General features: G+C 40.0%; 3 protein-coding genes, 1 long non-coding RNA gene and 2 other non-coding genes across 21 annotated transcripts; 1 reads left to right on the top strand and 5 right to left on the bottom strand.

Annotated features, from left to right (window-relative positions):
- Nucleotides 1–39,476: 39,476 nt before the first annotated feature.
- LOC141544151 (uncharacterized) lies at nt 39,477–46,996 on the bottom strand. The gene is made up of 2 exons (XR_012482547.1): nt 46,779–46,996; nt 39,477–40,043 (listed from the first exon to the last, which is right to left on the bottom strand). It is a non-coding gene; the product is annotated as an uncharacterized LOC141544151 (long non-coding RNA).
- On the top strand, nt 41,319–89,779 carry RBMS2 (RNA binding motif single stranded interacting protein 2). Of its 5 annotated transcripts, none has more exons than XM_074269987.1 (14): nt 41,319–41,682; nt 67,781–67,947; nt 73,411–73,469; nt 74,303–74,394; nt 75,422–75,579; nt 76,815–76,894; nt 77,021–77,130; nt 78,439–78,485; nt 82,759–82,855; nt 83,101–83,151; nt 83,482–83,592; nt 84,038–84,118; nt 84,331–84,417; nt 84,635–89,779. In XM_074269987.1, exons 1-13 carry the CDS (start codon nt 41,617–41,619, stop codon nt 84,409–84,411), a joined length of 1,200 nt encoding a protein of 399 aa, XP_074126088.1. In that variant the 5' UTR covers nt 41,319–41,616; the 3' UTR covers nt 84,412–84,417; nt 84,635–89,779. The 5 variants fall into 5 exon arrangements, with proteins under 5 accessions (XP_074126088.1, XP_074126089.1, XP_074126087.1 ...); XM_074269988.1 differs by lacking the exon at nt 41,319–41,682 and adding an exon at nt 44,327–44,368 and having other exon boundaries at nt 75,428–75,579; XM_074269986.1 differs by lacking the exon at nt 41,319–41,682 and adding an exon at nt 44,327–44,368.
- A 254-nt stretch (nt 89,780–90,033) lies between these two features.
- Nucleotides 90,034–126,235, bottom strand: BAZ2A (bromodomain adjacent to zinc finger domain 2A). 11 transcript variants are annotated; one of them, XM_074269974.1, is made up of 30 exons: nt 125,744–126,231; nt 121,113–121,197; nt 111,417–111,554; nt 109,040–109,633; nt 107,964–108,149; nt 107,106–107,321; nt 106,437–106,703; nt 106,008–106,068; nt 104,878–104,986; nt 104,565–104,666; nt 104,188–104,398; nt 102,650–102,711; nt 102,177–102,242; nt 100,869–101,084; nt 99,638–99,892; nt 99,322–99,536; nt 98,942–99,016; nt 98,583–98,754; nt 96,847–96,906; nt 96,582–96,726; nt 95,763–96,397; nt 95,355–95,577; nt 95,114–95,269; nt 94,838–94,992; nt 94,315–94,601; nt 93,961–94,093; nt 93,694–93,840; nt 93,060–93,292; nt 92,784–92,927; nt 90,034–92,694 (listed from the first exon to the last, which is right to left on the bottom strand). In XM_074269974.1, exons 3-30 carry the CDS (start codon nt 111,550–111,552, stop codon nt 92,529–92,531), a joined length of 5,427 nt encoding a protein of 1,808 aa, XP_074126075.1. In that variant the 5' UTR covers nt 111,553–111,554; nt 121,113–121,197; nt 125,744–126,231; the 3' UTR covers nt 90,034–92,528. The 11 variants fall into 11 exon arrangements, with proteins under 11 accessions (XP_074126075.1, XP_074126074.1, XP_074126076.1 ...); XM_074269973.1 differs by lacking the exon at nt 125,744–126,231 and adding an exon at nt 124,964–125,096; XM_074269975.1 differs by lacking the exon at nt 125,744–126,231 and adding an exon at nt 124,052–124,335.
- Nucleotides 126,236–128,066: 1,831 nt separating this feature from the next.
- Nucleotides 128,067–134,934, bottom strand: ATP5F1B (ATP synthase F1 subunit beta). 2 transcript variants are annotated; one of them, XM_074269985.1, is made up of 12 exons: nt 134,755–134,934; nt 134,486–134,573; nt 133,944–134,305; nt 133,268–133,450; nt 132,858–133,032; nt 132,247–132,368; nt 130,893–131,077; nt 130,413–130,571; nt 130,198–130,320; nt 129,356–129,568; nt 128,986–129,187; nt 128,067–128,301 (listed from the first exon to the last, which is right to left on the bottom strand). In XM_074269985.1, exons 3-12 carry the CDS (start codon nt 134,068–134,070, stop codon nt 128,204–128,206), a joined length of 1,587 nt encoding a protein of 528 aa, XP_074126086.1. In that variant the 5' UTR covers nt 134,071–134,305; nt 134,486–134,573; nt 134,755–134,934; the 3' UTR covers nt 128,067–128,203. The 2 variants fall into 2 exon arrangements, with proteins under 2 accessions (XP_074126086.1, XP_074126085.1); XM_074269984.1 differs by lacking the exons at nt 134,486–134,573; nt 134,755–134,934 and having other exon boundaries at nt 133,944–134,368.
- On the bottom strand, nt 131,847–131,918 carry LOC141545252 (small nucleolar RNA SNORD59). The gene has a single exon (XR_012482938.1). It is a non-coding gene; the product is annotated as a small nucleolar RNA SNORD59 (small nucleolar RNA).
- On the bottom strand, nt 133,135–133,210 carry LOC141545251 (small nucleolar RNA SNORD59). The gene has a single exon (XR_012482937.1). It is a non-coding gene; the product is annotated as a small nucleolar RNA SNORD59 (small nucleolar RNA).
- Nucleotides 134,935–143,578: the final 8,644 nt, after the last annotated feature.

Below are 143,578 nucleotides of genomic sequence, written 5' to 3'. Positions count from 1 at the left end.
GGCATCCACTCAGTTTCCAGTTTCTGGCCACTACAAAGAGGGCTGCCACAAACATTCTTGCACATACAGGTCCCTTTCCCTTCTTTAAGATATCTTTGGGATATAAGCCCAGTAGTAACACTGCTGGATCAAAGGGTATGCACAGTTTTGATAACTTTTTGAGCATAGTTCCAAATCATTCTCCAGAATGGCTGGATGTATTCACAATTGCACCAACGATGTCCTTCAACATTCCATATTATCTTTCCCTGTCATTCTAGCCAATCTGACAGGTATGTAATGGTATTTCAGAGTTGTCTTAATTTTCATTTCTCTGATTAATAATGACCTGGAGAATCTTTTCATATGGTTAGAAATAGTTTCAATTTCTTCGTCTGAGAATTGTTCATATCCTTTGACCATTTATCAATTGGAGAATGGTTTGATTTCTTATAAGTTAGAGTCAGTTCTCTATATATTTTGGAAACAAGGCCTTTATCAGAACCTTTGACTGTAAAAATGTTTTCCCCGTTTATTGCTTCCCTTCTAATCTTGTCTGCATTAGTTTTGTTTGTACAACAACTTTTCAATTTGATATAATCAAAATTTTCTATTTTGTGATCAGTAATGATCTCTAGTTCTTCTTTGGTCATAAATTCCTTCATCTTCCACAGGTCTGAGGGGTAAACTATCCTATGTTCCTCTAATTTATTTATAATCTCATTCTTTATGCCTAGATCATGAACCCATTTTGACCTTATCTTGGTGTACAGTGTTAAGTGTGGGTCAATGCCTAGTTTCTGCCATACTAATTTCCAATTTTCCCAGCACAAAAAATATATATATCTTCTTATGTACCTTTAAGTCCTTCACTTATTTATCAGATTGCATGTAGCATATTTCATAATTAGTGCTCTAGAATTGTGGTTGGTCATTACACTGATCAGAGTTCCTAATTCTTTTAAAATTTGTTGTCTTTACCATATTGTTGTTGGTCTATAAATTGTTCTCTTAGTTCCATTCACTTTGTCTCTATCAGTTCATATAACATTTCCCACATTTCTCTGAAACCATCCTCTTTCATTATTTCTTTTCACACAATAGTGTTCCATTACATTTATATACTATAGCTTATTTACCCATTTCCTAATTTATGAGTAACCCTCTCATTCTTTCTTTGCCACTTCAAAAAGAGCTACACATATTTTGTGCATGCCTAAGTTAAAACTTGTTTTGCTTATGATCAATAATTATGGGTTCTGAAGGGATACATATACCCATATTAGAATGTAAATAGATTATTGTTGTTTAGTTCTTTATTTTTATTTGCTCATTTTAAACTTTGTCATGACTTCTTTGAATTTGAGCTTTTATGCAGTTCTAGTTGTTGTTGTTGGAGGATTGGTTTTTTGTTTGTTTTGTTTGTTTGTTTTTTTTTGTTTTGTTTTGTCTAGTTGGAAATGCTTGGAAGTTCTCTTTAAAGGTTCATTTTCCCAAACCTGAAGGATTACTTTCAGTTTTACAGGGTAAGTTATTCTTGTTTGTAAACCCATATCCTTTGCCTTTGGAATATGTTATTTCAAACTTTCTGCTTCTTTATAGTAGTGGCTGCTAAATCTTAGGTGAACCTGATGATCCGCTCTTTGATACTTGCATTCTTTTTTTTTTTTTTTTTTTCCTCTTTTATGGCTGCTTACAGTATTTTTATTATTATTTTTTAATCTGGAATCTATGGGTTTTGGCTATGAAACCAAGGAGTTTTTATTTGCAGGTTTATTTCAGAAGATAAACAGTATATTCTTTCTATTTCTATTTTGCCTACTGGTTCTAAGTCTAGCAATTTTCTTTTACGATTTCTTGAAATATAATATTTAGGTTCTTTTTTTAGGCATGGTTCTGGTTATCTAATGATTCTTAAATTAGCTATTCTTTATTTGTTTTACAGGTCTGTTGTTTTTGCTATGGAATACTTTATTTTTTCTATTTTTTTGGTCTTTTGGGTTTTTTTTTAATACTTCGTTTTCTCATGAAGTCATTAGATTTTCTTTGGTTCATTCAATTATTTATGTAAAGAGTTTGTTGCTTGGGCAAGATTTTGTAATTTGTGCCAAGCTGTTGATATCCTTTCCAATTTTTTCTTCCATAGTTCTCATTTCTTTTCAGCTCATGGCACAATGGGCAGAGAGCACCAGAGTTCAAATCCAGTCTCAGGTACTTTCTAGCTCTTTGATCCTAGACAAGTCATTTAGCCTTTGTTAGCCTCAGTTTTTTCAACTATAAAATGGGAGTGATGATAGTACCTATCGTCTACAGTCTTTATGAGGATTTAAAGAGAATTGTAAAAAGTCCTTAGCCTAGTACTGATATATAGTAGGCACTATATATTATTGCTTTTTGCTCTTCCTTTTTCTGATTTTTTTCTTCTTGCATTCTCATTTCATGTATGAAAAGTATTTAGGGGGAAAAAAAAAAGATGCTTTGTGGCTTCCAGGACTTCTAGTTGATGTTTGTCCACGCTATATTTTTCTTTGCCTCTTTGTAGGTGTTGTGGAGTCATTTTTCTCTTCTGATTTTGTGTCTTGAGTGGTACTATCACTGTAAAATCTTTTTTGTGATGACATTCTTTTTTTTGCTTGCATATTCTTCCAGTTTATGTTCCAATTTTAGACTTTGTTTTATACTTTGTTTGGGGTTTTTTTGTGAGGCAATTGGGGTTAAGTGATTTACATAGGGTCACACAACTAGTAAGTGTCTGAAGTTGGATTTGAATTTAGGTCCTCCTGATTCTACAGTCAGTGCACTATTCACTGCACTATCTAACTGCCCTTAGGCTACACTTTCAGTACTTCTGAAGGAAATATCTGGGCTGGGCCTGATAATGGGTATTGAATGTTGTGTTATTCTAGACTCTCAGGCTGGAGACCTGCCAGGTTTCAGGGTTCCCAAAATTATCTTTCTGGGCAAAGTCCTGTTATTGGTCTTGAGCTCTTCAATTTCTGATTTGGATCTGAACCTGAGGGAGCAGTAGATACAGTGCTATTCATTCACACAATCAGCTGGAAATCTCTAAAACTAAAACTAACTAAAAAGGATCTACTCTTCCATTAATCTGAATCTGAATCTGCTGATTCAGATTAATGGAAGTATATATCATTTTTAGTTTAGCATTTCTGCCCTGGTTATTTCTCTGAAATCTTCAAACTGGGTCAGAAGTTGGAATTGATCTGATAGTCTTGTGAGGAAGAGTGCCATCTGCACCCAGAGAAAGGACTGTGGGGACTGACTCTGGATCACAACATAGTATTTTCATTTTTTGATTGTAGTTTGCTTACATTTTGTTTTCTTTCTCATTTTTTTTCCTTTTTGATTTTTCTTGGGCAGCATGATAATTGTGGAAATATGTATAGAAGAATTGCACATGTTTAATATATTGGATTACTTGTTGTCTGGGGGAGGGAGTGGGGAGAAGAGAGGGAGAAAAAAATTTTGGAACAGAAGGTTTTGCAAGGGTGAATGTTGAAAATTACTTATGCATATGTTTTGAAAGTAAAAAGCTTTAATAAAGAAAAAATAAAAAGAAGTTGGAACTGACTGTGTTTCTGAGGTCTGAGCTCTATAGCAGGTACTTTTAGCTTTTTATTTACATGGGTAATTTTTCAGCATTGACAATTGCAAAACCTTTTATTCTATTTTCCCCCCTCCCCATACCCTCTCCCCCAGATAGCAGGTTGATCAATACATGTTGAATATGTTGAAGTATAAGTTAAATACAATATATGTATACATGTCCATACAGTTATTTTGCGGTACAAAAAGAATCAGACTTTGAAATAGTGTACAATTAATCTGTGAAGGAAATAAAAAATTCAGGTGGACAAAAATAGGGGTATTGGGAATTCAATGTTGTGGTTCATAGTCATCTCCCAGAGTTCTTTCACTGGATGTAGCTGGTTCAGTTCATTACTGCTCTATTGGAACTGATTTGGTTCATCTCCTTGTTGAAGATGGCCATGTCCATCATAATTGATCATCATATAGTATTATTCTGGTCCTGCTCAATTCACTCAGCATCAGTTCATGTAAGTCTCTCCAAGCCTTTCTGAAATCATTCTGTTGGTCATTTCTTACAGAACAATAATATTCCATAATATTCATATACCACAATTTATTCAGCCATTCTCCAATTGATGGGCATCCACTCAGTTTCCAGTTTTTGGCTGCCACAAACATTCTTGCACATACAGGTCCCTTTCCCTTCTTTAAAATCTCTTTGGGATATAAGCTCAGTAGTAACACTGCCCATAGCATAGCAGGTACTTTTGAAATTTCTCCTTGCTAGGTATATTCCTCAGGATAAGCATACACTACCTACTATTTGAATACTATTCCTTAAGCCAGTAACCCTGTTTGGATCTGTAACCTGGAGCTACCAGTTGATACTTTTTCCCACACCCTGTATTTAGTACTCCTACTTAGATTTGAAACTTACTCTTTCATAGCCTTTCTCTGGGCTCTGGAGAATTTTACACATCCTGTGCTTCCAGTCAGACTTCTTCCCAGTAACCTTAGACCTTTCCTTTCTCCCTCTGTTTACCTGGGATAGAAAAATGACTCACTGTGACTTTGCTTTGGATTTCTTATGTTCTGGTATTATTCTGGTGCATTTTCTGGATCTGTTCAGAGGAGTTTTGAAGGAAAGGCACTCATATCTCCATCATCTTAACTTCTCCTCTTCCTGGCTCCATTTCCATTTAATCTTTATTATTTAAATTAAAAGAACAAACCTCTAGGTAAAGAACTAATACCTGATATTGGCTTCAGGTAGTCAGGGCCTGAGGTCTGTCTCATTACAAAATGGTTTATCTTCTCTTATTAGAATGTTGATAACCAAGAAGTAATAATATGAAGAGAAGGATAAAACCCTATTTGGCTAGTGCCTTTTGAATGTACCTTGGTTCTAGCTATGTAACTGCAGTCAAGGATGCTCCTAATAGTCTTATGGTTAACAGTTATAGATTTTCTAAATATGTTCAATAGCTAACCCAGTCTCTCCCATTACAAATTAATACAGCTCTTCCCAAAGTAGACTCCCTAGCCTCTTTCATGTAGGGATTTGCACCAGTGGTACTTTCTGGACCACCTAGTGACAGATAGGTGTATAGAGCACTGGACTGGGAGTCAGGAAAACACTGAGTTCAAATGTGTACTCAAACATTTACTGGCTATGTGACTCTGGATAAATCATTTATCTTCTGTCTCATTTTCCTCAACTTACAATGGAGATAATAGTGGGACCTGCTTCGTAGGGTTGTTTGTGAAGATGGGATATCTGGTTTTTTTTTTTTTTCTTTTTTCTTTATTTTTTTAAAGCTTTTTATTTTTAAAACATATCTATAGATAATTTTCAACATTCACCCTTGCAAAACCTTGTGTTCCAAATTTTTTCCCTCTTTTCCCCCATCCCCTTCCCTAGACATCAAGTAATCCAATATATTAAACATGTGCAATTCTATATCTATTTCCACATTTATCATGCAAGATAATCTAATCAAAGAAAAATCTGATCAAAAAGGGAAAAAATGAGAAAGAAAACAAAATGCAAGCAAACAACAACAAAAAGAGTGAAAATACTATGTTGTGATCCACACTCAGTTCCCATAGGCCTCTCTCTGGATGCAGTTGGCTCTTTTCATCAAAAGACCTAAATGGAATATTTGTAAAAAATGCTTAGCACATAGAAAGTGCTGTATAAATGCTTACTCCTTTCTCTTCACATGCTCATAAGAACTAGGCTCAATGGCCAATATCCTGAATACCATTTTAGAAAAATATTTCTTTATTATTAACTTGACAAACATGGACATTTCCTCATACAAAGAACAGAAAAAGGATTGTATATAATTGTGAAACTTAAGACTATGTTTAACAACCCTCCAACACTTTCCTGTTTGTATGTGTCCTAGTCTTAATTTACTTCTGAGAACCTTTGTGTATTTTTTAAAATATTTCTCTATTTTTCCTTCTGATTTCACTATTGTAAATTTCCCTTTAAAAAAAAAAAAGTTCATTCTTATAACAAGTCAGGCAAAATAGAGCTACACAGTGGATGTATCTGAGAGTTTGTCTTTATATAAAGTCTGCTCTCTGCCAACAGATGGGAAGCATAATTCAAAATCTGTTTTCTAGAGGTAAGATCATTGCATTTACCAATTTGTAAGGTTATCATAACTTTTTTTGCCTTGAAAGCATTTTAATCATTGTATGAATTATACTTGGTTCTCTTTAGTTCTCCCAGGTTTCTCTGACTCTGTCCTTTTTGCTTCTTATACAGCAATAATATTCCACATTGTACATATGATATAATTTGTTTAGCTTTTCCCATTTCTTTGGCATTTAGTTTGTTTCCATTTTTTATTTTGGAGAACAAAAAAATGCTGCTATGATTATTTTTATACATATAGGTAATTTCTCTCTTTTATTTGTTTCTTTCAGATAATAACTATAATCTAAACCTAGTTAGCCATATTATCAGGTTAAGAGATATAGTGCAACGTAGTGACTTTTGAATATAGTTCCAAAATGTTTTCCAGACTGGTTGGATCAATTCATAGTTCTAGATTGGTTGGACCAGTCCACTAGCAGTGCATCCTTTTTTATTTTCTTCTATAAACTTCAATGTGTTTTATTGATAATCTTTGCTTTTTTGAGTTTCCTTTAAAAGAGATGTAATTTTTTTATTCTGAATTTAACAGACATCAAGTAAATTGAGCATTTTAAAAGATATTTCTCTGCTACAAAGTAAAAGAGACAATGAGTGTGCAAGAAACTATGACTCTTCATTGCATATAACTTACCCTTCCTTTTAATTGTTGTCCTTTTAAGAATTTTTATCCCAACTCCCATTCACATATGAGTCAAATCTTCAAACTAGACTATTGCATCCTTTCAGGGCCTTAGAGATTTAGAACCTAACTCTCTAGATTTAGATTTATATCTCTACAGTCTAGAGGGCCCTACAGGATTTAGGGCTTTAGTTCAATTAATGCTCTAGTTCAATTCCCCATTATAATGTGTTTTCCCCAGTATTAATCACCACTGATCAATGCCCCAGTTTGATTTAACCAATTAATGCCAATTAGTTTTTACAAAAGGATATTTAATGAGATGGTAGAACACTTGGGCACATTCTCTTCTGATAAGAGCTGATTCAAAGCAATTGCTACAAAGTAATCACCCTTATTATAAGTAAATTAGAAAAGCAAAGGATAGTCTCTCCAAGGGATAGTCTCCCCCTTAGATCTGTGGAATAGAGGAATTTATGACCAAAGAAGAACTAGAGAACATTATGAAATACAAAATGGACAACTTTGATTATATTAAATTATAAAGTTTTTGCACAAACAAAACTAATGGAGCTTAGATTAAAAAGGAAATAGCTGGCAAAAAAAAAAAAAATTTACAGCCAGTGTTTCTGTTAAGGGCCTCATTTCTAAAATATATAGAGAACTGAGTCAAATTTATGAGAAAGTAAGTCATTCCACAACTGATAAATGGTCAAAGAATAGGAACCCTTCCGCAACTGATAAATGGTCAGAGAATAGGAACCCACAATTTTCAGATTGATGAGGTTTGTATCCCCTCGATTCCCAGTGATGATGAGGTTAGTGGCAATAAGAGAGTTAAAAGCCCCTTTCAGTAGGCCTGCAAGTTCAAAGTGAAAGAATTCACTTATCTCAAAATATTATTGGCAAAATGAAAGTTTATTGTTGGATAGAAACCAGTTTGTAAGAGACTGACTTTTATAGTGGCAAAGTCCTTTTGGGGAAATGGAGTCTGGCACTGAGAAAAGAATGTCTTCTCAGTGGGCAGAGTCCTAGCAAACTGCTTGGGCCTCTGCAAGGAAGGAGTTTAAGGAAACCTGTTATATGGGTATCTTGGTGGGGGTTGGGACAGCCTAACCTGATCAGACCAGGATTTCTCAATTGCATGAGAAGTTAGAATTTCAAAAAGATCAATGGGAGTTGATTTGCCCTTAAATAGTGTTGCTTTTCTCAGCCTGGGAGGATAGGCCCTCTCTCTAAGCTCCTTGGAGCCTGGGAAATCCTGATCTCTCAGGTCAAAAAGGGGACACAATTTTAATTTTAAAGGGAACACAGTTTCAGAGTGATAATCTTAAAAGGAATCCAGCTTCAAGAAAGGGAACAGTTTTCCTCCCACTTCAAAATGAAAAAATTAAAGCCAAGTATTGTTATAAGGAAAAAAATGCTCTAAGTCATTATTGATTAGAGAAATGTAAATAAAAACAACTCTGAGATATTACTTTACATCTATTAAATTGGCTGAGATTGATGGGGTGAAGTCTAGTTTTGGGGGTTCCCAGCGAGGGAACCAAAAATGATGAGGTTTAGGTTTTGGGATTCCCTTTAGAAGGGAACCAAATGAGAAGGTCTAGATTTAGGCAACCAAAATGAGATTAAGGTTTCTGATAGTCAGGGAGTTAAATGATAAGGTCTAGAGGCAGGTTTGGGGTTGGAGAGGTTTGGCTCCCCTACAACTCCTTGGGATTCAGCACAAGGGTAGGGAGTTTGGGGAACCCCCTTCTGGTGGCGCAGGGATTCTCTGTAAAGGAATTTACAAACCCGAAAACCTAGATTGATAAAAGAGATTTATTATAAGGATTGGGAAGTAAGGTTAGAAATCCCGATAGAGGGGATAAAATCTCATTAGAGAAAAAGGTGAGGGTAAAGAGAGGGTAGCACTGGAAAAGAATATTATTCCAGTGGGCAGAGGCTGCCTTGGCACAACATGGCATAGCATGGTATGTTTAGAACTTCTGCAAAGAGAGGATTTTAGTTTGGCTCTTTTATAATAGGAGCTTTGGCTACAAGTTGAAGGAGGCTAGTGGGTGGAATTCCAAGTTGTCTCTTTCTACAAACTGGGTTTCAGCTTGAGGTGGAATTTGAGTAGAATTGAATGAATTTCTTTAATTTGAATAGGGTTGGAATTCTTTTGCTCAGGACTGAACCAACCCCACCTAGATAACAGAATGAAACTGTTTGTCTTGTTTTCCCCTATGGTGGAGCAGAATACAAGGAGAATTTTCTCCTTCAAGGAGTTTTCGAGTTTCAGGGTCCCTTCTTCAAGATGACAGGAAAAGAAAATGATAAATGTTGGAGGGGATGTGGGAAAACTGGATATTAATGCATTGTTGGTAGAGTTGTGAACTGATGTATCATTCTGGAGAGCAACTTGGAATTATAACTAAAGGGCTATAAAACTGTGTATACCCTTTGATCCAGCAGTGCCTCTACTGGGTCTATATCCCAAAGAAATCATAAAAGAGGGCTTAAAAGGTCCCACATGTGCAAAAATGTTTGCAGCAGCTCTTTTTGTTCTGGAAGGAAATGGAAAATGAGACAATTTTCCAAGACAATCCCAATAAACTTTGGATGGAAAAATGCCTTCTCCATCCAGAGAAAGAACTATGGACACTAGATGTAGAGCAACACATATTTTCTTTCTTGCTTTTTTTCCTCATGGTTTTTTTTTCTCCTTTTTGTCCTCATTTTCCTTTTCCAACATGATTCATATGAAAATATGTAAAAAATGAATGAACATGTGTAGTCACAAAATTTGTTTTACATGTAAGTGGGGAAAATAAAAATAAAGAAAAAAAACACAAAGCAGTCACCTTTCCAAGTTCACTTCTGAATGGCTATAACTAGTGGAGGAGTTGCTCCTCCAACAGCAACTCTGTTGATCCTTGGCTGGCTTTGACCCACTTCTGTGTCAGTTGATTTCATGGGAGTTTACTTCCACTTAGGCTTGGCAGTTTGCAAAATCCATCATGGATCCAGGATCCCCTGGACCTAGAATGGTTTGCTTTCCTTATCTTTCAGAACTTATATGCTGCAGCTTACTTTAAAATTCCTTAAGAAGGAAAGCAAAGAAACCACAGCAATAGAAGCTACAGTAGAACTATCTCCTCTCAGACTACATGGCAATGGTCTGGGTAGAGAGAAAAAAGCTTGAGGCCCTTCTCCCTACCTGGAAGTTTACAGCTTCCTTACCTCTTCACTTGAATCACATCAGGAAATCTACGGGACATTTTTATCTGATGAGTGCTTTTTGTAAACATCCTTAGTTCTGGCTCAGTGGCCAGTGAGAAGCTCTTCTATTTCATGTGTTAGCAAACCAGAAAACAGTATACTCAGAAGTCCATTTGGGGATTGCATCAGTAGAGTACACAGCATTTGTTCCTGAGGACTCAGCTCTTATTTGCCAATTCTAAATCTCCATTATCTAAGTATATATATATAATAAATTCACTGTTATTTCTAGCCTGCTCCTGTACATCTGTTTTTACTTCTCAACTTCCTTCTATTTGTTTCTGTGTATTTTTAAAAAATGCTTCAAAGAATCTCTTCTTTGGGGACACAATATTATAACTTCCCCTATCCTCTCAAGAATAAAAATGTGTAACTAAGCCTTTGTAACAAATATTCATTGTCAAGCAAATAAAAAAAAAATTACACATAGGCCTTCTATATATCTTGTTCTATACTTTGAGACTACCTTTCAATCAGAAAGTGGGTACCATTCTTTATCGTTCATCTCTTAGAGTCTTAGTTGGTCATTTCATTGATCAAACTTTTAAATATTTCAAAGTTGTTATTCTTTGTGACATTATTGCAAAACTAAATTCTCACTCCACATTGCATCATCTCATACAAGTCTTCTCAGGTTTCCCTGAATCCATCTCATTAATAATTTATTATGTAAATAATATTCTATTACACTTATATGCCATAATTTTATTTGGCTGTTCTCCAATTGAGGAGTACCTCTTAGTTTTTGCTTTGCTACATTGAGTAAAATTTGCCACAAATATTTCTGTACTTATGGATCTTTTCCGTCTTTTTACTTCTTTTATTGGGTCAAAATATATTCATGATTTAATGATTTTGCATTTAGTTCCAAATTGCTTTCCAGAAAAGTTGGATCAATTCATTTATATCCCCACAAATAAGATATTAGTTTGTTTATCTTCTCATAGCTTCTGTAGCAGTTGTCATTTTCCTTTTTGGCGCTTTGGCCAGTCTGATTTTGTCATGAGTTGAAACTTCATGGCCAACTTAATTTGCATTTCTTTAATTATTAGTAATGTGGAGTATTTTTTCATTTTCACTGTTGATAGCTTGAATTTATTTCTTTAAGGACTACCTGTTCATATTCTTTGACCATTTGTTTTCTTTGGAATGACTCTTATTCTTAAATCTTTGAATAAGTTCCTTATTATATATCTTTGATAACAGTCCTTTATCAGAGAAGTTTGCAAAGAATTTTTTTCCAATTCATGGTTTCTAATTTTAATTGATTTTATATGTAAAAAACCTTTTCAATTTTATTGAAATTAGGGTATTTTATTTTGTCATCCTCTATACCCCTTGGTTGGTCATGAATTCTATCTGTAGGTGTAAAAGGTATTTCCTTTCTCTGGTCTAATTTGTTAAATGATGGGCCTTTTATAAAGTCACATTTCCATTTGGAATTGAGTTTGGTATGTGATGTGAAATGTTGATTTAAATTTAATTTCTGCTTTCCAGTTTTCTCAGCAGTTTTTGTTGAATTTTGAGGCCTTACTCTAGTAATTGGGACTGAGTTTGTTGAATACTTTTTAATAAGTTTAACCAGTATCAAATAGTTGTGATGATTTTTGTTTTTTAGTTCGAGATCTATTATAGCTAGGCCTGTTTCCTTCCCAGGTCCCTACTCTCTTACTTCATTGTTTCTTTTAAGATTCTTGATTTTAAACAACTATGGGAAATGAGTGTGGACCACAACATAGCATTTCCACTCCTATTTTTATCTGCTTGCATTTTTGTTTTCCTTCTCAGGTTATTTTTACCTTGTTTATAAATCCAATTTTTTTTTGGTACAGCAAGATAACTGTCTAAGTGTGTGTGTGTGTGTGTGTGTGTGTGTGTGTGTGTGTGTGTGTGTGTGTATTTATTTATTTATTTAACATGTACTTTAACATGTTTAACATGTATTGGTCTACCTACCATCTAGGGGAGAGAGTGGGGGAAAAGTTGGAACAGAAAGTTTTACAAAGATCAATGCTGAAAAATTACCCATGCATATATCTTGTAAATAAAAAGCTATAATAATAAAAAAGTAAAAAAAAATTAAGATTCTTGATTTTATTCTTACAGATTAATTCTTTATTATGTTTTCTAACTCTATAAAGTAATCCTTTGGTGGTTTGGAATGGCACTGAGTAAGTAACTAAACTAATGTAGAAATATCATTTTTTTCATAAGAGAACTACTATAAGAAGTTAATATTTCTCCACTAATTTATTTCTACAAACTGTAACTGTTTACATATAATTTCTCTGTGTATTCTCACATTTATATATTCTGTAGATATTTTGAATGGAATTTCTCTGTCACTTCAACTGAATTTTGCTCATAGCATGTTTAGAAAAGCTGGTATATATTTTATATATGATGATATATATACACACACAATGGTTGTGTATATGTATGTGATATATGAGATTTGTATTTTATGTGTATATTTATTTCTATACAAGATGTTTCTATACAAGATATATGGTACATACATCTCATAACATCAGTGTGAGTGCAGCCTGACTGTGGAAATAAATATTTAGCAAAGAAGAGAGGGAGAAAGGAGGAGATTTGTGATTAGCCCAGAAGAGTCATTGCAATGGAAAACTTAAGAAAATCATAGGGCACTTACTTAGTAAATAAGAGAAAAGAAAAGAAGACGTGATGAAGGAAGGAAAGGTCCAAAGAATCCATGTATACATTCTTGAGCTCAATATTATCCTCCTATTAGAAATGATCTAATTTTGGGTTTTAGGTTTCACAAATTTCAGATAGTTTCTCTAGATAACAGCTTTTAAAAATGAAACCAGTTCATTTTTCCTTTTGGAATCCAGCATTTTCACCTGATTACTTTATAGATATTTACTAATATATGAGTTCCATTGATGAGTTAGGGGGATGTTTTGCATGAGCAGGTAAAGACTTTCTAGGTGAAACAGGCCGACTGGAGTGCTTATTGCTTGGTCAGCCAAAAAATGTCCTCCACTGTATCCTGGACCATCACTAATCCTAACTTGTTTTGCTGTTAGACTTTAGTGACTAGAAGAAGCTGATGAAACTTTATTCAGCTCTGCCTCACTTAAATTCAATGCCCACAAAAGTCAAGACATCATTCTGTGATGTCATTAGTCCTTTTTGAAATGAAGGACAAACAACAACAACATTTTATTACATTTATATATTATAAATGTTCATTGTGTCCTTTTTGTGGTATCATTTTTTTAAACAAAAATGAGATATAACATTTTATCACATTTTTATAGTATAACTTATTTAGCCATTCCCCAATTGATGGATATTTCCTTTGATTTCTCTTCTTAGCTACTGAAAAGAATTGCTATATTTTTATTCATTCTTAGAGCCTATTTTGCCAAAGACTATTCTCTCTTATTCCTCTTCTCAATCAATAGTGTTTGCCAGTAAATGTTTAACAACTGACTCACTGAAAAGAAAAGATAAACTTCATATACTTTTAAGGTTATCATTTACATTTCCCTTTAAGTCTAATAATTAACAAAGCAATAAATCAAGCTCTGTTTTGTAACATTTGCTGATTTCATAGGTATAAATGATACACTGAAAATTTGTCATCTCAAGTGAACTGTTAAAAGCTGGCTATAGAATAGCCCTACTCCCTCCTTTTCTTCCTATTTTCTTATTGAGTGAAATATATTTCTGCATTGAACCATTTGTATGTATTTTCTTCCCTCCTTTTGACCAGTTTAGATGAACATGAGGTTCAAATATCACCCAGGGCCCCACTTCCTCCTTATTTGTATAAACTTCTATGAGTATACTCCAATTATGTGAGATAATTTTTCCCATCCTTTCTTTCTTTTCCCCCATATTCAGTGTATTTTTTCCTTTCCCCTTCCTTTTCTGTTGTTCTTTTAAACACCAGTTCCAATGATCTTGTGATGAAGAGAGCCATCTACACCTAGAAAGAGGACTGTGAGAACTGACTAGGGATTACTATATAGCATTTTCACTCTTTCTGTTGTAGTTTGCTTGCATTTTGTTTTCTTATCTTTTTTTTTGTTCTGATTTTTCTTGTGTAGCATGATAATTGTGGAAATATTATGGAAGAATTGAACATGTTTAACAATATATTGGATTACCTGCCATCTAGGGGAGGGGATGGAGAAAAGAGGGGGGAAATTTGGAACACAAGGTTTTGCAAGGGTCAATGTTGAAAAGTTATTTTGAAAATAAAAAGCTTTTATTAAAAAAAATCATCAAAACATAACAAACACTTTCGGGCCATCCATCTGATTAATTCTCTTTATGACTTCTGATGATGATATGGTTCTTTTTTTTTTTTTTTTAAATAAAGCTTTTTATTTTCAAAACATACTCTCACCAAACCTGGGTTAAAGAGGGAACAACTTATACATATAGAAAGGTATAAACATCTTCTAAATTTTTAAAGAAATAAAGAGGGCTGTCTTGGGGAGAGGAAAGGGAAGGAAAGGAAGGAAGGAAGAAAAATATAGAAATCAAAGACTACAAAAATGAATGTTGAAAACTATATTTACATGTAATTGGAAAAATAAAATACTATTAAATTAAAAAATAAGTGTGTGAAGGAAGAGGATGAGAAGGGGAGGGTTAAAGAAGGGTAAGTAGATAAAAATTTAGCATAGTGGGGGGAAAAAAGGGAAGAATCTTTAGAGAAGTAGGTAGAACAAGGAAAAGAAGAGAAAGGATAAAAGTGAAGAGATTATTTAAAAGGGCATAGAATAGGGAGTAAGTAAATGAACATAGATAGGATCAAAAGAGAGGGTGAGGACAACAGTAAAGAAAAATAGGATGTAGCTGTACCAGATCTAAAATTATATTATAAAGCAGCAGTTACTAAAACCATTTGGTATTGGCTAAGAAATAGATTAGTTAATCAGTGGAATAGGTTAGGTTCAAAGGACAAAACAGTCAATAACTTTAATAATCTAGTGTTAATAATCCCTAACTTTTGGGATAAGAACTCACTATTTGACAAAAACTGCTGGGAAAATTGGAAATGGCAGAAACTAGGCATTGATCCACACTTAACACTGTACACCAAGATAAGGTCAAAATGCGTTCATGATCTAGGCATAAAGAATGAGATTATAAATAAATTAGAAGAACATAAGATAGTTTACCTCTCAGACCTGTGGAAGAGGAAGGAATTTATGACCAAAGAAGAACTAGAGATCATTATTGATCACAAAATAGAAAATTTTGATTATATCAAATTGAAAAGATTTTATACAAACAAAACTAATGCAGACAAGATTAGGAGGGAAGCAATAAACTGGGGAAACATTTTTACAGTCAAAGGTTCTGATAAAGGCCTTGTTTCCAAAATATAGAGAGAACTGACTCTAATTTATAAGAAATCAAGCCATTCTCCAATTGATAAATGGTCAAAAGATATGAACAGACAATTCTCAGATGAAGAAATTGAAACTATTTCTAGCCACATGAAAAGGTGCTCCAAGTTATTATTAATCAGAGAAATGCAAACTAAGACAACTCTGAGATACCAGTACACACCTGTCAGATTGGCTAGAATGACAGGGAAAGATAATGTGGAATGTTGGAGGCGATGTGGGAAAACGGGGACACTGATATGTTGTTGGTGCGATTGTGAATACATCCAGCCATTCTGGAGAATGATTTGGAACTATGCTCAAAAAGTTATCAAACTGTGCATACCCTTTGATCCAGCAGTGTTAATACTGGGCTTATATCCCAAAGCGATTTTAAAGAAGGGAAAGGGACCTCTATGTGCAAGAATATTTGTAGTGGCCAGAAACTAGAAACAGAGTAGATGCCCATCAATTGGAGAATGGCTGAATAAATTGTGCTATATGAATATTATGGAATATTATTGTTTTGTAAGAAATGACCAGCAGGATGATTTCAGAAAGGCCTGGAGGGACTTGTATGAACGAATGCTGAGTGAAATGAGCAGGACCAGGAGATCGTTATATACTTCAACAACAATACTGTATGATGATCAATTCTTATGGACATGGCCATCTTCAACAATGAGATGAACCAAATCAGTTCCAATAAAGCAGTAATGAATTGAAGCAGCTACACCCAGCGAAAGAACTCTGGGAGATGACTTTGAACCACTACATAAAATTCCCAATTCCTCTATTTTTGTCTGCCTGCATTTTTTATTTCCTTCACAGGTTAATTGTATACTATCTCAAAGTCCAATTCTTTTTGTACAGCAAAATAACTATATGGACATGTATACAAAAATTGTATTTGACTTATACTTTAACATATTTAACATGTATTGATCAACCTGCCATCTGGGGCAGGGGGTGGGGGAAAGGAGAGAAAAAACTGGAACAAAAGTTTTGCAGTTATCAATGCTGAAAAATTACCTATGCATGTATCTTGTAAATGAAAAACTATAATAAAAAAAAAGAAAGAAAAATAGGATAGAGGGAAATACACAATAATAATTATAACTTTGAATGTGAATGGCATGAATTCACCCAAAACTGATTCAGATAGAAGAGTAGATTAAAAATCAAAATCAGACAATATGTTGTTTGCAAGAAACACATTTAAAAATGAGAGGTACACACAGTTAAAATAAAGGACTGGAGTAGAATATAGTATGCCTTATAAGGCTAATGCAAAAAGAAGTAGGGGTAGCTTAGAGGACCTCAGATAGTGGCGGAACTCTGGGTAAGGTATAAGACCTGTCAGGCTGGAGTAAACCCTCTGACAATATCTGGTTTGGCTCCCCATTCCCTTTGGTTCCCATCTCCCTTCTTGAGAAGTCAGGGAGGGTGAGATCACCTCCCGTTGGTGTTTTCACCTTTTTCTGAGAAGTCAAGGAGGGTGTGACCACCTGTGTTCTACTTGAAGCAAGAGAGATATTTTACATAGCAGGGTGCTTATAGTTAGTACATACTCAGTTTAAATAATGAGATATTGGTTCTCTAGTTTGCTCATATTTTGTGTGTTCTAATGATGTAATCATGCTGAGGTATTTAAGGGCTGAGAAGACTGGAAATGAGACTCTCCATCTTTGACCCTCCTGGTGGCTCTCCTGCCTACTTCAGGACTCCACTAAGACTAAGGCTGGTCCTGAGATCCTCCAGAGAGCTAGTCCAAACACTACTTGTGATACCAACAGGTAGCAATCATGGTTTTAGATAAAGTCAATGTTAGAATAGCTTTAATTAAAATAAACAGGGAAACATCATAGCATCTAAATTTTTAAAAGAAAAGTTAAATGAATTATAGGTAGAAATATTTAGTAGTACCATAAGAGTGGGGGGCTTCCCCTCTCAGAACTAGACAAGTCTAACCAAAAAATAAATAAGAAGTTTAAAAAAAATCAATAAAATTTTAGATAAGTTAGATATGATAGATCTCTGGAGAAGATTGAATGGAAATAGAAAGGAATATATCTTTTCTCCGTGGCATATGATACCTTTACAAAGATCGATCATATATCAGGATTTAAAATTTTCATAGCTGAAAGCAGAAAAGCAGAAATAATAAATGCTTCTTTTACAGACCATAATGCAGTAAAAATTATATTTTATAAGGGATCATGGAAACAGAAAATAACTAATAGTACAACCTAACTAAACTAAGAGACAGCTTAATCTTAAAGAACAAATGGGTTAAAGAACAAATAATAGAAACAATCAGTAATTTCATTAAAGGAAACAATAGCACAAATATATCAAAGCCTATAGGATACAGCAAAAGCAGTAATCAAAGGAAAATTTATATCTCAGTGCTTATGTCAACAAAAAAAAAAGAGGAAGAGCAGACCAATGACTCAGGTATGAACTAGGTTAAGAATATCAATGTAAACTAGTAGGAAGAAAAATTAAGGGATTGAGCTTTAGCAGCACCAGATTTTAAACTATATTATAAAGTAGTAATTATCAGAACTGTCTGGTCCTGGCTAAAAAACAGAAAGGTAAATCAGTGGAATAGAGTAGACTATAATGTTTGACAAACAAATTTTTTGGATAAGAATTCATTATTTGTTAAAAATTGTCAGGAAAGTTAGAAAGCAATCTGGAAGAAATTGGGCATAGACCAATATCTTGCACCATTTAGCAAGCTAAGATCAGAATGGATATATGACCTACATATAAAAGGAGATATTACAAGAAAATTTGAAGAACATGGTAAATATGACCTTATCAGATTATGAACAAGTGAATAATTTATAAACAACCAAGAGAGAATGTTGTAAAATGTAAAAAGGACAGTTTTGATTACATTAAATTAAAAAAATTTTGTACAAATAAAACAAATGTAGCGAAGATCAGAAGGAAAGCAGAAAATTGGAGGGGGGGATTTTATAGATACTTCCTCAAATAAAGATCTCATATCTCAAATACATAAGAAGCACTTTGTCAAATCTATAAGAATGTGAATAGTTCCCCAATTGATTAATGGCCAAAGGATATGAACAGGGAGTTTTCTAATAAAAAAAAAAAATCAAAACAATTTCTAGTCATATAAAAAAATGTTCTAAATCATTGATTACAGAAATGCAAATCAAAGCAACCTTGACATATGATTTTGGACCTATCATGATACTTGACTAAAAAGATAGAAGGGGAAAGTGAAATGTTGGGGGGATGTGAAAAATGGGATATTCATTGTGGGTAGATATGTAAGCTGATCAAACCATTTTGGAGAGAGATTTGTAATTTTTCCCAAAGAATTATTAACCTGCTTATATCACTAATTAGGTCTGTTTCCTAAGATGATTTGGGAAAATAGTTAAGAGATCATACTAATATATTTATAGCAGCTTTACTGATGGTGGCAAAGAGCTGGAAATCATGGGGATTGCTCATCCCCATGATGTTGGGGAATGGCTAAACAAATTGTAGTATATAGTCATGATGGAATATTACTTTGTGACAAGAAATGATGATCTCAATGATTTTAGAAAAGCATGGAGAGAACTCCAGAAAATAATAGTGAATTAAGCAGAAACAAGAGAACATTGTATGCAATAACAGCAGTTTTAAGAACAACTTTGAACAACCAAGTCATTCTATTATAAATATTCAAATTAATCTCAAAGATCCTGTGAACAAAAATTCTGTTTTAATCAAGAAAAGAATGTTTGATTTAGAAAAACATGGAAAGATTTGGATTTATGAAAGAAGATGCTATCCATCTTCAGAAAAACAGATGATGGGAAGAAATAAACATAGAATGTTCTTACATTTATGTGTATGAGTATACATGTGTATGTTTATAAATATTCATGCATATATGTGTGTGTGTGTGTGTGTGTGTGTGTGTGTGTGTGTGTGTGTGTGTGTGTGTGTATCCACCATGAATTATAGCCTTCTTTAGGATTGGGGAAAATAAAGTAAAAAGTGCATAATAGAAAAAATTGCTATGTATAACATAGCAATTTTTTTTTTCTTTTCTCATTTTGTATTTAAATGTAAAATTAAAACAAATTACCAAAAAAAAGAAAACTTGAATTCGCATCTATCCTTTAGACACTCTGTACAAGTCATTTAATTTCTGTTTGCCTCGGTTTCCTCAAGTAACTGTGGATAACAGTACCTATCTCACAAAGATGTTATGAGTATCAAAGGATGTAATATTTGTAAAGCATTTAGTACAATGCTTGGCGCATAACTACAAATGCTTATTATTTTTTCCCTACATTACAGTTCTGATCTTTTCATCAGAAATGCTTAAAATTCCTTTTAATTAAACGCCCATTTTTATTCATAAGATTATATACTTAGTTTTACAAGGCAAGTTAGTCTAGGTCCTTTGCTCCCTGCAATATGATATTTTAAGTGCTCTGGTTCTTTGTAATGATGACTATTAAATCTTATGTGATCCTGTCTGGTTCTTTGGGATTTGAATTCTTTCTTTCTTTCTGGTTGATTGCATTGTTTTTTCTTTGACTTTGAATTTTGGCTGTAATGTTCCTGGAAATTTCATTTGGAGGTTTCTTTCTGAAAGTAGGTTTCCTCTATTTGCTTTGCCTGCTGGTACTAAAAGATCTGAATGGTTTCCTTATATGATTCCTTGAAATTCCTTCATATTTAGGCCCTTTTTGGATTATAGTATTTGAGTAGTTCATTGACTCTTAATTTCTCAATCTGTTTTTTAGGTCAGTTACTTTTGCTATGGAATATTTTATATTTTGCTCTTTTCCCCCCAAGTCTTTTGACTTTGTTTTAATATTTCTTGTTATCTCACGGAATCATTGGTTTCTATTTGGTCCATTTTAATTTTTGAGGAGTTTGTTGCTTGGTCAAAGTTTTGTAACCTTTGTTTTCTTTCCATTTCTTTTTTCCTTAGCCCTCATTTCTTTTTCATTTTTTTCCTTCACTAATACTCTTAATTTATTTATGAAACATTTAAAACTTTTAAAAACTGTTGTTTCATTTCTTCCAGAAATTCTAATTGATTTTTGTCCAAGAAGCTATAGAATCATTTTTTTCTTTTCTGGTTTTGTGTCTTGAGTGTCCCTGTTACTATAATTGCTTTTTGTGATGTAATTTTGTTTGTTTGTTTGTTTGCGCAATCTTTCTCTCTACTTCCCAATTTTAGACTTTATGTGAGGATCGGACGCTGAGTACTTAGGGAGGGAGTATCTTCATTAGTACTTCTGCAGAGCAATACATACACAGTAAAGGTAAAAAACTGGAGCAGAATCTGTTATGTTTCAGGTGAAGTGAAAAAGGCAGGGGTAGCCATCCTGATCTCAGATCAAGCAAAAGCAAAAATTAATCTAATTAAAAGATATATGGAAGAAAACTATATCTTGCTAAAGAGTACCATAGATAGAGCAATTTGGAGCTATGCTCAAAAAATTATCAAACTGTCCATACCCTTTGATCCAGCAGTATTATTACAGGGTTTATATCCCAGAGATTTTGAAGAAGGGAAAGAGACCTTTATGTGCAAGAACGTTTGTGGCAGCCCTCTTTGTAGTGGTCAGAAACTGGAAACTGAGTGGATGCCCATCAATTGGAGAATGGCTGAATAAATTGTGGTATATGAATATTATGGAATATTATTGTTCTGTAAGAAATGACCAACAGGATGATTTCAGAAAGACGTGGAGACACTTACATGAACTGATGCTGAGTGACATGAGTAGGACCAGGAGATTATTATATACTTCAACAATAATATGATGATCAATTCTTATGGACGTGGCCATCTTCAACAATGAGATGAACCAAATCAGTTCCAGTAAAGCAGTAATGAATTGAACCAGCTACATCCAATGATAGAACTCTGGGAGATGACTATGAACCTCTACATAGAATTCCCAATCCCTCGATTTTTATTCGCCTGCATTTTTTATTTCCTTCATAGGCTAATTGTACACTATTTCAAAGTCCAATTCTTTTGTGCAGCAAAATAACTGTTTGGACATGTATACATATATTGTGTTTAATTTATACTTTAAACATATGCAGCATGTATTGGTTAACCTGCCATTTGGGGGAGAGGGTGGGGGAAGGAAGGGAAAAATTGGAACAAAAGATTTGGCAATTGTCAATGCTGTAAAATTACCCATGCATAGATTTTGTAAATAAAAAGCTATAATAAAAAAGAGTACCATAGATAATGAAGCAATATCAATATTAAACATATATGCACCAAGCAGTGCAGCATCTAAATTCCTAAAAGAGAAGTTAAGAGAGTTGTAAGAAGAAATAAAGAGAGCAAAACTATAATAATGGGAGATCTCAACCTTGTTCTCTCAGAACTAGATAATTCAACCACAAAATAAACAAGAAAGAAGTTAGGTAAATAGAATACTAGAAAAGCTAGATATGATAGCTCTTTGAAGAAAATTGGAGACAGAAAGCAGTTTACTTCTCTGCAGTTCAGGGAACCTATATAAAAATTGACCATATAGTAGGACATAAAGATCTCAAAATCAAATGCAGAAAGGCAGAAAGAGTAAATGCATTTTTTTCAGATCATGATGCAATAAAAATTACATTCAATAAAAGGCCAGGGGAAAATAGACCAAAATTGGAAACTAAATAATCTCATCCTAAAAGAATGAATAGATGAAACAACAAATAATAGATACAATCAATAACTTCATTCAAGACAATGACAATAATGAGACAACATGCCAAAATTTGTGGGATGCAGCCAAAATGGTAATAAGGGGAAATTTTGTATCTCTAGATGCTTATTTGCATAAAATAGAGAAAGAGAAGATCAATGAATTGGGCTTGTAACTAAAACTAGAAAAAGAACAAATTAAAACCCCCCATTCAAATAACAAACTTGAAATTCTAAAAATAAAAGGAGAGATCAATAAAATTTAAACTAAAAAAACTATTGAATTAATTAATAAAATTGTTGGTTTTATGAAAAAAAAAAACCAAAATAAAGATTTAGTTAATTTGATTAGAAAAAGGAAAGAAAAAAATCAAATTGTTAATCTCAAAAATGTACAGGGAGAATTTTCCACCAATGAAGAAGAAATTAGAGCAATAATTAGGAGTTACTTTACCCAACTTTATGCCAACAAATTTGACAACCTAGGTGAAATGGAGGAATATCTACAAAAATAAAGATCGCCCAGATTAACAGGAGAGGAAATAAATTACTTAAAATAGTCCCATTTTAGAAAAAGAATAGAACAGGCTATTAATCAACTCCCTAATAAAAAATCTCCAGGACCAGATGGGTTTACATGTGAATTCGACCAAACATTTAAAGAATAATTAAATCCTATACTATATAAACCAAGGGTCCTCAAACTACGGCCTGTGGGTCAGATGTGGCCTACCAGGTTATGGCAAAATCAGACCGGAAGTGAAGTTTGACCTAAATTCGCGTTAGCCACACACACTTCCAGCACTGAGCTGAGGTGGTGGAGACAGAGTGTGAGGTAATACTGAGGTGAGGTGAGTTCCAAGACTGGGTGTATGGTGTGGGGAAGGGAGAGAGATGAAGAAGATGGAGAACTGATGCCTCGTGGCCTTGTAAAGTAACGGAAGCCACCACAACAGACAGGCGTAAGGGATGTACAGTGCATGCTGCGCATGTCACAACCGTTGCAGGGGGAATATATGAGCTGTGTCTGGTGCACGGGTATAGTAATAGTACTACAAGTTCCAGCTTGACCCTATCATTGTCATTATGCTGTAATGACAATGTAACGGCTTCTTCTCTAGCGCATGTTGCGGTACTGATTGCTATTGTCGCCTAGAGTGAGGCTCCTAGTACCAGGCCGTGGCCCTGTATCCATAGTGACCTCATGTCTGGCTGTTGTGGTCATCAGTTTTATCACTGTGTGTATGTTCTGTAGTTTCATAAAGAGATGGAATATTGCTAACATATGTCATCACCTTATAATCACTGGGGGTCTGACCTTAGTGCCCCTCCACTTATCCTGAGTATGAGGAGGTGCAGAGCTGGTGTACTGCTTCATCCCCCTCCAGATTCTAAAGACCCCATACACTTGTGCAGCTTCAGGTCACATGATAACCTCCCCCGGAAGTCCCAGTGTACATTTGTCACTGAAGCTCATTCTGCACCTACAATATATTATATATACATATATTATATACATATATGTACAGTCTTGCCTGCGATTATGATAAATTATGAGTGCATTACGTACAATCATGCAATGCTGGATCATGAGAATTGATCCCAGGATTCAGAGAAAGCCAGGGCATTTGGGAGGACTACCTGAGTGGTGATTTGGGTGCAGTGAAGGTCTGAAGCAGGAGAGAGAGTGCAGGAAACGGAGGCATCACAGCGCAGAGGCAGCTTGGAGGAAGTTGGGCATTGCAGTCTGTATGTCTCTGTGTGGGCGAAGTTATTGCTGGTATATTGTTTTTGTAGCGTTGTATATATATATTGGTATTTTACTAATAGCAATTTGGAATCCCTTAGAAATAATGTCAAGAAAAAGAAAAATTGACTTGGAGTGTAGGATATTCAAAGAACCGTGGACTTATGATTACTTTTTCATGCAGTACAAGGAAAGAGCTGTATGTCTGATATGCCAGAATATAGTGTCTGTGTTCAAAAAATATAATTTGCGTCGAAATTATGAAACTCATCATAAAGATAAATATGATTGATTGGTTGGAGAAGTGAGAAAAGATAAACTATTAAAACTGAAAAATACATTGACAGCTCAGCAAATTTGTTAAAGAATGCCTTCTTTTTGTTGCCAAAGAGATGTGTCCAGAGAAGGCCGATTTATTTAGTACAGTGAGTCTTTCAGGACCTACAATTACATGGAGGATTGAAGAAAAGGGAGACAGTCTGCATCAGCATTTGCAAAACTCCACAAAAAAAAATTTCATATTTTTTCTTGGCACTCAATGAAAGCAATAATGTTTGTGATTCTGCACAACTTCTAATTTTTATTCGTGGGATGAATAATTATTTTGAATTCATAGAAGAGCTTGCCACACTGCAGCAGAGCATCAAAGGAACAACTAACTACAGGAGAGGATATCTATGAAAAGTTTTGCCAAACTATGAATGGTTTGGAGCTGGACTGGGCTAAACTAGCAGGCCCATAGTTCCTATTGAAATACTGGTAGGTTTATTGATTTAACTTTACTTCAGTAAACTGGGAAAACAAAGGATCTGCTAAAGGCCTCATTTCTAAAATATATAGAGAATTGACTCATATTTATAATAGTTCAAGCCATTCTCCAATTGATTAAATGGTCAAGGATATGAACAGATAATTTTCAGATGAAGAAATTGAAACTATTTGCAGTCGCATGAAAAGGTGCTCCAAAGCACTATTGATCAGAGAAATGCAAATTAAGACAATTCTGAGATACTACTATACACCTGTCAGATTGGCTAAGATGACAGGAAAAGATACTGATGAATGTTAGAGGGGATGTGGGAAAACTTGGACACTGATGCATTGTTGGTGGAACTGTGAATAAATCCAATCATTATGGAGAGCAATTTGAAACTATGTTGAAGGCATGGACCCACACTTAATACCATACACCAAGATAAGATCAAAATGGGTCCATGATCTAGGCATAAAGAACGAGATTATAAATAAATTAGAGGAACATAGGATAGTTTACCTCTCAGACTTGTGGAGAAGGAAGGAATTTGTGTCCAAAGAAGAGCTAGAGATCATTATTGATCACAAAATAGAAATTTTTGATTATATCAAATTAAAAAGCCTTTGTACAAACAAAACTAATGTAAACAAGATTAGAAGGGAAGCAATAAACTGAGAAAACATTTTTATAATTAAAGGTTCTGATAAAGGCCTCATTTCCAAAATGACTCTAATTTATAAGAAATCAAACCCATTCTCCAATTGATAAATGGTCAAAGGATATGAACAGACAATTAACTTTCTACTCATATGAAAGGGTGTTCCAAATCACTATTGATCAGAGAAATGCAAATTAACACAACTCTGAGATACCACTAAACACCTGTCAGATTGGCTAAGAGGACAGGAAAAGATAATGATGAATGTTTCAGGGGATGTGGGAAAACTTGGACACTGATGCATTGTTGGTGGAGTTGTAAACGAATCCAACCATTCTGGAGAGCAATTTGGAATTATGCCCCAAAAGTTATCAAACTGTGCATACCTTTTGATCCAGCAGTATTACTACCAGGCTTATATCCCAAAGAGATCTTAAAGAAGGGAAAAGAATCTGTCTGTATGTGCCAAAATGTTTGTAGCAGCCCATTTTGTAGTGGCTAGAAACTGGAAAATGAATGGATGCCCATCAGTTGGAGAATGGTTGGGTAAATTGTGGTATGTGAATGTTTTGGAATATTATTGTTTTGTAAGAAATGACCAGCAGGATGAATATAGAGTGGTCTGGAGTTCCAGAGAAGGAACACTGGGAAATGACTGTGGACTACTTGCATTTTTTTTTAAGATACTTGCATTTTTGTTTTTCTTCCCAGGTTATTTTTACCTTCTGAATCCAGTTCTTTTTGTGCAACAAAAGAACTGTATGGATCTGCACACATATATTGTATCTAGGATATACTTTAACATGTTTGACATGCAAAGGATATGAACAGACAATTTTCAGATGATGAAATTAAAACTATTTCCACTCATATGAAAGAGTGTTCCAAATCACTATTGATCAGAGAAATGCAAATTAAGACAACTCTGAGGTATCATTACACACCTGTCAGATTGGCTAAGATGACAGGAACAAATAACGATGAATGTTGGAGGGGCTGTGGAAAAACTGGGACACTGATGCATTGTTGGTGGAGTTGTGAAAGAATCCAACCATTCTGGAGAGCAATCTGGAATTATGCCCAAAAAGTTATCAAAATGTGCATACCCTTTGACCCAGCCATACTACTACTGGGCTTATACCACCAAGGAACTACTAAAGAAGGGAAAGGGACCTGTATGTGCCAAAATGTTTGTGGCAGCCTGTAGCGAGCTGTCGTCTCCAGAAGCTGCTGGATCGCTCTCTGGGAAGAGATCTGCTGTGTCTACTCAAATCTCTCAGACAGATTCTTCTTCCTGTAACGAACCGTTGTCTCCAGGCAGTTGCTGTTAACTCTTGTCCAAAGAAGTGACTTCCCTTCCTGCAGAGAGCCCCGTCAAGCCTGATGCAATTCAGAGTCTTCCTCTTTCTCTGAGAGTCCTCTCTTTTATTCTCCCAGAGAATGGGCGTGGGATAATGCAAGGGCTTCTGGGAAGAACCACCCCAGCCAATGAGCTTGCCCCCTCTATCAAGTCAACCTGAGTTCTCACCTTGTAACTGTCCAGACAACCTCAGTTCTCACTTAGTAATCCTAACATCTCCCCCTTTCTTTTGATTTAGAACATAGGACAGTCATGACCTTGAAACATAAATCCATCAATATGGGAAGTATTACAGATAATTACATAAATGACCTTGAAACATGGGAAGTATTACAGATAATTACATAAATGACCTTGAAACATAAATCCATCAATATGGGAAGTATTACAGATAATTACATAAATTACATAAGCATATAGTAACATAGTAACATAACACATGCTAGAAGTATATAACATAATCATAAATTGAAAATTTATAAATGTCCATAAGTCCATTGTCCATTAGTCTCATCTTGTGTGAGGAAGTCCAATGATTCCTGCTGGTTTTAAAGTTCTTTAACAGTCTTCTTATTATCCATGCTCTTTCAGTGTCAGATGTTTCTTAGATCTTCTCCTTTATTTTGAGGTCTTTCTCTTTTTCTGTCTCTCTCTGATGGACAAGGCGAATATGACTCGTTGGCACCCATCTGATTCCTTCTCCTGCTGAAGAAATACAAGCAAACCCTCTCCCCCAGGCAGTTAACCTATCTGGTCCCTTCCATTCACCACTTTCTGGATCTCTCCACATCACCTGGCGATTATCTAAGGACAGTGGAGATGCTCTCACTGGACACTGCCCTTCTGGTGGGTTATAAAATCTGTCTGCTGGAGCCAGTGCATCTTTGTCAAAAATTAGAAAATTAATGGTATAGAGAACTAAATTTAGAAGTTCTCTAGGGTTACCTGTGGCTCCCCCTTTCTTTTGTTTTTGGAGGAGTGTCTTAATATCTCTGTTTCTTCTCTCTACTATTGCCTGCCCTTGAGGATTAAAGGGTATGCCCGTGGTATGTAAAATCTTATACTGTGCACAAAAGTGTGTAAAATGTTTGGACGTATATGCAGGTCCATTGTCTGTTTTTATTGCTTGTGGCACACCCATAATTGCAAAAGCTTGTATAAGGAATTCAGTGACCACTCGGGCTGTCTCTTTTGCTGCTGGCATTGCAAATGTAAATCCTGAAAAGGTGTCTACCACTACATGAATAAAAGATAGACGACCAAAAGATTTATAATGGGTCACATCCATTTGCCAGATTTCATTGGGTCTCAAACCACGAGGATTCTTCCCTGGAGGGAGTGTAGGAGCATGGAAAGGAAGACAAGCTGTACAGCTTTTTACTATGCTCCTAGCTTCCTCTCTTGTGATTCCAAATTGTAAACGTAAAGCTCGAGCAGCCTGATGATATTTAGAATGAGATTCTTGTGCTTCCTGAAATAAAGGACTACTAGCTAACATGGTTAGAAGGCTATCTGCCTTTGAATTTCCATCAAAAATGGGACCTGGAAGTCCCTGTTCGGGCGCCAAAATGCGAAGGTCTGGTCTAGCTCTTCTTGTCAGGATAAGCAAATGTCCTTGCCCCACGTTGGGCGCCAATTGTAGCGAGCTGTCGTCTCCAGAAGCTGCTGGATCGCTCTCTGGGAAGAGATCTGCTGTGTCTACTCAAATCTCTCAGACAGATTCTTCTTCCTGTAACGAACCGTTGTCTCCAGGCAGTTGCTGTTAACTCTTGTCCAAAGAAGTGACTTCCCTTCCTGCAGAGAGCCCCGTCAAGCCTGATGCAATTCAGAGTCTTCCTCTTTCTCTGAGAGTCCTCTCTTTTATTCTCCCAGAGAATGGGCGTGGGATAATGCAAGGGCTTCTGGGAAGAACCACCCCAGCCAATGAGCTTGCCCCCTCTATCAAGTCAACCTGAGTTCTCACCTTGTAACTGTCCAGACAACCTCAGTTCTCACTTAGTAATCCTAACAGCAGCCCTTTTCATAGTGGCTAGAAGCTGGAAGATGAATGGATGTCCATCAATTGGAGAATGGTTGGGTAAACTATGGTATATAAATGTTATGGAATATTATTGTTCTATAAGAAATGACCAACAGGAGAAATACAGAGAGGCTTGGAGAGACTTACATCAACTGATGCTGAGTGAAACGAGCAGAACCAGAAGATCATTATACATTTCAACAATGATACTGTACGAGGATGTATGCTGATGGAAGTGGATTTCTTCAACATAGAGAAGAGCTAATCCAATTCCAATTGATGAATGATGGACAGAACCAGCTACATCCAGAAAAGGAACACTGGGAAATGAGTGTAAACTGTTATTTTTACCTTCTGAATCCAATTCTTCCTGTGCAACAAAAAATTCGGTTCTACACACATATATTGTATCTAGAATATACTGTAATATATTTAACATATATAAGACTGACTGCCATCTGGGGGAGGGGGTTGGGGGAGGAAGGGAAAAAATCTGAATAGAAGTAAGTGCAAGGGATAATGTTGTAAAAAATTACCCATGCATATGTACTGTCAAAAAAATGTTATAATTATAAAATAAAATTTTAAAAAATGCATAGGGAAATATGGAAAAATAAAAGAATGTGATTAAGTAAAAAACTTTTGGAGTTTGAAAAAAAAAGAATGGAATAAAATGTAAATACCAAAAAAAAAAAACCATGTTTGACATGTATGAGACTGCCTGCCATCTAGGGGAGGAGGTGGAGGGAGGGAAGGGAAAAGTTTAAACAGAAGTGAGTGCAAAGGATAATGTTGTAAAAAATTACCCATGCATATGTTTTGTCAATAAAATGTTATAATTAAAAAAAAAAAGAAAAGAAAAGAAACTGTGCATACCCTTTGATCCAACAGTGTTAACTGGGCTTATATCCTAAAGAGATCTTAAAAAAGGGAAAAGGACCAGTATGTGCAAAAATGTTTGTGGCAATCCTCTTTGTAGTGGCTAGACACTAGAAACTGAGTGGATGCCCATAAGATGGAGAATGGCTGAATAAATTATGGTGTGTGAATGTTATGGAATACTATTGTTCTGTAAGAAACATTCAACAGGATGAATACAGAAAGGTCTGGAGAGACTTACATGATCTGATGCTCAGTGAAATGAGCAGAACCATGAGATCATTGAACACAGCAACAAGAAGATTATATGATGATCAGTTCTGATGGACATTGCTCTCTTCAACATTGAGATGATTTGGATCAGTTCCACTTGTGTAGTGATGAAGAGAATCATCTACACCCAGAGAAAACCATGGGATCAGAGGGTGGAACACAGCATAGCATTCTCACTTTCTCTGTTATTTGCTTGCTTTTTGTTTCTTTTTTCTTCCTTCTTGTTCTGATTTTTTTTTTTTTTTTTTGCATAACCGGATGGCTGTGTGAATATGTATACACATGTTGTATCTAGCATATATTTTGGCATATTGGACTGCCTGCCAGGTGGGGGAAGGGATGGGGAAGAAGGGGAAAATTTGCAGCAGGGGGTTATGCCCTGAGTCAATGTTGGAAAATTTTTCCATACATGTGCTTTGTGAATAAAAAGCTGTAATGAAAAAAATTAGTTTAAACTCTTCTCCAAGGATGGGTATAACTTTTCTGGGAGTGCTGCTTCTAATCACCATAGAGCACACAGCAATGCAGTAGATGCCCATATTGGTCTGTAAGCTCTTGGACCCCAATTTTTGTGGTCAGCATATCAGATGGGGAGCCCCAAGCCACCTGTAGTATTTTATCTTGCTTTTTGGACTCTAAATCTCCTGTTCTCTCTTTAGAGAACAAATAACGATGCTAATCTGTTGTCCTAGGGAGCTTCTTTCATATTTTGAGTTTTATGTTCCCCTAGAATTCAGTGAAGGAAGAAGGATGAGAAGAGAATATTAGAATTCACTTTCATCATGTAAAGATAGAGGGTATCAGGGAAGGCTTTATGATAGAAATGTCATCTGAGTTGAAATCTCCAAGGACTTCTAAGTGTGGAAAATGTGGTGCACCTGGGGTGAGGAAGGAGAAGGAATTCCCATGTTACAAATCAAAGTGACTATAAGGTTAGTGAGACAAACACCAGATAATGTGGAAATTATTGCTCTGTAAGAAATTTAAAAAAAAAAAAAAAAAAAGGATTTAGAAAAATGGGAAGACAAGATTGCTAAGTGCTGGTTCTGAAGTCAGGAATACCCGAGTCCAAATCCAACCTTAGACATTTATTAATTTTGTGAGTCTGAGCAAATTACTTTAACAGTTTGCCTCAGTTTCCTCAACTATAAAATAGAGATAATAACAGCACTTACTTTTCAGGATTGCTGTGAGGATCAAATGAGATAACATTTGTGAAGTGCAGATCACATATCTGGCACATAGTAGGCTCTATTTAAATGCTTATTCCTTTCTTCTTATATGAACTAATATTTTTATTTCAACTTTGAAATACTAATAATTGATCAATCCCATGACCAATTATGACCCCAAAAGACTATGAAGTTTATTTTCCATCTCTCAGTGGAGTGGTGATAATTCTAAATGAAATATATTTTCAGACACAAAACTTAAGTCCTCTTTTTCTCTCATTGCTTTTATACAAAAATGTTCAGGTGTTGTTTTTTTTACTGTGATATTAAATATTATAAATTAATACAATAGTGGAAAATATAGGGAGAAAGGCAGGAAGAGATGTTCACTTTGAACCAGAGACCTTAGAGATCACTCAGTTCAATCCCACTCTCCCATCTTATTTATTAGAAGAGTGAAATCCAGAGAGGGTTAAGTGATTTGTCCAGTCATTTCACACGGTAGGTAGTAGAGCTGATATTTGAAATTAGGCCCTCTTCCTCCAAATTCCTTGTTCTTTCCATTTGTTGAGTTTAAGTGCCTCACTAGATTTGGAAATTGCCATCATATCAGAAATCTAGGATGGAGCTGCAAGTAAAAAATAGTTGGATATATAGATTTGGGAGTCACCTTCATAGAAGTAAGAATTATAACAATGTGAGAGAATGAGATCACAAAAGGAGAATGATAAAAGCGATCCAAGAATAGAACCTTGAGATACTTTTAAGGAATACAAAAAATGATATTTATTGGATTAAACCGTTCCAGAAAAGCAGAAGAGATTCAAGAATCATCATGAGAGTATATTGTTACAAAAGCTAATAGAGGAGAGTGTATTTCTAAGTATGGGGTAATCTGCAAGGTCAGAAGCCAAAGAGAGTTCAAAGAAGATAAGAAAACAAAGAACACTTTTAATTTAGTAATAAGGAGGTCATTAATCTTGGAAATAATTGCCTTTCCAAGATGGAATGAGAATGGAACCAAATATCAAGGAAGGGACTGAATAGTTAGAGGGAGTGGCAGGGTAAAGAAAAAAATTTTTTGTTTATTTGTTGTGTTTTTCAGGGAAGGAAAGTTGGGGAGACCAGAGTATTTGTCTAGGATAAGGAAAAATAAGTTTTTGAGAGGGAGAGACTTATAAAAGTTTAAAGGTGATAGGATAGGGTGGGATCAATATTAAAGTTTAAAAGAATTACCCTCACAGAAGGACACCTAGTCTTTGAGACCAGAAAACAGGAAAGGGCTTTAATATTAAGAAAAGGAGTTGATAAATTTATAAAAATACAAACCATTCTCAAATTGATAAATGATCAAAAACATGAGCTGACAATTTTCAGATGAAGAAAGTAAAGCCATTTTTGGTCATATGCAAAAATGTTCTATATAGCTATTGATTAGAGAAGTGCAAATTAAGACAACTCTTGAGGTAGCATTTCATACCTCTCAGATTGACTAAAATGACAGGATAATGATAAATGCTGGAGGAGATGTGGATTGTTGGTAGAATTTTGAACTGATCCAATCATCTGGAGAGTAATTTGGAACTATACCCAAAGGACTATCAAATTGTGCATATCTTTTGATCTAGCTATATTCCAAAGAGATCAAAAAAAGAGAAAAGGACCCACATGTGCAAAAATGTTTGTAGCTGCTCTTTTTGTAATGGCAAGGAACTAGAAACTGAGTGGATGCTCGTCAGTTGGGAAATGACTGCATAAGTTATGGTATATGAATGTTATGTAATATTGTTGTTCTGTAAGAAATGATCAGCAGGCTGATTTCACAAGGGTCTGGAGAGACATCAACTGATGCCGAATAAAGTGAATAGAACGAAGAGGATATTGTACATAGTAACAAGATCATGAGATGATCAACTGTGATGGATTTGGCTTTTTTCAACAATGAGGTGATTCAGGTCAATCCTATAACAGTTTTGTGATGGAGAGAGGTATCTGTATTCAGAGAGAATGGGAACTGAATGTGGATCACAACATAGTGTTTTTACCTTTTTTGTTGTTGTTGGCTTGCTTCGTTGTTTTTTTCTCTCATTTGTTTTCCTTTTTGATCTGATTTTTCTTGTGCAGCATGATAAATGTGGAAATATGTTTAGAAGAATCACACATGTTTAATCTGTATTGGATTGCTTGCTGTCCAGAGGAGGGGTAAAGGAGGAGGTAGGGAGAAAAATATTGAACATAAGAATTTTCAAGGGTGAGTGTTGAAACTACCTTGCATGTATTTTGAAAAATAAACAGCTATTATAAAAAAAAAAAAAAAGGAGTTGAAGCAAATAACTTAAGTAATATTCCTGGAAAAGAATGAAGAAGAGAAGGGAATAAACAAACAATTAAATTTAAAAAAAAACCAAAAAACTATTTTATGTAGATCAAAAATTCTGAGGGTTCCTTGAAAATTTAGATATCTGTAACATCATCTTCCTTCTTTAAATAGCATACAAAATACTTATAGAATCATAGAATTTTAAAGTTTAAAGGGACAAAGTTATGTTGTCCATTTATATAAAAATACACACACATTACATATCCCAGACAAGTCGTTGTGTAGTCTCTAAATACCTCCTATGATGTATAACCTTTCTCCTGAGGCAATCCATTTTAATTTTGGATTTACATTGGATTGGGGGCAGCTTGGTGGCGCAGTGGATAGAGCACCATCCTTGAATTCAGGAGGATCCTAGTTCAAATCTGGTCTCAGACACTTAACACTTCCTAGCTGTGTGACCCTGGGCAAGTCACTTAACCCCAGCCTCAGAGGGAAATAAAAAAAGTATTTACGTGGCATCAATTTTTTTTAATGGAAAAAGACTTTTGTTATCAAATTTACTACCATCAATTACTACCACACCTCATTCCCAGAACCTTCTCTGAAACTGCTGCTAACCATCTTAATTTTGCCTCCCTGTCCCCAGGATCGGCATTTGTAGGTTTTGTAGCATTTTATAAGTTTCCATCAATATATTTCAAACTCTAAAGTGTTATGGGATCAAAATCATTTTGGGAAAAGTATTGGGGATAAGATCTGTTTGTGCCCAGGAGGTGGCAGTATTTCTCCAAAATTTGCCTGAGAATTGACTTCTGGAGACATTAAAATTATAAGCATGAGAATCAAATCCTCTCTTTCAGCATAAAGCATGAGCTCCTTCCTCTTTAATCTCCTGCTAACATATTTTTCTTCAGACTTAGAAATGTAGTTCCCTGTAATTGTTTAGAACCTATTACTTTGATGCCCTAATCTGGCCTCTCCCCTCTCTTGGAGCTCTGAAATTGCTCTTCTTCTGGTTGATCTTAGATATCTCTCAGTCTGATTAAATTAGTTTATAATACAGTGTGGATAATTTGAAAGAGCACCTGTATTCAGAGAATCTGGAATCTGTACAATTTAGGGCAGAGTCCTTAATGAAAATGACATGAAATGTTTGAGATTTGAAATGAAAAATGGGAACTTTGTCCTAGATATCTTGAAGCTTGATAGCTATGAATTTTAAACTCAGTTGTGAATTCAACAAACACTTATTAAGCACCTACCACATATTAGGCCCTGAAACTTAAAGAATGAGACTTGTTCACCCTTAATGAATCACTGTCAATTATGGAACAGAATTTTTGAACAAGGGAACCTGTTTTGTTGATGTTTATCTCTTTACAACTCTTCAGAGGGGAGGGAGAGAAGGAAATAGGAATGAAAGAAAAAGGGAGAAAGAGAGAGAGAGGAAGAAAGGGAGAGAAAGGAGGAGAGAGGGAGGAAGGGAGGAAGGAAAGAAAGGCTTAAATTTTTACTCTGTGCCAGGAACAGGGCTCAGCAAAATTTAACACACTATTTCTACTTAAATTCTTCTTAGATTGAACTAACCATATTGACTTAGGCAATCATAATTTAACATCTCTGTGTTGCCTCTCCTCCCTTTCTTCCTCTCCTCTCCCCCTGATCGATGTTCTAGTTAATTCTCTGTGACTATAAATTGCAGAGGTGTTAACCTGCATTGGTAGAGGTAGTTTCCTCACCTGGGAATTCCTTGTAGAGGTAAAATCCAGTTCTTAGCCTTGTAATTGTTTGCCTTTATATAATCCATTATAATAAGAAAATGTTTTGTTTAGGTTTTCTTATTTGATCTGTACAGAAATATTATTATTTAGGGAACGAGCATGGCAGAGTAAATAGAACATTGGACTTAGAATCAGAAAGAACTGGGTTCATATAGTATCTCAGACATACGCTAGTTGGTTTAAAACTTAATGGTCCTCATCTATAAAAGATAACATCAATTTCATGGGAATGTTGTAAGAAATAAAGATACTATAAAATATGTAAAATATTTTGCAAACTTTATAAATGTTAGCTCTTATTACTATCATTCCCATTTTTAATTGAGGGAACTGAGGTTCATAGAGATTCAGTTATGAGCTATGTGATCCTGATCAAGTCAGTTACAAAATTGAGAAAATTTAAATCTACGGCATCATATTACATTCCCTCTAGGGTATCTATTGATATTCAACTATAGCTTCTGGACATGATCCTGTCCTTTGTTCTGTAGGTAAAAGGCCAAACTACAAATCTAATATAGAATTTGAAGCTAAACAAAATAGTGGATCCTATTGGAAGAAATAGCTTTGCAATAAATAGGTGAACTTGCCTCCTTAGAATTACAAAACAATTTTATTCTTGCTTCTTATCCTTTTTGTTTTGTCTTGATAGAAGTCTAGAGTAAATGTGTGTAGGATAAACTAGCAATTAAAGGGAATCATGATGTAATTCTTTGAAGAAAAAGAAGCAAATACATTTCTTGCCCATCGTCAGTGTCCCATCTCTTCAAATCCTTGATGCCCTGACTAAACTCAGTTTGGGTATCTCATGGGAACCATCTAGATAATTCTAATAGCTATGACCAAACAGGATTGAAGGCTCAAAAGACTATGGATTTAGGGTATGATCAAGAATAACATTGCAATTACTAGAGTGAATTACAGTTATGCAGAGGGTCTGGGCCTCCTTTTCCACTTAATACCAAATTCTGAAATCATTTTTGGAGACACTTCCTGCATCCATGATAGATTTGCTTGAGTAAACCATTCTCTGCCTTTGCCTGGTACAGAGAAATCCAGGCCTAGAGTTTTGTTTAAAAGTCCATTTGGTCGTTTGTGTCAGAAATCCCTATTATGAGGAATTGGAAAGCATATTAAAGTGTGGATATATAGTATGGATTATTATAGAGTCTTAGGCCCATGAGAAATAAAACTATATAAAGATCAGTGTCTTTCCCCCTAGAATGTAAGCTCTTTAAAGGTAAGGATGATTTTATGCTTCATGTTTATATTCTTAGGTCCTACCATAATATTGACTAATATAGTAAGTGTTTTATAAATGTGATCAAGTCCTCTGACTCTTCTAGCTTCTGAACATAATTATTTTAAAATTATTTTAGCCATTACTTTGGTGGCCAGAAGAGGGCAGGACAGAGCTTTATTTTATTTTAGGATACAGCATTTTAAAATTGTAATTGCATGAGATTGATATGTAAATCTCACTATGTTGTTCCCCAAAACCAATATGATTTTATTTGAATCCTATATTTTGGACTTCCCCTAGTTTTTTGTCTACAAGTCAATCAAGGATAAGAAAGATAATCTATATGGAATATCATGAAAAGCCATCCTTATATTTCCTATATGTATTTGACTTCCCATTATAGTCAGCACCCTTTCTCAAGTCCATGAGCCATATATCCAAATTGCCTCACTAACACTGTCAGTGAGCCAATACAAACGGCTGCATCTGACTGCTCCCAGACACATGTTCCACATCATTCTGGCCTGTGTTGAATGGTTGGCTAGAGTCCAGCACATCTGCAGGTAATACAGGCTGACTTCTCAGCCCAGATGGAAAACCTAGAGGCCAATGGTGGGGTGGCAGAAATCATTTCACAGAAGAAAAGTTTTTACCTAGTCCCCAACACACGCATCTGAATAGGATGAAACCTGTCTGTTCCATCTAGAGTCTCCCTCTAAGAATATTCCTTTCCTTGAGAAATATATACCTCCTCATAGTATCTGATGCAAAGTCTTCCTCTTCCCAGGAGATATGCCTCAGACCCCATTTTAAAAAAATCTCTTTTGTAAGAGATGACTTGCCCTTATACCTTTGAACAGTGAGTGAGAGAAATTGGGCAAGTTTTAGAATATAAGGGCATCATGTTGTCAAGGCAAAAGAGGGTAGTAAGGTGTGTGGGTGTGTGTATGTGTGTGTGTGTGTGTAAGGAAATGGGATTTGTTCCCCAGCTTGATTTTTTTTAATCCACCCACATAATTCCACGTGTTTTTTTTTTTTTTGTTTTGTTTTGTTTTGTTTTTTTAATGAATCCCAGGACATGACTTTCTGATTTTAAAATGATTCCTCTTTAGCTAGGCAATCCAAATACCCAGCTCCCTTGTACTTTGAAACCCCAGACCTGTTTGATATGGATATAGACTACAAAGCTAGTGTACTTTTATGCATGTTCCTTCATTTTCTTTCAATGTGACATTGTTGGGGCAGTTGTAAGTCAGAAAGGAGCAAAAAGCCCTTTTCACATAAAGCTCAGAGGTAAATAGTAGGCTACAATAGTAGGCTCGTTTTATAGCTCTCTAAAGAACTATGGGAATTATGTTTGAGATTCTATATCAAGCCCTTTTCTCTACCAAGTGATAAAAGATTTTTTTCCTACTCCCAGAAAACTGAAAGTTATGCAAAAAATTACAAAATAATCAACATTGTTGGTTATGAGGTAAAAGTAGAGTAACTAGATTAGTGTGATCTTTGCATTTCTGTATTCAGTTCAATTTAACAAGCATTATTAAGGGCCTATTATGGTAGTTGGTAATAGTAATGGTGAGAGGATCAGCTTCAAGTTCCTGAAAGCCTGAGCAGGTCCATGTTCTGAGTTTGAGACAGCTACTGTGTTACCCTGGGCAAGACAGTTAATCTTTCAGTACCCCAGGCTATTCTCTAAAAATTTGAGTTATGGAGGAATAGCCAGTCTACATTCTTCTTTGGTTGTAGAAAGAGTTTAACATCAGGAGATGTCCCCACAACCAAAAAGTCCCTTCCAGATCTGGGGAAGTGGGTCCACAGTTAACCATAGGAAAAATAGCTTTTGCCCTTCACAGAGTTTGTGTTTTGTTAGAAAGGGGCTGGGGAAGAGAAGACTTGTTCTCTACATAGCAAATTAAATGCAAGATGGACTTTTAAGGGACTATCTTTAAAAGAGAAGGGAGAGGGTAAGCAATTACTAATAATTTAGGATGGGCAGCTAGGTGGCAAAATGAGAGAGCAAACTAAGGTTGGAATCAGGAAGACATCTTCATGAGTTCAAATCTGGTTTCAGTCACTTATTAGCTGTGTGATCCTGTGCACATCATTTATTTAACTTCTTTGCCTTAGTTTCCTCATCTGTAAAATGATCTGGAGAAGAAAATGGCAAACCACTTTGCCAAGAAAATCCCAAATGGAGTCACAAAGACTGAAGCAATTGAGAAATAACAATTTAGGGAATCAGGAAAAGTTTCCTATACAATTTGTTTCCTGAATAGAATCTTGAACTTTTGGTTGTACTTAGGTTGTATGTGACTTTGGAAACGTTCACTTCCAAAAGCACCAAATCTAAGTTATAACATTCGTGTAGGAAATAGATCTTGTTAGCTTAATCCCACTAGTTCCCCCAGGAACAGAGTTAGGACACATAATAAAAAGTGTGTTTGCTTTTTCAACTAAAATATGTATGTTTTTGAGTATGCTCTGATTTTTTAAAAGACATTTTCTACAGAGTACTGGTGGTGGTCACTTGGAATAAAACAGTGAAGACACTGTTTTTCAATGTTATAATCCTAACCTGGAGATTTTCCCTTTTAGGATGGATTTCTTATTTTGCCCATTCTAACACTCCCTGCTTCCTCTCCCTTCCTTCCATTTCCCTTCTCCCCCCCTCTTTCTCTGCTCCCTCATCCCCAGTCCCAAGCATAACATATTTAGTTGAAAACTGTATTTAGAGCTTGTAGGTCTATACAGAAAATTATATAATACATAATCACATTTAAATATTAAGTCATTAGGACTCATTGAACAGAATAACTTCTAGTATATTAAGTTAAAATTAAATTAGAGATATTGCTACCCTGTGGTAACATGTTTCATTAGTAGAGTTTATGCATCACTTTGGTAAAGGTCATAGCAGTAAAAACACCAGAATTTTTAAGAGTTGAGAAAAACTTTGGAACCTAAAGAAGTTGGGGTGAATGCTGATGGTACTGAGAAAGCAGCTATAATATTTCATGACTGAGAAATGGCTCCAAAAAAAGAATTGGACTGGTGTATAAATATGAGAGTTGATCAGAAGAATCTCTTATCAAATTGCTGAATCACTTTAATGAGATTGAGGGTGGGCATGAGGTAGGAAATGTATCTGTTAGAAAAGGTGCATCTCCCAAAAAAGTTTAAAAAAAAAAACAAAAAAACCCTTGCTGAGAGGAGAAAATGAACTCTTCTGATTAGTCCCTTGTGACTATGGCTACCTCTAGGCATGAAGAATGAAAGAGTCTTCTCTAGCTCCTAATTCCTATTAAATGCTTTTTGTTTGAGTAAAGGAGGAAAAAAGGAGCTTATTTTCTTAATGCACTAAGTCTAAGAGATGTTTCTGTCCCTCCTTTATTACTTCTTTGGTTCCAATACTAGTTGATATTCCCATAGTCAGCCTGATCCCACCCTTCCTGTGTCCCCTGAACTGAGCAGGCACTTCCTGTCCATTTCAAGCTGAAAGTTGGAGATTAGGGGGTGGGGTATATGTGCATATTTTCTTCTGTTCACTAGTGCTGTCTATCCTACAATCATGACTACGAGGTAAGAAGAAAAAGTAGATCATGGGCCAAGTCAAAATGCAGGCAACCACCTGTGCAGTTTGGATTTGGTCATCTCCCTGAAGGAAAAAAAGACAGGGAGAACAGTTAAGAGGCTGCAAAATGACCTTATGAAAGTATCGCCAAATGGACCCAGTAGAAGGGTACTAGACATTAATTTATAATTTTCACCCTTCCCCTATCTAGTTTGCAAGTGAAACTGCACTTTTCTTTTGTCAATTACTTCTATACAAGGACATTCCTGTGAGGTTTGGGAACCATAAAAGGTGAGTGCTGTCTGAACCTTCTTGAATCCTTGACTCAGAAACTTCATATTCTGCTGACCTTAACAGGTGCTGTCTTATTCTGTACTATGTAATTTTTAAATGGCGATTTCTTTTTTTTAACAGTTCTGCTGACCTCCAGGAGGAAATACCTTAAACTTATGAAAATCAATTTTGGCTCCAACTTTGGTAAGTGAATATCCTTATTTCTACTACAATTTAAAAACTTTCAGCTAGAAGTGTTAGAGAAAAAAGTGTCATTTTCTTAGTGCCAAATAGAGACACCAAGTTTTTTGTGATAAAGGCTAGCCTGATATGGAGATTCCTGGTTCTATCAGAAATCTCCATATTATATAAGCTTTATCATAAAAAACTGATAGAACCATAGCTGGACATGAAGTAGCAGTGATGGACATTAAATGTTCAGCTTTATAATATATTGGAAAAATGCATTTGTCTGAGGATTTTAAATTATTAAAATGGTTTGTTGTTTTTTTTTTTCATGTTTTGGATGCTGGCCCCTCGATGTGTGTTTGCCTCTTTACCTGCTCTCAGTTCCTGTTGGTAAGTTATTAGGGTCACTTTGAATATAGATGAATATAGATGAAACCCTCAGCCACCTTGCTTTTTTCTCATGATTGCTCTTAGCAGCCTGTTCCCCAAGGTTGTGTCCCAATTGTCATCTATAAAGTCAAGAAGCAACTTTAGTGAAACCCTTCTTTATAGCTGAGTGCTTCAAATATAAAGTACTCATTCTGTTTTTTTTTTCCCTTTCAGAATAAGAATTTGGTCCCTAAAGAAGAAAAATACCTTGAAATAGTGGGGTCTAGGTATAGAAGAGATTAGGATAACCCCTTCTTTCTAGAATTACCTTTTCTTCCTCTGTTTTTCCTTTAAAAACAAACAAAAAAAAAAATTCTGGGCATTAGGACCCAGTGGAAGTATCCCAGCCAGGCTCTGGGTTTACTTCCCTTGATGACGTAAACCAGCTGCCCTAGCTCTACCATTCCCCCCCTTTTTTTTCCCTCCCCCCTTCTCTCTCTCTCTCTCTCTCTCTCTCTCTCTCTCTCTCTCTCTCTCTCTCTCTCTCTCTCTCTCTCTTTCTCTCTCTTTCTTTTTTCCCTCTCCCTCCTCTCTTCTCTTCCCCTCTCTCTTCTCTTTCCTCCCTCCTTTCTCCTCCCCTTCCTTTCCTCCTCCTCTCTCCCTCATCCTTTTCTCTTTCCCCTCCCCCTCCTCCCTCCCCTCTTCTCTCTCTCCCTCTCTCTTCCTCTCTCTCTTCCTCTCTCTCCCTCCCTCCCTCTCTCTTCCTCTCTCTCTCTCCCTCCCTCCCTTTCTCTTTCCCTCCCTGCTTTCTAACATTAAAGACAAAATGCTGCTATCTGTGCCTTCCAGGCCTGGGATTACGACTTTTGGCTATAACAAGAGCAACAAGAAGGTAGGGAAAAGCCTTTTTTCCCCCCAGAAGCAAGCTACTTCCTTTTTTGGGATCTGGAAATGTCCTTGGCTTTAGCGTTTTTCTCTGTTTATCCCTTTCCTTGCGTACTATCACCTCTTGTTATATGGTTTAAGATTTCCAGGGCTCTTCCGACCCTGTATGTAAGTAAGGTCAGAGGGAGGTGGAGAAATTAAAATCAGAAATCAGGCTTGCAAGTTTATCTTTGTGGAATTAAGTAACTTTGGCTTCCTGATGTGTCAGCACCCTATTGAGATGATCTGTCATCCCAACCCCTGTTCCCCACTGACTGGGAAGGTTATTTTCTCCTTTTGCTTAACCATTTCTTCCCTACCTCTCTCACCCCCACCCCCACTCCCCAAGCTTTCTTATCCTGATCACTAGTTTATTGAATGACTGAAAATATTCAGTAAAATTAGGACAGTTCTAGTGTGAGCCAACATTGTCTTTCAGACTTAGATAGCTACTTTATCCTATAAGGAAGGTGGTGGAATGATAACACATCTCCTGTTAAAAGCTAGGAGCTCTCCTAGCTTCTCTGGGTCCCAGAAGCCTGGGCAGTGAGCTCAGCAGATAGCCAGGCTCGGCAGGGATCCCTGACAACCTTGTGGTTAACTCTGTGCTGTCAGTGGTACTGTGCCTGGGCACATGGGCAGTCAGAGGAGAGGTGGATGCGCATGCCCATTTGCCAAGCGGATGTCCTCATATGCATTTTCTTGGTACTATAGGGCACACAATTTGTCTAGAAGGGATTCTGTTCTGCAATAGGAACATGAAACATACTCTGGACTTTGAAACTACCTTCCAAAGAGAGGGGATGTGCTAGGATGCCTTTTGCTCCCTTAATAGAGAGTAGGATTGTTTGTGCCTAGGATCCCTCCCAGGCCTATAAAGAAGCTTTCCTAAGAGAATTAGAAATTGGTGAAATAGGATTTGAGTGAGTTTTGAAATTTAAGAGTTCTTTTTGTAGGTTTGACATTCAAGATTGGGCCATAGTGGATGAGTAAATATTTGTTCCTGGATACTTGGTTTCTAGACTAGAATGAATTGCTGAATAGACATTTGGGTTAATTAATATAGCATTCCAAATTTACCTTCTTGAGAGGAAAATTATTATGCAGTTATATTAGGAAATATTTGTTGATTGATGGAAAATAGTCTTGACAAGAGGGCAGGGATTATATCCATCCTTTCTTTTCAATTTACATAAGCTCATTGAATACTATTCCTTTGTGATTTATCCAAGTTTCAGGTTATATCAAAAGCACTATTGTAATTGATTTTTTAAATCGGCTAATGCTCATATTTGGGGACTCTTATGTTTGACTCCACTTAAATTATTTCCTTGCCCTTGTCTAGCCTTTCTCAGAAATATGCAGTTATATTCCTTTCTAGTGCTCCAAATTGGCATTGGAGGTGGCATGGAAAACCAGATTTAAACCCTGAAATGCATCTCTTATAATTTGAAGAGCCTAAGTAAAAAAAATTCAAAGATTATGCTAATCAAAAAAGTTTGGAATAGAAATATAGTAACTATAGAAAATAACTTTTTATAGTGGTTGGAAACGCTTCTTATATGCCATCATCATGATGACATCTAAAACTATGTGCACCTACTGTATACACATTAATAACTTTTTTGGTATGTAGGAACATTTATTTGTGTGTATAGGTCTGTAACTGTCAGTTTTTAAGTACATTTATACTTAAATGATGTGTATATGACTTTGTTTCTGTATTCATGTATGGATTAATAGACATCTGAGGACTTGTACTCAAATCTTTGTGTTGGGAAGCACATGAATAGTTAAGGATACATTTATTTCATTTTATCTATGCATTTTTATGTTCAAAGTTTTAATGGTATCAATAACCCACAACAGTTCCAGGAAAAAAACTCATTGACTCTCAAGTACCACATGTTATAAAGGTCCTGTATCCCTTCCAAGATGTTTAAAATATTAAAACAAAAAAGCAGACTTCAAATTCCAATGCTTTACAGAATAATTGTCTTATGTTTTCCTTAAAATAGAATTTTTATAAAATAATTTACTGGCTGAGACATTTCTAATTTGTGGGGGGAATTTTTTTTTTTTTAAATGCAACTGTCCTTTGCTTGAAAAGCTGTTATTTTATACTTTAGGGGATTGGGAAAACTTTTATTTAGAAAGATATTTCTGTGTTATTTAAAATTGAAAGTCAAGTCAACAAGTATTTAAGTACTTTATGTCAGGCACTATGTTAAATCCTGGGAATACAAAGAAAGAGGAATATTTGTATATCAAATATCACAAAGTTAATATAGAAAATGTGTACACTTAAAAGCACCTAATTTTGTTCTGGTCTCTTTTTTGGAAGGCATTTAATATTTTTTTAATGTTTAAAACATACTAAATTCTAGAATGAAATGAATAAATAGTCCTTTCTTTTTTCTGACAGTTTATTTTTGTGGGAGGTTGGAAAGGGGAAAAATTCTTTTTTACATGTAGTTAGTATTGAGCCTTTCTTTCTTTGGAATTAAATTAGCCCCTGACCTACATTTCAAAGGAAAAAAATGTATAGGTTTTTCCAGTGGGATTTAGCAAAATAATTTAATATGGTGCATTTTCCCAGGTCCGTTTTAATGGCCTTCAAATTATCCATGGCTTCTTCAAAAAGAAAGGCTGAGGTAAGCAGACCAGGGTTCCAGGATGTAAAAGCATTTCTTCACAAATGTTTAAAGAAGCTGCCTCTTTGGTGTTGTTTTAAGAATAGGTGAGACTGAAAGAGGAAATATTCAGGACTAAAGGAATTTCAAACTTGTAAAGGGTCTAGCCACGCCCTCAACTGACATCATTTCCCTGGCATGTGTTATTGTAATTTAACTCATTGTGGCATCAACAACCATTTCCTTAGGAGAAAAGAAAACTGACTCAGTTTAACTGGAGAAGGTTTGCCTTTCATCTGATGTCTTGCTTAATTTTTGGTTTCCTTCTTGATATTAATGTGTAAGAATATCTAATGGGGAAGGAAAGTTGGAGCTGACTTGTGGATGTTCCCCAGATCCTTGCTGTGTTAGAGAAATTTTTCAAAAGAGGCCGGCTTGGGGATGTTGTTGAAGGGGAAAAAAACCATAATTGTAATAATTTTTTTCTTTCAAAACAGGCAGAAGTTTTTTCTTGTATTGTGTTTTCCACTTTTTCTTTAGTTGCCATGATCACACTGAACAGTACTGAGAAACTCAGAACTCTTGGACCCTTTATATCATCTCTTGCCTGTGTACTTAGGGACTACCCAGAGTTGGATTTAAATCTGATTGAGTTAACCTTAATAATGCAATGTGTAGTAGAAAAATGCTCTTTTTAAAATCAGAACAAACCTGGGTTTGAATTTTGCCTTTGGCATTTATTTGCTATATGGCTATGGGTAATCTATTTTAACTTCTCTCCAAGTGTGTTTACTCATCTGTATAATCATCATGAAAATATCTGTAGGACTTAGCTCATTGGGTTAAAATGACATCATGTATTTAAAGTACTTTTTAACATACAAATTTATATATTACAAGTGGTCTAGAAATGTCAGTTATTTTTATTCTAAATTCCCACTGCTATTAAGACCTTCTATACCTCTTTCTAGCTGTTATAATAGCTTCCATACTTCTCTTTGCTTTCACTTTCTTTCTGTTTTATTTTGTCAGATTTCTATTCCTTATGTGTAACTTTGATCATGTCATTTTTCTGTTAAAAATTCTAAAAAAGCCTTCAGTAACTCCCCACTATCTACAAAATAAAATCCAAATGCATTAGCTTGGCATTAAGGGTCCAGGCCCTCATGATTTAGCACCAATATACATCCCTGCATATATCCTATGCTATTGCAGGACACTCATTCTAACTCAGTACTTTTAGGTCTATGGGTGTATTCTCTTTGGAATGGGCCATTTTCTTAAGATTTTTAAAATCAAGGCCCAATTCATATGATACCTCTTTTCTTTGTGAAAACTTCCCTGATTTGTCTTTATCTTTTAACTCATATCACATTCTCTCTTAAATCATAGTTCTTTTTTATGTATGCCTTGTTTCTCCTAAATTATAAGCTTCTGTAGAACAAGATCTTTGTCTTATTTATCTTTATTTCCTCTAAAGGGTCCAGTACAATTTCTTGTACACAATAAATATTCAATAAATGTTTGAATCAATAAATAAAGTAAGGATGTTGGACCCCATGAGAGTTCAGATATAGCTCCATCGCTACAAAATTCTATTCTTAATTCTGAAAAAAACTAATTTTAGAAATGTACATTGTTAATCACACAGATGGTAAGACAAGAATATGATTGGATCGTTTTAATTTTGTTATTGATATAATTATAAGAATGCTGACTAGAGCCTATGCATTAAAAATGGGTCAGAATTACAAATTTTTATATGAAAAAAGTCATTTCATTATTAGGTGCTATAGCTTTATGCTAAAGATAAATGTGGACATTATACCTATTCTTAACATTGCAATCTAATATTGAGTTAGTGATTAATGAGAATTTTTACTGAACACTGATTATGGGCCCAGTACTGGCTAGTTCTCATACATAGTTCTGCATCTGACCCCTTCTCTTCCTTCAAAATTCAGCTTAACTACCATCTTTAACATGAAACTTTCCTCAGCCCTTTACTCCTAATGATCTTAATCAGTACCTTATATTAAATTACCTGATAGTTATTAATATTTTCTTTATTCTGCATCTACTTAGAACACAAGTTCCTTTAAGGTAGACATTGTTCTATTCTTTATATTTGTATTCCATGTTGCGCAGTACCTAGATAAGTCCTCAGGAAATACTTATTGATTGATCAGGTATGGCTATTCTGCTCAAGGAGCTTGTAGTTGGCCTAGAGGGACAGAACGATTCTATTTGGAACAATTTAAAAGCTGAGTCTTCCAGATTCAAAGCTCAATGCTCTATCCATTGTGCCACTTCACTACCCAGGTGGGGTGTATGAAATGTTCAGGAGAACTAGCATCTTTGGTGGGGGGGGGGGTCTTCCAAGATCTTTTCAGGGCTGCTCTGATGTCCATGTCATTCATCCAATTCTCACCTGTAATTCCAAGAAGCTTTAGCTTGTGCAGTGGCCATACCCAGATAAACCATCTCAGAAGAGCTAACTAGGGCAAATGAGAGTTTTTAAACTTGTTGCTGAGTTAGAGGGATGTCTACCCCAAGCAGGAGATGAGAGCAATTTGTTTCAGTAGCCATGATGGTAGCTGAAGCAAGCATTGTGGAGTTCTTAGAGCTTGAACAGGCCTTGAAGAAGGCAAAGTCATCCACTGTATCACTAGCCATTGACAGTTGTCTTGACTTTTGCCTTGCCACTGTATAAGAGAGAGTGAGGCTGACTGGCTCACTTAAAATTCAGTTCATGCACAAATCAAGATGTCACCTATGATGTCACTGGACCTCATCTGAAGATGGACAAAAGGCAAACAACATCAACCTTACCTATGTACATGTGATCAATAGTAGTAGAGGCCTTAAAAAAAAACAAGCAAAAGAGGTTGGATTAGGGAAGTGAGACTTTACATATATGAAGGTGTGTCATTCATTTGAGAATAGTGGGTTTTATTCCAATGTAGTTCTGATCTGGGAGACTTCAATGTAGGAGGATTTCATTGATATCTCTTCCTCACAGAGCTGTAGGGGAAAGAATTTGTAAACTTTAGTGCTATATAAATGAGTTGTTATTAATTCTATTAAAGTAAAATACAAACTTTTTGTGTTTTAGACATCATAATTTTAGAACTAGAAGGGTCCTTAATCATCAAGTAGGTTACCCCTTCATTTTACTGATGAGGAAACCCTATAGAATATAATTAAGGAATTTCTCCAGATCACACAGCTTAGGTGGCAGAGCCAGGATTTGAACCTAGAGTTTCTAAATCTACATCCAACACTTTTTCATTTGTGAGTTTATATATGTTGTGTGTGTTGTGTGTGTGTATGTGTGTGTGTGTGTGTGTGTTTCTGGGAGTGTGAAAAAAGCAGATTTGTTTTATGAACAACTTACGAAAAATATGATAAATTCAACTTATTTCAAAGCTGTCCAGCTTGTCTGTATTTCCTACTGATCATCATTCCATTGTCTTCCTATGCATTTTTTAAAGTGCTTCAGTGACTGTTTTTTCTCACTTTAATTTTTTTTCTTTTTTTAATATTGTTGACCTCCATTACTACTTCTGTCCCTCCAACTACTCTCCATATTAAAAAATAAATTTAAAAAATCCTTTTATGAGGTAAATCGTTAAGCACATACTTGTTAGCTATATCAGAAAATATGTCTCATTCTACATTTTGAGTTCATCACTTTTCTGTCAGGAGGTAGATATTGTGTTTCATTATCCGTCCTTTGGAATTGTGGTTTTTCATTATACTGATTAGAATTTTTATGTGTTTCAAAGTTGTTTTTCCTAAATTGTTTCTGTTACCATATAAATTGCTTTCTTGGTTGTGTTTACTTCAGTCTGTAGCAGTTCACACAAGCCTTCCCAGGTTTGTCTAAAATAATCCTATTTGTCATTTCTTATAGTACAATAATATTTGATTACATTTATGTACCATAATTTGTCCAGCCATTCCTTAACTGGTAGGTATTTTCTTTAACTCTAATTCTTAGCTACTACAGAAAGAGATGATATAAATATCTTTGCACATCCAGATCCTTTTTCTCTTTCTGTGATATCTTTGGGATATAAGCCTACTAGCAATATCACTGGGTGAAAAAGATGTTCACAGTTTAGCAACTTTGGGGTTTAGATCCAAATTGCTTTCCAAAATGCCTAGACACAGTTCTACTGTGTGTTAATGTACCAACTTTCCCATGGCCCCTTCAAAGCATTGTCATTTTCCTTTGTTATTTTTGCCCATATGATAGGTGTGAGGTGGAGCCACTGAATTGTTTTAATTTGAATTTCTAAAATTGTTAATGATTTGCAACCTGTTTTTCATATGGCTCTTGTTGGCATGTACTTCCTTCTTTTGAGAACTTCCTCTACATGTTCTTTGACTATTTTGTCTAAGTCATGGCTGGTCCTTTACTGTTTACTAAGATTTTGGAAGAGTTTGTACTCAGACTTGAAGAACTCGGGCTCAGCCCTGTTCAATAGGTTTTCAAATGGATCTGTGACCTCACTGATTTAAAAGGCCCCTCTAATAAAGCAGATTGGAATCTGTGTATGCCTACCCAGTCTCTGCAACACTTTCCCATGTTCTCTCAAGTCCAACACAGTGGATTCAGCCAACACATTAGAAGTCTTCTCTTTTTCTAGATATTATTGAGTTCCAGTGGAGAATACCTTTCATCCTTCCTATCATATAGTCCTTTGATATTATGTCTTTTACCTCTTCATCTTTATAGTTCCTGATATTGCAGTTGGTTCATAGTTAACATGTCTTCATTGCTGTTATGATTCTCATTTTTAATTCTTTGAAGTCATTGAAGTGGAGGAGTATGATAAGTTAAGAATTATTTATTTAGTGCCTGCTATTTTCCAGGAACAGTGCTAAGAATAGGAAATACAAAGAAAAGCAAAAATGGTTGATAAATTTGAAGGTTATTATTATCAAAGAATTATCCCTTTTATAAAATATTCTCAGGGTTCCTTTGAATATTAAGTTCTTCAGTGAATTTACAATTATTCGTTAACAAAACACTCTTAGATAGCAGTAAAAAATCTTGTTGAGACTATGGATTGAATCTCATAAGATTAAATTTAATGCAAATAAAAGCAAAGTCCTATATTTCAGAAAAAAAGAATCAGCCATTCAGACTGAGGGAGGCATCATTCAGTCAATCAATAAGCATTTATTAAGTATTTTGTGCTGGGTGTTGTGCTAAGATGGAGAGCCAAAAAAAGACAAAAATTTTCCCTGTCCTCAAGGTCACATTCTAGTAGGGGAGAGCACCTGTAAATAATAAAATATAATCAAGATACATACAGGGAGGATGGAAGGGCAAGACTTTACTGCCTAGAGAGATCTAGGAAGTCCACTTGTAGAAAAGATCATTTGAGCCAAGTTTTAAAGGAAGTCAGGTAGTCTAGCGATAAAGGTGTGAGAGGAGCAAGAGCATTCTAGTTATAGAATCGAGAACAAAAGCAGAAAATGGGGTCTTTCAGGATGAATAAATAGGCCAGTGTGGCTGGGTCATAGTATACATAGAAGAGGAAAGTACAAGAAGCCCGAAGAAATAAGAAGGGGACAAGATGGAAAGAGTTTTAAGTTTAGTGGTTCTTGTGACAAAAATGTAAGGAATTTAATGAATCACAAACTCAGTTCTAATCAACAGAGTAACATAATAGCCAAAAGACCTACCATGACATTAGATTGCATGGATAGACACATTGTATCTAGAATCAAGGTAGCAATCATTTCTCCATATTTTGCCCTGGTCATGCAGTGTCTGGAGATCTGTGATTGTTTCTGAGACTCATATTTTGGGAAAGTCTAGTAAGTAGAGCTGCCATGAATGAATATGAGAAGACTGTAGACAATGATAAAGGAAAGTTTCAAAAATCTGGATATGTGATTTGGAGAAGATTTGGAGGGGAAGGGGGGGCAGGGTGGGAACATGACAAGTATATTCAAATATTTTTAGGGAAGGGGTGTAATGAAGGAGGTTTTACTGGCTTTAAAAGCTGATTGTTAAATTTATAGAATGAAAATGTACAGCTTGGAAATTGCCAAATACTACAAATCAGGGCCTGATTGATTGTTTATACTAAAAAATGTAATGGAGAAAATGTTAATCTATATTAACATCAAAAGTATGTTATGCACACAATTTTTCTCCCAGAGAGCCAGCTGTTAAACATTTACAAGAATACATTCTTATTTAAGGACTATGGAAGAAGGGTTAACCTTTTTCTGCTTGGGTAAGGCAAAAGTTAAAAGCAATGTGTTCAAGGGCCAAAGAAGCTGTTCAGGATCCCTAACTCTTAGAGCTGTTTAAAAAGGGAATATGTAACAATTACTTGAGGAAGTATTAATTTCCTAATTTCCCCATTAATGGAGATCTTGTAACAGATTATGTATGACTGCTTCTTAGGGATATTGTAGAAAGATGGGATGAACTATATCTAGAACTAAGAGGAACTTCACAGAAGCAGCAGATATCCAGGGAAGTTGTGATTTGCTCAGTCAGAAATAGATAGTATTTGTCAGGGCTAAGATTTGAGTCCAGGTTCTATAACTTCAAAGCCATTACATTACAATTCTGTGATTCTTTAAAATTTCTTATAAGCAATGTTATGTCAAAGTATATCAGGATTTGTATCTATAGGCTAGACAGATGTTGAAGTAAACAGAGTGTCTTTACTTCTGCCCAAGTTGCCCCAGTGAACAAATAATGATAGAAGAGTGGGAAAAGAAATGATTTTGTGAATTTTTAGTATATTAGCTTATTAAGAAAATCCCTATGTGCAGAAATGTTTGTGGCAGTCCTTTTTATAGTGGCTAGAAACTGGAAGCTGAATGGATACCTATCAATTGGAGAATGGCTGAATAAATTATGGTATATGAATGTTATGGAATATTATTGTTCTGTAAGAAATGACCAACAAGATGATTTCAGAGAGGCCTGGAGAGATTAAGTGATGTGATGCTAAGTGAAATGAGCAGAACCAAGAGATCAATTCAGTTATAGAGAACGGCATGTAGGGGAATAAGAAGACTATACGATGATCAATTCTGATGGATGTGGGTTTCTTCAACGGTGAGTTGATTCAAACCAGTTCCAATTGTCCAGTAATGAAGAGTGCCACTTATACCCAGAGAGAGGACTATGGGAATTGAGTGTGGACCACAAAATAGTATTTTCACTCTTATCTGTTATTTTTTGCTTGCATTTTTGTTTTCCTTCTCATGTTTTTTTTTTTTTTCTTTCTAGATCTGATTTTTCTTTCTTTTTTTTTTAATTTTTATTTTATTTTATAATTATAACATTTTTTGACAGTACATATGCATGGGTAATTTTTTACAACATTATCCCTTGCACTTACTTCTATTCAGATTTTTTCCCTTCCTCCCCCAACCCCCTCCCCCAGATGGCAGTCAGTCTTATATATGTTAAATATATTACAGTATATTCTAGATACAATATATGTGTGTAGAACCGAATTTTTTGTTGCACAGGAAGAATTGGATTCAGAAGGTAAAAATAACAGTTTACACTCATTTCCCAGTGTTCCTTTTCTGGATGTAGCTGGTTCTGTCCATCATTCATCAATTGGAATTGGATTAGCTCTTCTCTATGTTGAAGAAATCCACTTCCATCAGCATACATCCTCGTACAGTATCATTGTTGAAGTGTATAATGATCTTCTGGTTCTGCTCGTTTCACTCAGCATCAGTTGATGTAAGTCTCTCCAAGCCTCTCTGTATTTCTCCTGTTGGTCATTTCTTATAGAACAATAATATTCCATAACATTTATATACCATAGTTTACCCAACCATTCTCCAATTGATGGACATCCATTCATCTTCCAGCTTCTAGCCACTATGAAAAGGGCTGCCACAAACATTTTGGCACATACAGGTCCCTTTCCCTTCTTTAGTAGTTCCTTGGGGTATAAGCCCAGTAGTAGTATGGCTGGGTCAAAGGGTATGCACATTTTGATAACTTTTTGGGCATAATTCCAGATTGCTCTCCAGAATGGTTGGATTCTTTCACAACTCCACCAACAATGCATCAGTGTCCCAGTTTTTCCACAGCCCCTCCAACATTCATCGTTATTTGTTCCTGTCATCTTAGCCAATCTGACAGGTGTGTAATGATACCTCAGAGTTGTCTTAATTTGCATTTCTCTGATCAATAGTGATTTGGAACACTCTTTCATATGAGTGGAAATCGTTTTAATTTCATCATCTGAAAATTGTCTGTTCATATCCTTTGACCATTTATCAATTGGAGAATGGCTTGATTTCTTATAAATTAAAGTCAATTCTCTGTATATTTTGGAGATGAGGCCTTTATCAGAACCTTTAACTGTAAAAATGTTTTCCCAATTTGTTACTTCCCTTCTAATCTTGTTTGCATTAGTTTTGTTTGTGCAGAAACTTTTTAATTTGGTGTAATCAAAATGTTCTATTTTGTGATCAATAATGGTCTCTAGTTCTCCCTTGGACACAAACTCCTTCCTCCTCCACAAGTCTGAGAGGTAAACCATCCCATGCTCCTCCAATTTATTTATGATTTCGTTCTTTATGTCTAAATCTTGGACCCATTTTGATCTAATCTTAGTATGTGGTGTTAAATGTGGGTCCATGCCTAGTTTCTGCCATACTAATTTCCAGTTTTCCCAGCAGTTTTTGTCAAATAATGAATTCTTATCCCAAAATTTGGGATCTTTGGGTTTGTCAAAGATTAGATTGCTATTTTTATTCACTATCTTGCCCTGTGAACCTAACCTATGCCATTGATCAACTAGTCTATTTCTTAGCCAATACCAAATGGTTTTGGTGACTGTTGCTTTATAATATAGCTTTAAATCAGGTACACTTAGACCACCTTCCTCTGACTTTTTTTTCATTAGTTCCCTTGCAATTCTCGACCTTTTATTCTTCCATATGAATTTTGTTGTTATTTTTTCTAGGTCATTAAAATAGTTTCTTGGGAGTCTGATTGGTATAGCACTAAATAAATAGATTAGTTTGGGGAGTATTGTCATCTTTATTATATTCGCTCGGCCTATCCAAGAACACTGAATGTCTTTCCAGTTATTTAAATCTGACTTTATTTTTGTGGCAAGTGTTTTGTAATTTTGCTCATATAATTCCTGACTCTCCTTTGGTAGATATATTCCCAAATATTTTATACTATCGACTGTTATTTTGAATGGAATTTCTCTTTGTATCTCTTGCTGTTGGATTGTGTTGGTAATGTATAAAAATCCTGAGGATTTATGTGGATTTATTTTGTATCCTGCGAATTTGCTAAAATTCTGAATTATTTCTAATAGCATTTTAGCAGAGTCTTTGGGGTTCTCTAAGTATACCATCATGTCATCTGCGAAAAGTGACAATTTGATTTCTTCATTTCCTACTCTAACTCCTTGAATCTCTTTCTTGGCTCTTATTGCCGAGGCTAGAGTTTCTAATACTATATTGAGTAGTAATGGTGATAGTGGGCAACCTTGTTTCACTCCTGATCTTACAGGGAAAGGTTCTAGTTTATCACCATTACATATGATGTTTACTGAAGGTTTTAAATATATGCTCCTTATTATTTTAAGGAATAGTCCATTTATTCCTATACTCTCAAGCGTTTTTAGTAGGAATGGATGTTGGATTTTATAGATCTGATTTTTCTTGTGCAGCAAGATAACTATATAAATATGTATGCACATATTGGATTTAACATATTTAACATGTATCAGACTACCTGCCATCTAGGGGAGGCGGTAGGGGGAAGGAGGGGAAAATTTGGAACAGAGGGTTTTGCAAGGGTCAATGTTGAAAAAATTACCCATGCATATGTTTTGTAAATAAAAAGATATAATAATTAAAAAAAATAATATCCTTGTAAGTACTAATCCTTCAGGTAATAAGAATGGTATTAACTCTCATTTGAAAATAGATCAATTCTATTAAAAAGTTGTTTAAACTGAAAAGATGTATGGTGAAACATGATGGATATGAAGTGAGGATTTGGATTTAAATTCTGCCATTGAGTACCTGTGTGACCTTGGGAAAATTCACTTAACCTCTCAACTATTCTCATGTTCCTCAAATATAAAATGAAAGGATTGCCTTAAATGACCTCAGATTATCCTGTGATTTAAATATGTAAATAATATGTATATTATGTGTGGAAATAAAACCAAATCAAGAGAATCAATTTTTTGCAATATAGTAAATGATTACATCATAGTAATAATTTGAGTTTCTGGTTCTTTTTAGGCTGTTGCCTCAAAAGAAATTTTAGAAATAAAGTTATATGTTCTTACTAGGAACATCTAGTTTTAGTCACTATTTAGTCCATTGATGCTCTAGTACACTAGAAGAAAGATAAATATTGTAGGCCATTTGATTTTTCCTAGCTTATAGTTTTTACTATGTTTTGTTTTATAAAATTATGGCTGGCTGTTTGTGAAACTCTCCAAATTGTTTTGGGATTGCCTAGGAGTACTTTATTCTGTTTATAGTGTTAATATGTCCAAGTGGTTTTTTGGGCCTCCAGTAAAGTCTTCTTCCAGTGGTAGCATTAAAGTGACCCTCTTGAAATTTCTAAAACTAGAAAAGTCTTTACAGATGAGGAACCTCTAAAGATATCTGAAGATAAAGCTATTTACCCAGTGCTCCATCCACACTTAGTGTACCATGATGGAATGCTGCTAACAGTGCCATACTTTCCCTTTTATCTCACAGATTGTCTGCACTTGTTTAATATATCTGTGTGTCATTTCAGGGAGCAGTGAGATGGAGAGTCAGAAGATTCTGCTTCCATATTCCAGACATCTTTTTATCCCATAGAATATTAGGCAAATTGTTTAACCTTGGTAGAGCTTATTTTCCTTGCCTATAAAATGAGGAGGTTGAAAGAAATGATCTCTAAAGTTCCTTCTGTTTCAAAACCTCTTGAGTCTAAACAGGCAGTGTGACATGGTGAATAATGCCCTGAATTTAGAATTTGGAAGACTAACCAGATAATTAACCTTTCTGTGTCTTTGTTTCCTCATCTCTGAAATGAGAGATTTGGACTCAAAGGTGCAAAGTTCCCTTCCAGTTCTAAATCTGTGGTTCTATTAGATAGATGATGAATTGACCTGGTTCCCTAAAAAGTCCTTCTTATTAAAAGATTAGAAAAAAAGATGTCTGTCTTAGCATCTTAAACTATGTCTCAAGAGAATAAGGATTATATCTTTCAAAAATTTTACAGCCCTCTAGCACATTGTAGTTTTCTCTATAAATATTAAATCCATTACATCTTTATCTGACAGAGGACCTCATAGGGAAGTGCCCACATAGGAATCTGTACAAATTCTGGAGTAGCAGGAAATTCAATTTCCTTGGACAGAGAGGCTTCCCTTCCTTCATATATACATCTACCCCCCCCTCCCATTTTCCAAATATAACTTGGGGCATGAGTTCTTATAAACTTTGTAATGCTTTTCTGAAGGCCAGTTCTGTATGCTGCCATCACTTTTTTATTCCCAGGTTTCTCAGAATTAGAACTTGGGTCCAGGAACTGGGGACCTCAAATGCTTCATTTTTCTGAACCACTTTGTGGAGAAAGGTATAGGTCAGGCTTTCTTGCATAATGTACTCAAAATACTTTGAGGCATATTGGAAGTAAACACAATAGCCCCTAACTAATGTCTTGATATTATGAAAAGAAAATAATGATAAATAATATGGGTTTTATTCAGTCCTGAAAAGGAGTTTGGCCACATCATTTAGACTATCAGAATGTCTTCAGATATGCCACTTTGATTGCTGCCTTTAGAGTATTATTATTATACAGAACAATTTGTATAATAGCAATTACAACCTACATTTACATTTTGTTTTTTAATATTGACTCAAATTTTGTTTTTTTTTAATTCAATAATATTTTGTTTTTCTAATTACATGTAAAGATAGTTTTCAACTTCATTTTTGTAATTTTTTCCCTCTCCCTACTTTGTCTCTCCCTCCCCAAGACAGCAAGCAATCTGAATAGTTTATATGTGTACAGTCACATATGTTGTAAAAGAAAAATCAGAACAAAAAGGAAAACCATGAGGAAGGAAAAGCAAACAAAAAAAGGTGAAAATAGCATATTTTTATTAAAGCTTTTTAATTTTCAAGACATATGCATGGATAATTTTTCAACATTGACCCTTACAAAACCATTTTCCCACTCCTTCCCCTAGATGGCAAGTAATCCAATATATGTTAAACATGGTTAAAAAAAAAAATATATATATATATATAATGTATATATATATTAAATCCGATATATGCATATACATTTATATAGTTAACTTGCTGTACAAGAAAAATCAAATTACAAAGAAAATTAAATGCAAGCAAACAACAACAGAAAGAGTGAAAATACTATGTTATGGTCCACACTCAATTCTCACAGTCCTCTCTCCTGGATGTAAATGGTTCTCTTCATCACAACATCATTGGAATTAGCCTGTTACGTTTGTTGAAAAAAGCTATGTCCATCAGAATTGATCATCATATAAACTGTTGTGTACAATGATCTCCTGGTTCTGCTCATTTTACTTAACATCAGTTCATGTACGTCTCTCCAGGCCTTTCTGAAATCATCCTGCTGATCGTTTCTTATACAACAATAATATTCCATAACATTCATATACCATAATTTATTCAGCCATTCTCCAACTGATGGGCATCCACTCAGTTTCCAGTTTCTTGCCACTACAAAAAGGGGCACAAACAGAAAATAACATATTTTGATCCACATTTGGTTTTCATGGTTCTCTCTGGATTTAGATGGCATTTTCCAATCCAACTTTATTAAAAATATCTTGGATTCACTACATTGATGTCTAACATCGTTTTCGTTATATAATCTTGTTGTAACTGTGTACAATGTTCTCTTGGTTCTGCTCACTTTATTCAGCATCAGTTCATGTAAATCTTTCCAGGCTTTTCTGAAATCATCCTGTTCACCATTTCTTATGGAACAATAATATTCTATCACCTTCACATACCATAACTTATTCAGCCATTCCCCAGCTGATGGACATCCACTCAATTTCCTTGCCACTACAAAAAGTTGCTTTGTGTTGTAAAGCATTTTCATATATTACTTCATTTAAGGATCCAAAATTCTCTCTTCTGATACTTTAGTAGCTATGTTGCCTTGGGCAAAATCACTTAATCTTTGATTCTCACTTTTTTTTTTTTTTTTTTTTTGGTAGCTGGAAAATAGGATTAATATCTGTAACATTTATCTCCTGGCATTTTATAAGACTATGAAGTGTTATGTAAATGTTAATTGTTATTATTTATCCTCCACAATTCTGGAAGATAGATATTACTAGTATTTTTAATCCCTGTGTTATTGTTGCTGTTGTTTATCAGAAGAAAGCAGTAGTAAAGGGTGTTCAGTGGATAGAGTGCCAGGCCAGAAGGCAGGAAGACCTAGGTTCAAATGTATCTTTAGAAGCTCACTGGCAGTGTAACTCTGGGCAAGTCTCTTTAATTTCTGTTTGCCTTAATTCACTGGAGAAGGAAATGGCAAGCCACTTCACCATTTTTACCAAGAAAAACCCAGATGGACTCACGGACAGTTGGATGAGTGAACGACAGCATTTACTGAGGAAGGAAAAAATGAAGCTAAGTGACATGCCCAAGGAGAGTGAAGTGGAAGAGCTGGAATTGTGACACTCCTGTCAGCGTAGGAGGAGAGTCTGGAGCCTCCCAGCCACAATTCTGACTCCCTTTTTAGAGGAGAATTTGGGTGTGCTTCCTCCCATGGTGTAAGGTGGTCAGTTGAGAAGCAGTATGATATAGTAGAAAGAGTGCTGGGCTTGGAAGCAGGAGGAAAGCTCTGAATTTGAATCCCACTCCTTACCCTAAACTAGCTCTGTGACCAAGGCTAATCATGGAACCTCCTTGAGCCTTAATTTTCCTCATCTATATAGTGGGATTGATGATAACTTCATTGTATCCTACAGGGCTGTGAGACTAAAATGACATAATATATACAACATGCTTTACAGACCTTAACATGATTACATAGATGACAGTTTTTTAAATGAGATGCAGAAAAGGATAGAACACAGTGCAAGAAGCAGAATATTTGTTCCCTTCCAAACACAGATAACTGAGCAATCATGCTGAATTGTGGAGCAGTTTTGTAAAGCTTAACTATATTCACTTGGATCAGCCATGATCTAGCCATCTTCTCTCTGCCTCTACTTTCTATTGATTTGGCTGATGTGCACAGGCCTCCGCTGATTTTTTAAAGATGATTTTCAGACCCAAGCAAATACTGACTTCTATGATGGCTGTATCTGTTTGAGTTGCATACACACGTACATGACTAAATACATTTCTTTCTTGGGCATATGTGAAGTATTGCCCACAAGCAAGTTTTATATAGTTGTGAGTAGACACTATAGGTAGAACCTATAGGAATGGGCATGTGTTGCACATGGTGCCACAGGGGGCTGTTCATAGAATTGTATGTGACCCATGAGATTCATAGGATAGTATAAATCAGCATAAAAGGTTTATTTCTAGCTAAGAGTATGCTGTAGAAATCAAATATATTTATTCCTTGTATGTTTATCTGAAAAGATAATGGGTTTTAAGAATATGATGTCTAAGGCCCCTTCCAGTTCTAAAAATTGGTCATCTATCTTTCAGACTATTGATTACTGTTGGTAGCTGCTGAGTTCTCTCACTGAAGGACTCTTTTCTTTCTGGAAGTGAGGGAAGCTTAGGACAATATGTAGTTGTTTTTTATCTCAGCCTACCACTTTAGATGCTGCCAGAATTTTATGTTTTCCTCTGAAGATCTTTGCTCACAATCTGGAAGACCTTCATCCAATCTCAGGGGGAAGATACAGAGATAACCCTGAATTCTTCTTACCTAGACTGTTCTGGATCTGGAGCCAATAGACTGCAGTGAATAGGTTTCTAGTTAGATAACATTGTGGTGGTTAGTACTTGTCTAAAGATTCTGTCTTTTTTTTTTTTTTGGTTTAGAATATTAGAACCCTAGCAAATGCTTCAGGACCAGCGCGAATTCCACCTGGTACTTATCCCCAGAAGATATGTAGATAACCTTGGTATTCAAGGAAAAGAAATTATGGAACCTTGTTTGTTTGTTTTTAAAGGCTGGAAGGGTTAGGGACCTGATGTCAGATTTGCTTGGTCCAAGAGAGAATCTGGCAGCAAGTAAGTGCTACAGAGGAAGTAGTAGTGAATGAAAGTATTTGAACTGAGTTTTAGGGTGGAAGGAAATTCTTTTTGTCCTGAATATATTTTGGGTTCATATTCATATTTGGGATCCAGGAAAATATACTAATTCTATAGTTTCCTTAGAAACCTGGAGTATGACTTTCCTTAGAAACCTACTTTCTAAAGAAAGTATATTTTGATACCAAACTCCAGACTCATAGATGGAATGTATGCTTCCTTTTAAGCCTGTGCCAGGACAAATTAACAGCATCTCTGTACAAAAGGTATAAGTATCCCTATAACTTTAAGAAAGAGAACTCAGGAGGTGGCTCTGACTTAAAACATTCTGAATCCAGTAGATAATGGACAAATCAGGAACAAAAGTTAATAAATGCACATATCTCTTCCTTACTTTGCTGGGATAACTCTAGGAAGGCTCAATAGTACATTCATTGAAAATTGAGAAAGAGACCTTCAAGTTGAACAGATTAATTAATCCATTTGAGTATTTGAGATTAATAGATTGAGCTAGAAAGGACCTTGTTTTTCAGTAGTCTTTTATATTACCCCATTTAGAGTTTTCTTGGCTAATATACTGGACTGTTTTGCCATTTCCTTTTCCAGCTGGTTTTTTATAGAGGAAAGAACTGTGGCTAACAGGGTTAAGTGACTTGTCCAGAATCACATAGCTAGTAAGTGTGATTTGAATTCGGGAAGATAGTCTTCCTGACTCCAGATTCATCACTCTATCCACTGTGCCACCTAGTTACCTGAAAGAACCTCAGGGATCATTTAATTTAATATTTTTATTTTAAAAATGGAAAATTGAGACAGAGTTGTAAATTGACTTGCCCAAAGTCATATAATTCTGAAAGTTTGTCTTTGACCCAGAAAGGCAGGCACCAAAAGATGTTGAGAGCCTTAGCAACATGCCATTCTGTCGGCATCTGTGGGATCGATTGTGAATAAGCAAGGGATTCACAATCTAGAAATAAATATTCTTCTGTTTTATTAAAATTATGTATATTTAGTAAATTAGTATTTTATTTTGTGGTTACTGGCCAACTGAAAGGCCCTACGTGCTTGAAATTAAAGGTATAAAATTTGAGTATTTGAGACTCATTTCTTGGAAGTTGGGTCTCTTATTATAATGTCATTTGTAGCTGAATGAAGCTACCAAATCAAGTTAGAAAGCAAAATCTGTGATTAGATGAGAGACAGTAGTTCTATCATCACCACTGTGAATGGTCTTTTCTAAAGAGTGGGAAGAGAAGGTTGATCCTTTCCTGTCTTCTGGCTTCCTGTGAGTCATCCGGACATGAAGTTCCTTCTACCGGAAAAAGGGAGTTTGATTTTCCACCCCATCTCCCAGGGTCAGAAGGGAGTCAAATCTCTCTTCCCTTTATGTCTCATTCAGTGAAATTGTCCTAGAATTAATGTGTAGCAGAGAATGGAAAATGAAGTATATAGCTCCTGCTGACCCCATTCAGTTTTAGTGTCTGTTGTAGTTCCCTAAGAGGCAAAGATCTTCTATTCCATTGCTGAGCCAAAAACTCATCAGGATGCCTCCTATATCTTTGTGTGTGTGTGTGTGTGTGTGTGTGTGTGTGTGTGTGTGTGTGTGTGTGTGTGTACATCACGCAAAATTTCATAAAAGCTTAGCAGACAACATTGAGGGCAATTTGATATTTTAAACTGATGTTCCCAAAAACAGTATCACTAGAAAAACTGAATCAGCCATTTCAGGAATGATTCCTTTTTTCCCCACCAGCTCATAAGGGGATGGACTCAGTTTCTTATGTCATTCCCATCAATACATTTCATTTCTTTTTTCTTTTTTTCTTTTTGCTGAGGCAATTGGGGGTAAGTGACTTGCCCAGGGTCACACAGCTAGGAAGTGGAAAATGTCTGAGACCACATTTGAACTAAGGTCCTCCTGAGTTCAAGGCTGCTACTCTATCCATTGAGCCATCTAGTGCCCTCTACATCTCATTTCTTTCAGGGGCATTCAGGTTTGGCCTCTTTGTGGGCCTCAGAGGTATAGAGTCAAAGGTCACAAAATGGCCCAAGGTAACTTGGAACTCAAGAAGCCATGCAGTTTTGAAAGGGCACATTTGTAGAAATTGAATAGGAGGGTTAGCAGAGAATCAAAAGGAACTTCTTGAAGGAGGTATATCATATAGCACCACAGAGATGTCACTGGAACTTGCACAGTTTCAGGTCTTTAGAGCAAAGGCATGAGACAGAATTGACACAATGGTGGCCAGCTCCTCAGTTAGGTCTCTAAGGCTCTGATGGTCAATGGTCTGCTCTGAACTAGGGAAGAGATGATAGGAGAAGAGGCAAGGAGTGATATGAATATTTCCCACATTTTGAGTTATTGAACAGGAGTTAGTAAAAATCTTTATATACAAATGATTGTACACAAGTTATCAATAGGTTATCTTCTCTTCCTAGCTTCTAGAGGTTCCTTCAGGTTCCAACTAAAATCCCATCTTCTCTCTGCAAGAAACCATAACTGACCCCCCCCTTTATTCTATTTCCTCCCTTCTGCTGATTATCATGAGTACTCTCCATTAGAGCTCCTTGAAAGCAGGGACTGTCTCTGGTCTTTCTTTGTATCTCTTAACACTTACCCACCACATAGTATTTAATAAATGCTTATTGATTATTTGACTAACAGTGAGAGGTGGTGAGATTTCAGTTGTAATTCCTGAAGGTGAGAAGTTAGCAAAAATAGCCTTTGGAGCTGCTGACTTGGAAGACTGCTAATGGAATATGTATTTGAGATTTTTTTTTTAAACTAGAGATTTTAATGCAAGTACATTAAAAGCAGACATGGAATGGGGGGGGGATTGAGAGGCAGCAGGGACTCTGAAAACTAATATATTGTTATTTTCTTGGAAAGCTACTTGAGGAACCCAGCAAGCACAGGCCTATGGGAGCAGAACTTCACTAGTAAGCAGCCAGGACCCAGCAACATTGATTTGAAAATTCTTGGAGAGAGGCAGAGGGAAAGACACCATCCTGGGAATCTATTAGTTTGCACAAATAGGTCTTCCATGAACAATAGAACAATCACCTATTTCTATTTCAAGTGATACAAATGGACTTTGACACTGTATTACCCTCAAGTTATTGAACTGAGGAATAGTAGAAGGTAAGGAGAAGGGCTAGTTTAAAGCAGGACTTCTTGAACTTTCTTTGTGCTGTGAATCCCTTTGGCAGTCTGGTGAGGCCTACATCAAAAGAAATGTTTTTAAATGCATGATATAAAGAACATGATGTTACAAAAGAAGGCAGTGATATTGAAATATAATTATCAAGAAACTTTTTAAAGTTCCCCACGTTACCGTAGGTTGAGAACTTCTGATCAAAGGATCCCATTCAAAGGATTACAGGATTTGAGCTCTTTAAATCAGATATGATACAAATTTGAGGTATAGAGTTATGTATAATTACCATGGTTAGACCATTGTTTTTATGCTCTGCTGATCCACGAGCAAGGTACCTAGCTGAGAACAGCTACTAACCACTTTTTTGCCATTAAATTGGTGTTGATCTGATGACCAAGTATATGGTGGTGTTTAAATATATCACTGCAGGATGGCTTGCCAATGTGGCCTATAACTAAGGCCAACAATAATGTGTGTGAAGAGAAAATAGTGTTGGAACTGGTGGTCCTTTAGCAATCTTGTCAACTAATCAGCAGAGCATAATAACAATGGTAAGAATGAGAAATTCTCAGATAGGTACCTTAGGAGGAAAGGTGACAATTTAAATTAATAGAATCTCAGAGTTGGAAGTAACCTCGAAGAGTGTCATATAGCTCTTCTGGCCAGTTACTGTTTTGATTTTATAAATGGTTCATACTGTGCTGCTTTGATCTTCCCTCCTTAATGAATTTAGGTATTTATTGCGTCTCTTTAAAAAACAAACAACTATAATTAGCATTAGAATTTGGAAAGCTAGGAAGTCTGAGAAAGATATGTGTAGGAGAAAAATGCTGGACGGGTGAGGAATAATATTTTCTCATTTATTTTCTTTAGGAAGAAAAAAACACCAGTCTTCTTTTTCTCTCTTATAGAGTAGTAATAGCTAATATTCCTATGGTATTTAAAGGTTTGCAAAGGATTTTATTTTCATCATTTTATGTGATCCCTATCACAACTCTTTAGATGTGTATTACAGAGATAATCATTACAACTTTACAGATGAAAAAGAAGTACAGAAAGAATCAGTGACACTTGTCGGTATTGCCAGAGCCAAGAAGTACCAGAAATGTGATCCTGGCTCAGATCTTTGCACTTCATCATGTGGCCACATCCTTGCATACACAAATTAACAACTTAGAGCGTCTTTCTCCTACTGAACCCTTGGGAAACCAAATCTTTTACATAGGCACTCTCTCAGTTTTAGAGGGAGTAGTTGCTTCTTATAGTGAGTTGCTCTTTACTGTTCAAACTCTTAGGAATAGCAGTAGAAGGATATCTTCATTCCTGGGCCATGTCTATTCTTCCCCAGACCCCTTTCTGGCCCTACACTTAAGGTCACCATTGATAAAATCTGATTTTTTAGAATATAGCTAAAATTTACATTGTCAAAACTAAAGTTTAAGTCTAGGATAACAGATCAGTTTCTTGAGGCAATTAAGTGGCTCAATATATAAGAGCACTGGACCTGGAATCAGGAAGACCTGAGTTCACATCTGTCTTAAATAATTTAGTTGTGTGACCATGAACAAGTCATCTAACTCCTTCATGTGCCTTAGTTTCCTTGTCTGTAAAATGAGAAAAGTAATAGCATCTATCTCCCAGAGTTACAAGAGATAATAAATATAAAAGCACCTAGCACAGTACTTGTCATAGTTAAGTCCTGTATATATGTTAGCTATTATTATTATAATTGATTTTATTGTTATTAGTATTATTACCCCAATTTGCCTTCTTCCTTAGCTCTCTTGTATTTGTTCTGAAAGTTTTGCCATTTGAGAAATAGTTCCTGATGGGAAAGATGATAAGTATATTTAAATAAATATATTTTTTTCTCAGCTTCCCAATTGATCTATAGCCGTGACTCACCTGGAATGGAAGAGAGGATATTGAGTTCTTCATAAGTCCTTTTGGAATTTTCTTGATAAAGATATTGGAGGGGTTTGCCATTTTCTTCTCCTGCTCATTTTATAGATGAGGAAACTGAGGCAGACAGGGAAAATGTCTTGTCCAGAATCTTGTCCAAATCTATTATGTATCTGAAGCCAGATTTGAACTCGGGAAGAAGAGTCTTTCTGACTCCAGGCCCTGTATCATGTAGCTGGGATATAACTTCACTGAATAATGTGAACTAATCTTGTGAACTCCAGTGTTCTGATTAGAATATAGGTTATAAATCTTTGGGATAGCTAGGTGGTTGAATGCACAAAACACTGGGCTTAGATTCTTCGTGAGATCAAATCTGGTCAGATATTTATTAGTTGTGTCACCTTTGTCAAGTACTTAACCCTGTTTGCCTCAGTTTCCTCATCTGTAAAATGAGCTAGAGACAGAAATGGCAAACCCCTACAGTATCCCTACTAAAAAATTACCAAATAGAGAAACAAAGAGTTGAATACAGCAGAACAATAGCAACAGCAATAAATCTTTGGAGTCTTTCCCTGGCCTCTTCCTGTTTTAAATTGAGTGATAAAATACTGACGTGAGTGAAAATGGAGGCTAGCTCTACTAGAGTTTGAATAGTTGTAGTTAAAAGGATAGGACTTAAGTTAATAGTATAGTTAATTCAGTTGGTATTAGAGTAGCTAGAATAATACTATCAATGTCCATTTCTAGGACCTCTCCCGAGAGTTGTTTGTACATGTCTGTTGTCCTGTTGTCAGAAAGTGACAACCATTCACTTTGCCTTTGCCCTTGTCTGCATCATGTGACTTTCACTGTCGTCACTGAGAAGTAATAAATATCTCTCTGGCAAATAGGGCCCTCTATTTGGGAAATCCTAATCTCAGAGCCAGGAGGGTGAGAGAGAGAGGGAGAGAAGAGTAGAACAGGGAGAGAGGGAGGGAGGAAGGGAAAGAAACCTGGCGGGGAGGGGAGGAGAGAAGGGAGAAACAGAGATTAAAAGATAAATCTCTCAGGGATGTTGTTGGAGCCTCACATAAGTCTTTGGATTCTCCTGAAATGTGGTACTGGATCTTCTTTTTTTTTTTTTTTTTTTTTTTTTTTTTTTTGGCTAAAATATGAGAAAAACAGAGTAATGTATGGATTGGGGAATACCTGGTTATCCTATATACATTTAATATGCAAGTCTGCTTATGTCATTTCTCTGCTTAAAACCTTCAGTGGCTTCCTATAAAGTGCAAACTTGTTCAACTGGTATTGAAGTTTCTCCTTAATTTGGCCTCAGAGTGCTTTTCCAGCTTTATTTCACACTATTCCACTTTGCTCACCATGTGTTCCAGCCAAACTGGACCTACTTGTTTTTCAGTCTTGTTCTGCTAACTCCTGCCTTAGTCTGTTCAAATAGGTCATCCCCCATGTCTGGAATGCATTTCCATCAGTGCCTGTTGAGTCCTTTTTTTAAATTTCAAGATCTAACAGAGGCGCCATTTTTTTTCTTATCTTGATGTTGCTGCCTGTCACTCTCCTCTCTAAAGAAATCTCATTCTCAAATTGGCTTATATTATCTGGCTTTCTTTTGTAATTGTCATTGTGCTTATTACATACTTATTAAACTATAAGTTCCTTAATAAACACAGTATCTTTTCTTATTTTTGTATCTATCCCCAGTGCCTAGGACAATACCATACAAACAGTGTATTTAATAAATAATATTGGTTGAATCAAAGCGACCAAAGAACTAATTCTTGATAAATCACAGTGATCAGGGCATTCCTGATTTGTGCTGAAACGCTAGTTGTAGTGGATAAAAAGATTTGAGTTTATAGTCAAATACCTGAGCCTGAATCCTAGTTTTGCTGTTTTCTAATCTGTGAAACCCTGGTAAATTGTCCTCTTACTCCTCAACCTTCCTGCCCTGCCACTGCTTCCTCTGCCATAAAATTAAGGAGTTGGTAATCTAAGCTTCTTTTCAACTCTAAATCATATGAATTGATGAATGAATATCCTTCATAAGATGGATATAAAAACTGCCTAGTATCCGGAATAACACTAAAGTAGGATTCACATATTTATTTAAGTATTTTCAACAAGAATTAGAGGTGTTATATAGTCATATTGACATCCCCTGAAATGTAAATTAAAATTAAATAATTAAATGAAATAAAATCAATATAAAAAAAATCTTGATAAGGTAGATAGAGGGCTTCCTATAAATTTTGTCTCCAATTGTAGCACCAAGTTTTTGGCTGAACTTCTGAGGTCAACCTTTAAAAGTTGGAAAAGAATTACCCATGCATATGTACTGTCAAAAAAAAAGTTATAATTATAAAATAAAATAAAAATTAAATTAAAAAAATAAAATAAAAAATATAAAAAGTTGGAAAAGTACCTTTCAAGCTTTTGTTTCCTTTAATGTCATCTCTCTCATATCTCCTATTACTCCTTGAGGGTAGAAAAAAATTGAATATATCTCCTTTTGCACTATAAACTGTTACTTCCCTCTATTTTTTAAGCTTTAAGCACAGAAGTACCTCTGGTTCTAATATTCTAGATTTGGTTAAAATCTATATTCGATGTGTTCATTCTTTTTTATGATTTTACAGCTTTATATCCTCTCTTTTCTTTCTCCTTGTTTTCTGGGCTGAAAAAGTTAGTTTTTATGATAAATGCCTTTGATCTGTAAAGTATCTTTCTTCATGTAAGGTGTCTTTTCTAATCTTTAACAACAATAACAATTCACATTTATATAATATGTTAAGGTCTACAAATCTCTTTCCTCACAACAATACTGTGAGGCAGGCTTTACAAGTAAATTTTTTTTTTTTTTTTTTTTTTTTACAGATAAAGAAAAATCTTTAGCTTGCCTCGTTTTATCCTCCTAGCAACAGTAAGAGGCAGAGGGAAGTTGTCCTTCCCCTCCCCCTTAATAGAGAACATCTCTAGGTTTCTCTTTCCTGTTGATTTCTGGGGTTACAGTTTCTTCCGGAATCCAAGATCGCCTTTCCCGGGGCTAAAGCTGCCCCGGGGGATGCCCAGCCTCTGACCCTCTGCCTTGTGTCTCCCACAGCCTTATGTGTCCGTGGCTCAGCAGATGGCACCACCTAGTCCAAGCAGCAACCACATCAGTGGCAGCAGTGGGGGGGGTGGAGGTGACCAGCTCAGCAAAACCAATCTCTACATCCGAGGGCTGCAGCCGGGCACTACGGACCAGGACCTAGTCAAGCTCTGTCAGCCGTAAGTCATGTGGGCAGGCCCCCTGGGCCAGGGAAAGTCTCTGCTTCCTGCCAGATAGCCTTATTCTGAAGTGCCACAGTGATTTGCCTCTTTCCTATTCCTCCTTGAATCTCAATTTTGCTCCTCCCACAGAAATCACAGACTTCCATTATGTTCTTCTAGATCTAAAGGAAACAGGGTGGTGAGGGGAGGGGAAGGGCTGGACTTTTGAAGCCCAGTTTATGACTGATTTTTCCAATAACTTTCCCAGACTAGGTGCCTCAGTGGAAAGATTCTCATCCTATAGTCTTGAGCTGAAAAAGAAGCCTCTGGATCTTAATTTTGTTTTTCTACTGGCTGGAGGACATTTGAAGAGGCTGGACAAATTTAGATACTCTCAGTTGTAGGCTTGGAGCCTCCTCATGGAACTTCTCTTGTTAGAGAAGCACTGATTTGAAATGGGAAATGGAAGAGTAGAAAAAGGAGGGGAAGATTGGCAAAATCAGAAATGGAGGTTCTATATTCTGTCATTCTATGACTGCCCCCTGAGGTCCCTTCAAGGTTCTGCAAAGTAACTCTGAGTCATGAAGTGGGTGGCAGCCTCAGCTCACCCCTGGCAGGAATGCTCGAAAAATAATGAGAGCTCAGAAAGGCCCTGTTTTGTTTCATTTGGGAGAAAAACATATGTTTCAAATCAGGAATTTGAAAAGAGTTGGGGTGTGAGAAGAGTGGGATAGAAAAGGTGGACAGAGGGAGAGTAGTAAGAGCATGCAGAGAGAAGGTAACAGACTCACTGAATCCATCACAGAGTTTGAGAAGTAGAAGAGATCTCAGGAGCCATCTGTATGTGAAGAAACCCCCTAGAAAGCTGCCCAACATATGGTTATACAGCCTGTAATTGAAGAGGAGGAGCCTATTCCCTCTCTGAGTTGCTTCTACTTGTGTTCAGCTCTGATTGTTAGGAACCTTTACCTGATATCAACCCTGAATTTGTTCTTTTGTAAATTCCATCCATTGCTTCTGGTTCTGGCCTCTAAAGCCAAATACCAGTCTAATCCTTCCTCCAAGTGGTCACCTTTCAAATACTTGAACACACACCAGAATAAAAGAGATGGGTTCCCTGATGGCAAGATGACTAGAAGGGATACAGTTCAGAACATCCCATGTCAGTTACCCTTAAAAACTTAAACTATGACTCCTTACCTCTCACTAATGTTAGTTTATAATTCTAGCACACTTGCCTCAGGGACTGGGAGAAAAGTCCAAAAAAAAAGGGGGGCAAAGAGTAAAGATCCAGAGATGGACAAAAAAAAAAAAAGGTGGGGGTTGGGGAATAGGCCTTTTAGAAAAAAACTACTTTGTACTAATTTCAACATTTAGTGGGCTATAAAATTTAAACACCGCCCCTCCATTATGCACTTCTACATTCTAAGTGATATAACATATTATACAGTAAAATCCTGAAATTATCTTTGGCCCTCTCATAGGGCACGAAGAAAACAAATCTCCATTTTACTATGACTTAATGTCCCTAACATTTCACATACACACACCTCATATTTTTTTTCAATCTTTCTTTTTCTTAATGGTATTTTATTTTTCTAAATACATTTAAAGATAGCTTTCAGCATTCATTTTTTTTAAAACTTTGTGTACTAAATTTGTCTCCATCCCTTTCTTATCTCCTTCCTCCCCAAGATAGCAAGCAATCTGATGTTATACAGGTACAATATCTTTAAAAATATTTCCATATTTGTCACACCATACAAGAAAAATTAGATCAAAAAGGGAAAGAAAAAGCAAAGAAAGAAAAGGTGAAAATACTTTGTTCCAATTCTTTCTCTAGATGCAGATGATGTTTTCCATCCCAAGTCTATTGGAATTGCCTTGGATTGCTGAGAACAGCTAAATCTGTCATCGGTGATCATCACATAATTTTCTTATTACTGTGTACAGTTTCTTACTGATTTTGTTCACTTCCCTCAGCATCAGTTCGTGTAACTTTTTCCAGGCTTTTCTGAAATCAGCCTGCTCACCATTTCTTATAGAAAAATAATATTCCATTATAATCACATACATAACTTATACAGCCATTTCCCAATTGAGGGCCTCCACTTAGAATGCTTGTCACTACAAAAAGAGCTACTACATTTTTGCATAGATGATATTCTCTTGGAAAAAAAGCTGTATACGGTACAGAAGAAAGAAACGAAAAGAGGTTTTGTGTTCTTTTGTTTCTTAATATACTTTATTGATGTCATTTGTTTTTATATCATAGTCACTTCAGTGCCCCTTCCACACCATTTTGAATCTTTCCTAATGATGAAGCAAAACAATCAAGTAAAAATATCTGATACTGACCCCATCTAACAACATAAGTAATGTTTTGTCTTCCTAGTTCCTATCTCTTTGATTTTGAGGAAAGAAACGTGTTTCTTCTGTTTTCTGGGACCTTTTTTGGTTTTTCAGAAATTCAGTTGAATTTCCTTTGTTTTTTGACTATCTTGTTCATTTTTTCTTACTACACAACATTAGCTGTGGACTTTTAAAGACATTAAACTGAAGGAATTGGGCTCTTGACACATGATAAGGAAAGGAGGGAAAGACAGAATAGTAGGTAGATTGGAACCTGGGGAAATGAAGACGGGATTGATTTTCTCTAGCCTTATCTTTCAATCCAATAGACATTTTAGCCATTCATCTTCTTGATCTTTCTTTAACATTTGACACTTTTTTCCCCTCTTCACTTTGCTTCCATGACTGATCTTTTAATTCTATCTGACCTTTCTTTTTACCTTTTTGTCTTCACTGGTTCATCTTTTTGCCATCCTTTCAGTATGAGTATATCTCAAAGCTCTGTCCTTATCAAATTTGACTTCAATTCTTACCTTATTGATTTCTAAGTCTATATATAGCTCCAATCATTCCTCTTAAGATTCAATCTCACATTTCCAACTATTTGGCTATATATCTCCACCCTTACCTCAAATTCTACATGTTTGAAATTCAATTCATCTTCTCCCTATTATCTTACCCCAAATTGCTTCTTCTCCTAAATTCTCTATTTTGTTCATTCTACTGTTAGCCAGGCTTGAAACCTTGAAGTATTCTCCAATTCTTCCTTTTCCCATTCCATCTTCTCAGCATCTCAATAAGAGATTAAGGAAGATGAGAGCTTCATTCACATGATTAACTCTTCTTGTCTCCTATTACTTTCACCTGTTCTGTTTTAATAGCCTCTTAATTGGTCTTCCCAACTCTTCTCTTTCACTCAATCCCTCTTCCAAACAGTTGTCAAATAACTTCCTAATACATAGATCTTACTATGTCACCCCACTGCTTAAAAACTCTCAGTGGCTCCCACAAGCCTTAGCCTATTTTTTTTTCCTCAAGACACTTGATAAAATGGCTCTAGCCTATCTTTCTAGCCTTATTTCATCTACTCATTTTCAATATACTTTGTATTCTAACCAATTAATAAATTTATTTCCAATCTTGTAATCCTTTCCCCACCATTCCACTTTTATGTAGGCCGTTTTATATATCCTCAGGAACATATCCCTCTTCATCTTAGTTGAAATGATTTTCTTTTCACAGCCACAGCTTAGGTGCCTTTCTCTTCCATGCAGCCATCCCTAGTCTAGCTAGCCTAGTTGCCTCTGCTGAAAGTCATTTCTTACCACAGCTTAATCTGGATTTTATCTATCTCCTTTATAACCTAAGTCCCCAACCCAAGTACCTTATACCCAGTTGACATTTTTATTAGTAAATATTGAATTAGAAGAATTTTCTGTTCTTGTCCCTGCTGTTGCAAGAACAATGTCCTTCTCTTGTAGATAAATTAGAACTTGACCTCAGGTTGGGGAGGAAGTAATATGGGGATTGGAATTATAGATCTTGGCTCGAAAAGCAGGAATCCTTTGAGGAAGCAATATTGGCCCAGATCTAACCAGCTGCCTAGGAAATTCTTGGCTCAAAAGCTCAGGCCCCACCCAAGGTTGTGTATGGGGCTGCAGCATCTGTGGCCGCCTGGCTGCAGGCTGACTTTTCTTGTGTCCCTTCCAGCTGCTTGCACTCAGGAGGGCACTCAAGTGTGGTTGTGGGGCTGGGATTACCCCAAACATTCGAACTCTCAATCTACTTTCCAGCCTCAGCCCTCAGGGCTTTGCTTGTCTCCCTCCTCTTCATTTCTTCCCTCCCCCTGCCCGCTTCCCTCTCCTCTTCTGCCCCCCAACAGAAGCCCTATTGAAGGAATCTACTGAGGCCTGAGAAGCCAAAGTATAATTGAATCTTCTGTCCCTTCTCCAGGGTCTGGGGGAAGGGTAGAAATGTGCTTAATCCAGGTCACATTTCCTAAACTCTTTCTCTTCTGTATTTGTGAGCCTTGCTCTGCCTTTTTAAGACTCCTTCCACCATCTTCTGAAATATGTTGGAATTTTTTTAGGGTAGGGGAACTTCTGTAAAGCAACTAATGTACCTTGGTCTTGAATCCTACACTTTCCTCTCTGGGCTGTGGTAATTAGTAATCTAGGCTCCTGAAAAATCAAGGGAAACGATGGAAGTTGAGATCCTGGCAAAGAGATGAATTAACAAGCCAGACTGGCTGGAGGCAAGGTCAGCTGAGAGTCAACCCTTTGGGATTCTTAGTGTCTGAAAAGACTGAAAAGACTGAGACTAGGAAAACCAATCTATAAACATTTAAGTGACTACCCAATGCCTGTAGTGGAAATGCAAAGACAAAGGGGAAGCAGTCTGGGTCCTCTGGGAGCTTATTTTCTTTGGGAGTTGTGTGTGGGGCAGGGAAAATAGCTGGTACATAAGGGTTCATTTACAAATATGAGTATAATCAAAATAAATACTAATAATTTGAGTGGGAGAGGCAACCAAGTCACTTGGAAAATGAATAAAAGCTTCATATAACCGATGATACTTGAGCTGAGTCTAGAACTAGAGATCCCTTTCCACATATGGAAGGACAGCCAATACAAAGGTATGGAGACATGAAACAGGGTGTCATCCATGAAGAATTGTCAGAAGGCCGATTTGGCTTAACCAAATATATAGTAATATATAGGAAGACTCAAAAAGTAGACTGTAGTCAGGTTGTGAAGAGCTTTAAATGCCAGTTCAAGGAGTGTGTGAATGTGGATATACAATGGTCCATAGGAACTATTTCAAGATCTTTGTATCAAGTACATGATGGATGCATAATGATTGATGAATATTTTTTAGAATCAAGTCTTCTAGAAGGTATAGCTTCCCTTCCCCATCCTCTGTTTCATAATCCTCCATTGTAAATGGTATCTGACCTAATTTACAAGATCTTTCTTAAGGGTATATGGCAGTATTGGTAGTTGAATTCTCTGTGCAGGAGATAGCTACTTGGAACCTTATAGGAAGAAAAGTAAGTGGTGCTTTAGTTTACTCCCATTCTTGCCCCCAAATAATTACTTTGCTTTTCTTTCCTCCCCTTTCCTCATCTAGATATGGCAAAATTGTTTCTACTAAGGCCATATTGGACAAGACAACAAACAAATGCAAAGGTGAGAAGACAGATCATCCTTGGGGGTAGGTAGTTTTTTTAAAGTGGTTGTCTCCTTATACATCTTCTTTGTTCCTAGATTAGCAAGTACCGGGCCAGGGAATTAATTTAGTCTGCCAGCCTTTTAGAATTAATTGATATTCCCTAGAATTCCTGATGGTCATATTATTTTAGTTGTGAATGCCATAATACTCAGACATAGTAGACTTTGAACATACACTATATAGAAGCTTCTTTGTTTGGGTTTATTCCTTGCCCACGTTTTCCTAGATTTGGTGGTAGAAGTGGGCAGGGGCATATGAATTAAGACATAGCTTAGCAACTTAAATTCCTTCTGTGACTGTAAAGTCAGTATGTGTATCTGGAAGCAAAGACTATCTATAGTAATAAGTTCTTTGTGTTTAGATAGATTGGGCTGGGTTTGGGAAAGTGAAAGGAAAATATTGATTGTAAGGGCTACCCTAGTTAGGTCTGTTGCTTGCTCTTGCCATAGAGAAGCTATATTCCCAACAATATCTAATGTAATTTATACTGTAATGTAGCTTAAGAGAAACCCCTTGCAGCTGTAGAATATTACTGGGTAGAACTTAAATTGTTAGTTCCAATAGGATAGGAGTTAAGAGTTGGGGAGAAGGATACATGCAGCTTAATCCTCTCATACATTATTAGGAATCTCAAAGGGCTTATAAAATTTATGGAGAGGCATTTGAACTATTCGGTTTCTCTTCCCTTCTGTTACCTATACTACATGACTCACTCCTCTTCAGCCCCCTGAAAAGCCTTTCCTGTCTGTCTGATGTCCCCTTTACATTTAACATGGTCCCCTTTTTCTAGGCTATGGCTTTGTAGATTTTGACAGTCCTTCAGCTGCACAGAAAGCTGTGACTGCGCTTAAGGCCAGCGGAGTGCAGGCACAGATGGCAAAGGTAAGGAAATATCCTTCTTATCAATGCCTCCAACCTAGCTGGGGGTGTAGATAGCCTGGGGGGATGGTCTCAAGCTCAAAGCTTTCAGTTAACTAAAGAAACCCTGATTAAATACCACTCACTCCTGAGCCTTCCTCAGCCTTCTGAAGGAGGCCTCACTTGCTTGCCTGGTAGGAAGGAGATAGACTATATGGATGATGAAGACAAGAATAGGCTGAGGAACAGAAATTCTGTTCCACAGGGACCAGACCCCCAATTCATGAAGCCATAGCCCTCTTGCTCACTCTTTCTATTAGGCCAGGGAACTGAGGACTTTGATGCCCTTTCCCTTCCCTGCCTCCAGTATCTTGTGGTGCTTTTGCAGTTCTTTTGAAGCCAGCTGTGCAATGCAGAACTGATGTTCTTCACCCTCATTCTGCCCTCTCAACATTGTTGCCTCTGAGCTTGGGGTAACCATTACAGGAGATAGAGGGAGGCAGGAAACTTTTTTCTCTGCTTTCTTCCATACCTAATCAGAATCTGCTCTTTTCTACTAAGCTGTGGGCACCAGGCACTTTTTTTCCCCCCATTGATAGAGAATTTTCTCTTTCTAATGTTTATTGTTAGGAGCTTAACTTCTGCTCTGTGACTTAAAGGAAAAGGAAGCTCTGAAGGCAAAGATAGGAAAAAGCCTGAAACTGAGGGTATCTTGGGGCCCTGGGCAGGTTGGCTGACTGCCAGGGTTCTTGAGATTAGACCTTCATGCCCATACCCTACCCCTGGGAGAAAAGCCCTCAGAAAGGCTCTCCAACTTCTGCTATCTAGATAGCAGATATAAAAAACTCTGGGACCTGTCCAAGATCAAATAATGAGTAATCTCCTACTTTCTTCATTATTCCAGATCCCAGCTATTTAGTTGCGGGGCTGGGGAAGGAGGGATAGTTATAAACATCTCCTTTTGTTTATATTCGTGGTTTTTTTCTAGAAATTTGCTATCTGTGTTGGGGAGTGGGGTTCCCTACCCTTTCTCACCTTTGTGCTTTCTTAGCAACAGGAGCAGGATCCTACGAATTTATACATCTCAAATCTCCCAGTGACTATGGATGAGCAGGAGTTGGAAGGGATGTTGAAGCCTTTTGGGCAAGTCATTTCTACTCGAATTCTTCGAGACACAAGTGGAACCAGTCGAGGGGTTGGTTTTGCAAGGTAAGAGGCCTAAAAGCTATAGTGTTCAAAGTCAGCTACAGTCTGACTTTCCCTGAAGGCACTGGGAATTCAGGAACATGCTGGGACCTAAGCTCTGATTCAGAAATACTTGATAGCAATTTTAATTTTTAATTAATACATATTTATTTTATCATAGCTCTGCATCACCCTTTTTGGTCCAGACTTGTGAATTGATAGGCATAAAGAACTCCTGATGATTGAACTTCTTCTACCAGTGTAGAGAGGCATCTCTGAAAAAGCCTTTTTTCACTTAGAGGTTTAGATAGTTGCTTAGAGTAGAGGTGAAGTGACTTGGCCAGAATCATGCCTCTGGTTTGTGTCGGAAGCAGGACAGGAGCCTGCCAGCTTCTCTTACTCTAACTTCTCTGTTGTGCTACCACTTATAGCTCCTTAAAGTTTATAAATCATTTTCTTCATGAGTGTCTTATGAAATAGGCATGTCAGATATATCACAGAAATGTTTTGGCTTCTAAACTTTCTCCAGCTGCTTCCTATTTCTTTGACATGTGCCCCTTCGTCCTAGGCCTAGAAACCCTTTTGATGACTTCTGTGTAGCTACCTGTTGTTCAGGCTAAGTCCCTCGGGCCCATGTTGAAGGTGAATAAAAAGCTTCCCTGTGATGTTGAGTCTTGTTCACATCATATGATGTCCAACCCCTAGTTAAAGTGCACCAGGGTCCAGTTACTGAGCTCCCTTATCCTGAATTATCAGCTCCCCCAAAATGTCCTATTCTGGGATCTTCTCTCTCTTAGCTTACCAGGAGTTTCCTAGATTTTGAGTTACATCTTCAGATAGAAAAGGTATTAGCTTTGCTTTAACTTTGTAAGAGAATCTTACATTTTCTGTAGGATTTTATAGTTTTCAAAGCATGTTCACATTAATTTCATTTAATCCTCAAAACCCTGTGAGATGGAGGGGGTTGTATATTTGTCTGTTATCCATATTTTATAAATGAAGAGACTGAGACTCAAGAGATTTAAGTAATCCCAATGGTTACTAAGAGATGAACTTAAGATCAGGATCTGGAGAGTTCTGTTCTTATATCATTTGTTTCATCCACTTCCTAGAATACGTAGAGAGAAGGATATTGAGTTCATAAAATTATGACTGGATGTATTTGAGACAATTTGGGAGCTTAGCAATTCATGCCCTTAGAGAACTTGGGATGCATATTGAAGGTAGAAAAGCCTGATTCCTCCTTTCTGCCCTTATAGGATGGAGTCCACAGAGAAGTGTGAAGCCATCATTTCCCACTTTAATGGAAAATACATTAAGACACCCCCTGGAGTACCAGGTAAGGAAGAAGGATCAGGGAAGAGAGGTCCATGGGGCTCTCACTTACACAGTGAGACAGAAGCAAAATTGTACCTGAGTCAAGATGGGCCAGAATTCAACTTCCTGTCCATTTTTTCCTTGGCAGCCCCGTCTGATCCTTTGCTCTGCAAATTTGCTGATGGTGGGCAAAAGAAACGCCAGAATCAGGGGAAATATGTACAGAATGGCCGGTCTTGGCCGCGAGATGGTGATGTGGTAAGTGAAGAAGAGGAGGTTTGTAAGTTTCTTGGAGTAACATGAAGACAGTAAAGTGGGATGGAAAGTCTGTTAACTTGCTTTCTGAGAAACCTGATATCAACCCAAAGCCCTCACAGGTGACAAGCATCCCCTTGAGGGAGAGAGTGGCTGCATAACTCCAGGGCTTTTGTAGAAGATCTTCTGCAACTAGAGCAGTAACAAAGCCTCTGTTCCATGCAGCCTCAGAGGTTGAGATGCAGCAGATCACTTCTTTGCTGCTTGTGCTAATTTTGGCCTGACAATCCACACCAAGAAAACAGGTTCTCCACCAGCCAGCACCACAGCATACCATCTATTTGTAGAGCCAGCAATAAGGACAAATGGAGAAATTTTGAGTGATGTGAAGTTCACTTACCTTGGCAATATACTTTCCAGGGATGTCCCCATAGAAAATGTAGTTGATGCCCTCAGTGTCAGAGCTAGCACGGTGTTTGGGAGCCTCCACAAGAAAGCGTAAGAGAGAAGAGGTATTAGGCTGCCTACAGACTAGAGAGCTGTTGGGCTGGCCTCATTGTTGTGTGCCCTGTAAATCTGGACAGTGTACTAGCGCCATGCCAGGAAACTGGATCACTTCCATTTGAATTGTCCAAGGAAGAGTCTTGAAAATCACCTGGCAAGAGAAAGTACTAGACATGGAGGTTCTCTCTCAAGCTGAATTGCTAAGCATTCAAAATCTACTGTACAACATGCAGCTCCAATGGCTTGGCCAAGCTCAAATGCCAAGAATATGCTTCCCTACAAGAATTCACACAAAGCAGGCCCTCACTTGGGGGTCAGAAGAGGTAAGAGGACCCACTCAAGGTCTCTCTGAAGAACTTTAGTATCTATTGGAAGACAGCAAATGCTGATGTAGGACCATCCAGCATGACAGGCCCACCTCAAAGAAGACACTTTGTTCTTTGGGCCAAGCAGAATTGTAGCAGCTCAAAAGAAATGAGAAATGCACAGATCTAGAGACAGCTTCACTCGGAGTGTTCGTGGAAACTGTGTGGGCCTGACCTGTGGAAGATACCTTCTGCGCTCACATTGGATGATCAGCCAGAGTCAGATATACTGTCCTTCGACTCCCATGTACTGAAGTCATTTTAGTCCTCTCTGAGTCTAAAGAATGAACAACAGAATATCTGCCATGGTCTTGCCCAGCTCTTATACTCTGACTGTAGTAATCATCCAGAAAATAAAGGTTTTTAGTGCCTCTAAAGTCTAGGATTTTCCTGCCCTTTACCCAAACACTCCCAGGCTGATCTGTGTGCTTTTCTTTCACAGGGTGGCATGGCACTGACCTATGACCCTGCCACAGCTCTCCAGAATGGGTAAGTACCCTTCAAGATTCCTCCATAGACTGATATTCAAGGTAGTATTTGGAACTAAGAGTTCATATACAGAATGGATTCTCCATTAAAAACAGATATAAACCAGGGCTGCGGTCTATCAATTTTCATCTAATGTAATCTTAATGAATACAATCACTGACATTTAATATAATACTTTAAAATCTATTTTACGCCTAACAGCCCTCTGAGTCAGGTAGTGGCAGGATGTAAGTATCTCATTTTATAGAGAAAGCAAATGAAACTTGGAAAGCTTTAATGACTTTCAGAGTCACCTCTAGTGAGCCTCTCTATAGAGTGGGGTCGCTGACTTCTGACTCCTCTAATTGTCTTTAGTATATCATGCCTGCCTGTGAGAAACATTAGCAATCTGATAAGGCTTGAAGAAGAAACTAAGGAAAAAGGATTGCTAGTGTAATGGTTAAAATAGCTCTTATTTGCAGATGACTCAATGAGATATTTAAAGGATATAAGATCTAAGGGAGGGGGGGAGGGGGGAATGAGGTGATTATTACTCGTACCAAGGTAAATCCAGAGTCATTTGCATTGATATATATATATCACAAAATTTTTAAAAACCTGATAAATTCCATTTATGGTTGTTGACAAAGTGTCAAATTTTTTTTTACATAACATTTTTTATGATAGCCTTTTATATACAAAACATATGCATGGGTAATTTTTCAGCATTGACTCTTGCAAAAACTTCTGTTCCAACTTTTCTTCTCCTTCCCTCCACCCCCTCCCCTAGATGGCAGGTTGTCCCATACATGTTAAATATGTTAAAGTATATGTTAAATACAATATATATGGTTTATACAGTTATCTTGTTACACAAGAAAGATCAGATTTAGAAAGAAGATTAAAAATAATTTGAGAAGAAAAAACAAAAATGTAAGCAAATAATAACCAAAAGAATGTAAATGTTATGTTGTGGTCTATACTCATTTCCCAATGTTCTTTCGCTGGGTGTAGCTGGTTCTGTTCATTACAGATCAATTGGAACTGATTTGGATCCTCTCATTGTTGAAGAGAGCCATGTCCATCAGAATTGATCATCATGTAGTATTATTGAAGTGTGTAATGATCTCTTGATCCTGCTCCTTTCACTTAGCATCAGTAAATGTAGGTCTCTCCAAGCATCTCTGTATTCATCCTATGGGTCATTTTTTATAGAACAATAATATTCCATAACATTCATATACCATAACTTATATTCAGCCATTCTCCAATTGATGGGCATCCCTTTCAATTTCCAATTGAATCCTATCAAATTCAATTCCTTCAATTTCTAGCCACTACAAAAAGGGCTGCCACAAACATTCTTGTACATACAGGTACATACAGGTGTCCCTGTCTCTTCTTTAAGATCTTTTTGGGATATAAGCCCGGTAGTAATACTGCTGGATCAAAGGGTATGCACAGATAACTTTTTGAGTCTAGTTCCAAATTGCTCTCCAGAATGTCTGGATCCATTCACAATTCCACCAACAATGTATCAGTGTCCCAGTTTTCCCACATCCCCTCCAACATTCGTCATTATATTTTCCTGTCATCTTACCCAATCTGAGATGTGTGTAGTGGTATCTCAGAGTCTTAATTTGCATTTCTCTGATCAACAGTGATTTGGAATACCCTTTCATATGACTAGAAATAGAATTTCTTCATCTGAAAATTGTGCATATCCTTGTGTCAAATCTTTTTCAAATTGACTAAAATATGTAATAGGGACAATTCAGGGACAAATTTAAAAGATTTTTATTGAGCAGAAATTAGAAGGAAGTTAACATTTATAAGGATAATCATCTCCACCATATATGTAGTTTTTACATATATATATATATATATATGTAGTTAGGTGGTGCAGGTGGATAGAGCACCAGCCCTGAAGTCAGGAGGACCTAAGTTCAAATTTGTCCTTAGACACTTAACGCTTCCTGGCTGTGTGCCTCTGGGCAAGTCATTTAACCCCAAATGCCTCAGCAAAAATAATAATAATATAATCTAGAAAAAGAAACTATTCTATCATCATTAATGTTTGATAAAGCCTACAAGCATGACCTTGGGCAAGTCCCTTACTTAACTTCTCGGGGTTTATTTTCTTCATCTGTAAAATGAAAGGGTTGGATGAGGTGGCCTCTGAGGTGACCTTACCAGCTCTTGAGTCTATAGTTATATAAGTTAAGAGAAGGATTTGTTCAGTTTTTAAATTTAGGAAATTTAGTTAACAGTATTATGAAAAAATTAGTTCTCATGGCTTTTGTTCTAGACCTTTTTACCCTTCGGTTGAAATAATACTGAAAGAAATTGTTTATCTCAGTTGTAAAGAAGGAAAATTTTCTCTTGAACAAATGGAAGAAATTATTGAAGACAAAATGGGTGGATTTTATCATATAAAATCTTTTGTTTATTTTTCATAATATTTTATTTACCAAAGTTAAGGAATATGTGCCAACCCTATGAAGTGATTTTAAAAATAACACATCCTCTACAGTTAAGGGAAATAAGTTAAGAGAAATATAATTTGATACAGGAAAGACTATAGTGGGGGCAAAGGAGAATTGGATAATGAGAATTTTTTTTTGAAGGGAAGGGTGGCTGTTTCAAAAAGTGTCTTTGAAAGAAGTAGCATCTGAACTGGGTCATTAAGGAAGAGAGGCACATGAACAAATGGTGTAGAGGATAGAATCTATGCCAAGCATTGAGAAGCAGAGGTGGATGGAGAAAAAAGCTGTGGAGAAACTAGGACAAGCATGAGAAATGGAGAAAAGTTCTGCTTGACTAGAATTTGGAAAAGTTATATGTGCTGGTTGTGCAGTGAGAAATATTGAGGTAGGCAAGGGAAACCCTTGAATACCAGCCAGAAATGTAAACTTTTTTGTGTAAGTAGGAGAAAACTGAAGATTTTTGAGTAGATGAATGACATGATCATGCTAGTTCATTATAAAGATTCCTTAGGTTTGGAAAGTAGATGGGAGAGGTAATTGAGATAGAGAAAGATTTGTTAGGAGGTTATTCCAATAGTGCAGTTGATAATCAGTAAGAAGAGCAGTTGTTGAGAGGGGCATGAAAAAGAGAATATGACCTCAATTGGAAACAAAAGAACTTGGCAACTGATGGGATATCTGGGACTGAGGAAGAGGGAAAAGTCAAAGACGAGTAAGAGCAACTAGGAAGGTGATGATGCTGTTCACAGAGGGGAAGTTAGAGATTTTTTAGAGGAAGTTGTGATTTAGTTGAGTTTCAAGATGTCATTATGTTCTCCAAGGAGGCAGATAGAAATATCTTATTGTATTGTGTAGAGAGATTTTCTATATAAATAGAAAAAATTTATTTGTGGTAGAGATGCCTAATATCTACAAAGAAATGATTCAGAGCTAGAAGGATAACGGTATACACTCTCTAAAGGAGAAATGGTTAAATGGACAGCTTTCAGAAGAAGAAACACAAATTGTTCATAACAACTTGAAAATTTATTCAAACATTTGAATATGCAAAGATGTACATTTTAAAACAGCTTTAAGACAATATTTTATACATGGCAAATTGGCAAAAAAAAAAAAAAAAAGTTAAAAAACTAAAATTGGTAGTAGTGTTCCTTAGCACAAATGTGAACATGTACTTTTCCCAAAAATTTGCAGATTATAAGTGATCTTTTGGAAATGTGACCTGGATCAGTAATAATAAAAGTATTGCACATTAAAACAATTATTCTCCTCCCTACAAATTGACAGAACACGGGAATGGTCCCTGAAAGACTATGGCTCTTAGGTTGTGCTGTGGATTAGATTAGCAGCCCTGGTTATCAGTTTGGAATTATGCAAGAAAAATGCCTAAATTGTTTTTAGAAAGTGGATGCTTGTAAATTGTGGGAAAACTGAAAAAATATCAAACTGTAAGGAACATGAGAGGTTTCTGAGCCCTGAGAACAGATGATGAAACATCTTCCTTCCTTCATAGCAGAGAGATGGAAGACTCATAGAACAGAAAGTAGTTTGTATTGTTAGATGTGGTCACTATATTTTGTGACTTTAGTAATCTTTTTGTTATAATGAAGCTTGATTTATTGGGTAGAGGATCTAGAATAATTATGAGATAAAAAAGAAAAGGCATTTTCCCCCCAAATGGCAGGACTACGAGGAAACAGGCACACTTGAGTAGACTGAGATAAGAGGAACTCACCATAATTAACTATGGGACCCTTCATCCCGGGGTTCCCTGTAAGTTTTTTATTTAATGTGACTCTTTCCTACAGGTTTTATACAGCACCACCCTACAGCATCACCCCCAACAGGATGATTGCCCAGACCACACTCTCTCCCTATCTCCCATCTCCTGTATCTTCATATCAGGTAAAAGCATCATCATAAGAATGGAAATATGCATCCTCTTTGGTTTGATAGGGTGGTTTAGGTGCAAAGAGTGCTTATTCTTGATGCTTTTGTTATCTAAGTTCAGCTTATACTGGACTTTTGACCCTAACTTTGCCAATATTTAGTTTGGGGGGCTGGGTAGGGTTCTGTAGGCGATTGCTATTATAATTACTATTTTCATTTCCCCCACTAGGGGGTATCTCAGACATCTTCATTCTCTGTAGGTTCACAGCCCATCTTGGATGCACCACCAGTCATACCTCATGCCACCTGCAGTGAGTGTCTCTAGTCTTTCCTGCAAGGGTCCTGTGGGGCAGGGCAGGGGAGAGGGGAGATCATTACCCTGAGGAGGAAGGTGGGCAAAAGCTAAAACGTTCCTAGACAGGTAACTTTTCCTCCCTTCATTCCGCTAGGCAACAGAATCAGGGAGCCTCTTCACGGATTAATATGCTCTCCTTTTTCACTTCCTGCCACTTGACAGGATCTTTTTGTGTTCCAGGGGCTATTATTAGCCTTCATTTCAGGTTGTTTATTAATCTTAAGCCTGAAGCCTTTGAAGCTATCCTTATCCCTTTTCTTTCCCCTCTTCCTGCTTCTTCCCCCAGGGCACAGTCCTGACCCCAGGGATGGACCACACTATTTCCATTCAGCCTGCTTCAATGATGGGACCTCTCACCCAGCAGCTGGGCCACCTTTCCCTCAGCAGCACGGGCACGGTAAAGCCCAGGGGTGGAGAGGTTGTGGGTGGGGGGATTAAGTATATATATAAACATGTTCAAGAACCCATTATCATGTGATTAGGTCAGAGGCAGCCTACTAGATGTAAAATACCCATCTGTCTCCTATATCATTATTCTTCCCATTATTTCCTTCAACTAAGTCAACTCATCACATTGTACTGATAGGCAGAAATATGATACTTTCCAAGTTTCTGCAAATTGTCTAGAAATCCTCACAAAAAGAAACATTCTTACATTTTTGTGCCACCTCATTCTGGACAGGTGCCAGTTTGCACAACAAAGCTTAGGATGAGAGAATATGATGAATGAGACAGGGTTGATAGATGAGGAAGACATCTCGGGTAGCTGAAAGGCCAGATAGAGGATGGGGGAAAGAGGCCCCAAGGAGTCTCATCCAGTCTGTCCATGTTCCTCCTCCTAGTATATGCCCACAGCTGCAGCTATGCAAGGAGCTTATATTCCCCAGTACACACCTGTGCCTTCTTCCAGTGTTCCTGTTGAGGTGAGAACTTTATGATTTCTCTGGGGGTGTGGGGACAGGCCCCTAGACCCTTCTTTTTTTGCCAGTAATTATGGCCTGGATATTGTCTTGGGGTGGGGGTAGGGAGAGCAAGCTGCTCCATATTTGAGGGGTAAAACACTGGTTTGTGGGCATGTTAGTCTGTGGAAGGAGAGCAGGGGAGGATGACTATCTCTTCCTTGGCTGTGGCACAGGAAAGCAGTGGCCAGCAGAGTCAAGTAGCAGTGGACCCTCCTTCTGATCATGCGGCCTATCCTTTCCAGTACAGCAAGTAACAGTGGGTAAGAAACAGGGGTAAGGGCAGGAGGGCCAGAAGTTGGAGAGGAGACACCTAGACCCAGGCAGTTAGTGAGCCGTCTCTGCTGGCTGTGGGGGTCCCCAGGGTCTCTTACGCTGAGGGGCTGGAAGTGTGATCTGGAGCAGAGGACGAGGGAGCGAAGTGTGGACCTCCAAGAAAGGCTGCTCATCCTGATGATGAATGACCAATATCTTTTACAGATGGGCCTGGGCCTGGGCCTGAGAGGACCGCTGCTCTCATGCCTGCCGCTGCTCCCACATCACTGGTGGAGCCTGGGGTTACAAAGCCACCTTTCCTCTGTGCTGCATTCAAGATCAGATTTTTTTTTTCTTTCTTTTGCAAAGAAAACATTTTTTTAAAGACTCTACACACCCCAAGGAGACCATCCAGTGAATGGACATTCATGTCTCCGTATGAGAAAAATTGTATTGTGTTGGGATTTATCATTTGAGCTATTTTTAAAATTTCTTTTAAAAGAAAGTGGAAAGCTTTGTTACTGGGGCATTGGCCATGGGTTCATGATGGATTTGGTTACGGACTTTTCTGTTTTTATTATTTTGTAGGTTTTTTTTAAAAAAGAAAATATGCAGTTTTTTGAATTTTGTTTTGTAAAGCTCCCAGAATCCGTGCCTGCCCCTCTCTTTCTGCTTCTTTCCCAAGATCCACCCTAACCCAACCACTGCTTTCTTCCCACCCCATGCTGCAGAACCTGCCCACTTTGGCTTTTTAACTTGGAGATTTTAATTTTTTGAAATGGAATTTTATTTTGTGAATTAAGAAAGCAGAGCACTACTTGGGCAGTGGAGGGGGTTCTTCCTCCTTCCTCCTTTCTGCTCCTCTTCCCTGACTCATCTGCTTCCTTCCTGGGAAAAAAAAAAAACACACCAGACTTTGGCTACAGGGAAGAGAGACAGATTCTTGGACACTCCAGAGACAAATCCCCCCACCTCCTCATACACTCCCATTTGGACAGAGACAAGGTTTCCTCCAGAACATGAGACAACAAATTCAACTTCTGCTCTTCTTCTTGCTGCTATGGGGACATCCTATCCCAGGAAATCATCTTTGGCTTCAGCTCTTCAGGAATCCTAACTCTGCTGCTCTGGCTGGCTTTTTTGTGCCATCTTCAGGAAAGGAGCTGTGGGCCTGTCACCTTTCTCTTTTTCTCCGCACTCCTTTTGGCTGTACTCAGAGCCCTGACAGCTAGAACATGTACTGCCTTCCTCTTCCTCTTTGTCCCCTGCCTCCCCCACCTTTTCTACCAAGCATGGATCGCCCTGACCGGCTGCTTCATCTTGGTGTAGATGATACTGCCCCACAGGACTTGGTAATTCTCCGCCCTGACCCTGGGATCCACAGTGCCTTCTGACATCCACCTTTGGGGATGCTACCAGGGAAGACCATTACCCAACCTCTCTGCATGTACTGACTTGCCTACAAGTTTTGGGTTGCATGTTTGTTTGTGTGTGTGTGTGTGTGTGTGTGTGTGTGTGTGTGTGTGCGCGCGCGTGCGTGTGTGTGTGTGTATTTGGGTTGGGGTAAAAAAGGAAACACCAGTCTCTGATTGTATAGTTCAGCCTGCACTGTCCTGGTAAGTTTGCCCTTCTCCTGAGGTTCTGGGCATCTGCAGGCATCTTCCTTCTTCTGGAAGTCCAGGAGGTATCTGGGCTGGAAACGTGCAATAACCATCCCTCCATCCCGCATTTCATCCTTCCTGTGAGTGTAAGACTCCAGGAGAAAAGGCCCGTGATTTGCTTTTCTATCTACCCACTCTTCTCCCACTGCAAGATTTGTCTCTGTACCCAGAGAAACAAGCAATGGGAGCATCATGCCCCTGGCTCCCTCAAGGAACAGACTTTTCCCTTTTCATCTACCCACCCAGAATGCAGTTTCATAATATTATAAGACTATGAAAAAGAGGTTGTTTCAGCCCTAGGGACTGGGTCCCTCCACCTATGGGGCAGGCTCCTTTGCACTAGACAATCAAGGACTGATAAATAAGATAAAGATGGATGCATGATGGAAAATCAGGTGTTAAATAGGCTGGAGGAAAAGGGAGGGGAAGTGCTGCAGCACCAAGGACTGAGATTTGATGATTGATAGGCTCTAGCCCAGGACCCTCGGATCTATCCTTCATGCTTCCTTATCCCCAAACTTTTTTATCCCACTTTTTTTAGCCTTGGGAGAGGTGATACCGGTTTGCCAATTTTCAGTTTCTTTTGGGTGCTTTTTAAACTTGAAGCACCCTCAATCCCAGGATGTATTTGCTCAGAGGGTGCCCCCTTGCCTTTCCTCTTGTCCTTTATCACCCCATTTCATTTTGTCAGTGAGGAGTGCATTCAATTATCCTGTCTGGACAGTCTGGGTGCCAGAGGGCAGAGGCTAAAGCCCCAGGGAGCTTTTGTTCTAAAAAAGAGTTAGCCAAGAATGACAGTTCCTACTTTGACTCCAAACCTAATCTTAGGGGGAAAAAAACCCGATAGTTTCATTTGGAGCACATCTTAAGTGACAGCCTGAGACATTTCCCTGTCTATGAAAGAGAGAGAGATGAAGGGGGGGTTTTCCATGCACCATACATATGCAGCACAAGACACTGCTCTTCTTCCTGATTCAAGTCATCTCCCTAATCTGATGCTCACCATCTGTGCTTTTTTTTTTTTTTTTTCTTTCTTACTGTCCAGATAGTGGTGTTTAGATTCTTTTGAAAAATCATTCTTTCCTCTTGAGCTTGCCCTTTGTGAAATCTGCTTGTTCTTACTGGTTTCTTTTAATGGTGTTTTCTGGAAAAAGGGTTTGGGAATCCAGGTGATTTAGACTGCCCATTGACTTGAATTATTTTTTGGTGGTCGGTGGCGGTGGCAGTGGCAGTGATTTTATTTGGTGCTTTTTGAGTTGTTACTCTTGAGATATTTGGGGGGTGGGAGGGAGGCAAGATTTTTTTTATTTTTTTAATGTGATCAGTTGTGACAAAATGTGACTAGAACAGAGAAGTGTAGGGTAAGAGGAGAAAAACCCTTCTCCTCACTCCTAAACCACAAACTGAAGTATCGGGGACAGTTAAAGAATGCTTTGGGTCTGAACTCAGGGGCCTGGCTGGTCCTTGCTCCTTTAGGTCCTTGTTATCTTTTTTGTCAGGGGCCATGACTGAGGGATATGGGGGTAGATTTTAGAGGGTCTCTGCATCACCTTACATCCTCTCCCTGCAAAGAGTATGCTCAGTTTCTATGATTACAGAGATGCTCTTTAATATTTAAAATGTTTTTCTATGTATCTTTTTGTGCATATGTGTATATGCATACTTTTAAAAAAAATTTTTTTTTTTTTTTAAAGAAAGCCAAATAGGAACATCACCAAACTGGACACCCTCTTCTGGGTCTTAGAGATCCAGACTTGATTCAGCATTGCCATTATTGTTTCCCTTAGGGTCTGGATCACAGCAGCCCCAAACCTGGGGACATGCACGGGCCAAATGGCTATTTAGACATGGTCTGAAAGAAGGGGTGACATATAAAAAATACTGTGTCTTGGGGAGGGAAGTGGGGAAGAGAAGCGAAAGATTTCTTTTTAAGATTTTGTTTTGTTTAACCAAAGAAAGTGAAGCAGGTCCTACTCTAGCTTGCTATTCCCGGATTCTCGAGAACCTGTATAATAGGGATGGAGGTACATGGATTGTAGGGTAATTGAGGAGATGAGACTCAGAAGCTATGCAGGCAACCCCATCCCTTCTCCCCATTGCTAACAAACAGGCTACTTCCCTTTGGTGCTAAAAGCTGGTGCTTCCAGTCTCCACCTTCCCATCCCCTAGATTGCCTGCCTCTCTGCAGCCTCTTAGAGAAGGAAGGGCCCTGAGTGAGAAGGATGTGAGAAGAGGCTGCCGTTATCCTGCTCACCTGGGAGGAATCAGGCCAGCTGTGGCTATTCTGGGAAGGGGACCTTGCCTGCTATCTGCCATGGGCCCCACCTGCTGGGGGGAGGCGTGGCATTGCGCTGGATCCTGGGGCTGCATCTACCGGGGACAGAAGCACCTTCTCCCTGACCCCCCACAGCTTTGAGCAATAAAAACAGGGCAATGGCTCTTGTCCCCTCCCCCTTAGTATCACTGGGCATAGGGATGGGGAAGCAGCCAATAAGCAGCAGGGGGAGGGCCTAGATTCTCTTTGTGCCTTGACATCCCTAGATCCAGTCATTCCTCCCTCTTCCCCAGCTTCCCTCCCCACCCCCCCCAAGCTCCCTTTCAAGTTGTGGCTCCTTGTCCGTTTCCCTGAACCGTACTCAACTCCCATCTCTTCCCGCTGAAGCCCTAGCAGGGGCTTTCCTCACCAGCCCTTGAGAGGGCCATGTTAGCACCATTCTTCCCCTCCCTGGGCTGTAGTTGATGGGCAGCTGCCTCCTCCGTGGCAGGCCCTTGCTTTCCCAACCTCTCTGCCTCTTCTGAATCAGCTCCTCACTTTCCACTGCACATCCAGCAATGCTCTTTATCCTTGTTACACATCTACCTCACAGATCTCAGTTCATTGTTCAGAACAAGGGCCTGACCACCTGCTTAGGCCCTTCCTCCGGCCTCTTCACCTATCGGGAGTAAGGGGTATAGGGGATATGAATAGGAAGGCTTTGTAATGAAAAATCACAACTTAGTTGCTACTACTTTCTGCAAATTCTGATGGGGCCGTTGGTACCTACCCATCAATTAACACTGACATCTAAGTGGAGCTGATGGGTCTTAAAAGACCTCGAGACAACTTTCTTCCAGCCAGTGGCTTCACAAAGGGAGAAAGATGAGCTGCAGCAGTAGCTATTCCCTCCCCCAGTTTGACAGCCAACACAAGCACAGGGGCTTTGTCATCTCATCTTCCTTATCCCCCTGTTGGTCTTTAACAACAGCCTTATTCCAGAGACCTCTTATTCACCCTGGGGCACGTACCTCTCCTATCTTCCAGCTGGACTGAGGGGAAGAGAGTTGGTTATCCAACTGTCTGAGTTGAGCTGAATCCGAGGTTCTGATGGAGACAACAGGGGACCATCTTTACTCTAATTTCATCCACCCAACACCAATCCCCATCTCATTACCCATCATAGACCTGGAATAAGTTTAATTTATACTTAGAAACATTTTGTACAGGTTTTTTAAAGTCTTTTTTTCCTTTTGATTTTGTTTATTCAGAGTTTCTAGTTTTATATTCTGCCTGCTTCTATGCTGAAAGCACTCCAACTCTAGCTTATTATCCCTGTTATCTATCTCCTCAACTTTCCAATGTACACCCTTCTTCCCCTCCCCCCCCCCAATCTTGTGGAGCTCCAATTGTCTCATTTCAAATTCTGTTTTTAAATAAAATGATAAAAACCAGCCTCCTTGTCTTGGTCAGAGGAAGCAAATTGGTCGACATCTTCAAAAAACATGGCCACGGAAAGCCAGTATTTAGAAATAGACGGGGTTTGAAGGCAACACGCACTTTTCCTTAGTATGAGGTCACAAAGGGAAGGTGGTAAATCACTCCCAAGCGGCTTGCAAGGGTTGTTTCTGCCCAATCAACAGGAGACTTGAGGGTTTGCTAATCAATCCATCACCCTCCCCTCCCCCAGAACAGACACCACCACAGAGTCTCTATCAAATGTGGTTTTTATTCAACTGACAAGCACTTTTTCTACAGCTGCACTTGTGGAACATCACATGGCAACAACAGGAGTTTTCTAGACTTTTTTTTTTCTTTTCAACCTTATTAAAAATGAGATTGGTCCTAAAAATATAGAAAGAAATAAATTTAAATTCACAAAAAAAACTGTACATTATCAAAAAGTCACTAAAACACCACATTTGGTTATATAAAAGTTAGTTCCTTTTTTACCACAAAAGGAACACGGGAACAACTTTTGTCGATGATGTGGTTTCTTCCTGTTTGTTAGAATGGTATGGTAGAAGAAGGATAGGGTTTTTTTTTTTTTGTTTTTTTTTTAAGGGTGGGAATTAAGCTGATTTTTAATATGCCTACCCCAAATAACTTGAAATTATTAAGAATGAAGGCAGAAGGAAAAGTGGGAAGTTGACCACTTTACATCCCCTTCCTCCCCAGAAAGGCCCTGAAAATTTCAATCCAGCCTACCACAAGGGGGGGAGGGGGAAGAGGGGGAATGTGTGGGTGGAGGGAAGAGAATACAAAGTGGAACACAAGATTCCTGACCATTTTCTTCCTGCCACTCCTCTCCCAATAAGTTCAAAATTAATTCAGGGACTTTTTATACCAGGAAAAACATTACCCTGTCAAGGGGGATGAGGTGTGTGACTGAAGGCAGGGGAGAGCCCTCATCTAGAATTTCAAACACTTAACACAAAGTTTGTTACAGCGCAGTTTAGATAAAATATAAATATTTATGCATAATATAGTCAATTCAAATAGTCTTCAATTCACCTCTTATTTAAAATAAAAAAAAAAATCTCAAAATAATTTCTGAGGTTTATCTGACAGAAAAGGCGACTTGAGAAATGAGATGGAAAGAGAGAGAAGCAAAAGGGTAGGGAGAACACAGGCCTGTTCTCCCTTTTACTATCCCTCAGTGCAGCTGGTGGAGCAAAGCCAGGATTATGGCTCTCTACCTCAACTGGCTCCTCCCTACCAGTAGCAAAGTTCCTTGGGGAATAAGGGTGTCTTGGCTCTCTGCTTGAGCCCAGGGCCTCCTCCCCAGTGCAAGTACCCGTAATCTCTGATGGGAGGAACCAAGGCTGGGCAAGGGAGCAGAGGGCCAGGACCCCGGGGTTTATGGCTGGGATGGATGGCAGCTTTCCTCTTACAGAGTGGGGTCACGTGTCAGATGGTGGTGTGTACACAATCTGCCCCTCACCCATCCTGCTTTCCTGGTAACCCACCCAGGGCTAAGGAGGAGGACAGGCCAGGAAGCCACAGAAAGCTTTAGGTCCTTCCTGTGCATAAGGGGCAAGAGACACAAAAGTAACAGGATTAAAGATCCTGGAAAAGAACAACAGTTTGAAACCTGAACAATTGCCCTGGGATTGGGGAAGGAGGAATCACAGACAGAAGGAGGGCATAAAAAATGCCCATTGGGTGAAAATGTTCCTTGAAGATTTCCAAAGTAATGAAGGAGGAATAGGGGTGAAGGAAGCAAAGGCTAAAACACAAAATGCAGCAACACATACAAGGAGGGAAGGCCAGTCAGTCCATCTTCTAGGCAGGAAGGAATGGGCCCAAAGTTATCCTGGCCAAACTCAGCAGTAATTGTCCCTGAGGAGCTCCCCAAGAGGGAGGATTAGGTTTAGGGGAAGTGGGGGGAGAAAAACAGGGCTGAAGGAGCCAGATCCTTCCCCCTCTCCCCACAGCTATCTAGCCCCAGAGAAGGCTGGAGATTTGGAGAAAGGATAGAGAAGCATCCACTGTATAGTATGGGTGAGGCTAGACTAAAGAGAAAAAAACCTCTGAAAGTTTTTTTTGTTTTTTGTTTTTTTTTTAAGATTTTTGGAGAAGGAAGGGAGGAACCCGTACACAATAGTTTTATATTATTGGATGTGGGAAAGAAGGCAGAAATTGGAAGAAAAAGTGTTGAAGTGGGCAAAGGACTGGGGGAAGGACTGGACGTGGAAGCAGCATGTCCAGGGCCCCGTATCCGGCTTGACACACTTGGGAGTTAAGTCCACTTTACTGGCCGTTACTACGGGTCCTCACACAGTACAGAGTGTTTCTCGGTTTCACACATTCACTAGAACTATTGCTATCATTAAATAGCCCCAAAGTGCTGGGGCAGGAAAAGGTGTAGAAGGGCAAGGAAGGTGTTTCTACCCTCCCTTTCGTATTTAGAAAATAAAACAGAAAGGAAAAAAATTCTCTTTCTCTTTTTGGCTTTCAGTCCAGGAAGATCCCCTTCCCTATCCTCTTTATCCTAGGAGGAAAGGAAGAGGAAAAGGGCAAATTTAAGGAACGAGGAGCTAGGAAGCTGCCCAAAGGTGGAGTCCAAGATCAGGGCATGTCTGATTCTTAAGCATAGACCCCAGGCAGCATCAGCAGGCGAGAATGGCAGGGTTTTGGAGGTGGGAATAATGGGAGAAGGGGGAAGACATGTTGTGTCCTGCCCCTGTCCTCCCACTTCGCCTTACAGATTGGCCTGTTTTCCCTGATAAAACTCCTCCCATCGGCTTTCAAAGAAGCGGCGCATGATGTGCCCGGCCTTGCCCACCTCAGAATCATCCTCATTGAAGGTCTGGCAGTTGTCAAAAACCAAAAGGGCATCAGCAGCAAACTCCTCAGAGTTTGAATACCTGGATAGGGATGGAGACAATGTCAGAGAGTCGGGCTGAAATTTGGGGGGGAAGGGGAGAGAAGCAGAAAAAACTTCAGAGCCACTCACCCGCCCCGAAGGAGCCTTTCCCTCATGGTGGAGAAGTCCATGGGGTTTTTGATGATACGCCTGTAGCCACTAACTAGACGAGGATTCACAGGTTCCAAAAAGGGCCAAGCCGAGTCATGAGATTCCATCTCCATCAAGATGATCCTACAGGCAGAGATACAGGCCCGCCCACTGGAGGATGCAGCCTGGAAGCGCAGGCCCTCTGGCAGGAGCTGGCTCCAAACAGCCCATCCTCCCTCTACTCCACCCCATCACTATTCCCAAGGGGTCACTCACTCGCAAAAAGTGAGGTCACTGTGGTGGTGCCTCATGGAAAGACGGCGACGTTTGGAGGAAGACAGCCCCTCCCCAGAGCACCGGGACACAGCTGCAGCATCCTGGCCCCGGGACACGGCCCGAGACCGACGCCGACGCCGACTCTCAGGCTCAGAGAAGCCCAGCGGGCCTCCTTTCCGCTTCTGGCCCCGTTTTGGGAAGCCTGGCTTCTGAGGGAATTCTCCCTCTGCCTGCTGAGGGAGAGAAGAAGCACCATTCCTACTATTTATGGATTCCAGCCCTGTCCTCTCACAATTCCTGGATTCAGGTTGAACTTTTCAAAGTTTCAATTCAACATAATTTATTTACCTAGCCGCCCAATAAGACAGGTTAAAAAGCAGATGGTACTACTATTCACTGACAGATTAATAAAATGAAGGTACAAAAGGAATTTAGTTTTATTTGCCTTAGGTCTCTACCCAGGACCCAAATATACCTGCTTTTTTTTCCTTTGAAAAAAGGCTATGCTTACAAGATGGAAAGTCTGAGTAGCCAGGCTGGGGGATCCAAGGGAAGGAAGCACCCCCTTGTGGGAAGTGGCTGATCTCATGAGTTCTGTTTAAGAGGGATGGAGGCAAGGGACAAAGGGCCTCACCTGGGCCAGACAGACAGTGCAAAACCAGTCCCCTTCAGGAACAGTGTCCATCTTGGGTCGGTGGCAATAAATGTGGCAGCCACGGTCACAGCCATCGCAGAGCAGCAAAAACTCATCGTTATCACCCTTCCGGCACACCAGGCAGGTCTGTGGAGCACCGTGGGAAGACAGTGAGTCCCATACCTTTGCCTGCTGCCATTCCTTGAACCCATCTTGAGGCCCTCAAACCCACCCCAGAATCCCCAGGCCTTTCTTATGGCATCTCACCACTTTGTTGACGGATTTCTCCCAAGCAATGGATCTCTCCAGTTGACCCAGGCAGAGACACACCTGGGCAGCACTCCGGCACCTTTCCAAGGTCTGCCGCCAAGTCCGGATCCGAGGAGTGATCTCATATGCTCTGGGTGGAGAGGTGAGGGAAACGGGGAATGGCCTTGGGTGAAGAGGGCTCCCGACTTCCCTCCTCCCCATAGAAAGGGGCAAGAGCCATTTGGCTTTTTGGGGGGAGGAGAGAGAGGAATAGGAAATATTTTGTCCCAGGAGAAGGAAAAAGAGGGTAAGGGCATACTGGGGGAGGCAGCTCCCCTAACTTTTTTCCTTCAGCCTAATAGCGTTACTTACATCTCTGTGGTCCCCAGAGCAGTGGAGTCAGGAGGGCTCAGCAGGGCTTTCTCCAGCACAACTTCATGGGCCGGCCAAAGGGGCTCTCGAAGGTACCTTCGCTCCACATTTTGCTCTAGCGCCGCGAGCCGAAGGACGGCCAAATCCAGGGGGTTGGTGTCCTCCCTCTGAGGTACCAGGCCCTCCCGCCCTCGGCTTCGTGCAGTGATGTCCTCGAGGGGCTCAGGCAGGTGCTCACAGTATGCCAGATCCTCTCTGGCAGAGTCCAGGCTGGGACAGGTCCAGCCCTGGGGGCAACAGAAGGCAAATTAGCTGAAAGGGAGAAGAGGAAGAGGCTCTCCTGCCAGAGGCGGACTCTTCAGACTGTGCCAAAAGTCAGAACCAGACCTTTAGATTTAATCTGACTTCGTCATATTTCCCAAGACAGGAGAAAGACTGAAAATTATTCTCCTCATTATTTAAGTGATTGGAAATCCCTGCTTGGTTTCTTCCCCCAACAAAGATCCAAGGCTCCCCATCATACCCTGATCTGCAGATCGGCCAGTAGTACCCGCCGTTCCAGCTCCTCTACGCATTGCAGCATCACCAGATCTGCCTCAAAGGCCCTCTCGGCTGGAGACCAGCACATGAGCTCTTTCTGAGACACTGTGGGGCACCGGCTCGGCTTGAGAATGGGGTCTAAAAGGAAAGCACAGGTCAAGTACCACCATTACATTTCCATCTTAATATCATTTTTCTTCCCTCTGCTGAACAACTGGTCCCAGGGCCCCCCACAGGGAGCCAGGCCTCTATCACTTACCTGTAGGCGGCCTCAGGCAGACCTCCCTCAGGAAGTCCCTGTGCTTGCTGAGGTGCTTGTGCAGAGCCTTCTCACGGATGCCCCGGGGGTGCAAGGCTCGCAGGGTGGCCTCCAGCTCCTCCGGATCCCGGATCCACCACCATCCCCTGCGCATTTCTACAGGGAGAGCCAAGAGCATGAGGGCACTAGCTCGCAGAAGGCAGACATCCTATCTGACTGGCTTCCTCACCAGGATGCTCACCTGCAGGCACCGGCTGGGCTATCAGCTGAGTCAGGTATCGCTGTTCCATCTGCTTGAAAAACTTGCTAGGGGGCCGACCCCTCCGTTTGGGCTGTCCAAGCCCTGCTGGGCTACGAGTCCCTTTCGCAGAGACACCTGCCCATCTTTTGGGAGCTGACATAGACAAGGGGGTGGAGGACAGTGGCTTTGGGGAACAAGGTTTGGCAGCACTAGGTCCATTCACCTGTTTGGAGAAATTTGGAAGATTAGAATATAAAAGGAGTAAAGTGGGAGAGAGGAGGGACAAAGGAAAAAAGGGGAGGGTGAAGGAGGGACAGCGAAGAAATCTAGTCCTAAGCTAAGACCATCTATCCACCTGCTTGTGGATTGCCCCCCAGTCTGAGTGAGAGACTCAAGTGTGGTTCTTACAGGCTGAGAGAAAGCAGGCGGTGTCGGTGGAGCAGGGGAGGGGCCATCCTCTGAGGCACAAGGGGATGTTGAGGGAGCAGCATCACAAGGTGTGCGAGGAAGCAAGTTGAACCATGGGCCTCGGGGAGGTGGGGGATCAGGCTGGCTGGGTTCAGGTTCTTCAGGGTACATTGCGGGTCCAGGCTCCAGCTTGCCGGGGCTGCTATCAGGTGTGAGGACAGAGCTGCTCAGCAAGGATCCATGGCTCTGGGTTTGACTCAGCCAAGAGAGGAAGGCTGACTGGCTGAGGTCATGCTGGCTCTGGCCCAAGGACATGGGGGAGTCCTCTGGCTCTAGAAGCCCATTGAGGACTTGTGTCTGGGTCTGCTCCTGCTCCTGCGCCTGATCCTGGACCTGGGCCTGAGCCTGCACAAACTTGTGCTCCTCTTTCACTAGAGGTAATACAGGAATCTCAGGTTGCTCAGGGACAGGCTTGGTCTTTCTGGGCCTACCCCTGGCCCGAACACAGGGTGACCAAGTCTTAACATTTCCTTCAGTTAATTCCTTCTTCACTGTAGAGAAAGGAGTGATGGAGGGGGCTGGAGCAGCTATCCCCTTTGAGGAGTCAGCTTCCTGTTTTATCACATCCTCCAAGGCTATGGAGAGAAATGGGAAGTTCAAAAAAATCAACATCTCTTTCTTATAACAGTTATAGTTTAGAGAGAACACATATGCACTTCCCCTCACCCCCATATAAACCGTTTAAGATGGGAGAGGACATTTAAAACCCAGACCCCAAACTGCCCAGAAACCAATTATAAGGAAGATGGAATCACCAACCTGTGGCTTCCTCAGCCCCTTCCACAAAGATCCCAGACAAATACGGCAGCACCCAGTATCGCCGCTTGTATCGATCCTGGCCCAGAGAAACGGCCCTTAGCATCTGGGATGACTGGAGTAACTTCTTGCGGAAAAACAGCTGACGCTGGAGGAGAATGAACCTAAAGCTATAGCCAGCTGTGCACAGGGTTCCCCGAGCACTGCCACAAAGGAAGTACCAATACTTCCACCTAAGCTGGAAATTTGGGGTAAAGAATGCCGTTACCTTGGTGAGCTTCTCTATCTGTCGCTCTAACTCAGGAATACTGAACGGTAGGGCATCACCCTAAAGAGGAAAGGGCAAAGACAAGATGCTGGTTAAGAATGAGCTGATTTTCCCAGCCATTCTGGAGAACAGTTTGGAACTACGCTCAAAAAGTTGTCAAACTGTGTATACACTTTGAACCAGCAGTGTTACTATTGGGCTTATATCCCAAAAAGATCTTAAAGGGAAAAGGACCCACATGTACAAAAATATTTGTGGCAGCCCTTTTTGTAGTGGCCAGAAACTGGAAAATGAGTGGATGTCCATCAATTGGAGAATGGCTGAATAATTTGTGGTATAAGAATGTTATGGAATATTACAGTTCTGTAAGAAATGACCAACAGGATGATTTCAGAGAGGCCTGGAGAGACTTACATGAACTGATGCTGAGTGAAATGAGCAGGACCAGGAGATTATTATACATGGCAACAAGACTATACGACAATCAATTCTGATGGACGTGGCTCTCTTCAACAATGAGAGAATTCAAACCAGTTCCACTTGTTCAGTGATGAAAAGAGCCATCCATACCCAGAGAGGCCTGTGAGAACTGAGTGTGGAATACAACATAGCATTCTCACTCTCTCTGTTATTTGCTTGCATTTTGTTTTCTTTCTCATTTTTCTTTTCCTTCCTTCTTTATCTGCTATTTCTTGTGCAGCAAGATAACTGTATAAATATGTATACATATATCGGATGTAACATGTATTTCAACATATTTAACATGTATTGGACTACCTGCCAGCTAGGGGAAGGGGTGGAAGGAGGGGAAAATTTGGAACAAAAGGTTTTGCGAGGATCAATATTGGAAAAATTACCCATACATATGGCTTGCTTTCTAAATTAAAAAAAAAAAAAGTGAGCTGACTTAAGTTCTTTGATCTAATGAAAACAACTTCAACAAATCTGAAGAAACATGCAATAAATTGGAGTTCTTCAGAATTTAGAGTTTCAATAAAAAATTGATATAATTGTTGCTAAGAATGGAAAGATTCTTACTTTCACTTATGAAATCTAAATTCCTATTTGAGTCATTATTCAGGGCTTAATTAAATACTTAAAAAAATATTATGACCCATAAGATCTGAATGATGTTCTTGAGTTTAGTTGTAAATGTGTGAAAGGATCTATGATTTCACTAGGATGACAAACTTTTGGCTTAATTCATCTTTAAACCATAGTTAACAACTTTTTTACTGTCTATGACTTAGTAGATTAGTCCTTAGGAATTCTCTAAAATCCACAAGAGTTAGGTGACATGTCTATAATCCAGCAGCATGCTTGAGTCAGATTTTCAGTTAAATTTTCAGTGAAAAATTTACATCTCGGATATCAACACACTACAAATCAGGTTCTGATACATTGTTTGGTTCACTATCTAGAATACAGAAATGCCAATAATACGCAGATAAAACTTAAAACTGTGTTATGTGAACATTTTTGGGGTTAAGTAGTAAATGTGATAAATGTTATTATTTTTATTTATTTTATTTATTTATTGTTATTATTAAATATTTATCAGAATACTCCTGCTGGGATTCCATAGCTAACAAGTCATAACCCTCCGGCGCCCCCCCAAAAAAGAACAAGAAATTATTTGAGAAGTGACGAGCACCTAGAATGATCTCTACACCAAGAAAGGTAAATGTAAATGTCCCTCCCTCCCTTCCCCTTTAACCCCCATTCTAGAATGGCACCTCCTCATCTCTACGGCCCCACCGGCCCTGGGCAGTCTCTTCTTCTTCCTCTTCTTCCATCCCACTGGTCTCCTCTGGGATGCGGGAGCTCCGCCTCCGGCCTAAGCCCTCCTCCAAGCCAAGGAGCTCTGCCTCAGACCGTCCAGTTCGCTTCGCCAGAGCTGTTTTCAGCCTGGAAGTCGAAGTTGGGGTGCAGAAAGGAAAAGGGAAAAAAGTAATAAAGAAAACTGACCCTTACAGTATGAGAAGCAGCACTCACCCCCTCCTCCCTAACCCAACTCAGTCCAATGGGGGAGAGGCCAAGAGCTCCCAGGAACCAGAGGACACTTGCCAGGGCCCACCCCCTGCTCTGCCCCTACCTCCGGAGACGACCTTCAACAATCCATTTGTTTCTCCTGTAGCTGGACATGTTCTCAAGGGTCTTATCGATCTCACTGTAGGGGAACAGAGATGAGGTCTGAGGAGGGGCTCATGGGAAAGCTTTCATCCACACCCACATCAGACAAATTAAATCTGGTTATCCACAAAAAACATGGACTAGAAAACAAACTGTGGAGGCAATTACTCTTAGGGGAAGATGTGAAGATCTCAGTTCGCTAAGATGGCCCTAGAAACCTTCCAGGTCCCTGATAGCCTCACTATCCACCCCCATATCCCAATCATTCTTCTGTTCTGAGTTGGCCCATGGCTGGATGTGCCAGAAGCTTCCACCTCCAGAATCCAGACCAAGATTCCTTACCTGATGATGATGTTGGAGCCATTAAGCTCATGTACAAGGAAGGCTAGCACTGCAGCCTTTTGTTGGGGTGTTTGCGCCTGGAAAGGTTTGGTGCGAAGGCTGTCACAGACGGCTGGTTCTGCCCCATAGGCCATGAGGAAGCAACGGAGGATCTCTGACACATTGTCCCTCGTCAGTGGGATCTCAGACACTTTTTCTCCTAGGATCTTCAGTGACTTGGAAAAAGGAAATAGGACAAAAAGAAATGTGAACAGGAAGGGAGGAGCCAACAACTCCTGCTCTCAATCCACCCCTTCCTGACCTGACAGACCCTCACCTGGCAGTAAGCCGGCAGGCCAGGATCACAGAGAGCAGCTCGAAGCAGCTTCACCAACAGATCCTGCACCTCATCCAACGCTTCACCTTGGCACAGCAGCCCCTCCTGCAGCACTCCCAGGCTGGGCACATCCTTGGCCGGATCTAAGCCCAGCACTTTGCCGAAGCTATGCAGGAACTCCACAATAGTCAGGCAGTCTGAGAAAGCACTGCTGGGTAATACCAGACCAGGAATTCTGGAGAAGTCAGGCAGGGGCTGAATGGAAGGAAAAAGGCAAAGGACCATTGTAAAAAAAAAAAAACAGGAAGGTAAGAGCCAAGAGGAGATTTCCTTCCAACCATCCTTAGCCAGAAATTGCCACATTCACTTTAAGACACCACCAAAACAACATATTTTCCCTTGTTATAAAGGAAGGCTTTTCCTGTGAGATGGAGAAACAGAAAAGAGATGCAGAGTGGTAATAGTGAAGGGAAAAGAAGAGCATCAATGACAAAATTAACAGAAATGCACAGGAAACAACAAGGTTAGAAGGGGACATAAAGCAGGACGACAACGTTGGCACTACTATGTCAGATTACATAAAGATAAGAAAAGAACTTCACTATTTTCTTTATAGACAATCTTATTTTTCTGACTCTCTGTATATACATATAGTCATGTTTGTTAGTGATTTCTAAGCTATAAGCACATGTATGTGTACACACACACATACTCCTTAATGTCTCTTTAAGGAATTGTGGTAAGATGCATATCCTAATATGAGCTGGTCATATTGCAAACTGGCCTAACCATTCTGGAAATTCATCTGGAATTGTGCCAAGAAAGTCAATAAAATGTCCATAAACCTTTTACTCAGAAACTCCAATGCTAATCATGTACCACAAGGAGATAGAAGACAGTAAGTTAAAGCCACATATTTACACTAAAATATGTATAGTAGTACTTTTTGTGGTAGCAAAGAACCAGAAACAAAGAAATTACACATTGATTGGGGAACAACTAAAGAAACACAGATGTAAGAAAAAAAGAATATGATGAAAACAGAAGACCCAGCTACATGAACTGATACAAAGAGGACCAGAAAACCAACAAACACATTGACCATAACAACATAAACAAGTAACAAAGACCATTGAAATGGAAAACTTGGAAATCATGACAATCAAGCTTAGTCCTAAAGAAGATATACGAGGAAGGAGGCCCCCAACTGGACCCCCAACCTCCAAATCACCTGGTGGTCAGCCAAGCACATGTCCTCCGTGGGCTTCTTCATCTCCTCCAGAATCATTTGCTGTCTTTCACGCTCCTCCAGGCGCCGCTGGGGAGCAGACGCTCGGTCGGCCTTTAGGACCTGTCTGGACTCTTCCTTCTCCTTTGACCTAATCTTCTCTTTCCTGACTTTCTCTTTCAGTTTATCAGTCTTTGCTTTTACTTTCTCTTTCTCAGTCTATTTATTCAAGGGAAAAAGAAAAAGACATACACAAATGATGTTGGTACCTTGGCCTAGTTCTGCTATCCCAGAGGCTGGTAATGATAAAAAGCTGAGACTCAGTTGCCTGTGGTTTAGTCAGTCTAAAAACATTTATCGAGCTCCTCTTCTGTGCCAAGGCACTGTGCTAAGTACTAGGGATACAAAAGGAGGTTAAAAGATGCTCTCTGTCTTCAAGGAGCTCATAGTCTAATGTGGGAATCAACAAGCAAGATTGTATGCATTAGGAACGTGCACCTATACATGTATCTTGTTTGTGTACATATATACACACATGTACGTATATATGATAAATCATAGGAATTTATAGCACCCCCATAGCACAGGGACTTCTACATACATAGACAAAAGGGCATAGGCTTAAGGTGAATTTGAGGCAATGACATAAAAAATAAGGTATGAGAAAGAGAAGTACACTGGATGCAGAAGACAGGGAAAGGTAGAATTTAGCAATAAGGAAGACTGGGAAATTCTTATAAAAGGCAGGACATGGGCCGAGACTTCTGAGGAGTCAGAAGGCAGAGGTGAGAAAAGCATTTCAAGTGTAGGGGAGAGCAGGAAAAACACTCAATAAGGAGATGGGAATTTTTTGTATGAGGAAAATAGGCTCAGTGTCACTGAATCATGAAGTGCATGGGGATTTAGGATATAAAGAAGACTGGAAAAGTAGGAAGGGATCAGGTTATGAAAGTCTTTCAAAGCCAAATAGGTGTTATATTTGACCTTAGAGATGAGAGGGAGCCTGTGGAGTGGAGTGAATGGGAGAAGTCACATAACCAGACCTGCACCTTAGGAAGATCCGTTTGGCAGCTGAGTTAAGGACAGACTGTAAAGAAGATAGACTTGAGGCAGAGACCCTTCCCCAGCAAACTAGTGCATCAGGATGGGGATGGTGTCAGAGGCCAATCGGAGCTTGACTAGGAGATGAGTAGAGAATGAGGATGGTGACAGGAGGTGTTGAGGCTAAGTGGCTTGGTGACAGAGACTTTTCTCCATCACATCCCCTTCTGGCTTCCTGTCTCCTTCCTTTGCACACAGTCTCACACTTACCTTGGATTTCTTTTTAATTTCCTTCTGCTTGGAGCTTTTGGCTTCCTGTTTCCGTTGGTTTTTGGCCTGCAAACCACCAAAAAAAAAAACCGAGTCCCTTGTCAAGCCTCTGGCATCTCTGCTAGAGCTACAGACCCCAAACACATGAGCTACAGTAGGAGTGAAGGACAGGGAACTGAACTCCCCCATCTAGAGATCACCACACACATCATGGCCACTCCCTGGCATAGGGCACAGCAAGTGGCAGGGGTTTCACTTTAACAATAGTCAACATTAAGAGGAGGCCTGAATAGGAAATCGCTGGATAACTCTTGGCATAACATTCTTGTGTTTTATGGGCATAGAAACAACAAAAGAGATTTATTTATTACTCATGCTTGATACTGGTGGGTGCTGGGAAGAAGGGGCTGCAAGGAAGGATGAGGCATGTCTAAAGATGGCTGGCTTATGCCTTTCCCTCCCCTGAAATATACCTTCCTTCTTATCTTCTTCTTGATCTTACTCATCTTAGCCTTCTCTCCATCACTTGGGGCATCTGTGAGAATACAGGAAGAAAACATGGTAAGGTCCTTTAAAAACAAATGACCTGGAGAGGAGTTTTTCCACAACCCAAATGGTCCCTAGAGCAAAACAAGCCACATGCAGAACTATGTAATTCAGAGATAATTGGAGCCATCATCTTAACTAATAGGTTTGGTGTTTCTTTGGGAAGAAGAGGGAAGCTGGAAGGGAACAAGCACTTATGTAGTACCTTCTATGTAAAAAGGTACTATGCTAATCCCTTCACAAATATCTCATTTGATTCTCACAAGCCTGGGAGGTAGGTGGGGAAAATGAGACTTGCCCAGGGTCAGTTGGATAACAAATGTTGGAGGCTGGTTTTGAAGTTGGATCTTCCTGACTCTAGCCCAGGTATTTTATCTCTCTAGCAAGACAGACTTTTAAAATAAGACAACCTGTGGAAGAAAGGGGGCAGCAGAAAGCCAAGACAAAGAAAGCATTTCTAGCGTGAACTGGAAACATGCAAGGCAAGCTGGTCAGAAAAGGATGAGCCCTCTGCCCTCTTTGATTTAGGTGACCTTGATATGCATCAAGTCTTAACTAAAGTCATGCTGCACCCTTTATCCAAAGGGGCAACTGCAGATTCTTTGGCTGGGCTTCAGCGGGATTTTCTCCACTGATTGTCCTGAATTTCCCCCCCAAAGATGTGCCATTTTCTAAAACAGTAATTCTTCTAGACCACATATGCAGTCTCTTAGAAGATAAGCTTTTGAAAAAAAGTTTTCTCTCTGGCACAAATTAAAAATTTACATAAAATATTTAATAAAAATCCAGTTACTATCTATCTCTTCAGACTTATTAAAACTATCATCTAACAGAAACAACTATACCCAGAGAAGGAACACTGGGAATTGAATGTAAAATATTAGCACTACTGTCTATCTACCCAGGTTACTTATACCTTCGGAATCCAATACTTAATGTGCAACAAGAAAATTGGATTTACACACATATACTATATCTAGGTTATACTGTAACATGTAAAATGTATGAGATTGCCTGTCATCTAGGGGAGGGAGTGGAGGGAGGGAGGGGAAAATCTGGAAAAATGAATACAAGGGATAATGTTATAAAAAAAATTACTCATGCATATATACTGTCAAAAAATGTATAATTATAAAATTAATAACAAAAAAAATCTAAAAAAACCCCCCAAAAAACAAAAACCTGTCAACTATTGCAAGAGTTTTGCTGAGTTTTCTTTGGGAAGGCCAGTATGTATGAGTAGGGTCAAGTGTAAGTTAGCAGCCCAGAAAACCATCAACAACACATCGACTTTGAGGACAGATGAGCTAGGGCAATAGGCACCTTTTCATCAACAGTTGAAAGGAAAAATTTAGGATCAAGGAAGGAAGGAAACTAACTGGGCTAAGGGTCTTTGCAGCCACATCATAGTGAGGGGGAGAAGGTAGAAACATCTGTTCCATGACTCTCTGGGGAACCACTCTACCTGCAGCTTCAAGCCTCTTCAGGAATCTAGCATCTGTCTTGCTCAAAAGCTCCGTGATTTTGACTTTGGGCGGCCGCCCACGCCCTCGCTTCATTTTGGGCATCTCCTTGACTTTGGCCTTCTCTGTATTGCGTGGACGACCTCGCTTGCCAGTGATGGCCTCAATGCGGGAAGGAATTTCCTCCACTGAAAGCTGTACCCATTTCAAACCCTGGAGTGGGAAGAAGAATTGTACTCAAAGGAAGGGAAGACAAGGTCCAGGCAGGACCTTCATGCCAGTGAGATGGCCTTTGATTTCAGCACCACCCCCAGTCCACAGACCATCCAAGCTAGACTGAACAAGGCTAGAGGCCAAACTAAATCCACTGAGATTCTACCTCAGGGGTGTCCCGCTCTTCATAGAAATCTCCAACAGGCATCCTAGGGCTGAAACTGAAATGCTCCCGGCGGACATGGTGTACCACATTTCGGCTCAGGTACTGAGAAGAGAAGACATCATTTCTGAAGACAGACCTCCTCTGGCCCCCAGGGAGAGACTTCTACCAAATTCCCTGGGGCATATGAAGTAAAGGAATATGCATGTATTTGGAGATTTGGGGGAGAAATGAGAGCAGGAGGGAAGTCTTCCCCATAACCAACCTAGGTGAAGTTATGCCTGCCCAGAAAATAGCCCTGTAACTGCTATGTTACCTTAATCACTTCTGGAAACTGTTTCATCCTCTTTCCACAGGGACCATAGTACCATGTCTCCCCCTGCCACCGGTGGCTGCCCTTCTTGATTCGCACTTCTCTCCGCCATCTGTCACAGAAGCACACAGCCCCTACCATGTCACCTACCTGCTGCACCAGCCCCACCTACCCATCGCTAAGCTGCAAGCTTTTCATGATCCTTTGTCCAATAGCAATGGGGAGTAGAGCCTGAGAGATCACTGTTTAACCCACTCATTTTACAATTGAGGAAAAGGTCAGAAAAGTCCAGTGACTGACCAAGAAATACTAGTGTCAGAAGTACAATATGGGATCAGGGAGTAGTCTTCCTGACCTCACAACCAGCGTCCCACTATAGCAATATCCAGATGCCTGCAGGACATGCTACTGTCAGCTCAAGAGGAGATTAATCAAACCACACAAACCAAAAGGGACTCTACGACTCCTCCATGGTCACCCCATCCTAGTGTCTTACAAGTCAGAGTATTGGGATTTTAAAAGGAAGTTGGAGGCAGGATCAAAAAAAGAGAAAGGGAAAAGGGTGTTGACATAATGTGGCAGGAGGGAAAGCTCACTGCTGACTCCAGACAATGACTCAGGGACATCTGCATTCTGAGAAACATCCATCTTCCAAACTGACTTCTAACCTCAGCACAGTAACAGTGTCCCAGCAGCCGAGAGGCAGTACTGCCAGACCCAAGTGGGTCAGCTAGTTCACTCCCTTCAAGCTCATCCTGTTCCCTTTCCCTACTCCTCCACAAAATTCTATAACAAGCCACCCAAATCCAAATCTACTGCCACTCCACCCACAAAGCCTGCCCCAGCCCAGTCTTGTTGGATGACTCAGAGATCTAGGGCTACCTGCTGGGTCTGAGGGAGGAGCCCCTGGGGCAGAGCTGGCACTGGGAGGGAGGGAGAAAAGGACAAGTTCCACATGATGAGGAAGGAAGAAGGGCAGAGAAAAGCGCAGGAAGCCTAGTCTCTAACAGCAGAAAGTAAAATGTTGTGGATCCCTGCCTTAGCTTCAGCCAACTTATGTGACCTGGAGTTTCCAGGTTTAAAGAATACCCCCTCCTCCTGGGCTTCTCACAATTAAAGTCTGGAGCACTTACCCATGCTGCAGAGGGAACCGGACCTCCTCGGGAGTGGCAATCCGTCTCCGAAGGACATCTCCTGAGGAGAAAAGTGGGCGAGAGCCAAGGGGAGGAAGCTGGTAAGACAAGTGCATCGGACAGAATGCAGAACTCAGACATCAGGAATGCTGGTCTGAGTCCTGGACCTCTGCCACTTCTCATGAGGCGGCGGTCAAGTCATCTCCCCCCTCCCGGGCTCCTTTCCTCACCTGAGAAACTGAGCCGATTAGTGCAAGAGGAGTTGAAGGGGGAGGGGGCAGGGCTGGGCCACACAGGCTGGTTCTGTAACAAGGGAAGGCTCCCTTGGGGCAGGGTAGTGAAGTGCCCTCTAACTCTCATCCAAAGCATGGACAGAAGAAGGGGTGGAGCAGCACCTAACTAACCACACTGGGAAGAAAGGACTATTACCTGTGCCTGGACTGGCAGCCAGGGCCAGAGGAGGACTGGCATGGTGCGCTTCCACATGCTCACCACTGCCAGAAGCAGTGTCTCCACCAGCAAGCTGCTCTCCAAGGTCAGGGATGCACCCGGGACCGCTGCTCCCGTCTGTGTCCGTTTCCTCTGAGGACAACTCAGCTGAGGCTGATGGTGCGAGGCCTGGGGACACAGCTGTCACGCTCGTCTCCACTTCTTCCTGTTCTGGATCACTTCCATTATTCAGCTCAAAGCTGCCATCTAGAATCAAAAAGGCCAGACAAAGACTCCGGTAATAAGGGAGAAATGACCTCAATCCCCCACCTCCTCACCCCTAACCACTTCCTCTTTCATTTCTGGCGATGAAGGGGCATGGCTCTGAGAGGGTAACAACTGCTTAGCTCAGTGCCTGGGCCATAAGTAATACTTAGTGGACTTCTTGCTGACTTGACTTTCAGACGCATTTAACCTAGAGCTATCAGGCCCTTGGAATCCCTCTCCCCCTTGCTAACCTTATAGCTTCTCCTGAGCAAAGCATGGAGGACTGAAGATCCAACTTCCACAACTGCCTCCAAAGCCTGTTTCTACCTTCCAACACGCAGCCTTATAGAAACCTCAATATTTTCTCATGGCCTTTATCAGTCCTCATCCCCAGACACACACCTTGTAATACAGATTCCCCTAGGACAGGAGGTGAGGGGGGGTTGGCAAAGATTGAGGTTGAAGTCTGGCTGTCATCTGCCAGGAGACTGAAGGCAGCAGAATTGTTGAGGGAAGGACAATCAAGGGCTGAGATGTCAGGACTGTCTCCAAGGGGCAGCTTGTCCTCTTCTACCAGCTCCGAGTCATCCATCCCATAGAGCCCACCACTCCCTGGCTCTGTTGATAGAAAAGGGAGGGAGAAGACCAAGATATTTAAATGTAACTCCTCTGGGTCCTGGCATTGCTCCTTTTTATCACAACTACCGTAGCCATAAAGATTCTGACATCAAACAAAATGATCCTTTTCTTCTTCCAGCTCCAGGCTACCCACCAAGCCAGTGTGGGCAGAGGAAGGCCAGGGAGCTAGCAGCTTTGGAACAACCTAAAAAGTAGTATTTAACTGTTGTCTACTCCAATAAATTGTTTGCACACATCAAGGGATGGCATAGGAAAGAGTGGTCCAGACAAAGTTAAAATGATCCTTGGGTCCAGGGAGAAAGAACTGTTTTCTTGAAGTTTAGAAGGGGAATTCAGCAAGCTTCCTATTGTTTCCAGCAAAGTAAAAAAGTCCCTGTCCAACAGACTGTTCTATCTCAGTACCCTTGGCCAAGAATGGCAGAAAGTGAGAAATAAACAGAGCCGCCTCAAGCTTGGTCTATCAAATATTTCTATTTGTCATTTTTTAGATTGCTGTATAATTCAGCAATTTTCCTGAGATTGGGAGCCTCAAATGCTCCTTGTACCCACTTTCCCCAAAATGTAAATTCCCCCCAGATAACAGATGGGTGGCTGCAGAATGCCTCAAGTCTCCAAGCCCACCTGGAGCCAGGGAGTCAAAAGGCTCCAAGGGATCCTCGCCGAGGATAGAAGAGCCTTCTAGCTGTTCGGGAAGCTGCGAGGGGTCATCCAGGCAGCTCACTGAAGGATCAGGCACCAGAACTGAGACCTCCCGACGCAGTGATTCCACAGAAGGGGCTGAGTTGTCATAGTCACATAACTTCAATTCTAGGAGAGTCCACAAGAAGGTAGAGAAGACAAGTTAGAACCCTGGCTGAGCTCATTCAAGCTGAAGCAGGCAGAACAGCTTTAGCAAAAGGTCACTAACTCTGGGCAAGCAGAGGTGCCCAACCGCAGGGTCGCCTAGGGCAGGCAGAATGAGGTCACAGACAGACCTCACTCTCATGTTCTCAGAAGTTTTTCATCTAGAGGGAACAAGAGACAGAGAAAGCAACAACTCGGTTCTGAAGAGAATCACTTTGGCACTTAGCAGCCAGGAAGAGCCCAGAGTAAGCCAGGTTATTGCTGTGGGGAGAGCGTGGGACACTGCAGGAAGGAGGGGCTACCTCCTATGTACACATATACCCAGTGAAAAATGACAGATGGTATGGAGACACTGAGCTCTGGACTGCTCCTTTCTCTCCCCTGAATGCTAACTGATCACAGAGGCTTGGCAGAAACTGGGAAGGCAAGCTGACCCTCTCCTTCAGGACTGCCTGGCTGGTGTGCTTGGCCCTAGGACCTGTGCTCCTGGGACACTGTCTCACCCTCTGCAGTGCCACATGCCAAACCCCCTCCTTGGCTTTCTGATGAAGGCACTTGCAAGGATTCTTGGGGAAGAAGGGGTGGGGGAAGGGAGTGGTGGTTCCTGGCTTGCCCACCTGCCCTGCCCAGGCTGCCGGCTCCTCGTGAGCTTGAAATAATTCGACCTCCTACTCTTGAGCAGCCGCTACTGCCACAAGAACACCAGCCGCTTGGCTCTGCTGATCACCAACATGCAAATCAGCCTCCACTGCAGAGCGGGAAAGACGGGTTCTTCTTGCCTCAGGAACAGGCCAGAGCCCCAAAGCCCTGCTTCTCTCCCTCCCCTCCCTGACCCTCCCAGCCCATCCCCATACCTGGCTGTTCTCCTTCCAGCTCCAGGCTACCCACCAAACCAGTGCCGTTCTCTGCCACAATGGGGGCTAGCTCCTTATCTGCTGCCTCACTAGGGTGTCCACCATGCTCAGGTTCCTCGGAAGGTGCAAAGGTCTGGACGCTGGAGCCCAGCATAGGAGAGGGTGGTGAGGAGGTGAAGAAGCTAGAGGGTCCATTGGACATCACCTCAAAATTCTGATCAGGGAAAGAGTCATATAGTTCCTGTGAGTCAAAATTGAGTCCCATGGGACTCTGGGTGCCGTTGGCCCAGAACTCTTGGTTACCAGCCCGCAGGTTAGTGTTTTGACTTGGGGGTGAGCCTTGCCGGCTGCCCCCAATGGTGCCGTTGAGTGGATATTGTCTGTGGCCTGAGAACTGGGAGAGGAGGGGTGGATCTTTAAGGTTGTTGCCTGTATTGGCAGGTGGATATTGCGGATAGTTCCAGAGACAGTCGTAGGCCACGTTGGGATGATGGAGGTGTGAAGTGCCAGAGGAATGGGGAGCAGAGTTCAAAATCCCTGAAGTAGTGTGAGATACAGTAGATAAGCCATTAACATTCACATCACCATTCAAACCTGTGAGAGGGAGGGAAAAGAAAAGGTGTCAGTTATTTCTCACCAAAATACGCCTGCCAAAAGAGCCCTACACTGAGTGCACTGCCTATGGAGAAGGGAGGCAGGAAGGGGGGATTTCCCCTCAGCCATATTTGGCCTCTTGTCTCCAGGGAATGCCACAGTCAGATACACCTGGACATAAGCATAGCAACGACTGCTCAGGGTGCTATGTCCGGGAAGCACTGGGAAGTGTGGGGGGGGGGGGGGAGGGAGGGGGTTGGGGAGCTCTCAGCTCCCAGAGGAGCCACCAGAAGAAGCTGGCTGTTCTACATGCTCAGCACTCTGATTTCTTTAAATGAATATATAAGACTCCCAACAGCAACCTCTATTTCTCCTCATCCCCAGAAGAAATCAGCAGTCATCACGGGGACATGTGGAGTCCACTGCAGGCCCTCAGAGTTACTGCTGAGCTCCCTTCTCTCCTCCCTGGGCTGGATTGTTCAATCCCTCCCCCTCCCTGCAGGAGCAGCCAAGCCGCCAGTAGGGACAGGCTCCACCTCAGCAGCACATGCAGATCCAGGCTAAGAATAGCTTTTTCAGTCACCCCAGCGACAAGATCCCAGCTCAGGGGGCCGGGCTTAGCCCCTCCTCACAGCCACTGGAGAGGAATATGGAGGGGGAGGAGGAGGAAATCTGCGTGACCAGTGATGTAGACTCACTGCCAACAGGCAGGAGAGTTGGCAGCCCATGAACTAGAAGGGAGGGAGAGCAGAGGCACCAAGACAGGCAGGTGAGAGGACCTTCTACAATGACACAAGGGACTAAAGGATACTGCCATCCCTGCAGTAAATTCTGCTCAAAGACCCCTCACCCAAGCAGAGGAAAAGATGGACACTAGGATCTCTTTACTTCCAGAAGAAACATCAGGCTTCTCTTTGCCTCCAAGTATAAGTGCCTGGATCCGAGGAGGATAAAGGCACTTGGCAGGGCTGTGATGCAGAGCAGCTGATCAGTCAAATCCAGGCAAAGATCTGATCTTAGCAGCAAGACTTCCATTCAGAAGTATAGACTCCCTAAAGAGGCACCAGGGAATACTGAAACCCTCCCAGGGGTCAGGATGGACACAAGAGCTCACAGTTTCTCCTTTTTCTCCATCAGCAAACTGGGGAGAATCAAGAAACTCATCTCTTCTACTCCAGCTATCATTCAAAAAAAACCTACCTAATATCCAAAGCCCATCTCTATCTTCTCTCTACCCCACCCTTCCCAACTTGCTATCGAATCATTCAATCAGACCTCAGAATCCTTAAGAGGATAAATTCTACTCCCCTCAGGACCGAGGAGAAGAAACAGAGGTACAAAGAGCTAAGTGACTTATTCCCAGTCCTGGGCAGGCTTTCTGTTCTGTCCACTCAACCCAAAATGGCACTGCTCACCCTCCCAGCTTCTGGGAAGAAGCAAAGGAACAAAGCTACCACTAAGAACAGCTTGATATGGAAAAACCAGGAAGCCTTCTCTAGCCTCCTTCCTGCTGAACCCAAATCACGGGGCTAGGCCCTATTGCCTCAAACCAAGTTGAGGGCCAGATTGAACATAAAACATGATCCTGCTGCTTCTCCTGCCCCCCTCCTGCCCTTCTTGGATGCTAGGTTAATCAGCTAGAGCTCTACTTTTATAGCCCTTTGCCTCTGGCAGGAGTGGGCTCATGAGGCCACACTAGTATCTAAGAGGAGCCAAATCTCCCATAATTTGATCCGAAGGAATGAAGTCCCTCCCCTGCCCAAACAATCTCACCCTCACTCACTTTTCCCTTGCTGAGAGAAGTTCATGGGAGACCCGTTAGTGTAGAGGCCCTCCCCTGAGGGGGGGGAGGGTTTCAGTCCTGAGGCAGCAGGTGCAGGGGGAAGGCCAGTAAAATTAAAATGGTCGTTTGCCTCCATTTCTGTGGGAGGGGAAAGAAAAAAAAAATACTGGAGGTTAAACAAAGTCATGTCACCTGGAATCTACCACCTACGTACTTCCTGGGGAGGAAACCTCCCTCCATCTACAGTGTACTCACTTGCCTCCCACTTCAGCACAGCCAGAAGGGAGGAGAAACAAACCTCCCTTCCCCCATTATTATCATCAGTGTAAACCCCTGTTAGAAACAATCTCCAAAAGCCAGCTCTGCTTGTGGATGGAACAGGAAAAGCAGGCAAGAGAAATCACGGTGCCAGAAAGTGGGGGAAGATCCTCTCATTAACTCTAACCCCAACTCCCATTCCCCATCTCAGGGATCTGCTTTAGGCAAAATATTTTGGTCCACCCCACTTCCTTTTCAGTTCAAGGATAAAGACCAGAGCCATAGACACAACCTGAGAAGATGATGGGGGGGAGGGGGAGGGACGAAGGGGGTAGGTAAGCAGGAAGGAGATATGGGGCAGGGGTCAATTGGATATCAAAAAAGATCAGATAATCAGAGACATAATCTTGGTGTATGTTAGAATACCAACTTTCACTAAAACAGAGCTTTCTTGGTTATTTTATCCACAACTCCAGATATTCTAGGTGAGAAACTAATTCTGCCAAATTGTTGGATGAGAAATATGAGAAAGGAATGACTGACCAATTTGCCAGCATTTTATAAGACATAATATGGGAAAAGACAATTCCAAATCGATGAGTTTTTATACCTGGAAGAAACCTTATATATTATCTAGTTTAATGTCTCATTTACCTAAGACTCATAGAAGTCTAGACTTTTCTATGACTAAATGGACTCAAACTCCCTTGTCACCTGAAAACTCCTTTATCCTAGGAAAATGGTCTATTTGCCAAGAACATGATGGAGAAGAATGCCAGAAGTAGAATGAAAAGATGTAATGAAGAACACCATTCTTATATGTCTACTGTAGCTTTGATGGCACAGAGAGTTATACCTTAAAATTTTTTAGAGTGCTATAAGTTTGTAGCAGGGAAATCTCTTAATTCAAAACTCTATATTAAAGCAAAACAAAATGAGGCAGAGAACACGGAAAATCAAGGAGTCTGAAAGTGGTTTTTTTTAAATCTTCAATGATCTATTATTTCACTGGTGTCCATTTGCTCTCTACAGATACCAGCCAAAAAAGCCCTTCTCTACCATGACATTCCTAAATTCCTATGGCCTGATTGCGTACTTCCCCAAGTCGGCCTCCAGTGCCTCCCATGAACAAGCAAACCACACGCTCATTCCAGCTTGCTGCAATGGAAGGAAGTGCCACAGCTTTGATCCTATTAGTAAAGTCTGTGGGAACTCAAAATTACCTGTTATTGGTCAAGACCTTTGAATAGGGGTTAAGTGAAAAATTTTTTAAATAAGTTTAATTCTAATAGAAATTCAGAAGAAATAGAGAACAAAGAGAGGAAATAGGAAGGAAAGAAGTGAGGAAGATTTAAAGGTTAGAAAAGAACAAAGGAGAAAGGAGAACAGGTCAGATATTCAGTGAAAGGCTGGAAACAGTTGCTGGTAAAAGCCATCTCACTCAGACACACTGAGCCAGAACCTATTGAATGGGGAATAGAACTCATCCTACTAATGTAAGTAAAAGAATCCTCAGGACTCAACAAACTTAAACCACAACTAAAGGAAAGGAGCCCAAAATAGTGAAGGCACATGTTCCTCCTGTTCAAGCTCCCAAAAGTGTCAATAGGTAAGATTAGTGATTCTTTCAATATCTTGTAACCCTTTATTATTCTTATGCTCCTTGATCCTCAGTAGACAACCTAAGTAGCAGAAGAAACTTAAAAGCTGGATGGAACTTTATTTTGCTCTTGTTTTATTATACCCCAGCTCCTGAACAGGGCTGCTTCACGAAAGCCTGGACCATTCAGCTACAGAATTCAGGAGCTAGAGATGCTAAATGCTGACAACGAAGCCCAACAACTTTTTAAAACCACCTTTATGAGCCGTATTTCTCTGGTTTTCACACCCATTTTTGCTCTGAACCAAGTACATACACTAGGCTCCTTGCTCCTTTTCACTTTGCCATTTCCCCCATCCAAATCCCCAAGAAACTAGTGACCTTCCCTCTGCTGTTCTAGGAGGCATAACATTTCCTATTACATAAATTAAACATTTAAAAGTCATTGTAAGCAGTTGCTTATAGAAATCAGATAAAAAGGATAGGAAATTATCTGATGGCCTGGAGCTGCCCCCAGTCCTCAACTTTCCTGGACAGCTTGTTATGACCAATATTACTTCATTTAGGAGATGTTTTTTAGGAACATAAAATTCTCTACCAATATACTGACCATTTCTATACTGTGCTGTGTAGACAAAGGACACTCACCGATGTCAGGGCTAAAGGGCAATCTTCTAATTTGAAAAACCAACCAATGTGACTGTAAATAGACCTCCCAACTAAAGTGGGGAAGAGAACCGAGGGGTTTTCCTTAGGTCAAGACTCTCCTTACTTATGGTCCTTTAGTTCTAATACTAATGGTACCCAGAGTATAGGGATATAAAAGCTACTTAGCAACAACAACCTTAACCAAAATGATTTTCATAACAAAAGCCTGAAAATGATTTCTGCCTTCCTCTCAAAAATCAGTTAAGTAATTGAGAGAAAATGAGGGGAAAGAGAGGGCTAAGAACAGGGATGTTGATTGAGAAATTGAGAGAGAAGAATATAAAGCAGGGAGGGCATCTCCCTTTGTACTATTGGGATCGCAGCCAATTGAATGCTGAAATCAATGCCCAACTTTTTTAGAAAAGGATCCTGCAGAAAGAAAAGTCCTCATGACCAGGAAGTGAAACTAGGTAAGAGCTCAGTCAGTGCTAGTCCTATGCAAATGGGTGATTTAAGAAGGCAAAAAGTTTCATTTCCAAGAGTTAAGGAACACTGCCTCCTAAAACACAAAGCAGAAAACCATCAACCAAAGCCCTGAAAAGACTGCTTTCTCAAAAGGGAAGGCTGCTTTCTTCTCACTGCTCAGCTGGCCAATATTAGAATATTAAGGTGAAAATACTGAAAGAAAAATGACAGACTTCAACACAGCTACCATAACTAATCTGATACTCAGGTCTCCTGTGGGTTTTCTAATAACAGCAGCGGCAACATTTATATAATGGCCAGGCACTATTTGATACTTTAAGAAATATCTCATTATTTCTCATTGATCCTCGTAACACTAAGAGGGAGATGCTTTAATTATTCCCATTTTATAGTTGAAGAAACTGAGGTAAATAGTTTAAGTGATCCTGTCTAGGATCAAGCCAGGGTCTAAGAGGACTGGATCTCAAATCTTGTTACCTCCAGACCTGGTGCTCTATCCATTTGTTGGCTTGAGAATTCTTTCCTCTCCCTAATCCCCAAAACACAACTGCAAGCCACATATTCCTTATATTCTCAACTTAAAGTGCTTTCATCTTCCTTAATAATTCCTCAAGTTATATGGGTGGGGTCATCTTCATTGGTTACAGAGGTTAGGAGTTTTCCTTCTTCCTTTCACTATAAAAGGAAAATTCATTTGTTGGGTCTGTAACAAAGATTTGAAACTACAGGCAACCTTGGCCAATACTATGTGCCTCTGCATCCTCCTGCTTTAGTTGCCACATCCTAATCCCCAAAATGACAGTCCACTGACCTATCAGAGGCTAGTACAAAACAACTGTCTCACATCCCCGTGAAATCTCTGAAGATGTAGAGCTTAGACTCAAGAGTTCCTAAGGTATTAAAGACTACTTGACTTTTCTATCTAGAAACTCCTTCCATGCTGGGCTCTTTTTCTCATAGATGCAGGATCTGCATTTATGGACTCCAAGATGCTCTCCTCGAGGAGACAGGCTAGTCAAGGCCCTCCGTTCTGGGCCCCAGCAGAAAAGAGGGCCTGCTCTCTCCTTGTGACCAGGGTATAGTGCTAGGTGTGTGCCAATTTCACGTAAATGTGTTCTCTCAATTCCCTCTCCCTCAGCAAATACCAACTAAAACCCTCTCTATTACAGGGTCTTCCTTCTATTTTTTATCCTATGTTTCCTTAGTATGTCCACCATTAGATTGTGAAGATTCCTTGAAATTAGGGACAATCTTTTGCCTTAGTTTCCCCATCACTTAATACAGTACCAGGCACAGACCTTGTGCTTAATAAATGGTTGAGTGAAAACTTTTGTTTTCAAAGGTGAGAAGGAGAAGAAGCAGTTTGTATTAAAAGAACTTACAAGCAATGTGTCAAGGCCAGGTGACTGTACAAGCACAGACAAAAAAGTAATTTACCTCTAAATTATAGTCCTTCTCATCTACTGTGAGTGTAGATCCCCCCCCCAGGCTGGGGTTAAGTGACTTGCCCAGGGTCACACAGCTAGGAAGTGTTAAGTGTCTGAGACCAAATTTGAACTCCGGGCCTCCTGAATTCAAGGCTGGTGCTCTATCTACTGCGCCACCTAGCTGCCCCAGTGTAGATTTTTTCCAGTCATACTCACACCTTCCAAAATTCAAATCAAAGATGAAGAGTTTTTGAAAAAGAAAAGCAAACAACACTGTCAAGTCTCTAATCAAGCTAGCAGGAATCTAGCATATGACATTAAAAATTAGGTAACCTGAAAATATATGCTAGTAACAAAAAAAAGTACTGACCAAATAAGCAGAAATACTGATTCCAGGAGGAAATCAACTTCTACCTATGAATTCAGAGCTTAACCTGGGCTTCACTACCGTGCTAGACGAATGCCTGAAACTCTTTGACCTCCCACAGTCCTGGTCAGCAGGATAAGCCTAGAATAAGGCTGTCCAAGCTTTGGAGACTCCCCTAAGCACACCACTTAATACCATGGTTTATGAAAGGGACCTAGCTAATCCAAGCTGAACACTTACTTCTAACTTAAGCTCCTAACATTTGGGTTATAAAACTGTTCAACTAGCCCTCATTTACAGATGCCCAAATGTACAGGAGCTGAGATTTAGAACCATGTTTCTGCCTCTCCCTCTCGGCTTTCCACTGCCAGAGCTGCACAACTTAGATCCCACTGATGTCTCCTAGCAAATTTGTGATTAAGGTCAAACTAGCTTTTGACTTAAAAAAACTTTTCTAGACAATATTCCCCCAAACTTCAAGAGGATGAAAAAACCCTAAACTAATACAGGTTTTTATTTTCAAATGATTAAATCAAACTTTGGCTATCACCTTTTAGGAAAAGGTTACTATTCTTTGCTTTAGTATCTGCTCTCCTATAGTTTCTGATGCCTAGACAAAAATATAAAATAAAGAATTACAACTATTTATATACTGATGAAATTTTTCTTAAAGCCCTTTCCTGCACAATATCCAAGGCTATGAACCAAGGACATAAAAATAATCAGATTAAAAGCTACAAGGAGTCTGAGGGCAACACTTTCATTTTATAGAAAAAAAAATATATATATAATCAAGGTCCAAAAAGGTTGAGTGACCTGCCCAATGTCACACACATGTGGCAGCTGGGGAGAACAATTTGGAAATGGAGATTCCATCTCCAAGTCATAGAGCCATAGACTGAGCAAAAAACTACAGAAGGTTAAATGGTCTGACCAAGTTACAAGATTAACTGATGATAAAAGAGGGCCGAGGGACAAGTGGCAATATTTTCTCATCAAAGATCACAAGAAAAGGATTAAAAAGCAGACACAAAACCAAGACATCAGTGCTTTTTGTATCCCTACAGTCTCCATAGTCACCATGGGACCTCAGGACAAACAAACCACCTCCCTAACTCAGTGGGTGTTTGAGTTCCTTTGTGCCTCAATTTCAACCTTTCCCTTGGGGAGAGGTCAAAATAATTTAACAGAGAATCAGTATCATAACATAAAAGAATTAGCCAATTGGGATAGGGACAGTTTAGATGATGCAGTAATAAAGCACCAGACCTGGAGTCATGAGGACCTGAGTTCAAATCTAGTTTCAGACATTTACTAGATATGTGATCCTTGGGCGAGTCACTTAACCCTGTTTGCCTCAGTTTCTCATTTTAAAATGATTTGATAAAGGCATGGAAAACTCCGCCAATATCTTCATCAAGAAAATCCCAAATGGGATCACAGAAAGTCAGGCACAACTGACAAGACTCAACAACACATATTTAGAATGGAGAAAAGAAATCTCAAGAGTAAATATAATAGTAAATAAATAATTTCATCAACTATTTAGAAGAGGAATAAGGTCTGTTCTATTTAGGCAGAGCTAGAAACAATGGGTGTGAGCCAGAGATAGTTTACTTAGGATCATTAAATTAAATACTCAGGAAAACAAAAAGATTATATACTCAGGGTTAGAAGGGCCATCATTATTTTACAAACAAAGGCAACTGAGGCCCAAAGAGGTTGAATGATTTACCCACGATGATCCATAGTAAAGAAGCAGATGGGATTTGAACATCTGCCTGCCTGATTGCTTTCCCTATAACACAAGGCCTTGACTTAACATTACCAACCAAGAGGGCCAGGCCAAATGGAAAGGAACTACTTCCAGGAGCAGAAGGCCCTTCATAAGGGAACATTCAGTCTTTACTGGATGATGACTGGCATGATTACAGAGAGAACTCCTGTTCATCTCTGAGTTGGAATAGAGGAGTTCTGAGGTCCAATTCTAAGATCTTTCGAACATTAAGAAAGGTGAAGAAATGTCTCTCATGAAAAGGGCAAATGGATTGTTTCCCATTTCCATATATACCAAGATTCAGAATTTCTGTACATGGAGATTGATGTTCTTTCTGTTAAATAATTATCAGTCTAGGAATTCCAGCATAGGCTGAGGGGAAAGGGCTTATGACCAAAAAGGGGGAAAATAATAATATTGAAAAAAATAATAGTCAAAATAAAAGCAATGAGAAGAAATTGTCATTAGACCCATAAAAAAGAGGGGGTAAGGAAGAAAGGCCAGTCAACCAAAAGCACAGGTTTGTGAAGGAAGAAGAAAAGTGCTGGAGAAACAATGAGTGTCAGGAATGGAAGCAGCCTACTGTCAGAAGGGATGATGGTTTTAAGAGGGATTCTGCTATTTGCCAGCCCATCCTTCCTCTGAGCCAATATTTTTCTTTTCATTCATTATTATCTCCTGGACATCTGATCTGGGTACCTGTCTTTATCTGGGGAAGCTAACACTGGAATGATGCTTTAAATACCAGAAAAAGCAGCAGATTGCACGATTCACTATTTTTCAAGCCTAATTCATTCCATCTCCAGATCCTTCCCATCTGGGAATCTTGGAGCCAACCTATTTTTTAGCCATTTCCTGACTAAGCAAAGGGACCAGGGCACATGGCTTGCCAAGATCCAAGGGCAACAACTCACTGCAATCCAACAGAGACGCAAGGAAAGATGTCCTTTATGAGGAGTGTCATATGACACTCGCCTTTGTAATCCTAATTAGTTAGGTAGGTTTCCAGAAGAGTGAAAATGGCTCCTTTCTGTCCACTCATCTAATATATCTAAGTAGCACTAACAAAAGCTGATCTTGGGTTTGGATGAAAGCTGGGGAGATTCTTAAACCTAGCTCCTTATTCGAAGGAAATAAATCTCATTCAAAATTAAATTCCTAAATATTTAACTCTGGCAGAAACGACTTCTGTACCCCCCCCCTCCCAGCGGGGAGTCTGGCCCCTCTCCCCCTTGGGGGCTATAAGATCAAAAGAGAAAAGAGGGAACCCGGGAAGTCGCCCAAATGCCCTAAATATGAAGACTATTATCAAGCATGATGAAAGTACAGGAAGCTCCCATCGGGAGATGGCCGAGTAGGCTTTTCTTATATCCTCAGCTCATCCAAAACAAAAAGAGAAAAAAAAAAAAAAAAAAAAAAAACAAATAAATAAATAAATAAAGGCAATAACATAAATGGGGGGAGGGGAGGGGAAAGCAGAGATTTCAGCCAAGTAGTGAATCAAACTGGGGGGAGGGGGGAAGAAACAGGGGCGGAGAATCGCCCGGGCAGTAGGGAAAAAAAAAAAAAAGAAAAAAAAAAAACAAAAGTCAGTGGCAAGGACCTAAGCCACATGGTGGGATGGCCAGGGCCTGAGCCCGCCTCGAAGGCCTCAGAAAATGAAACCAAATCTGATTAAAAAGGACATTTCAAAACAAGAGACAAGCAACCCAATGCACAGCTGCCATTTCCCGAGCACTTCCTGCTCGGAGGCTGGGGGAGGGGCTGTTTGTACACAGAGGGAGGTGGCGACTCATTACTCCCCCCATCCCAAAAAATGCCAGAGTGAAAGGAGGCTCCCGTCCAAAATACACCCCGGCCTCAGCAGAACTAACTCTGGAAATCTAGACTCTTCACGAAACAGAGTCACCCTGTCCGCCTTGCAGGTAACTGGGGATACCTTTAATGTTAATGTTAGAGAGATCGCTATTTCTCGGGGCGCCTTCCCCACCGCCCTCAACTTCGGCCGCCCCGTCCCGGGGCAGGGGATTCCCGGCTGAAAACGACCCGCACACAAAGGCCCTCCCCAGCTATCCAAGTTAAAAGTGGTCCCCTCCAGCCCCTCTCACTTCCGAAGAGAAGGTCGCTCCCTCCCCCATTCAGGGAACACCCTCGAAGAAGTCTCACCGTCCCCCCCTTTCAGGGAATCCCCCTCATCCGCGCTCCCCCATCCAAAGACTCAGGGATTCCCCACGGGGGGCGGGGCGGAAAACCCACTTGGATCCCAGAGAATCAGGTGGAATCTCCCGGAAACCCTCCCGGTGGCGGAGCTCCTCGTGCAGGGGGCTGCCGAGGGACTCAGAGGAGAGTCCTCCCTCCCACACGCACCTCGGGGCCCAGGAGCGCGCGGCAAGGACCAGGCTTCGGCCGCCGTGCCCCGCCGCCCCGAGCGCTCCTCCCCCCACCCCATACCTAAGGCGGCGGGCGGCTGGGTCCTCCGGCCGGTCGCCCGGCTCGCGTCTCCCCGGAGGGCCGGGGGCGGGCGTTCACATGGCCAAGCGTCGGGCTCTGGGGCCGCTCAGAAGGGGAAGGGATGGCAGCGGCGGGGACGCGGCTCAACCGCGGGGCCCGAGCGGAGCCAACATGGCCGGCGGGGAGAGCCCGAGGAGCCGGAGACGCCGCGGGGAGAAGGAGGCGGAGGGAAGGGGGGGAGAAGAGAGAGAAGGCGGAGGCGGGGAGGAGCCGCCGACCGCGCAGCGTCTAGGAGGGGACCGCCCGCCGCCAGGGCCTCAATTCACCCCGGGTCCTAGCGCCGCCTACTCTAACCGCGGAGAACCGGCTTCCGCCCCCCTCCGCCTGGCCGCTGGGTCCTAGCGCCGTCAACTGCTTCCAGTCCCCGCCCTGCCCTACCCGGTGTCCTCCAAACTAGGAACACCGCGGAGCCCATTCGCCCGAGGCCAGTTTCTTACCCCAGACCCATAAAAGACAAGAGGCAGCCTCTTCACCACCCACGACGCTCTAACTAAATTTTGTGAAGGGGCAGGTGGGGTGGCGGGAGGAGAAGAGGGCAAGGAGTGGTAAAAGGTGAGCGGGTCTCGGATGGCAAGGGCTGGGGGAAGGGGAAGGAGGGAAGAGGTCTGTGTGACGCGCTTACCTGGGTCCAGTGTGGGCAGACTAGCCCTTCCTGGCGAACCACTGTCCGGATGACATCAGCCGAACCTCGGGAGTCGAGATGCTTCCTGTGTGTGGGGAAAGTAGGTTTGGTTGTAGTACCTGAGCTCAGCGTCCGACCTACTGAGGGCTTCACTGGAAGAGCAGCTAGGGAAACTTGGGAGTAACTTGGCGTTTGCAAGCGAGATTCTCCCCCCACCCAAAAAAAAAAAAATAACGCAAACTCCCAAAGATCCATCCTTTCTTTGGGCATCAAAGGGTTCTGGAGCTTTCTCTAACAAGGTTATAGAACTGTGCAAGTTCATCTCCCCTCCCCCCTCAAACATCCATACACAATTACACAAACTGGTCGGGCTTAAGAAGGGGCTTCTCTGCCTTACTTCTGCGTGGGCACAGTATCACCGAATCTGAGCGCTCCGAGGGAGCTGGCCATCTTGTCAAATCCCAACTAGCACACGGGCACCGCGGCTTGGCTGAGACTCCCGGCTGCCGGAGCCGGCACCCGGGATCCCGCCTCCCAACCCATTGCTCTCTACCACCCTAACATTCCCTCGTACGAGACTAAAGGTAAGGAAGGCAGCTCAGGGAGGAGGCAACGATCGGTGCCCCCCAAGCCTCCCCCACCCCTTTACCTTCCCCTTTCCCTAGACTGGGGGAAGGGAGGAAGAAGAGACTTCAGGGTCAGAACTAGAAGAAACTGTACAAGGGCCCTCAGGAACCAAAGCAACAACATACTCCTCACCCACCTCAGGTCCTGAGGAAGGGCCTAGGAGGCTGATATGGTCTTAATGAAATGTTGGGGGAGGGGAAGAATGAGAAGACATTAAGAAAATATTTAATTTTCTCCCTTCTCAGGTAAATCTGTAGGGTCATCTGGGGCCTACCTGGGGGGGGAAAGGCAGCTATCTCATCCTGGTTTTTCTTAACCTGGTTTGTGAAGTTTTTTTGGGAAAAAAAATTTTTTTTATGTATTTCTATTGTAATGTTAAATGTCATAATTATTCATTTACAGACGATTCTGAGGACTCCATAGGCTTAATCAGACTATCAAATATTCATGACACACAAAAAAAGTCCTTTCTGTGACTGCCCGTATAATTGATATATTGTTGCCTCTCAATTTGACAGCATCGGGAAAAAAGAGAATTTGGAACTCAAAATAATGTTTAAATAAAAACCTGCTCTAGAAAAAGCTTTTCAGGACCTTCTGCTCTAAGATGGGTATGATCATAGTCCAACCCCAGCAACCTACCTCCACCCCTTCTCCCCCAAGGCTAGAAAAAAAAAAGGCAGATGGAAGGCTATAGAGCTAATACCCTAAACATGGGAAACGGGGAGAGAAAGGGCAACTTCTCAGCCTCTTCTGCCCATTTCTCCAGGCCGACACTTGCTCCTCTCCACCTTACCCTCACTGGAGTACAAGGTAGAGCTAAGGAGAAATTGCTCTTCAAATCCCTTCCATCCAGAACAAGGCACAAGGATCAGACTCCTGGCTTCTGGGGGCAGAACTCCCGACAGGCTCAGGGAATACCGGATGGGAGTTTCAACCACCAGACTGGGCATAGCCACGCCCCTTTTACCACAACCACCCACCACACATACCGCCAACCTGCGTGCAGGGAAAGCAGGTTAGCGCCTAAGTCTGACGGGGAGCCCCAGAAAGCAGGCGGCCTCCACCCCTCGCAGGTCCCGGCTTTGTCTCCCGACAGACCCCCTCCCTTTATCCTGCTCATTGACTATAGCCCACCATCATCTGGAAGTTGTGTGGGGCTGTTTCTCTATTGTTGATGAGATCCTCATAGGATTGAGAAGAAAATGGGGCAGTAACCCATGCCAGGGATCTTTCAGAGATGGGATAGAGACCTGCCTACCACCCTCGCCCCCACCCACGGGATTCTCCCTTAGAATCATACCGACCTCCTTTTTTTTGGAAGAAGGATGGATGTGGATGTGCCCAGCTCACAGCTGGCTGTCCCATTCCTACCTGTCACTAGCTAATCAGGACAGCACTTTTGCATCCCCCTCCATCTAGACTGGGATAGAAACCCCAGATTTCCCAGTCGCTCCCCTCCCTTCCCCCAGGGTTAGCAACCAGCCACCACTCCCCATTCCTTCTCTATTTAAGCAACGAAATTGTTGCCTATGAAGCCAGAAAAATTGGGAAGAAGAGGGGAAAGGAGGTGTCAGTAGGTAGTGAGGAGGCCTGGGTCCAGAATAAACCACTCCTTGCCCCAACCCAGGCAGTGGGTTGGTAAGAACTAATGGCAGGGTGGGTGGGAGAGGGGGAGGGTTTGGGAGAAGATTAGCACCTGCTCTTTCCTTCCAGCTCCAGCCCTGCCACCATGTTATTGCTGCATCACCCAACTCTGGGGTCAGCTGCCATTGTGAAATGGCTCCAGTTCGGAGCCAGATGGCTGGGGCTGGGAGCGAGGCACACCTTCCCCTGTTCCCAAACCCTCCTGCCTCCCCCTTTGTCCACCATCACTGTGGAGGTTCCTCTGGCATCCAGCCCCAAACGCGGCAGCAGACACCCTGCCCCCACCCAGCCGGGCTCAGCTCTGCCTGCTCTGATAGTTCATGACTCAGAAGAGCAGGCTGAAGCCTGCTCCCAGCACCCCCCACTCCCAGCCTCGGAGGGGGAGGGGGGAAGAAAGCAGGGGGAGAAAAGTGAGGCCCGAGCTGGAGAGCCTCGGAACTTGGGGGGGATCTCCAATCGAGGTCGCATAATTCCTAAAAGACCCCCTCCCGGCTCCTCCCTCCCCAGGTGTGCAGAGAAGCGTTCTGGCTTTGCCCGGGGTTTCTGCCAGACCAGGGAGAAGGGTCCTTTCTTAAACCTCTCCAAAGGCTCATTCACCGAGCCTCCGGTCTCCCAGAGTCCCAGATGTTCTGTTATTGTGGGGGAGAGGGGGCTGTTCCACTCACCCGTCCGTACAGAGGTTCTTCCCTTTTCTCCGCCGCCCCAGGATGGCCCGGGAACACGGGGAGGAGGTTAAGGGGGCGAGAGGTCTCCCTTCTGCTTCAGAATCATTGCACTATCTAGCCCTGAAGTTTCGGGGGAAGTTACTTCCCCTCGCATCCTCTCTACCAGAGCATCTGGTCCCAACTTCTCCCTGACAACCCGCAGCTGTCCGTCCGAAACCCTCGGCAGCAGAGGGCGGCCGGGCTGCTCCGGCCTTCCCTGAGTCGGCCCCTTTAGGGAAAAGCAGAAGCCGGGTCCTGGCCTAAGGACGGGGTCACTCCCCTCCCGGAGTCAGAGCCGCGGCAGGTGCTGGGTTCAGAACCTCCCACTCACAAAGGGACTTCACCATAGCAGAAGGGGAGGGGGGGAGACCCCGCGAGAAGCCGAGTCCCAGGAAGAAAGGTTGGGGGAGGAGAGGAGGGAGAGCTGGGGGCGGGGGGGGAAGGGCTTCCCGCACCCGGAGAAAGCTGGGCGCTACGGGGATGCGGGGAGGGGAGGGGACCGGGAGCGGGGTCGCGGGAGGAAGCGTTGGAAGTGAAGAGGAGATCCCGGCTAGGGCAGGGGGAAGGGAGGTGAATCCCCAGCCCCGGAGATCTCGGGGTGGAAGTGGCAGAAGTGTGTCTGTGTGCGTGCGCGAGTGCGCGCCTGCGGCTGGGGGAGGAAGAGTCCCGGGCCAAACACTGGGAAGACTCTCGAGAGTGGGGGGAGACCCCGGAGCCGGTCCCGGGGGGGGGGGGAAGAGTAGATCCTAGATTTCCGGCGGGTTCGAGGAGATCCCGGAGCGGGGAATCCCCAAGTCCGCCAAGGGGCGCCCCACCTTTGATTATGGGGCTTGCGATGGGTCAGGGAGGACGAGGAGGAGGTCCGGGTCTCACCTGGAGCGGGGCCGGGCAGGCGCAGGTGCCGAGCCGAGCCGGGCGGCGGCGGTGGCGGCGGCAGCAGCGCCTCCTCCTCCCTGAGCCCCGGGCCGGCGGCGGCGGCGGCGGCGGCGGCAGTAGCAGCGAGGAGAGAGGGAACAGGGGATGGGGGGTGGCGCTTAAAGGGGCAGGAGCCTCGTGGCGGGGGCCGGGTGGGGGGAGGGGGCAGTCGGGTAAAGTGCCCAGTGGGGGGAGGACTCGGAAGATGGAAGAGCCAGGGAACGAAGATGGGGCAGGGACGGACGCCAGCAGTGGAAAGGGAGAGGGATTCCTGGGCGGGGAAGGGGAGAAACTAAGAAAAGCGCCTGGAGACGCTTGAGGGCCCCTTATCCTTTCTAGGGGCATCCGTCCTCCCCTCCTCTGCTCTCCCCCCCCCCCGGGCTGTACAAGGAAAAAAAGAAGTGTTTTGTAGACCCAGAGTCCTGGGAAATGTGGGGCAAAGGGTAGAGTCTGAGCGAGGGCCTGGAGGGGGCATTAACAACTTGGGGGTTCACTGGATGAGCAAGGACCCCCACTCTCCCCCTTTCCGACAAAACCGCGGCTAAAACAAGCTGGAATCAGGAAACCCGAAAGGTCAAAGTTCTCCCAGTGCTCCCAGCCACAACCCCACCTCTCACCCAGTGACCTCAGAGCCCTCGGGGAGGAAGAGGGCAAGTGGGGTAGAGCGGGGGACCTCGAGGAAGGGCTTCCTCCCAGCTCTTGGTTTCCCCTAACCACGGCTACCCTTTCGCAGCTTACCTCCGGGGGGCGAAAGCTGCCGAAATGGAAAGGACCCTTTGCAGAAATTTAACCAAAAGTAAGGTCCTCCTTAGAGAACAGGCTGGCCAAGGAATTGAGCACGAGCCATTTTAAGATCCTGAACGCATTCAGCTCGGATCGGTACGTTTAAAGAAAACAGTCCAGAAGCAGCACTTTGTGGTGCTTTCCGTGACAAGCGTGCTTCGGGAAGGATCTACCCCGGGCTGTGGGATCGCATTGGCCCAGCTAGGCTGGCTCCCATTTCTTCACCTTCCACAATTCCCAAAACGAGCAAAGGTTGGGCCCCACCCCTGCTGAGTCAGCCTAGGCAGTTAAAAGCACTGCCCCTATCCCTCCAGGCATCCTGAAATCCTGCCCCGGGGCTCATTCCGTCAACTCTTCCACCTCAGGTGGGCGTCAAGATGGGGACTCCCGACGGGGTTCCTCGCAGTACCCTCCCCTCCCCCTGTGTACTCGGCGGAGTGCTCGGGGCTAACAAGAGAGACTCAGTCAGCAGCAGAGAACGTTTTTCTAAAGGAACTTCTGGAGGGCGACGTCTCTCAATGACAAGTTGAGGGAGGGGTTTGTTCTGGGTGGAACGCAGGCTAGCGTAAGCAGATTAGTGGTGAAACTCCTGTGACGTAGTGGATGGGAAAGTTTGTTATGGCAAAGAGTAACTTCGAAGCCAGAAAAAAAGAGGGTGGGGGTGGACAGGGGCGTGCTTGTGCAATTTTAAACGATCAGTTGAACATTCGGTTACCTGGAATAACAAAACCTGGAGACCTAAGAAAATTGCCCCTCCAGAGGGGAGTCAGGTTAGGACCCGAAGAGAAATAACCTCCTCCCATTAACTGCCCAAATTCACATTTTCTGGAGCAGACAGGCTCGCACATTTCTGGGGCACCATCTTCAGTTCTAAATACAAATGCACCAAATCCTTAGACTGGGAGTGTGTCAATGGAGCATAGGAAGGAACATCGCAGGCTCCCCACTGCAGCCGTCCTGTCTTCTTGGCGCCCCTTTCCATTACATCCCATCCTTATGCCAAAGGACTCCAAAGGAGTTAACGTCAGCTCAGCCCCTTCTTCCTCACTTCCTCCCTTTCCTAACCATCCGCCTCAGGGGGCGGAGTCTGCAACCACCAGGCTCCTCCTCGGGACAAAAGCCCCATCTGGTTTGTAAACAATCATTAGCCTGAGCCCAGCAAATGGCTCTTTCAAGATTTCAAAATGGTGAACTGTGGAGCTGACAGACTGCAGCCTGAGCAGCTGTGGGGCTCTCCTTTTTTTCATTACAAGGTAGTTATATCGGTCCTCAGGGAGAGGCTGAGGCTTATAGATGTGGCATCATTGGTGCACTTACAGTTCACCTTTCCCCGAACCTGTGGGCACACCAAAATTCAACCACCAGGGGAACAAAAGGTATCAATCAATGCAGCACTCCGACTATAGAGGGGTATAGGTTTAAAAGTCCCAAGGCCAACCTATGGCCCCAGCCCTTCCTTCACGTTTACACAGGGTCCATAATTCAACAGAAATCCCTTAGAAGATACAGATCATTTACATAGTGCTTTGTGTGCCAAGATATTTTATGTTCCCATGTAAAATAAACCTCACATTAAGAAGTACATCTGTTATTTAAAGATGATGAAACTGAGGCTGAGCAAGTCATACAACTAAGTGAAGCAGGATCCAAACCTGGTCTAAAAAGTGAAATGTATTTTATTTAGCAATAAGCTGTGTTAGGACTTATAAGGGTGTGTAAGGACTAAATTTTTGATTAGTTAAAATAGTTTTTTGAGGGACTTATTAAAAGCATTATTTATCAAAGGGTATCATTGTTTATAGAGGTTCCAGGCTCAGACACTACTATCCTCTATCACTTGGAGGTCATCCTACCCGAGTATCAGCATTTTAGCTACTGGAACCAATTCTGCCTCAGCTGTAGTCTGTCCATTCTGAAGAAAACCAGGACATCTGCAAAAGTAATGCCAGGACTTGCCAGTGAAGTGCACTTATTTACTCATATGATCTCCAGGACCAATTGGGTCTAGTGCCAAGATTCAGGTTCAGGGTTCCTGAGGCCGAGGCCAAACATCTTACACTGCACAGGATCCACCCTTCATCCCAAAGAATCTGAGCAGAACAGAGAAACCAGTGACCCACCTTAGTACTTTAATGCTTTTGTTTATGGACACTACACTGAAAACCTTGTTTTGATACTTTGCCTCAAGAGTAAGTAAGGATATGGAAATCAGAAAACCTCATCTCATACAATTCTAATATCCATTCTACCAGTTTAGATTTTCCCCAGACACATAAAATGGGCTGTTGAGATGTACATTTTATTCAAAAGTTCAAATAGACTTCAGACATTACACAGCTTTTCCAATGAAAGTTCTTTGTGTAGTTTGCTCAAACAACTGAAATTGAAGGATGTGTGGCAGATGAAGGTGGCTCCTCATGAGTGCTCTTCAGCCAGTTTTTCAGCTTTTGTCACAGCCTCTTCGATGGGTCCTACCATATAGAAGGCCTGCTCTGGAAGATGGTCATACTGACCTGTATATGGGGAAAAAACCAAGTGAGAGAGGAAAAAGATTCTATCTCAGACAATTGAAACCTTTATGAAAGCATCCACTAAGTAGAAGCAATTACACTAGATACATGGAGATGAAAAATGTAATCAGAGGTAGGGAGGGGGAGAAACAACAGTCAGGTAATACAGTAAGAAAGTACTTCCTCAACTTTTGTGTGTACATGGTGATAAAAAAGGAGACAAGATAAGGGAATACTGTAAATGTAGAATAAATCCCCAAAGGATAGGTTTGACTGTCAGTGAGGGCCCCCAATATTAAGATACGAAAAGCTGATGGGCAAGAGCTGATCAGTTTTGAACTTTAGAAATTCTGAGGAGTTTTGAGGGAAAGAATGGGAAAATTGCCTATAAGGAAATGTAACCAAAAAGGAGAGGAATTGGAGGAAGAAAGCAGATCAGGAGGTTTGTTATCCTAGATCTCATGGAGGCCGGAGACATCAAGAATGAAAAAGGGTGTGAAAGATAAACAAAAAAGTCCAAATTAAATCAAAGTACTAGGAGTCATTAGAAAAAGTCAAAAGTAAAAGGAACACCTCACAAATCACAGTTAAATGGGAAAATTGTGTATACATCTTCTAGAAAAAGCCAGACATACTTGTAAGCTGCTTCAGTATATAAAAGAATAATCAGTTCCATAATTTTCTTACCTGCCAAGATCTGTTGGAATCCCTTAATGGTTTCTTTCAGGGGTACCAACTTCCCCATATGTCCTGTGAATACCTCAGCAACCTGGAATGGTTGTGACAAGAATCGCTGGATTTTTCGGGCCCGAGACACTGTCAACTTGTCTTCTTCAGATAACTCATCCATACCAAGGATAGCAATGATGTCCTGAAGGGATTTATAATCCTGAGAGAGAAATGTCAAATTAAGGTTGGTCCAGCAAAGGGACCCAAAACAAATTCCTTTTGTTTAGAAAGCATTTCAAGAGCACCAGCACCAGAACTTTACACTCATACTCAATCCCCATTTCTACTACTAGTTTTTGCCCTTTCCTCCTCTTTGAGGGATCCTAACCTGCAGAATCTTTTGCACACCTCGGGCAACATCATAGTGCTCATTGCCAACAATGTTGGGATCCATGATTCGTGAGGTGGAGTCCAGAGGATCCACTGCAGGGTAAATGCCCAGCTCAGCAATGGCCCGGGATAGCACAGTGGTAGCATCCAAGTGAGCAAAGGTGGTAGCAGGAGCTGGGTCAGTCAAGTCATCAGCAGGCACATAGATAGCCTAATTTGAAGCAAACATTAAAAAGCAAGATGCATTCTTTAAACCCAAGAAAATTTCAGGTTCTTTTAGTATTAATTCAAAGATAGAGATCTAGTTACCTCCTTTATTTTCTAGATAACACTTCAAAGAAAATTTCGATTATGGCAGAGCTGGAACCTAGGTCGTCAGAAGGCCCATCTAGTGCTGCCTTATCTATTACTTATCTGATAGTGAAGTAATGGTTACCCTAGAAGTTATTCCCTTTGCTTCTCTACTCACTTATATGCACCACAGAATATGTGGCCTGGCCAGGTACTGTATATACTTTCCCTGTTGTGCTTTAGATTATAAAATCCTAGGTATAGAGCCAGATTTGCAGATGTCCAAAAGTTTGTGGAGGCACCAGTGTCATGGAGGAGGCATTGCATTTGGTACTACAGGTTTTGGTGTTAAGTCTTGGCCTATTTTCTCATCTATGAGGTTAAGGGTGGATTAGATTCTTTAAGATTTCTTCCAGGCTTGAATCACTCAAAATGTAATTAGACATTTATGTAACTTTTAAAAAATATCTCTTTTCAGTTCTAATGTTCTGATAGAGGGGTGGGAGGTTGAATTAAAACATCATGTAATACACTTTAAATTTCTCTTACTTGCACAGAGGTGATAGAACCCTTCTTAGTTGTGGTAATTCTTTCCTGCATGGTACCCATATCAGTGGCCAATGTGGGCTGGTACCCAACAGCAGAGGGGATTCTGCCTAGTAAAGCAGACACCTGGAAAGACAGAACGGAAAGAACCAAAGATTTTTAATCATCTATAGTTTCACTTACGTGTCCCCTTTCCCAACCCAAATCTCTCATCTTACCTCTGAGCCAGCCTGAGTGAATCGGAAGATATTATCAATGAAAAGCAGTACATCTTGACCCTCTTGGTCTCTGAAGTACTCAGCCACAGTAAGGCCAGTCAAGGCTACTCGAGCCCTAGCACCAGGTGGTTCATTCATTTGGCCATATACCAATGCTACCTATAGTGGACATAAAAAGTCAGAAAAAACGGGAAAAAACCCCAATACTTTCTAGATGCTAACTTAATATTAATTATGAGGTACTACTGTATCTGCTAAAGATATTGACTGATAAACAGAAAACTTTTGAAAATACATCTGAAGCTTCCAAATTGAAAAAGATCTATAAAATGTCATATGTCAAGGAAAAGAATGGGCACAAGACAACTAACTACCAATAATTTTGGTAAAGACTAAACATGAGACTCTAAAAGTAAGACAGTTCCAAGTAAAACATTAGTCCATAATGGCTTCTTAGCTTGGGTTGTAGATTTGGTTCACCTTGGAAGTGGTATCCTTCAGATTGATGACACCAGATTCAATCATCTCATGGTACAAATCATTGCCTTCTCGGGTTCTTTCACCAACGCCAGCAAACACAGAATAACCACCATGAGCCTTGGCAACATTGTTGATTAGTTCCATAATCAACACAGTCTTTCCTACACCAGCACCACCAAACAGACCTGTGGAAAAGAAGAAAACACCAATTTTTAATAATTTCTCCCCTCCCCCCTTTGATTTTTTAACAAGGCAATTTGAGTTAAGTAGTTTGCCCTGGTCACATATCTAGTACATAGCAAGTATGAGGCCGACTCAAACTCAGGTCCACCTGACTCCAGGGCAGGTACTCTACCTCACCATCTAGCTTTCCTTATGCCTAATTCTAAGAATTACAACCTTGCCTTTATTTTAAATTTTATCATTACTTCATTTTTTTCCAAAAAAAAGTTAAGATAGCTTTCAACATTTATTTTTACAAAACTTTTGTGTTCCAAATTTTTCTCCTCATCCCAAGTTAGCAGGCAATGATGTTAAATATGTGCAATATTTTTCCATTATTTGTGCACAAATGCACAACCTTGCCTTTATTTTAAATTTTATCATTACTTCATTTTTTTCCAAAAAAAAGTTAAGATAGCTTTCAACATTTATTTTTACAAAACTTTTGTGTTCCAAATTTTTCTCCTCATCCCAAGTTAGCAGGCAATGATGTTAAATATGTGCAATATTTTTCCATTATTTGTGCACAAATGCACAACCTTAAATTTAAAAAAGGATGAGGGGCAGCTAGGTGGCACAGTGGATAGAGTACTTACCAGACCTGAAGTTGGGAAGACCTCAGACACTTAAAATACTTCCTAACTCTGTGACCCTGGGTAAGTCACTTAATCCTAATTGCCTCAGCAACAATAAAGAGGATGGATAACAGTGAACACTTATCACTGCTATTTTCCTTCTCAGAAGTGGCTCTGGCTTCAGCTAAATCAGAAGAACGAAAGTCAGAAAGCTACTCATCAAAGAAGGATGATTAAGAAGAAATTGCCTGAAGCAATTTCACGGAAATGGAATGTGACCTAAAGCTCTCCCCATCCTTTGTAATATTAAACACAGCTTAAATATTGAGCCTAAAAGCTAAGGCTAAGAAAATGATTGTCCTTTAATTCTCATCAATGTAACTGGTTATCTGATTGTCATTTTTTTTTTTTTAAATACCCAAAGTTCAGACAAGTAAAGTGACTTACAAAGAGCATATGTGCATATGAACCTGGGTCTCCCTTACTGCACTGTTCAAGCCACAAAGTCAGATAAAAACTATTGAAATGCTTCCCTTATACATATATATAAAACATACCAATTTTGCCACCCTTGGCATAGGGGGCTAAAAGATCCACAACTTTGATGCCAGTGACCAGGATTTCTTGCTCCACACTCATTTCTATGAACTCAGGAGCCTCAGCATGAATAGCAGCAAACCTGTACAAAAAAGACATAGGAGAAATTAGTTTGAATTGTTCTTTATAGTAAAGTCCCTAATCAAGGGATTCTCTGGTGCTACATATCAACAAATTTCCTTATTCTATAGTACAAAGTAAAAGTCCCTCAAGGAAAAAAAATTCTCTAAGGTCAGACAAAAGTTCTGAGAATTTAGGGATAAGTAACACAATCTCATGATACTTTTGCCCCTAATTAGAGGGGAAAAATTATATCTCAGGTGCATGTTCTTTAGGTTCCCACAACTTAATGTTATCATGATCAATTGGCAATTATGTTAATAACCAATTACATATTTTAACATTTATACATTTTAAATCAACATTCTTCATGGAGCAATTGCTAAATATCATACAGAAGGACTGTTACCCTCACACATTAGCTTGCATTAAAATGCAATTTGTGTAACATGTATCTTTTGTGTGGACAGATAAGTCTTGGTTGAAAAAGTGGAGCATGTTTAGCACTCACTGTTTGGTTTTGATTGGACCCCTTTCATCAATAGGCTCTCCAATCACATTCATAATTCTTCCCAGTGTCTCAGGTCCCACAGGGATTTTGATTGGGGCACCAGAATCCAGGACCTTCTGACCTCTCACTAATCCTTCAGTACCATCCATAGCAATGGTTCGGACTGTGCTCTCACCTGTTAGTGAGGACAGAAAATGGTTAATTCTCCTAAAACGCCCACAGGCACATTTTGATAAGAGAACACACAAATAAATGAACACCAGGCCAGGCTGAACTCTCTTGCTCAGATTCTATTTGTGGCTTCAGCAAACTCAGAAGAACGAAAGTCATCAGGTTAAAATCATCACAGAAGAGAGACTGCACCTAGATCACATCAATGTCACCATGCCCCAAGTGACCTTGCAACTCACCCAGATGTTGGGCCACCTCCAAAACTAGCCTGGTGTCTCTGTCCTGCACTTCGAGGGCATTGAGGATGGGAGGAAGGCCCTCGTCGAACTGCACATCCACCACGGCCCCGATGACAGCCACAATGCGCCCGCTGGCCGCCCCGCTCTTGGCAGCGGGGGATGTCATGGCCGCATAGTCCCGGGCTGGGGAAGGGATGGGAAGGACATTTAGAGGTCAGCAAGGGTCCCGGTCCCGGCCCCAACCAAGCAGCGGCCGGCGGGGCGGGGCAGAGCCTCCTAGGCCTGAGGGGGACGAGATTCCAGCTTGGCAAGGGTGGTCGTGGGTTCTCAAGCCAGCGGAGTCCATCCGGGCCCAGAAGCTCTGCCGTTGCCCCCACTCCCAACCCAGAAAACCCGCTTTCCGGGGGGCCACGCCGCCAGCGTGCATCGGGAAGGTCACTGGGGCAGCCGCGGCCTAGGCCTCGGCTTGAAGCCGGGGGTGGGGCCAAGTGCCCTCTCTACTTTTCTCCTTCGCCCGAAGCCCTTTAGAGTGAGGGGAGGGGAGAAGTGAACGACCCGAGTCCCGCTGTTATTCCCACACATCCTTCCCCTCAGACTCAGGAGCCACCGGGCCCAGGGAACATCAAGGTCACGGGCTGATGGGGTCTGGCCTAACGTCCGAAAATGTTTTACTTACACGACTGGAGCGCGGCCGGGGCCGCTCGTAGCAAGGTCTGAGCCTGGGGCAACGGCGCCGAAGCGCCGAGGCCCCGAAGGGCGCCCGAGGCCGATGCAGCGGCAGCGCGGCCCAACAGCCCCAACATGGCGGAGTCTGGTGAGAGACTGAGAGCCGCAACCTCCCCCAGCTGCAGTCTCTACACCAGCAGAGGCGGAACTCTAGCAGGCTGCGGCGCTAGTATTGGACTAGTTCCTTGCTCTTTACTCTAGGCCGAGCTTCCATAGGGCAAGTTCTAGCAGCCCTTTTTCCAATTGGTCAGAGCCGTTGTCATTCTCAGGCACTTAATTTTCACTGGATATTGCCTGCGATTGGGTTTGACTCTAGGAGAATTAGAAGACAATTGGTTTAGCTGAATGTCAGTTGGAGTAAGGAATGGGCGGATCTACCCTTAAAGAGGAAGAACTCTGGGAAACACGTGGTTTGAGTTTGCCCTTGGGCTCTTCCGAGGGTATCTGGGCCTTTGAAATAAGATAATAGAATGAGACTTTAGTCAGGCTGACCTTGGTAAAATCCTTGAGTCTTCCTTAAATCTGTCTGTCTTTATAATGGCGTTAGGAAATTCCAGCTTATTTTCCCTCATCACCGAATCTGGTACACAATTTTAAAAAGCACAATTAAGAAGTGAGCGTTGACAGACCGCTTTAAACTTGGGGCCACACCGAGGTGCCATTTTAGGGGTCCGATCTCCCTACTCCCACCCCTACCCCCATCCCGCCTCAATTTCTCCTCTTTCTCATATCAAATCAGTAAACATCAATGAAGCGCTTGCTTTGTCGGGGTACCCGCGAGGAGTGTGCTACAAATGTAGCACATTGTAGGGGAATGAAGTGGAAATCTGCAGGCTTATGAAGGGCTTCTAAAGGTCAAATGAGATTTTATTTTTGCTCGGGAGCCACCGGAGTTTTTTGAGCTAGGAGAGTGATACGGTCAGGCCTGCTCCTTGGGAACTTGTCTGGCTGCTGAGTGGACTTAAGCCAGAACCCACCAGCAGGCCAGGTCTGTGGGGATTGAGGGCTTGCAGGACGAGGGTGGCAGATCATACAGCTTCCTCATCTTTTATACCATTCCTTGTTTGTAAATTACACATGCCTGTGTAGACAAAAAATAAAACACCCAAAACAGAATACTATATTAAGTAACTGAATTATTTTAATACTTTCATAGATCTAGAAAGCAGCAATGGATTGAAAGTCAGGAAGGCCTGGATTCTCTCCCCGTAAATGCTATGCTAGTAAATATTAATTACTGGCTGAGTAGGAGCGGGGGAGAGGGGGAATGCATATTATACACCTTTAAATTTAATCTGCATTGTTTAGATTTCCTCCATCACTTTCTAAAATAGTATTTTTTTTTTTAAACCTATTTGGGAGGCATAAATGCCCTCAGGAAAATGTTTACTATTAGCTCTCCACTGCTGGATCTGACTCCCAAACACACACTTGAACTCAACCCCAATTTCTTCATCCATAAAATAGAGGGAAAATATATGCAGCCCCTACTTCATAGAATAAGGAGTATCTCAAATGAGATAATCTATATAAAATACTTTGCACAATAATTATATGTCAAGTAAAAGTATTTTTGAAATCTCATTCATATGAGCACTCCTTCCAATAATTGTAATCACCTGTGCTTTTTTATCCTGTGTGATTTGTCCATGACTCCAAAAATCTTTCACAGGGCTTCACTTACCATACCAGGGGCCTTCCTCAAGTTCTTCTGAAATTTCATAGAACACAAAGGAAGGCCCCATGGACCCCGGTGATGATCAAGCATCCTTCTCTTTTAGTCTATGAAAGGCTTTCCTCCTTATTCTGGTCTTGTTACTTTGATAATATCCTTTGGATTATTTCTCCAACATAATTCTTGTCTTGCAATAGATTTCATTCTAATCTTACCCATCATATACTTCTCCATTGAACTTTGGGTGACCCACAAATTAATTCTTTAAGAAGATGGTATTTCATAACTGACAGCCACAGAACATCACCAAAAGAATACTAATCTTAAAAACGGGCTTCCTGCCCTTTGGGCTTCATGCATTGCTGTGTTTTGTTTGACTGTATTTATTGAGGGAGGATTTTATTGGGGAAATGAGCAAAGTGATAATTATTTTTTTGAAAAAGTAATAGAACATTTTTTAAAAGATAGGACATTTTTTTCCCCTGAGAAAAGATTGAGGTCATTAAAATAATTGCATAATTTCCCAAAGGCAATGAAATTTGCTCTCTTCCTCCTATTCATTCTGGGGGCGCAGCTCCTTGTTTGTCCATGATGCTTACAAATGAATGAGCTCTGTGAGTTACTTATCCAAGTTAAAGAGGTTCAAAACAAAGAGTTGTATCAGTTAAAAATAACCAATTAAACACGATATCAAATGCATATATCATACGAATAATATGCATATATCTAATGCAAGATATATTAAGATAACAAATTCTATTATAATTAATTAATTGAATTGTGAATATAGGTAAGACAATAAATATCAGTCTTGCCATATTATGAAGACAGGGAGGTCTTTGGACTTTGGAGTGGGGAGTGATCAGATATCCATCAAAGAAAGAGAAAGCAGCCCCAGACTGGCAGCAGTAGCCACAGGACAATAATCCACAGTTAGGAGACTGAACACCAAGACAGAAAGAGATCCTAGGGGAACCTTGTTCAAGCACTGGGGGCCGAAACAGGTAACATCTGGCAATTATGTTGCCTGTTAAGGATCTTAAGATCACACATAGTTCCAGAGCAGAGAGGAGTGGTCACAATCACGGGGAAGCAGGGGCCCTGCTCCTGTAAAGGAACAAGAAAGTCTTAGGTGTGTGACTGAACTCATGAGTAGATGAGGGACTCAATTCTAAACTTTAGTCTCACACATAAGCCTGCAATGGAATAAATCAGAGCAGGAGACTAAAATGAAAGCTGAAAGAAAAAAAAAAAAGATTTTTAAAAGCCAAATAAGAGTGGGAAAGGATAAATTAGGGAAAAAAATTTAGGAAAAAGGCTCTGCAAGAAAATTAGTAATAGGGAATTAACAGCTCAGGAAAGAGGGACAAAAATACTCAAAAAAAAAAAAAAATCCTTAAAAATCAGAATTGGCCAAAAGGTAAAAGAGGTATATATATAAATTAATCAACCAAAATCTGTCTTCTTACCTGCCCATCAACCTCTTCACCTTACTCCCAACTAAGAAAACAAGAAAAACAAAAGCCATTGTACATACATATATGTCACAAATCATAGAGATGGTAGAGTGGAAAGAATATTGGGCTAAGAATCAGGAAGACTCATCTTCATGAATTCAAATCTTGTCTACTAGTTGTGTGACCCTGGAAAACTTACTTAACACTCTTTGCCTCAGTTTCCTCAAATCTGTAAAATAAGTGGAGAAGGAAATGGCAAACTATTCCAGTATCTTTGCCAAGAAAATCCCAAAAGGACTCACAAACACTTGGAAAAGACAAAAAAACCCAATAACAACCAAAAAAAAAATTGTTCAAGCCAATCCGCAATTGATAATCGAAATGATGGGGAAAAGATAATGATGAATGTTGGGAGGGATGTGGGAAAACTTAGACAATACATAGCTGGAATTGGGAATTGATCTAAACATTCTGGAGAGCAATTTGGAACTATACCCAAAGGGCTATAAAACTGTTCATATCCTTTGATCCAATAGTGTGTCTGCTGAATCTGTATTCCCAAGAGATAAAAAAAGAGAAAAGTAACCACATGTGAAAAACTGTTTGTAGCAGCCCTTTTTGTAGTGACAAGGAACTGGAAACTAAGGGGATGCCTGTTAGTGGAGAATGGCTAAAAAAATACTTTTTAAAAATATATATTTTATTTTATTTTAAAATTATAACTTTTTTTTGACAGTACATATGCATGGGTATTTTTTTACAACATTATCCCTTGCACTCACTTCTGTTCCGATTTTTCCCTTCCTTCCCCTAGATGCCAGGCAGTCTTATACATGTTAGATATGTAATAGTATATCCTAGATACAATATATGCGTGCAGAACTGAATTTCTTAATGAACAGGAAGAATTGGATTCAGAAAGTAAAAATAACCTGGGAAGAAAAACAAAAATGCAAACAGTTTATACTCAATTCCCAGTGTTCCTTCTCTGGGTGGAACTGATTCTGTCCATCATTGATCAACTGGATCTGAATTAGATCTTTTCTTTGTTGAAGGCATCCACTTCTATCAGAATATATCCTCATACAGTATTGTTGTTGAAGTGTATAATGATCTGGTTCTGCTCATTTCACTCAGCATCAGTTCATGTAAGTCTCTCCAAGCCTCTCTGTATTCATCCTGCTGGTCATTTCTTACAGAATAGTAATATTCCATAACATTCATATACCACAATTTACCCAACCATTCTCCAATTGATGGGCATCCATTCATTTTCCAGTTTCTGGCCACTATAAAAAAGGGTTGCCACAAACATTTTGGCACATACAGGTCCCTTTCCCTTCTTTACTATTTCTTTGGGATATAAGCCCAGTAGTAGCACTGCTGGGTCAAAGGGTATGCACAGTTTGATAATTTTTTGAGCATAGTTCCAAACTGGAGAGCAGTTTTGTTCACAACTCCACCAACAATGCATCAGTGTCCAAGTTTTCCCACATCCCCTCCAACATTCATCATTATTTTTTCCTGTCATTTTAGCCAATCTGAGAGGTATGTAATGGTATCTCTGAGTTGTTTTAATTTGCATTTCTCTGATCAATAGTGATTTGGAACACTCTTTCATATGAGTGGAAATAGTTTCAATTTCATCATCTGAAAATTGTCTGTTCATATCCTTTGACCATTTATCAATTGGAGAATGGCTTGATTTCTTATAAGTTAGAGTCAGTATTCTATATATTTTGGAAATGAGGCCTTTATCAGAACCTTTAACTGTAAAAATGTTTTCCCAATTTGTTACTTCCCTTCTAATCTTGTCTGCATTAGTTTTGTTTGTACAAAAGCTTTTTAATTTGATGTAATCAAAATTTTCTATTTTGTGATCAATAATGATCTCTAGTTCTCTTTTGGTCACAAATTCCTTCCTCCTGCACAAGTCTGAGAGGTAAACTATCCTATGTTCCTCTAATTATTTATGATCTCATTCTTTACGCCTAAATCATGGACCCATTTTGATCTTATCTTGGCATGTGGTGTTAAGTGTGGGTCCATATCTAATTTCTGCCATACTAATTTGCAGTTTTTGCCAAATAATGAATTCTTATCCCAAAAGTTGGGATCTTTGGGTTTGTTAAACACTATATTGCTATAGTTATTAACTATTTTGTCTTGTGAACCTAACCTATTCCACTGATCCAACTAATCTATTTCTTAGCCAACATACGTTATGGTATCTAAAGGTAATGGAATATTATTCTTCCATAACAAATGACTAGCAAGGTGATTTCAGAAAAACTTGTAAAAAATCACATGAATTGATGCTGAGTGAAGAACCAGAACAGTGTACACAATAACAAGATTATGTGATGATCAACTATGATGGACTTGGCTCTTAATTTCAATAGAAATTCCATCCACATCCAGGGAGAAAACTATGAAGACTGAATGTGAATAGTATTTTTACCTCTTTGTTATTATTGTTTGCTTGAATTTTTTTTCTTCTTGTGATTTTTCTTAGATAACATGATAAATATGGAAATAAGTTTGTACATATTTAACTTCTATCAGATTGTATGCTGTCTTGGGGAGACGGAGGTGAGGTGAGGGAGGGAGGAAAAAAACACTTGAAAGAGTTTTACAAAAACGAACGTAGCAAATTATCTTTACATGTATTTGGAAAAATAAAAATAGAAAAAAATGTTTCATTCTATATTCTGAGTTCTTCATTCCTCTGTAACGAGTTTCATTATTAGTCCTCTGGAATTATATTCCTATAGTCATTATACTGATAAGAGATCAGCAAAGTACTATTCTACTACATTTATATTGTACAACTTGTTTTTCTATTCCTTAATCTATTCCTTAATTTATGGGTACCCCTCTTTGGCAAAGATTCCCATTCTTTGCCACCTCAAAAAGCTACAAATATTTATATATTTTCTTGCAGTTTGTTGTTATTACAGATAATCTCTCCCTTAATCAGCCTCTTCTAAAATCCTCATTTCCTACTTCCCTTTCTTTCCTATTTCTTTTCTGTGTGAAATATATTGCTGCACCAAACTTTGTATATATATATATATATAGATATAGATATACATATATATATAGTATATATATATATGTTCTTCCTTTTGACCAGAACAGAGAAAATTGAAGTTCAAAGGTCAGCCACTTCCACCCCTTTCTTTTTTGTTTAGATGTTTAGATGTTTACTTGTCTACCCTCATTATGTGAAATAATTTCCCCTAACCTTTCTTTCCCTTTCCCTGACCCCCAGGGTATTCCTATCCCCTTGCTATTAATTTTTTCTGACAAAAATAACAAAATAACAAAATCAATTAACTTAGGCTATTGCAGGTGAGAATTCTGAAGTTGAAGTGATCCATAAACCTGAGGTTTCTCTGATAGCAGGGATAATAAACATGTACCACTACTTGTGCCTGTTTCTATTTTCAAAAACCTTCACTTGATTTTGCATCAAGTTACCAACCAATTTTTTTTTCATTACTAAATTCAGAGAAAAAGTCGTCTATATTTACGACTTCCACTTCCTCTTTGAGCATTCATTCTTACAAAAAAGTTATAATACATTTTATTTTTATGTCAAAATCCTTTCCTGAAACAACTCCTACCAATGAATGAACCATCCCTCATAACATTTTTTAAAAATTTAGCAAAAGCAACATAATTTAACATGCAATCTCTCACTTTTTTTACTGAGATGAAGAAAAAGAGAAATGTATTTCATTCTCTGTTCTTAGGGAATGATTGATCATCATAATCAATCAGTATTCTGCTGTCTTTCAGTATTGTTTCATTTATTTTATTGTAATCTTTATATTTATTGTTCTTCTAGTTCTATTTTACTTCATTTTGAATCACCACATATGAGTTTTACCTTGCTTCTCTAAATTACTAATATTTTTCATTTCTTACAGCACAATAATCATAATTTATCTAGCTGTTGTCCAATTGATGGGCAACTACATTGTTCCTTTTCTTTTCTTTTTTTGGCTACCAAAAGAAAGTGCCCTCTTTTTTGGTATATAATGGGATCTTTCTTTTTTGACTTTGAATTCCTCAGAACATATACCCAGTAGTGGGAACTCTGAGTCAAAGGTTGTGAGTAATTTGGAGACTTTTCTCCACTAATTCCAAATTGCTTTCTAGAATGGTTGAAACAGTTTACAACCACCAACAGTATATTATTGTGCTAGTTTTCCCATACTTCTCCACTTTTTTCCTTTTTTTTTTGTATGTGATTTTTCATCTTTGCCCAATGTGACCACTAGCAAATCTTGAAGAGTTCCCGATAGAGATGAAATCGCAATTTGGGACAAAAGGAGCAAAATAAATATCACCTCTGCCAATTTGAGGGGTATGAGATGAAAATTCGGAATTGTTTTAATTTGCATTTCCTTTATTATTAAGGCTTTGGAGTATTTTTCATGTGGTTATGATACTTTTCAAATTCTTCTTTTGCAACTATTCATATCCACTCATCTATTAGATCATTCATTCATCTGATAAGCCTATTTTTAGGTGCCTACTTATTACAGGCACTATATTTGCTATGCTATGTAGGTTAAGAGTTGTAAAGACAAAAATGAAAATTTCTTCTCCTCAAGAAACTTCCAATTTATGCCCAAAAGATATAGCATAAACAAGTAAATACAACAGAACTCTCATGGTTTTTGTTCCAGTAAAAACCTATAAATTGCACCAGACTGAATAATGATCAAGAAATCCAATGAAAAATTATAGTAAATGACCTTGTCCACCCCAGAACCACATAAGAAGTCAGCCAGAAACCAATAAGCAAGAGAACAGAAGTCACCAAAAATTGAAGCACTAGCAGATACATAAGGCAGTCCCTTCCAAAGTGTCCAGAAAGAAGCCAAAGGTAAATTTGATCTGCAGAGCTCTATGTCTAGAGACAGAAAGAACAGAGAGCTACCCTGAGAAAAGTCTCAGAGTGGTCAGAAATTTATAATTCGGATCTTGAAAGTTACCGGGGATGGTAGTGGTCAGTATGGATGCAAGAATATGTGGTCTAGGACATCTGAGAAATTCAAATTCCCTAGCCTTCTGTTCTGAGTTATCTGAAAAGCTCCTGGAAGCTCCAGCAATCTGAACCTCAAAAATGCCAGAGGATCTGACCCTAAGAGGTGGAGGTCAGAAATGAGAAGTCAGGATCCCCCCATCCAAAAGAATATAGTAAGAGGAAGAACCTAGATATGGCACACAGTTCAATAACTAAAGCTGGAGAGAAGAGTAAACTAAAAAAAACACCCACCACTATGAAGAATTTAATAAATCAAATGTTTATTAAGCACTTACTGTGTAAAAGAGATTGTGCTAAGTGCTGGGGATACAAAATCAGTCCTTGCCCTCAAAGAACTCAAAATCTATGAGAGGATATAACAAGCAAATAATTCATCAAGGGAAGGCACTAGAATTAAGAGAAGTTGGGAGAGCCTTCCTGAAAAAGAAAGTAGTTTGTTTGGGACTTAAAGAAAGGCAGAAGAAAAGGGAAAAGGGAAAATAAATTGATGAGGAAGAAAGGAAATAAACATTTATAGGATGGCTACTCTGTACCAGGAACTATGCTAAGTGCTTTACAAATATTATATCACTAATCTTCACATATGTTTGGGAAGTAGGTGGTAATATTACTCCCATTTTACAGCTGAGGAAACTGAGGCAAACAGGTTTAAATGACTTGCTCAACTAGTAAGTGTCTAAGGCAGATTTAATCTAAGGTCTTCCTGGTTTCAGATCTAATACTACCAGTTACCTCTATTACTAAAATTATTATTAAAAGATACTTAAAAATCTAACCAGAAGAAGAGAATAACACCATAACAAATGCAAGCAGGGACTTAAATAGAAAACAATGAATCTTTTATAAGGACTATGTGAAAACCTAGAAAAAAATTAAGCTAGAGATAAAAAATTAAATAAGAACTCTGGAAGAAAGAATTGAAAAGAGAATAAATAGTTTAGGTAGAAAGTGGCAAACCTTATTCATATAACAGACTCCCTTGAAAATTAGTATTTTAATTAGAATTTAATTTCTAATTAAAAATTAAAAGTCACTAACTTCATAAAACAGTGAGAAATATTAAAGCAAAATCAAAAGACTGAAAAACATAAGATTTAAAATATTTAAATAAAAACAACTGATCTAGAAAACAGCTTAAGTAGAAAAAAATTGAAAATCTTTGGACTAGCTTTCTGCTCCTGATTGAAAGATTGCTGAAATATCTCATGTCAAAATTAAAAGTTCCTCAAGAAACAACTGTGAAAACTTTTCACAGAGGTTTGAGCTTCAAGATGGCAGATGAAAATCTAGCAATGGAGCATTCTTGCTGTATGGCAACGAAAAATGCAGTCACCAAACATTTGGTTTTGCTACCCATGCTATAGCGGAAGAAGTAGGTGCAACCATGAATG

The sequence above is a fragment of the Sminthopsis crassicaudata genome, chromosome 5, assembly GCF_048593235.1.
Source record: "Sminthopsis crassicaudata isolate SCR6 chromosome 5, ASM4859323v1, whole genome shotgun sequence".
Lineage (NCBI taxonomy): Eukaryota > Metazoa > Chordata > Mammalia > Dasyuromorphia > Dasyuridae > Sminthopsis > Sminthopsis crassicaudata.
The sequence above is the reverse complement of the archived record's forward strand: the minus strand, read 5'-3'. Positions and strand labels throughout refer to the sequence as shown.

Coding starts and splice junctions, on each gene's coding strand:
- RBMS2 (XM_074269987.1), top strand. CDS start 41,617: ATGCTGCTATCTGTGCCTTCCAGGCCTGGGATTACGACTTTTGGCTAT. Junction 41,683..67,780: donor ATAACAAGAGCAACAAGAAG/GTAGGGAAAAGC, acceptor TGTCTCCCACAG/CCTTATGTGTCCGTGGCTCA. Junction 83,152..83,481: donor CATACCTCATGCCACCTGCA/GTGAGTGTCTCT, acceptor TTCTTCCCCCAG/GGCACAGTCCTGACCCCAGG.
- BAZ2A (XM_074269974.1), bottom strand. CDS start 111,552: ATGGAGGCAAACGACCATTTTAATTTTACTGGCCTTCCCCCTGCACCT. Junction 109,634..111,416: donor CTTCTCTCAGCAAGGGAAAA/GTGAGTGAGGGT, acceptor TCCCTCTCACAG/GTTTGAATGGTGATGTGAAT. Junction 106,704..107,105: donor AGGGGAATCTGTATTACAAG/GTGTGTGTCTGG, acceptor TTTTGATTCTAG/ATGGCAGCTTTGAGCTGAAT.
- ATP5F1B (XM_074269985.1), bottom strand. CDS start 134,070: ATGTTGGGGCTGTTGGGCCGCGCTGCCGCTGCATCGGCCTCGGGCGCC. Junction 131,078..132,246: donor TGCCAAGGGTGGCAAAATTG/GTATGTTTTATA, acceptor TCTTTTCCACAG/GTCTGTTTGGTGGTGCTGGT. Junction 129,569..130,197: donor GTTCTATCACCTCTGTGCAA/GTAAGAGAAATT, acceptor GCTTCAAATTAG/GCTATCTATGTGCCTGCTGA.